Below are 144,179 nucleotides of genomic sequence, written 5' to 3'. Positions count from 1 at the left end.
CCCTTGGTCTACATGCCTGTTTTTATGTAAGTACCATACTCTTAATTACTATCAGTTTGTAATATAATTTGAAATTAAGAAGCATAAATGCCTCCAGCTTTGCTCTTTCTGAAGCTAATTGCTTTGGCTACTGATAACCTTTATGGATTTCATATAAATTTTAGATTTTTTTAATTCTTGAAAAATGCCATTGGAATTTCAACAGATCTACAATGAATTTGTAGATATATTGGGTAGTATGAACATTTAACCACATTAATTCTTCCAAACCATGAACACAAGATATCATATCACTTATTTGTGTCTTCATTAATTTCTTTCATCCGTGTTTGATAGTTTTCAGTGTATAGATATTTTGTCTTTTTGCTTAAATTTACACCTATTTTATTCTTTTTTTATGCTACTGGAAATGGGACCGTTTTCTTGATTTCTTTTTCAGATAGTCGGTTATAGGGTATAGAAACACAACTGATTTTTTTAGGTTGATTTTGTATCCTGCAATTTTAGTAAGTTTATTAGTTCTAACAGTTTTTGATGGAGTCTTGACGGTTTTCTATATATAATATCATGTTATCATCAAACAGATAATCTTACCTTTTTTCTTTTTTTGGCTAAATGCTCTAGCTAAGACTTTCAGTACTATGTGGACTACAAGTGACGAACGTGAACATACTTGTCTTGTTTTTGATCTTGCAGGAAAGCTTTCAGCTTTTTGTCATTGAGTATGATGTTAGCTATGGGTTCATCATATATAGCCTTTATTATGATGTTGAAGTATATCCCCGCTATACCTAATTTCCTGAGAGTTTTTACCATGAGAGGATGTTACACTTTGTTACCTTCTTTTTCTTTATCTATGGAGATGGTCATATAATTTTATCCTGTATTCGTTTAATGTGGTGAATCACATTTATTGATTTATGTATGTTGAAGCATCCTTGCATCTCCAGGATAAATCCCACTTGATCAAGGCATATTCTTCTTTTAATATCCTCTTGAATTGCTTTGCTAGCATATTTTGTTGAAGATTTTTGCATCTGTGTTTCTAAAAGATATTGGCTTATAATTTTCTTTTATAGTAGTGTCTCTGTCTGGCTTTTTATCAGAGTAATGCTTCCCTCCTAGAATGGATTTGAAGCTGTTTCCTCTACCTCATATTTTTTCAAAGAATTTGAAAACAATTGGTGTTAATTCCTCTTTAAATGTTTGTAAAATTCATCAGTGAAGCCATGTGGTCCTGGGCTTTTCTTTGGGTGAGAGACTTTTGATTACAGATTAAATCTCTTTGCTCATTATTGGTCTGGTCTGTTCATATTTTCTGCTTCTATATGATTCAGTATCAGCAGATTGTATGTTCCTAAAAATTTATCAATTTCTTTTAGGTTATTCAACTTGTTGGCATGTAATTGTTCATAGTATCATCTCATAATTCTTTGCATTTCTGTGGAATTAGTTGCATCGTCTCCTTTTTCATTTATGATTTTATGTGAACCTTCTCTGTTTTTTTTTCTTAGATACCCGAGATAAAATAAGTTTGCCAATTTTGTTATCCTTTCAAAAAACTCATTCTTTATTTCACTAATCTGTTTTATTATTTTCCTAGTCCCTATTTCATTTATTTCTGTTCTAAGTTTTATTATTTTCTTCCTTCTTCAAACTTTGGGATTTGTTTCTTTTTCATTTTGTAGGTCCCTCAGGTATAAATTTAGGTTGCTTATTTGAGATTTTAGTGTAAGCATTTATCACTGCAAACTTTTCTCTTAGAACTGCTTTCGTTGCATCCTATTAGCTTTGGTACTTTTTGTAATTTTTATATGTCTCAAGATTTTTTAAATTTCTTTTTTTGGTTTCTTCTTTGTTCCATTTGGTGTCCCAGCATATGTTGTCTAATTTTAATGTATTTGTGAGGTTTTTTTTTTTTCCTTCCTGTTGCCAATTTCTAGTTTCAGACCTTTGTAGTCAGAAAAGAAACTTCATATGATTTCAATCTTCTTAAATTTTTTAAAATTTATTTTGTGCCTAACATACAATATCAATTTTGGAAAACAATACATGTGCACTTGAGAAGAGTGTATATTCTGTTGCTGCTGGAAAGAAGTGATCTGTATATGTCTGCTAGGTTCGTTTGGTCTACAGTGTTGTTCAAATCCACTCTTTCCTTACTGATTTTGTGTCTGGATAACCTATCTATTGTTGAAACTGGGGTAGTAAAGTCCCAAACTATTACTTTATTGCTATCTATTTCTTCATTCAGGTTTGTTAATATCTGCTTTATATATCTATGAGCTCTGATGTTGGGTAGCTATATATTAACAATTGCTATATCCTTTTGATGAATTGACTTCCTTATTATTATATTATGACCCTCATTGTCTCTTGTGACAATTTTTGACTTAAAATCTGTTTTGTCTGATGTAAGTATAGCCACCCACCACTCTCTTTTGGTTGTTATTTGCATGGAAAATATTTTTCCATCTCTTTAGTGCCACATGTTTGCCCTTAAAACTAAAGTGAGTTTCTTCTAGACAGTATATAGTTATATGTTAGTTTTTCATAATTTATTCAGCCACTCTGTCTTTTCATTGGAGAATTTAACTCATTTTCATTTACAATAATTACCAATAGGTAAGGATTTACTATTGCCGTGTTGCTCATTGTGTTTTGACTGTTTTATAATTCCTTTGTTCCTTCATCTGCTGCTGTCTTAATTTGTGTTTTGAACATTTCTTATGATACAGATTGAGTATGTCTTTTCCAAAATGCTTGTGACCAGAAGTGTTTTGGATTTCAGATTTTTTTGAGTTGTGGAATGTTTGCATTTTATTTACCAGCTGAGGATGTCAAATCTGAAAATCTGAAATCTGAAATTCTCCAACAAGCATTTTCTTTGTGTATCATGTCAGTGCTCACAAAATTTTAAATGTTTGAGCATTTCAGATTTGGAATTTTTTTTTATTTGGGATGCCCAACCGATATTATGCTCTGATTCCCTTCTATTTATCTTTTATGCATCTACTACAGGCTTTTTCTATCTTATTACCATGAGACTTACATTATAAATCTTATAACAGTCTACTTTAAGCCTATAACTTTTTTATATACAAAACCTTTACACTTTTACTTCTCTCCCATCTTTTACTGTTATTGATGTTCAATGTATGTCTTTTTATATTGTGTATCCATTAATAAATTATTGTGCCCACAGTTATTTTTAACATTTTTGTTTTATAACTTTTGTACTAGAGATAAAAGTAATATATGCAGCACATTTATTATATGAGGGTATCCTATATTCGTTATATATTTATCTTTACCAATGAGTTTTATATGTTCATATGTTTTCATGCTGCTGATTAGCATCCTTTTGTTTCAGCTGGAAGAATTCCCTTTATCATTTCTTGTAAAACAGTCTGATGATAATAAACTCTCTCAGTTTTTGATTGTCTGGGAAAGTCTTGATCTCTTCTTCATTTTCAGAAGATAGTTTTACCAAGTATGATACTCTCAGTTGACAGAGAGAGAAGAGAGTAAGAAAAAACAGAAAGATTATTTAAAGAAATAATGACTACTTCCAAAATCAGGGGAAGGAAATAAACATCGAGATCCAAGAAGCCCAAAGGACAACAAAATAATTAACCCAAAGAAATTCATGCCTAGAAACATTATAATCAAATTATTAAAATCAAAAAAAGAGAAAAGTTTGAAAGTAGCAAGAAAAATCAACTTGTCATAATAAGGGGAACCTCCACAAGTCTATCAGATTTTTCAATAGAAACTTTATTAGCCAGGAGAGAATCGAATGGTATATTCAAAGTATTAAAGGAAAAATTCTTCTAACCAAGAGTTTATGCCTTGCAAAATTGTCCTCCATAAACAAAAGAGAGAAAAGCTATGTGCAACAAATAAAAGCCAAAGGAACTTATCACTTTGAGAACTGCTTTACAATAAATGCTAAAAGGGGTACTTTTAGTTGAACAAATATATACTAAACAGCAACACAACAGCATAAGAAAGTGTGAAACTCACTGTTAATAGTAAAAATACATATATATTATTAACAAATGCCGAATATTGTATTATAGTAATCGTGGTAGCTAAATCAATTTTACTTCTAGTAAAAAAGTTAAAAGACAAAATGATTACAAAGGTCTATACATAAAAATTATGTTTAGAAATCCACAATATGAATAGATGCAAATTGCGCCAGCAATAACATAAAGTGTGTGGCAGGAGACAAAGTGCAGAGTTATTGTTAATGAAATTAAGTTGTTACAAGCTTAAAATACATGGCTATAACTATAAAATATTTTATGTAAGCCCAGAGGTAAACGTACAAAAAACTATAGATTTACAGAAAAGGAAAAGGGAGATACAAAAAATAATAAAATACAAAGGAAAACAGCAAGAGAGAAACAGTGGAACAGAGAGCTGCAAGACTCAGAGAAAACAATTAACAAAATGGTAATATTAAACCCTTCCCTATCAACAATTACTTTAAATGTAAACAGATTTAACTCCCTGACAAAAGGGCATAAAGTGAATGAATGGATTTTAAAAAAAGACCCAAGTACATGCTTTGCACAAGAAACTCATGTTAGATTTAAGAATACACATTTGCAGAAAGCAAAAGGATGCAAAAAGATATTCTAGGCAAATAGTAACCAAAAGGGAGCAAGAGTAGTTATATTTATGGCAGACAGAATACACTCTCAGTCAAAAACTGTCACAAAAGACAAAGCAAGGCATTTTATGATTAAGGGTCAAACCACAAGGAAAATATAACAACCATAAACACATGCACACACATTAGAGCACCTAATATATGATTAAAACATTGACAGAACTGAAGGGAGAAATAGACAGCAATGCAATAATTGTAAGAAACTTAAAGAATGAACATACTGCCTAGACAGAAGATCTTCAAGAAAATAGAAAGAAAATTCTGAACAACATTATAGACCAAATGGACCTAAGAGGCAAATACATAAAATTTAACCTATCAGGAGTAGAACATACATTTTCCTCAAATACACATAAAGCTTTCTTTAAGATAGATCACGTTAGTTTACAAAACAAACCTTAACAAATTTAACAAGTTGGAAATCATACAGCGCATCTTTTCCAACCACAATGGACTAAAACAAGAAATCTATAGCCAAAAAAAAAAACCTGAAAAATTCACAAATATGAGAAAATTAAATAGCATATTCTTGATAATAGAAATGTGTCATAGAAATAAAAAAGGAGATAGGAACATACCTTAAAACAACTATAAAACAAAACATACAAGAGCTTATGGAATGCAGCAGAAGAAGCTCTAAAAGTTTTGTTGCAATAAAACCTATATGAAAATAAATAAGGCTTTCAAATAAACAACCTAACTTTACACCCCTAGGAACTAGAAAAACGAAAAACTAAGCACAAAATTTGCAGAAACAACAAAGACTGGAGCATAAATAAATGAAAAAGAGAGAATAGGTAAAATAAAAAAACAATGAACAAAACTAAGTTTAAAAAATAATAATAATATTGACAAATCCTTAGACTACCTAAAAAATAACGAATAAAGCTCAAATAAATAAAATCAAAAAAGAGGAAATATTGCAACTGATGCCACAGAAATAAAATAATTATTAGTGACTACTATAAACAATTATATGCCAACAACTAAATAACTTTTCTAAACATGAAAGAAAATTCTTATGATGATACAACCTGCCGAGACCAAATCATGAAGGACTAGAAAGTCCTATAACAACAAGGAGATTTAATCAATTGAAACAACAAAGAAAAGTCCAGGACCAGATAGCTTCACTCGTGAATTCTGTCAAACATTTAAGGAATTAACAGCAATTCTCAAATCTTCCAAAAAATTGAAGATGAGAGAACACTTCCCAACTTATTTTATGATGCCAGAATTATCATCATACCAAAGTTACAAAAAGACAAGAAAACTAAGAGCCAGTATTCCTGATAAATTTAGATGCAGAAATCCTCTACAAAATACTAGCAAACCAAATCAAACAGCACAGTAAAAGAATCACATACCATGATCAAGTAGGATATAGCCCTGGAATGCTGCTATGGTTCAGCATGTGAAAGTCAATCAAACTGGTATGCCACATTTACAGAATAGAGAATCAAATCACATGGTCGCAATAGATGCTGGGAAAATATTTGATAAAATTCAACATTCTTTCATGATAAAAACTGTCAACAAACTAAAATTAGAAGGAAAAAATTTCAAGATAATAAAGACTATATATGAAAAGCTGTAAGCTTTTCCATAGGCTTACTCAATGGTGAAAAACTAAAAATTTTTCCTCCAAGATCAGGAACAAAGCAAGGATTCTCTTTCTTATCACTTCTATTAAACATAGTATTGGCAGTCCCAGTCAAAGAAGGTAGGCAAGAAAAAGAAATAAAAGGCATTCAAGTAGGAAAGGAAGAAATGATATTATCCCTGTGTACTGATCCCATGATCTTATATACTGAAAATCCTAAAGATTTCACCAAACAACTATTAGAATTAGTGAAAATTTTCAATAAAATTGCAAGATACAAATCAACATGCAAAAAATCATGTGAGTTAATATACACTAACAATGTTCTTTCTGAAAAGTATTAGGAAATCAATCCCATTTACAATAACACCAAAAAGAATAAAACACTTAGGAATAAACTTATCTAAGAAAGCAAAAAACTGATACATAAAAAACTATACAATCTAACGAGAGAAATCAGTAAGAACACAAATAAGTGGAAAAGCTTCATATGCTCATAGATTGGAAGAATTAATGTCTTAAAATGTTTATACCGGCCGGGTGCGGTGGCTCACACTGTAATCCCAGCACTTCGAGAGGCCGAGCAGGGTGGATCACGAGGTCAGGAGTTCAAGACCAGCCTGGCCTAGATGGTAAAACTCCAGCTCTACTAAAAATACAAAAATTAGCTGGGCACAGTGGCAGGCACCTATAATCCCAGCTACTCAGGAGGCTGAGGCAGGAGAATAATTTGAACCTGGGTGGCAGAGGTTGCAGTGAGCTGAGATCCCACCACTGTACTCCAGCCTGGGTGATAGAGTGACTCTGTCTAAAAAAATAAATAATTAAATAAAAGTCTTGCAGGACTAAAAAGGAGCCAGCCCAAAATTTATGTGGAATCTCAAAGAACAAATTATTTTTGACTAAAGAATCAAAAATAATAGTGAGAAAGGAAAACGAATCTGGAGGCCTCACACTCCCTGATTTCAAAACATAACAAAGCTATAGTAATGAAAATACTATGGTACTGACATAAAGACACACATACACATCTATGGAACAGAACTGAGGGTCCCAAAATAAATTCTCATACATATGGCCAAATTATCTTTGACAAGGCTACAAAATGGGAAAAGACTAGTTTCTTCAAAATATGGTCCTGGGAAAACTGGATATCTACACATAAGAAAACTAAGTTAGACCCTTAACTTACACCCCATACAGACATCAATTCAACATGGATTAAAGACCTAAATGTAAGACCTGAAACTACAAAACTCTTAGAAAAAGAACAGAGGAAAATCTCCATGACATTATATTTGACAGTGATTTCTTGAATATGACATCAAAAGCACTAGCAACAAAAACGAAATGCATATAAATGGGAGTGTATCTAACTTCAGAAAATACTGTGAAACAAAGGAAGTAATTAACAGAGTGAAAAGGCAACAGATAGAATGGTAAAAAATAATTTCAAACTATATATCTGATAAGAAGTCAATATTCAGAATATAGAAAGAACTCCTACAACTCAAGAACTTGACCCAAAAAATGGGCAAATTAGTTAAGTAGACATTTCTCCAAATAAGGTGTACAAATGGTCAAAAAGCATATGAAAAGATACTTGTTTAATACCATTAATCATCAGGGGAAAACAAATCAAAACCACAATGAGATATTGCATTACCAACATTAGGATAACCAGTGTATGTCTAAATCAAAAAAATAAAATAGTAAGTGTCGACAAGAATGTAGAGAAATTGGAAACCTTGTACATTGTTGGTGGAAATGTAAAAATGTTCCACTACTATAAAAAACGTGGAAGTTCCTCAAGAAATTAAAATTATTAATAGAACTACCAAATGACTATCAGTGCCTCTTCTGGGTATTTATCCAGAAGAACTGAAGTCAGTATTTTGAAGACATATTAGGATTCTAATATGACAGATAAAAGGAATATAATGATAATATTGATAGAATAGATAAAAGGAATGATAGATAAAAGGAAAGTGGTATATATATATATATTTATATATATATATATATATAATGAAATATTATTCACTCTTTAAAAAAGCATATGTGACAACATGGATGATCCTTGAGGACTTTATGCTAAGTGGAATAAGCCAGTCACAGAAATACAAATACTGGATCATTCTACTTATATGTGATATCTAAAACAGTTTAATAGAATCTAAGAGTGGCTAGTGGTTGCCAGGAGCAGGGGGTGGGGCAAACTGGGAGTGATTATTTAACAGGCATAAACTTTCACTTAAAGAAAATGAGTAAGTTCTAGAGAGCTGTGACATAACATCAGTCCTGTAGTCAACAATACTATATAGTATACTTAAAAGTTTGTTAAGATCACAGATCTCACGTTAAAGTTCTTACCACAATAAAATAAAATTAATAATTAATAAAGCTTTTAAAAGATAACTGAAGGGTTGGGCACGGTGACTCACTCCTGCAATCCTAGCACTTTGGGAGGCCGAAGCGGGTGGATTGCCTGAGCTCAGGATTTCGAGACCAGTCTGGGGAACACAGTGAAACTCCGTCTCTACTAAAAATACAAAAAATTAGCCAGGGATGGCAGCATCTGCCTGTAATCCCAGTCACCCAGGAGGCTGAGACACGAGAATCGCTTGAACCTGGGAGGCAGAGGTTGCAGTGAGCCGAGATCGTGCCACTTCACTCCAGCCTGGGTGACAGAGTGAGACTCCACCTCAAATAAATAAATAAATGAATAAAAAGATATTCCAGGCTCATGGATTGGAAGAATTAATATTGTTAAATGTCCATACTACGCAAAGCAATCTACAGATTTAATGCAATCCCTATCAAAATACCAGTGACATTCTTCACAGAAATAAAAATAAATCCTAATATTCATATGAAACTACAAGTCATAGAGTAGCCAACCCATCCTGAGCAAAAAGAACAAAACTGAAGGAATCACAGTACCTGACTTCAATTATACTACAAAGCTATAGCAACCAAAACAGGATGGTACTGGCATAAAATCAGACACAAAGACCAGTGGAACAGAATAGAGAGCTCAGAATTAAATCCACACATCTACAGTGAACTCATTTCTGACAAAGGTGCCAAGAACATACGTTGAAGAGGAGAGTCTCTTCAATAAAGGGTGCTGGGAAAACGGGATATCCATATGAAAAAGAATAAAACTGTTCATCTATAATTTTATTCCATTGTGGTCAGAGAAGATATTTGATATAATTTCTATTATTTTGAATTTTTAAGAATTGTTTTGTGACCTCACATTTGGTCTATCCTTGATAATTATCCATATGGGATAGGAGAATAATGTGTATTCTGTAGGCATCAGATAAAATATTAAACAAATATCTATTAGGTCTGCTTGGTCTCTAGTGCAGTTACATCTGATGTTTGTTAGTTGATCTTCTGTCTGAATAATCCTTCTAATGCTGAAAGTGGGGTGGTGCAGTCTGGATATTATTACATTGAGGCCTAGCTCTCTCTTTAGCTCTAATAGTTGTTTGATATATCTGCATGCTTCAGGGTTTGGTGCCTATGTGCCTACAATATTTATATCCTCTTGCTGAACTGATCCATTTATTAGTATATAATAATCATCTTCTTTGTCTTTTTTATACCTTTTTCTTGAAATATATTTTTTATTATACTTTAAGTTCTGGGATATATGTGCAGAACGTGCAGGTTTGTTACATAGGTATACACGTGCCATGGTGGTTTGCTGCATCCATCAACCCATCATCTACATTAGGTATTTCTCCCTGACCTATTCCCCCACCCCATGACAGGCCCCAGTGTGTGATGTTCCCCACCCTGTGTCCACATATTCTCATTGTTCAACTCCCACTTAAGAGTGAGAACATGCAGTGTTTGGTTTTCTGTTCCTGTGTTACTTTGCTGAGAATGATGGTTTCCAACTTCATCCGTGTCCCTGCAAAGGATATGAACTCATCCTTTTTATGGTTGCATAGTATTCCATGGTGTATATGTGCCACATTTTCTTTATCCAGTCTAACATTGATGGGCATTTGGGTTGGTTCCAAGTCTTTGCTGTTGTGAATAGTGCTGCAATAAACTAAGTGTGCATGTGTCTTCATAGCAGAATGATTTATAATCCTTTGGACATATACCCAGTAAAGGGATTGCTGGGTCAAATGTTATTTCTAGTTCTAGATCCTTGAGGAATCGCCATACTGTCTTCAACAATGGTTGAACTAATTTACACTCCCACCAACAGTGTAAAAGCGTTCCTATTTCTCCACATCCTCTCCAGCATCTGTCATTTCCTGACTTTTAATGATCGCCATTCTAACTGGCATGAGATAGTATCACATTGTGGTTTGATTTGCATTTCTCTAATGACCAGTGATGATGAGATTTTTTTTTCGTATGTTGGTTGGAAGCATGAATGTCTTCTTTTGTGAAGTGTCTGTTCATATCCTTCACCCACTTTTTGATAGGGTTGTTTTTTTCTTGTAAATTTGTTTAAGTTCCTTGTAGATTCTCGGTATTAACCCTTTGTCGGATGGATAGATGGCAAAAATTTTCTTCCATTCTGTAGGTTGCCTGTTCACTCTGATGATAGTTTCTTTTGCTGTGCAGAAGCCGTTTAATTTAATTAGATCCCATTTGACTTTTGTTGCCATTGTTTTTGGTGTTTTAATCATGAAGTTTTTACCCACGCCTCTGTCCTGGATGGCATTGCCTAGGTTTTCTTCAAGGGTTTTTATGGTTTTAGGTCTTACATTTGAGTCTTCAATTCATCTTGAGTTAATTTTTGTATAAGGTGTAAGGAAGGGGTCCAGTTTCAGTTTTCTGTATATGGCTAGCCAGTTTTCCCAACATCATTTATTAAATATTGAATCCTTTCCCCATTGCTTGTTTTTGTCAGGTTTGTCAAAGATCAGATGGTTTCAGGTGTGTTGCATTATTTCTGAGGCCTCCGTCCTGTTCCATTGGTCTATACATCTTTTTTGGTACCAGTACCATGCTATTTTGGTTACTATAGCCTTGTAGTATAGTTTAAAGTCAGGCAGCATATTGCCTCCAGCTTTGTTCTTTTTGCTTAGGATTGTCTTAGCTATACAGGCTCTTTTTTGATTCCATATGAAATTTGAAGTAGTTTTTTCTAATTATGTGAAGAAAGTCAATGGTAGCTTGATGTGGATAGCATTGAATCTGTAAATTACTTTGGGCAGTATAGCCATTTTCACGATAGTCCTTCTTCCTATCCATGAGCATAGAATGTTTTTCCATTTGTTTGTGTCCTCTCTTATTTCCTTGAGCAGTGGTTTGTAGTTCTCCTTGAAGAGGTCCTTCACATCCCTTGTAAGTTGTATTCCTAGGTATTTTATTCTCATTGTAGCCATTATGAATGAGAGTTCACTCATGATTTGGCTCTCTGTTTGTCTACTATTGGTGTATAGGAATGCTTGTGATTTTTGCACATTGATTTTGTATCCTGAGATTTTGCTGCAGTTGCGTATCAGCTTAAGATGATTTGGGGCTAAGACAATGTGGTTTTCAAAATATACAATTATGTCATCTGCAAACAGAGACAATTTGACCTCCTCTCTTCCTATCTGAATACGCTTTATTTCTTTCTCTTGCCTGATTGCCCTGGCCGGAACTTCCAATATTATGCTGAATAGGAGTGTTGAAGGAGGGCATCCTTGCCTTGTGCTGGTTTTCAAAGGGAATGCTTCCAGCTTTTGCCCATTCAGTATGATATTGGCTGTGGGTTTGTCATAAAGTATTCATTATTTTGAGATACATTCCATCAATTCCTAGTTTACTGAGAGTTTTTAGCATGAAGAGGTGTCAATTTTTATCAAAGACCTTTTCTGCCTCTATTAAGATAATCATGTGGTTTTTGTCATTGGTTCTGTTTATGTGATGGATTACATTTATTGGTTTGCATATGTTGAATCAGTCTTGCATCCCAGCGATGAAGCCAACTTGATTGTGGTGGATAATCTTTTTTTTTTTTTTTTTTTTTTTTTGAGATGGAGTCTCACTCTGTTGCCCAAACTGGAGTACAATGGTACAATCTCAGCTCACTGCAACCTCTGCTGCCTAGGTTTAAGAAATTCTCCTCCCTTAGTCTCCTGACTAGCTGTGATTACAGGTGCCTGCCACTGTGCTCAGCTAATTTTTGTAATTTTAGTAGAGACAGGGTTTCACCATCTTGGTCAGGCTAGTCTTGAACTCCTGGCTTTGTGATCCACCCGCCTCAGTGTCCCAAAGTGCTGGGATTACAGGTGAGAGCCACCACGCCTGGCCGTGGATAAGCTTTTTGATGAACTGCTGCTTTTGGTTTGCCAGTATTTTATTGAGGATATTCGCATCAATGTTCATCAGGTATATTGGCCTTAAATTTTCTTTTTTTGTTGTGTCTCTGCCAGGTTTTGGTATCAGGATGAAGCTGGCCTCATAAAATGAGTTATGTAGGAGTCCCTCTTTTTCTATTGTGTGGAATAGTTTCAGAAGGAATGGTACCAGATCCTCTTTGTACCTCTGGTAGAATTCGGCTGTGAAGCCATCTGGTCCTGGGTTTTTTTTTTTTTTTTTTTTTTTTTTGGTTTGTGGGCTACTAATTACTGCCTCAATTTCAGAATTTCTTATTGGTCTATTCAGGGATTATACTTCTTTCTGGTTTAGTCTTGGGAGGGTGTATGTGTCCAGGAATTTATCCATTTCTTCTAGAGGTTTTAGTTTATAGTATTCTCTGACGGTAGCTTGTATTTCTGTGGGATCAGTGGTGATATCCCCTTTATCATTTTTTATTGTGTCTTATTTGATTCTTCTCTCTTTTTTTCTTCATTCGTCTGGCTAGCGGCCTATGTATTTTGTTAATCTTTTAAAAAAAACCGGCTCCTGGATTCACTGGTTTTTTTGAAGGGTTTTTGTGTCTCTATCTCCTTCAATTCTGCTCTGATCTTAGTTATTTCTTGTCTTCTGCTAGCTTTGAAATTGTTTGCTCTTGCCTCTTTAGTTCTTTTAATTTGATGTTAGGGTGCCAATTTCAGAACTTTCTCATGTGGTTTTGTTCTCATTGGTTTCAAAGAACTTATTTATTTATGTCTTGATTTCATTATTTACCCAGTAGTCATTCAGTTTTCATGTAGTTGTGCATTTTTGAGTGAGTATCTTAAACCTGAGTTCAAATTTGATTGCACTGTGTTCAGTTTCCATGTAGTTGTGTAGTTTTGAGTGAGTTTCTTAATCCCGAATTCTAATTGATTGCATCGTGGTCTGAGAGACTGTTTGCTATGATTTCCGTTCTTTTGTATTTGCTGAGGAATGTTTTACTTCCAATTCTGTGGTCAGTTTTAGAATAAGTGTGATGTGGTGCTGAGAAGAATGTGTATTCTGTTGATTTGGGGTGGAGAGTTCTGTAGATGTCTATTAGGTCCACTTGGTCCAGAGCTGAGTTCAAGTCCTGAATATCCTTGTCAAGTTTCTGTCTCACTGATCTGTCTAATATTGACAGTGGGGTGTTAAAGTCTCCCACTATTATTGTGTAGGAGCCTAATTCTCTCTGTAGGTCTCTAAGAACTCACTTTATGAATCTGGGTGCTCTTGTATTGGGTCCATATATATATGGGATAATTAGCTCTTCTTGTTGCATTGATCCCTGTACCATTTTGTAATGCCCTTCTTTGTCTGTTTTGATCTTTGTTGGTTTAAAGTCTGCTTTCTCAGAGACTAGGATTGCAACCTCTGCTCTTTTTTTGTTTTCCATTTGCTTGGTAAATATTCCTCCATCCATTTATTTTGGGCCTTTGTGTGTCTTTGCATGTGAGATGAGTCTCCTGAATATAGCACACCAATGAGTCTTGACTCTTTATCCAATTAGCCAGTCTGTGTCTTTTAATTGGGGCATTTAGCCCATTTACATTTAAGGTCAATATTGTTATGTGTGAATTTGATCCTGTCATTATGATGCTAGCTGGTTATTTTGCCTGCTAGCTGATGCAGTTTCTTCATAGTGTCAATGGTCTGTACAACTGCTATGTTTTTGCAGTGGCTGGTACCTGTTGTTCCTTTCCATGTTTTGTGCTTCCTTCAGGAGCTCTTGTAAGGTAGGCCTGGTGATTACAAAATCTCTCTGCATTTGCTTGTCTGTAAATGATTTTATTTCTCCTTTGCTTATGAAGCTTAGTTTGGCTGGATATGAAATTATGGGTTGAAAATTCTTTCTTTAAGAATGTTGAATATTGGGACCCACTCTCTTCTGGCCTGTAGGGTTTCTGCTGAGAGATTCACTGTTAGACTGATGGGCTTCCCTTTGTGGGTAATCCACCTTTCTCTCTGGCTGCCGTTAACATCTTTTCCTTCATACCAACCTTGGTGAGCCTGTTGCTTATGTGTCTTGGGGTTGTTCTTCTCCAGGAGTATCTTTGTGGTGTTCTTTTATTTCCTAAATTTGAATGTTGGCCTGACTTGCTGGATTGGGGAAGTTCTCTTGGATTATATCCCGAAGGATGTTTTCCAACTTGGTTCCATTTTCCTCATCACCTCCAGGTACACCAGTCAAATGTAGGTTTTGTCTTTTCACATAGTCCCATATTTCTTGGAGGCTTTGTTCGTTCCTTTTCATTCTATTTTATCTAATCTTGTCTTCATGCTTTATTTCATTAAGTTGATCTTCAATCTCTGAAGAAAGATCTTCAATCTTTCTTCCGCTTGATCAATTTGGCTGTTGATACTTGTACACACTTCACGAAGTTCTCGTGCTGTGTTTTTCAGCTCCATCAGGTCATTTGTGTTCTTCTCTAAACTGGTTATTTTAGTTAGCAATTCCTCTAACTTTTTCAAAGTTCTTAGCTTCCTTGCATTGGGTTAGAACATGCTCCTTTAACTTGGAGGAGTTTGTTATTACCCACCTTCTGAAACCTACTTCTGTCGTTTCATCAAACTCATTCTCTGTCTAGTTTTGTTCCTTTCCTGGTGAGGAGTTGTGATCCTTCAGAGGAGAAGAGACATTCTGGTCTTTGGCACTTTCAGCCCTTTTGCGCCGGTTTTTCCTCATCTTTATGGATTTATCTACTATTGGTCTTTGATGTTGGTGATTTTCGATGGGGTTTTTGTGTGGACTTCTTTTTTGTTGATGTTGATGCTATTCCTTCCTGTTTGTTAGTTTTCCTTCCAACTGTCAGGTCCCTCAGCTGCAGGTCTGCTGGAGTTTGCTGGAGGTCCACTCCAGAGCCTGTTTGCCTGGATACCACCAGTGGAGGCTGCAGAACAGCAAAGATTGCTGCCTGTTCCTTCCTCTGAAAGCTTCATCCCAGAGAAGTACCTGGCAGATGCCGGCTGGAGCTCTCCTGTATGAGGTGTCTGTTGACTCCTGCTGGCAGCTGTCTCCCAGTCAGGAGGCACAGGGGTCAGGGACCCACTTGAGGAGGCAGGCTGTCCCTTAGCAGAGCTCAAGCACTGTCTTGCATGATCCGCTCCTCTCTTCAAAGCCAACAGGCGGGACTTTTATGTCTGCTGAAGCTACGTCCACAGCTGCCCCTTCTCCCAGTTGCTCTGTCCCAGGAAGATGGGATTTTTAACTATAAGCAACTATAAGCCCCTGGCTGGGGCTGCTGCCTTTCTTTCAGAGACACCCTGCCCAGAGAGGAGGAATCTAGAGAAGCAGTCTAGCTACACAGCTTTGCCTAGCTGTGGTGGGCTCTACCCAGTTCAAACTTCCTGACAACTTTGTTTACACTGTGAGGGAAAAATTGCCTACTCAAGCCTCAGTATTGGCGGATACCCTTCTCCCCACCAAGCTCGAGCATCCCAAGTCAACTTCAGACTGCTGTGCCGGCAGCAAGAATTTCAAGCCAGTAGATTTCACCTTGCTGGGCTCCATAGGGGTGGGATCTGCTGAGCTAGACCACTCAGCTCCCTGGCTCCAGTCCCCTTTCCAGGGAAGAGAACGGTTCTGTCTCACTGGCATTCCAGGCACCACTGGGATATGAGAAAAACTCCTGCAGCTAGCTCAACATCTGCCCAAATGGCTGCCCAGTTTGGTGCTTGAAACCCAGGGCCCTGGTGGTATAGGCATCCAAAGGAATCTCCTGATCTGCGAGGTTGTGAATACCATGGGAAAAGCATAGTATCTGGGCCAGAATGCACCATTCCTCATGGCACAGTCCCTCATGGCTTCCCTTGGCTAGGGGAGGGAGTTCCCCGACCCCTTATGCTTCCCAGGTGAGGTGTCGCCCCACCCTGCTTCAGCTCACTCTCTGTTGGCTGCACCCACTGTCTAACCAGTCCCAATTAGATGAGCTGGGTACCTCAGATGGAAATGCAGAAATCACCTTCTGCATTGATATCACTGGGAGCTGTAGACTGGAGCTGTTCCTATTTGGCCATATCTTGCCAGCCACCTTCTTCTCTTTGAAATCTATTTTATCTAATATAAGTATAGCTACTCCTGATTTTTTTTTGGTTTCCACTTACATGGGACATGTGTTTCCATTACTTTATGTTTAGTCTATGCTTGTTTTACAGGTGAAGTGTGTTTCTTCTAGGCAACAGTTCATTGGGTCTTACTTTTTTAAAAAAATCCATTCAGCCACTCTATGCATTTTCATTGAAGATCTTAACCAATTTACAGTCAATGTTATTATTGATAAGTAAATACTTCCTCCTGCCACTTTGTTATTTGTTTTCTGGTTATTTCATGTTTTGTTTGTTCCCTCCTTGCTTCCTGTCTTCCTTTTTTGTGAAAGTGATTTTTCATGGGCATTGTGTTTTATTTTCTGGTTTATATTTTTTGTGCAACTGTTGTGAGTTTTTTGATTTGAGTTTACATGAGATTTGTAAATAACATCTCACAACTCATTATATAAACTGATAATAACTTAACCGTGATTACGAAAACAGACTAACAAATAAGCAAAGAGAAAATTAGTAAATACTTTGTACTTTAATTTCATCTCCCCACTTTTTTAGTTTTTGTTCTTCCTAATTATGTCTTATTACAGTTTCTATGTCTTAAAAAGTTGTAGTAGTTGCTACATTTAATAGTTTTGTTTTTAGCCTTCCTAGTAAAGATTTGAATATTTTATACACCACAATTATATTGTTACAAAATTCTGTGTTTGTGCATTTACTATTACCAGTGAATTCTGTACCTTCAGGTGATTTCTTATTGCTCACTAATGTCTTTTTCTTTCAGACAAAACAACTACTTTAGCATTTCTTGTAGGATAAGTCTGGTGTCAATGAAATCTCTCAGCTTTGGTTTGTCTGGGAAAGTCTTTATTTCTCCTTCATGTTTGAAGGATACTTTCACTGGATATACTATTGCATGGTAACAGTTTCTTCTTCAGCCCTTCAAATATGTCACACCACTTTCTCCTGGCCTGTAAGATTTCCACTGAGAAATATGCTGCCAGATGTATTAGAGCTCCATTATATGTTATTTGTTTCTTTTATCTTGCTGTTTTTAGGATCCTTTCTTTAGCCTTGACCTTTGGGTGTTTGATTACTAAATGTCTTGAAGCAGTCTTACTTGGGTTAGATCTGCTTGGTGTTACAATGTAACCTTCTTGTACTTAAATATGGACATCTTTCTCTAGTTTTAGAAAGCTCTCGTTATTATGCCTTTGAATAAACTTTAACCCTAATCTCTCTCTTTCTACCTCCTCTTTAAGGCCAGTAACTCTTAGATTTGCCCTTTGGAGGTTATTTTCTAATCTTGTAGGTGTGCTACACTCTTTTTTATTCTTTTTGTGTCTCCTGTGACCTTATTTTCAATGTCTGTCTTCAGGCTCACTAATTCTTTCTTCTGTTTGATCAATTATGCTGTTGAGACTCTGATGCATTCCTCAGTTTATTAATTGAATTTTTCACCTCAAGAATTTCTGCTTGATTGTTTTAAATCATCCCAATCTCCTTATTAAATTTATCTAATAGGATTCAGAATTCCTTCTCTGTGTTGGATTTTATTGAGCTTCTTCAAAACAGCTTTTTTGAATTCTCTGTCTGAAAGGTCACATATCTCTGTCACTCCAAAATTGGTCATTGTTGCCTTATTTAGCTCACTTGGTGAGGTCACTTTGGTGCCTCTTTCCTTAAGTCTTGATGCTTATCATTGTTTATTGATGTCTGGGCACTGAAGAGTTAGAAATTTATTCTAATCTTCATAGTCTTGGCTTGTCTGTACCGGTGCTTCTTGAGAAGGCTTTCCAAGTATTCAAAGCGAATTGATTGTTGTGTCCTAAGTCTTTGGTCACTGCAGCCATATGTACATTAGGGCATAACCCAAGCCCAGTAATACTGTGACTCTTGTAGACTCATAGAGGTACCACTTTGCTGGTTTAGGCAAGAGCTAGGAGAATTCCTGGATTACCATGCATTGCCTCTTCTTCTCTTCCCTTACTTCCCCTCAGACAAATAGAGTCTCTCATTCTCCATGCTCAGCTGCCTGTAGTTGGAAGAGAGAAAATACAAGCACTCCCATGGCCATCACCGCTAAGGTTGTGCTCAGTCACACCTGAAGCCAGCACAGTACTGGGTCTCACTTAAGGCCTGTGACAACTACAGTGTGGCTACCACTGCTGTTTATTCAAGACCCATGTGCTCTTTACTCAGAAGGTGATGAGTCCTGCCAGGCCTGGTCTCTCCCTTCAGGGCTGGTTCTCTTCTGACCCAGGTTAGATCTTAAAAACCCCTCTAGGAGCTATGGCATAAAATCAGGGACTTTAGGAGTCTGCTTGGTGCTTTATTTTACCGTCCTGAGCTGGCATCCAAGTTGCAAGACGAAGTCTTTTTTATTCTTCCCACTCCTTTCCTCAAAAAGAAAGAGTATGTCCCTGTGACTACCAAAGCCGAGAATGTGCTGGATTAGATCTGAATCTAGCACAATACTGAATCTTGCCCAACATCCATGGCAACTGCTTTCTGACTACTGCTGATATTTATTCCAGGATCAACGATTCGCTAGTCAGTGGGTGGTAAATTTTGCCAGGACTGGATCCTTCCCCTCAGGGCCAGGGAATTCTGGCCCAGGGTGGGTCTGGAAATGTCATCCAGGAGCTGTGCCTGGAATAGGGGCCTCAGGACTCTCCTTGATCCCTTATTTTACTGTGGTTGAGCTGGTATCTAAGTTGCAAGACAAAGTCCTCTGTATGCTTCCCTCTCCTCCTGGATCTGCAAGCCATGCTACCTGAAGTTGAGGGATGGGTGACACAAGCACTCCCTTGGCTACAACTGGTGCCTCGGTGGGTCATATGCAGGCCAAGTCTACTATCTCCAGGCCCCAAACAGTACCAGGACTTGCCCAGGAATTGCCATCCTTATGGCCTAGACTGCCTTTCAAGTTTATTTAGAACCTCAGAGCACTTTAGCCCGTGGTGGTGGAGCTAGCCAGAACTTAGGTTCTGACTGCTGAAATGGAAGATTTCCCTCTGGCTAGACCTGGTCTAAATGCTCTTTCTGTGGATGCCATCCAAATTCTGCCCTATATTGCTTTCTGCTATGACAGGGAAACCTGGAGTTCCAATACAAAGTCTCACAATCACTATGCTCTCTCTCCTGTAAATGCATAGATTCTCTCTGCACCACAGAGTTGCTGCCGGGAGTTAGGGTAGGTGATTCAAGACTGTCTTTCCCATCCTCTTTGGTGCCTCTTTCCTTAATATGATGTCAAAATCAGGTACTGTGATTGCTCTCCTGATTTTTGGTTCTTATGCAGATGCTTTCTTGTGCGGATGGTTGTTTAATTTGGTGTTTCTCTGGCAGGTGGGGGACAATTGCTGGATATTCTATTTAGCCATCTTGCTCCACCTCCCTCCCATACTTTTCTCTTTGATTTGTTAATGTGGGAAATTACAATAATATGCTGTTTTTCATAATGTTACATCATTCTTCCATTCTTAAAATAAATTTAACTTGGTACTGTTGAGTTTTCCTTTTCACTTATTACTGGTTTGTTTATATTTTCCTTTGGATAATTGGACCTACCTTAATGATTAATATTAGCCTACAATTTTTACATGCCATGCTCTCTGCATATGGTTTTGCTGGCAAGGTTATACTGAATTTGTAAAATAATATGAGAGTATTTTCACTTTTTAAAATATCCAGAATACATAGTAATTTTTGAATTAAATAGTGTATTTTTTAGTTTCTTGATTTTTTGGTCTTCCTTTAAATAGTCAGTTAACTTCCTTTAAATAGTGACTTAACTTTATCAGTCAGTTAAGTTAAGCTTGATCCTTTTGTTTGTTTGTCACTTTGCTAGAGAGAGACTAGTGCTGCCTTTTCTCTGACATCAGTTTAGTCTACTGCAAGGCTGGGCCCTTCTGGGACCAAAGTTCAGAAAGTGCCTTCAGACAGAAACTTAAAGTATTCTTTGCAACTCACCTCATTACTTTATTTTCTCTCAGGGAGAATAATCTTTTGATGCCTGTTGCCTAATGTCTGAAAATCATTGTTTCATGTACAGTCATTCATTGCTTAGTAATGAGGATGTGTTCTGAGAAATGTGTTGTCTGGTGATTTTTCTTGTTTGAACATCATCAGGTGTACTTACACAAGCCTAGACAGCCTACTACACATCTAAGCTATATGATATAGCTTATTGCTCTAGGCTACAAACACATAAAGCATGTCACTGTACTAAATACTATAGGCAATTGTAACACAATGTCAAGTATTTGCATATCCAAACATATAAAAGTGCAATAAAAATACAATATTATAATCTCATGGGACCACTGTCATATATACAATCTGTCATTGACTGAAACATTATAATGTAGCATGTGATTGCATTTTATCTTCCAGTTTGTTTATTTATTTATTTATTTTTGCAATAGGAAGGCAAGTCTAGTACCAACTGTTCTGACATGCCAAAAGTTGAAAATTCCTGTTTCATTAAATTTTATTTTTATATTTTCTTTTTCCTTCTATTATTGCATTTGTTACATTCTCTTTTTCTAGCTTCTTAGTTTAGATGCTTACCTTCTAGATTTTGAGTACTTATTCTTGTCTTTTATAGGCATTGAAGACTACATATTTCCTTCAAAGTACTATTTTGGCTGCACTCCACATGTTGTAATGCGGTATATTAAGTGCATTGCTGAAAACGTTATGTGCATTATAAATTCTTCCTTGCTCTACAACATATTTAGAATGCGATTTTTAACTTACTCATTTATAATTAACTGAACTACATAATCAGATCATATTGTTTCTATAGTTAATGTTTATCAGTTATCTGAAAAGTTTGAGAATTTATGACACATTAATTGTCAAATTTGGTAAACATAAATATTCCATGAATGCTTAAGAGAGTTATGGGCTTCCTACTTTTTACTATATTTATCCATTTTATTAAGGTTATTAATTGTCTTATATTCTTATTAATTTTGTCTGCTTGATCTGTCAATTATTTAGAAGGGTATGTTGAAATCTCACATGATGTTGATTACTTTGTCCACCGATGTTTATAGTTACGTCTTTTTTTGGCATATATTCAGAGGTTATGCTATTATGAACTTAATGCTCGGAAATAAATTATGTCTATGAAGACCTGAACCTGTTGACATTATATTATGACCTTTCCTTAACAACATTTTTACTTTAAAATGCATTTTATCATGATACAGTGACTCAAATATTCCTTAAGTAAGTAAAAGCAGATAATTTTAAGTGATATTAACTTTTTCCCACTTAACTTACCAGTTCAAGCCTAAATAAAACCTGATTAGGAGAGACTATGCCTGCATTTCATTAAAAGTACAGAAAAATATTTTCCCATTGGAAATATTACATCCTTACACATCAGACTGTCCTGTATCTTCTACTTTAAGATTGAACCATAAAATATTTTATGTTGAAAATGACTGAAATAGACAAGCACAGTCATACCCACATTAAAATGCACAATTAAAAATATCTCTTTAAAGTTCATGTGGAACCAAAAAAGAGCCCACATTGCCAAGACAATCCTAAGTCAAAAGAACAAAGCTGGAGGCATCACACTACCTGACTTCAAACTATACTACAAGGCAAACAGCATGGTACTGGTACCAAAACAGAGATATAGACCAATGGAACAGAACAGAGCCCTCAGAAATAATACCGCACATCTACAGCCATGTGATCTTTGACAAACCTGAGAGAAACAAGAAATGGGGAAAGGATTCCCTATTGAATAAATGGTGCTGGGAAAATTGGCTAGCCATAAGTAGAAAGCTGAAACTGGATCCTTTCCTTACTCCTTATACGAAAATTAATTCAAGATGTATTAGACACTTAAATGTTAGACCCAATACCATAAAAACCCTAGAAGAAAACCTAGGTAATACCATTCAGGACATAGGCATGAGCAAGGACTTCACGTCTAAAACACCAAAAGCAACAGCCACAAAAGCCAAAACTGACAAATGGGATCTCATTAAACTAAAGAGCTTCTGCACAGCAAAAGAAACTACCATCAGAGTGAACAGGCAACCTACAGAATGGGAGAACATTTTTGCCATCTACTCATCTGACAAAGGGCTAATATCTAGAACCTACAAAGAACTCAAATAAATTTACAAGAAAAAAACAAACAATCCCATCAAAAAGTGGGCAAGGGATATGAACAGACATTTCTCGAAGACATGCGTACAGCCAACAGGCACATGAGAAAATGCTCGTCATCACTGGCCATCAGAGAAATGCAAATCAAAACCACAATGAGATACCATCTCACACCAGTTAGAATGACAATCATTAAAAAGTCAGGAAACAACAGGTGCTGGAGAGGATGTGGAGAAATAGGAACACTTTTACACTGTTGGGGATTGTAAACTAGTTCAACCATTACGGAAAACAGTTTGGCGATTCCTCAAGGATCTAGAACTAGAAGTACCATATGACCTAGCCATCCTATTACTGGGTATATACCCAAAGGATTATAAATCATGCTGCTATAAAGACACATGCACACGTATGTTTATTGCGGCACTATTCACAATAGCAAAGACTTGGAATCAACCCAAATGTCCATCAGTGACAGACTGGATTAAGAAAATGTGGCACATATACACCATGGAATACTATGCAGCCATAAAAAAGGATGAGTTTGTGTCCTTTGTAGGGACATGGATGCAGCTGGAAACCATCATTCTCAGCAAACTGTTGCAAGAACATAAAACCAAACACCACATGTTCTCACTCATAGGTAGGAACTGAACAATGAGATCACTTGGACTCGGGAAGGGGAATATCACACACCAGGGCCTATTATGGGGAGGGGGGAGGGGGGAGGGATTGCACTGGGAGTTATACTTGATGTAAATGACGAGTTGATGGGTGCAGTACACCAACATGGCACAAGTATATATATATAACAAACCTGCATGTTATGCACATGTACCCTAGAACTTAAAGTATAATTTAAAAAACAAAACAAAAAAATATATATCTCAAAAAGTAAGAAAGTTCAGTTGCACTTCAATTAACTATCCAGGGAATATTTCACATTTGTGGTCAAATAGTACATTTTTATACCTTGGTTATTTTTTAAATAATGCCTATCTATAATCTGTTGATTATTTCCTATGAATCAGGCACTAAGCTACAAATCGTGTATGTATAATCTCGGTAACTATGCAAACTCGAGCAGGTTATTTGACTTTTTCCTTTACCTCAAATTTTTCATCTTTAAAAAACCAGTAATATCAATCAGTCTTCCGAGTTGCTTTTTAGTAATATAAACTTATGAGAAATATACTGTTCTGTGAATATTCCTTAGATTAAGAAAGCCTAAGTGCTTTTTAAAACACTATGGTGTTGTATGTTTATACTAAATATATGTGAGTCATAAGAAAAACACAGTAAGCCTTCCATTGTACCTGTTTTAAAGGTACTATTACACACACACAAAACTTACAATTTGTTCTTTAAAACTGTTTCCAAGTAATGAGAAGACTGATAAAAGGGCAATTTAATAGCATCAGTAACTGATGGGCTCATTGCCAGGATTGTATTGATCTACTTGTCCACTAAAATGAATCTCCTTTTATACCAATCATTTGTATGTGCTTTATTACTGTATTTACAGAGTTTTCCTCCTTTACTAAATGTTTTTGTATACTGGTAATTAGGCATTTTCCTTTATATTTTAGTTTTAATACAGGCTCTGGTCAACTTTCCCCTCACTGTCTTCCACCATCTCAACCAAAATCTGACACTTCTCTGGTGGCCCTGCAGGCATGCAGTAACCCCACACTGGGACTTGTATGTGTAATAAATTTCTTCCTTCCAAACCTCATTCTCATTTCCTCCTATAGTCATGGTTACTTTACCATACCATATTCAACATAGACAGTCTTAGAAAATATACAATATAGGATTTTTGAAATTGTAAAAAGCAGTTTGGGAGGCTCTAGATATGTAGACAATGTCTCAGTAAAGGCTTGAAAAAGACAAGTTTCAAGAGTCACAGTTACTTAGGCATACTAACCAACTGGTTTTCATCTAAAGATGTATGAAAGTAAGAAAATAGGAAATAAAATTAGAATATTGTTGTAGAACTGCTAATGAGTATTATATAATGAAAAAAGACCCGTGTTTCTTTCTTTCTTTCTTTCTTTCTTTCTTTTTTTTTTTTTTTTTTTTGAGATGGAGTCTCACTCTATCGCCAAGTTGGAGTGCATTGGCACAGTCTTGGCTAACTGCAACCTCCGCCTCCCAGGTTCAAGTGATTCTCCTGCCTCAGCCTCCTGAGTAGCTGGGACTATAGGCACACTCCACCATGCCCAGCTAATTTTTGTATTTTTAGTAGAGACGGGGTTTCACCATGTTGGCCAGGATGGTCTCGATCTCTTGACCTTGTGATCCGCCCGCCTCGGCCTCCCAAAGTGCTGGAATTACAGGCGTGAGCCACCATGCCTGGCCAGACTGTGTTTCTTAAAAATAAAATGTTCTATAATTCTACATTGCCCATGTGTGCTGAATGAAAGAACAAGAAAGTGATCATTAATGTAACTTAGGAAGTAATGCAAAAAGGAAACTTTGGTGTATGAAATGCTACTCTCATAAACTGAAGAAATGAAATCCATTCCACCATGAATTCAGCTTTCTTTCAGATTAATCTGCAAGCACATGTGTCTATTTTTCTTTATCTTCTGCCAATCTCCAGCAGCTTTCATTGCATTTTTTTTTTTCCAAAGCAAACTGTCTATTAAAGGTTTTCTTCAGAAAGAACTACTGGGCAGTAGTACTCCGAAGGACCCAAAAGAGTTAATGTACGAAACCTGTATGTGCAGCCACAAAATCTGGGAACAGCATGTGACTAAGATAGGATTGTTTGCTCTGCAAGTAACACTCCTGGTCAGTGCTAATTTGAAAGACTTCCAATTCTGGGGATCTTCAATCAACGGGAAGGATTCTCCATGAAGGAACACAGTCACCCATGAAAGATGTTGTGCCCAAATACAAAACATTCCCCTCGGAGGGTTAGGATTAGGCTCACTCACTCATGCATTTGGCAAACATAATTTGAGTTTTTATCATGTGCCAGGCAGAATTCTAGGTAGTAGGAATAGAGAAGTCAAGTAAGAGAAGTTTTCATCTTTGTGGTGTTGACATTGTGATGGAAGAACACAGACATTAATCAGTAAGTATTTGAAAAAATACTACCATTTCAGAGAGTCATAAATGTTATGAAGAATTGAGGGAGATTGAAACTTGGGAGTTGGGAAAATAAGCTACTTAAGATAGGGCGTTTGGGTAATGTCTCTTCCAGGAAAGGACATGTGAACTGAGAAGAGACAGAATTGTAAGGACGCAGCCACAGGAAGATAAAGGGAGGGATACGGGGCCAGTCAAGGCACTGGCAAGTGTATGGCTCAGGCTCAGAATCACATTCCCTTCCCCTTAGTTGAGAATTAGAGCACCAAGGATGACTGTCTATGGCAGAGATGAGTGGTTAAGAAGGCAGAATTTAGAAACATGGTACAATATATTCCCTTCTAGAAAGCATGACAGGTGAAAGGATGTAGTGTATCCTGCCCTAAGGAGAACAAGAAGATCTGAACAAACAAATTGGTCTAAAGAGACAAGAAGATGGCATAGGAGAATTAAAGCAGAGGCTGCCAGAAGCAAGATGACAATTCTAAGGACAATATACATTTATTTATATACTTTGGAAAAGATGTATCTCTTCTACACGGCTGTAATTTTCTTAGAACAGGTTTTTTCTTATCCATTTTTCTATTTTTGATGTGGTCTATCATCCCCCAAAATGACCTATGATTGATTATACTCCTAAAGAATAAATGCTCATTAAATATCTGTAGAGAATAATCATGAAATCGGAGACATTTAGGTAAAGCTATATGGAATTACACTCAGAGGTCATTTGAAAGGGAAAAACGTGTTGCAGAGAGAGGAATTATAGAGTACAACCTAGACAGTGCATATTAGAGGCAATTTTGAATACTGAAGACTATTTTAAACTACTCTGGGTGATCGTAGTGTCTCCAGAAATCTTGTGCAAAGTATAACCTTTGTCTGAGTTTCACTTTTAATTAAGGTTTGTATTTTTTCCAGACTCATCAGTGAGAAAAGAAAGAGCAAGCATACAATGGTAAGAGCCAGCATATACAGCACACCAGGCTCAAAATTAGTGATGGCAAAGATAATTAACAGATAATGTCAATGCGATGAAGTGTTGTCACAAAATAACGGTCTCCTGCTGCTATATAAATGTTGAACTGAAGCCCATTTTTCAAAAACAAATGTCAAAGTTGAGACAGGAATTTTTAACCCATAAAATATTAACCTTTAAACAATGTTCTATTGCAATAATGTATTTCTGATACAGTATATTTTGCTCTAAAAATGCTAGAAAAAGTAATCATTTTTAAAAGGGATGCTACAAATGTGCCCTAACATTTATTTGCTATAATAGTTAACGCTATGGGTAGTCAACTGGATCAAAATCTGGATGCTTTTATTTTTAGCATTGTAGAGATAATTATTTTAGTGTGCTTTCCAGTATAACTAGCTGTCATCTTACTACTTATACAGGCACCCTTAAAAATAATGAAAGTCTGAATGGCATATTATATTCTTAATTATCAATAAACATGTCACTGATACAAATATTTTTAATTTAATTATTACGTTTTAATCTAATACCTTCAATCGAGCATTATAGTTTTATATGCCCGTTTTTTAAAAAAATGGTTGTTAATAACTATTTTTTCTTCTAAGAAATGTATCCTTTCGACTTACAGATGATTGAAGGTAACATTACAAACCAAGGTGGCAATTCAGTAATCACATGAATTAATATAGGAAGCTACTATAGCAGCAAGAGATCCCTGTGTAAACTCTTTTATCTAAACTCACTTTATTAGAATAATTTTGTGCCAATTATTAATTTGTCTCTCAACTGAAAATCCCCCTTTTAATCCTGCTATACAATAATGGAGGAAAACCTTGTAAAAATTTCTTCGTCGGTGGAAAAAATATTAAGTCTGTCAGTGCAGTGTAACTTCTGCACTTTGTTAGTTCATGTAAACTTCCGCAGTGTTCAGCAGTCAACGGCACTTCTCTATGAGCAGCTTCCCCAAGAAGGCACCTTCCAAACACATCACCGTGGGTCGTGGTGGAAGGGAGCCTCCCAATGCATGACCCTTGCTGAGTGTTACCAGTGAGTTCCACAATGTGGGGACCTCAGCAAACACTTCCACCTTCCTTCAGACCACTGCCATCCTCCCCAACAAGGTCTGGATCTCAGGCCTGAGAGGTAGGTTCTTCCATCTATGTCCCTTCCTGGGTTGCTTTGCCTCAGCTATAAAGGCAGGGGCTCCTCCCTATTTCTGCTCTTCCTGTATTCTTCAAAATTTTCTTTTTCCAGTAGTAGGTAATCCATTATAATTAACTCTTTACATTTAACCTCCCCTGTTAAAATTACTGTGTGGCTTCTGTGTCCTAATTGGTCAGTGAATAATACAACTTTCCATTTCACCCCATCCATTTTTAAATGTTACCAGAATATAATGGCTTCTTTATAGATTTTCTCATTGAGGTAGGAGTCACGTAACATAGAATTAACCTTTTTCGTTTTTGAGATGGGTCTCACTCTGTCACCCAGGCTGAAGTGCAGTGGCAGGATCTCGGCTCACTGCAGTCTCAACCTCCCAGGCTCAAGTGATCCTCCGACCTCAGCCTTCTGAATAGCTGGAACTACAGGTGCGCACTGCCATACCTGGCTAATTTTTTTTTGTATTTTTGGTAGAGATGGGGTTTCACCATGCTGCCCAGGCTGGCCTCGCACTTCTGAGCTCAAGCAATCTCTGCCTGGGCCTCCCAAAGTTCTGGAATTACAGGCATGAGCCACCACGCCCGACCAAAATTAACCCTTTTAAAGTGTATAATTCAGCACATTTAACATTTCACAATGTTGTACCACCACCATCTTCCTCTATCTAGTTCCAAGACATTTTCATCACCCCAAAAGATAAACCTGTACTCATTAAGCAGTCACTCCCTATTTCCCCTCCCTGCCCCACAGGTCCCCAGCAATCACCAATCTGTTTTCTAACTGTATGTCTTTTCATGTGCCAATTATTTCACATAAATGGAACCATACAATATGTGACCTTTTGTTTCTGGCTTCTTTCACAAGCATAATGTTTTCAAGGTTTATCCATATTTCAGCATGTACCAGTAATTCATTCGTTTTAAGCTAAGTAACATTCTATTTTATACACCAAGTTCGTTTATCCATTCATCCACTGAAGGACGTTAGGGTTGTTTGTACCTTTTCTCTATTATGAATAATGCTTCCATGAATATTCCTGTACAAGTATTTGTATGAGTACCTGTTTTTAATTCTTTAGGATATATACCCAGAAGTAGAAGTGCTGAATCTTAGGCTAATTCTATGTATAACTTTTTTACAAACCACAAAACTGTTTTCCGCAGTAGATGCACCATTTTACATTCCCTCCAGCAATATACAAGGGCTCCAATTTCTCCATGTTCTTTTGTTATTTTCCATTGTTTAAATTACAGCCATTCTAGTGGATGTGAAGCAGTATCTCATTGTCGTTTTGCAGTTCCCTAATGTATATATTGAGCATCTCAGAATGTGCTTGTTGATGATTTCATATCTGCCCTACAGAAATCTGTCTTCAAATCCTTTGCCTCTTTTTAGATTTACCTTTTATTTATTTATTAAAAATTGTAGAGATATATAATATTTATATGTATTCTTTGCCTTATTTTATTTTATTTATTTATTTATTTATTTATTTATTTATTTATTGAGACAGAATCTCGCTCTGTCACCCAGGCTGGAGTGCAGTGGTGCTATCTCTGCTCACCGCAAGCTCCGCCTCCCTGGTTCACCCCATTCTCCTGCCTCAGCCTCCGGAGTAGCTGGGACTACAGGCGCCCGCCACCTCGCCCAGCTCGTTTTTTGTATTTTTTAGTAGAGACGAGGTTTCACCGTGTTAGCCAGGATGGTCTCGATCTCCTGACCTCGTGATCCGCCCGTCTAGGCCTCCCAAAGTGCTGGGATTACAGGCGTGAGCCACCGCGCCCAGCCCTCTTTGCCTAATTTTAAATTGGATTGTATGTCATTTTGTTGGTAAGGTATGTGTTCTTTAAATATCCTAGATAATAGATCTTTTTCAGATATGTGATTTACAAATATTCTCTCCCATTGTGTAGGCTGTTTTTGTTTTCTTGGTAATGTCATTAGACGGACAAAAGTTTTAAAATTCTTACATAGTCCAATTTATCTTTTTCATTTGTTGCTCGTACTTCGGGCTCATATTGAAGAATCGACTGCCTAATTCCCTGTCATGAAGATTTATTCCTACATTTTCTTGCAATAGTTTTACAATTTAACCCTTATATTTAGGCCATTGATCATTTGGAGTCACTTTTTGTATATAGTATGAGGTAAATATCTTTTTTTTTCTTTTGCATGTGAATATTCAGTTGTGTCAGCATCATTTGTTGAAGTGACTATTATTTCTCCTATTGAATGCACTTGGCAACCTTGTCAAAAATCAAATGGATATAGATGTATGAGTTGACTTCTGGACTCTTAATTCTACTGTCTAAATGTCTATATTTATGCTAGTACCACAGTTTTGATTAACTTTAGCTTTGTAGTAAGTTTTGAAATCAGAAAGTGTGAATCCTTCAATCTTATTTCTCTTTTTCATTATGGTTTGACTATTCAAGGATCCTTGCAATTGCATGTGAATTCATAAATTGATGTTTCCATTTTCTGCAAAAAAAAAATGGATGTTTGAATTTCGATAGGAATTGTATTGAATCTGTAGATCACTTTAGTATTACCATCTTGACAATATTAAGTCTTCAAATCCACACAGACAAGATGTCTTTCAATTTATTTGGGTCTTCTTTAATGTCTTTCACCTCATTGGTTAAATTCACCTGTGGGTATTTTATTCTTTTGGATAATATTGTAAATGGAATAAATTTATTACTTTCCTTTTCAGATTGTTTATTGCTTTTCTATAAAAACACAACTAATTTATATGTGTTGATCTAGACCCTGTAATTTTGATGAATTCATTCAGTAGCTCTATTAATTTGGGGGGAGGGGTTCTATATATACATTATGTCATTTATTTTACCTCTTCTTTTCTAATTTGTATATCTTTTTCTTGCTAGTTGCCCTGACTTAACTTCCAGTAGAATGTTGAAGATCAACATTGAATAGGCATACTTGTCTTATTTTCAGTTTTAGGGAGAAAGCTTCCATTCCTGCACCATTTAGTATGATGTTAGTTATGGGTTTTTAATAAATGTCCTTTTCATATTCAGGAAGTTCCCATCTATTTAAGTTTGCTTAGTATTTTAATCATGAAAGAGGGTTGAATTTTATCAAATGTTTTATTTTAGTCAATTGATTTGATCATGGAATTTTTCCCCTTCATTCTAGTAATGTGATTTATTATATTGACTTTCTTATGTTGAACCATCCTTACATTCCTAGGATAATCTCTCTTGGTCATGATGTATAATCCTTTTAATATGCTGTTGGATTTGATTTGTTAGTATATTTGAGGGTTTTTGCATATTTATTAATAAGGGATATTGGTCTATTGTCTTCTTTTATTGTGGTGTCTTATTTTGGCTTTGATAATAAGGTAATGCTGTCTGATAGAATGCACTAGAAATTATCCTTTCTGCTTATTTTTTTGGAAGAGTTTGAGAAGAATTAGTGTTAATTATTTTTTAAGTGTTTAGTAGAATTCACCAGTAAAGGCATCAGACCCAAGATGTTTTTGTAGGTAGAATTTGGATTACTAATTCAATCTCTTTACTTGCTAGGAGTCTGTTTAGATTTTTAAATGCTTTTTCAGTCCATTTTGATAATTTGTGTGTTTCTAGGAATTTGTTCTAATTTATATCTATAATATATAATTTGTTTCTGTACAATTATTTTCGGTATTGCCTTATAATCCTTTTAATATCCGTAAAGGTCAGCAGTAATATCCATATTTTCATTTCTGATGGTAGTTACTTGCATATTCTCTGTTGCTGCTTTTTTCCTTAGTCAATCTAGCTAAGGTTTTGTCAATTTTGTAGATATTTTCCCAAAACTAACTTTCAATATCATCGATTCTCTTTGTTGTTTTTCTATTATCTGTTTGTGTACCTCCATTATAATGTTTGCTTCATTCCATTCATTTTGGGTCTAGTTTTCTTGTTTTTCTCTAAGTCCTTATGTACAAAATTAGAATATTGGTTTGTGATCTTTATAATTTTATAACTTACTCATTTAAATCTATACACTTTCTATTAATCATCGCTTTCCCTGCATTATGTAAGTTTTGGTATATTATGACTTTGTTTTCATTCATCTGTGAATAATTTCTCATTTCGTTCATGATTATTTCTCTGACTCAGTTGTTTAAGAGTGTGTTATTTGATTTCCATCTATTTGTGGATTTTCCAGTTTTTATTCTGCCATTAATTTCTAGATTCATTCCAAGTGGTCAGTAAAGATACTTTATATAATTTCAACTTCTTAAATTTATTAAGACATGATATCTTAGTTTATAGTCTATTGTAGATAATATTATGTGCAGTTCAGAATAATGTATATTTTGCTGTTGTTGAATAGCATGTTATACATATGTTTGTTAGATCTAGTTATTTTGCAGTGTTCTTCAAGTCCTCCACTTCTTTATTAATCTTCAGTCTAGATGTTCTATCTATTATTGGAAGTAGGGTATTAAAATCTCCAACTATCATTGTAGAACTGTCTCTTTCACCTTTCAATTCTGTCAATGTTTGCTACATATATATTAGGGCTCTGTTGTTTGATCAGTATATGGCTATAATTATTATAACTTCTTGCTGAATTAACACTAACAACAATATATAATATCATTCTTCATCTCTTTTAATGATTTTTTACTTAAATGGTATGTTTCTGATATTATTACACCTACCCCAGCTTTGATTGAAATTTGCATCTTTTTAAATTTTCAACCTATTTGTGTCTTTGGGTTTCAGTCTAATTGTGCTACAATCACAAAGTATCTTAGACTGGGTAATTTATAAATAATAGAAACTTATTTCTCATAGTTCTGGAGGCTTGGAAGTCCAAGATCAATGTGCCAGCACATTCCGTGTCTGGTGAGGGCTCCATCTCTGCCTCTAAGATGATATCTTGAATTCTGCTTTTTCCAGAGAGAATCAGTGCTATGTCCTCACACAGGAGTGAGGATGAGAGAAATGAACTTGCCTCCTCAGGCCCCTTTATAAATATCACCCATGAAGGCTCTGCCTTTATGACTTAATCACCTCTTGAAGATATCACCTCTCAATATTATCATATTGGTGATTAAGTGTCAACATATAAATTTGGGGGGACACATACCATCACATTCTGTCTCTGGTTCCAAAAATTCTTTTCAGAAGTAAATACATTCATTCCATTCCAATAGCCCCAATATTCTTAACTTGTTCCCGCATTAACTCAAAAGTCTAAAGTCCAGAGTCTTATCTAAATATCATCTAAATCCAACATGTGAGACTCAAAGATGTGTTTCATGCTGACACAAATTCCCCTCTAGCAATGTGACTATAAAATCAAGCAAATTAGATGCTTTCAAAATACAATGGTGGGATAGGCATAGAATAAGCATTCCCAGGACAATTAGAGAGATACAAAAGAAGAAAGTGATACAGGTTCCAAGCCCAAAATCCAACAGGGCAAATCTTAAGGCTTAAGAACAATCTTCTTTGATTTCATATTCCACCTTCTGGACATACTAGAGTAGGAGTTGGATCAGCAAGGCTCCTTGTGACCCCGCCTTTTTGGCTTTGCTGGGTACAGCCCATGACACAGTTCTCATGAGTTGAAGCTGCGTGCTGGTGGCTCCACAGTTCTGGAATCTTGGGAGTGGCCCCGTGCCTATGGCTCCACTAGATATCACCCTACTAGAGGTTCTCCGTGGTAGCCCCAAGCCCACGGCTCTAGTGAGTAATGCCTTAGTGAGGACTCTCTATGGCAACTTCGCCCTGTGGGTACCCAGGACCCCTCTTTGGACACAGTTATGTCTCCTAGGCTTTGGCACCCTGGGCCTCTGATCGGAAGTGCAGAGAGACACCAGTAATCTCTGAAATGCCTGCAGGGTCATTGCTCCATTGTCTTGATGGATAATATCTGGCTTTCTTCCAACAATACTAATTTCCTTATCAAATGGTCACTTGGCTACACCCTTGGTTTTCTCTCCCAAATGTGTTTTCGACCTGACCAGGCTGAGAATTCTCCAAATCTTTAAGTTCTGCTTCCCTTTTAATCATAAATTCCATTTTTAATGTGTTTCCCTCTTTCCACATTTGACTATAAACAGTTAAGAGAAGCAATGCAGCACCCTGAACCTTTGCTTAGAGATTTCTTCCACCAGAAATCCCAGTTAATTGCTCTGAAGAGCTGCTTCCTACAAAGTACTATAACATGAACATGATTCAGCCAAGTTCTTTACCACATTGTGGGTGATAACGATTGCATTTCTTCCAGTTTCCAATAAGGTACTCCTCATTTTTGTCTGTGACTTCATCAGAATGGCTTTGAACTGTCCATATTTCTACAAGCATTCTGATTATGATCACTTAAATAATCTCTAAGAAGATTCAGGCTCTCTGTACAGATCTCCTCTTCTGAGCCCTCACTACAATTGCCCTTAACACTCCACATTGGGCAAAAACCTAGGCTTTTTGTGCACATACCTCCAAATTCTTCCAACCTCTACCCATTACTGAGTTCAAAAGCTGCTCCCACATTTATAGATGTTTGTTATAGCAACACCCCATTTATCAGTCCCAATTTGTCTTAGTTCATTTGTGCTGCTATTACAAAATCTCTGAGACTGGGTAAGGATTTAACATGAATATCTTATAGACAGCATATAGCTAGATTATGTTTTTTAAAATCTATTCTGCTAAAATCTGCCTTGAATTGGCAAGCTTAATCCATTTACATTCAAAGTGATTCATGGTAAGTAAAAACTAAGGACTTACTTCTGCCATTATGCTTTGTGTTTTCTAAGGTTTCTCAATTTCTCCAAGACTGCTTTCTTTTTGTGTTTGATTATTTCCAGTGAACCATTTTAATTCCTCATCATTTTCTTTTCTATATAGTCTCAGTAATTTTCTTAGTAATTTCTCTATTACAATTAAAATCACAAACTTATAGCTAGTTTAAATTGATAACAACCTAGCTTCAGTAACATTAAAAAAACTCTATTCCTATCTGGCTCCATCGCCCCCTTTATGCTTTTATAGTCAAAAGTTACATTTGTATGCTTCGTGTGTCTATATTAAATACCCATAATCATTGTTTTATACATTTATATTTCAAATCATATATAATAAAAGAAGTGTTACAAACCAAAACAACACTGTTTTACATTTACGTATGTAGTTATCGTTACTAGTTATTTATCTCTGTGTGTGCTTCTGATTTATTATCTAGTATCCTTTAATATTCTTGTAGGTGGGCCTACTAGCAATAAACTGTCTCAGCTTTTGTCTATCCATGAATATATTAATTTCTCTTTCATTTTTGAAGAAGAGTTTTGTCAAATATAAAATTGATTGACAGTCTTTTTTCTTTCAACACCTTAAATATGTTGCCCCATTGTCTTCTGGCCTCTATAATTTCAAATAAGAAAACAAATATTAATCTTACTGAGAATTCCTTGTAGGTGATGAGTCACTTCACTTGCTACTTCAAAGATTGATTATAGTGTGTCTCAGTATGACTATATTTGAGTTGATTCTACTCAGAGTTCATTAAGATTCTTGGATTGGTAAATTCAGACTTTCATCAAATTTATAGTTTTCAACCACAATTTCTTTATATATTCTTTCTTCTTCTTTATCTCTCTCTTCAACTTCTGAGAATCCCAGAATGTTATGTTATACTTGAGAGTGCCCAAAAGATTCCTTAGGCTTTAGTAATATTAATTCATTATTTTTCCTTTCTGCTCCTCAGAGTGGATGATTTCAATTGGAGTTTATTGATTCTTTCTTCTGTCTGCTCAAATATGCTGCTTATCTCCTCTAGTGAATCTTTCACTTTAGCTACTTTACTGTTTAGCTTCAGAATTTCTATTTGTTTCCTTTTTTAATAATTTCCATGTCTTTATTAATATTCCATATTTGATGAGACTTCTGGTTTCCTTTAGTCATTGTCCATAGTTTATTTTAGCTCTTTGAGCATACAGTTGATTTAAAGTTTTTGTTTAATAAGTCCAATGTCTGGGTTCCTCAGTGATAGTTTCGTCAATCAACACTTTTTCCTGTGAGGGGCATACTTTCTTGTTTCTCTGTATGCCTTTTAGTTTTTTGTCGAAAAATCAAAACTTTGAAAATTGTAACATGGAAAATCTGGAAATAATATTCTCCCTCCCCAAACTTTATAGTTGAGGGCTGCTGTTATCCAATTGTTTAGTGACTTCTTAAAGCTATTTTTTCAAAAACTTATTCCTTGCTTTGCGTAGTCACTGAAATCTGTTCCGTTACTACAGCATTCAGCCAGTGACTTGACAAAGCCAGTGACTTTCCTTAACTGCTGAAATTTAGCAGTGTTTTCTTTCATTAAGCACTTCTCTGGTTCCTACAAGTTTCCTATTGGATTAGTTTTTATTAGATTCGGGAGTTCTGAAAAGCTGTTTCAGTTAGCTATTTTTCATCTTAATGTTTGTTTCAATAGAGAGCTCCCTACTCTGCTATTTTTTAGGTTATCCCTCCTAAGTTGTGTTTTTTAACGGTTTCATATTTTTTAAAAAATGTTTAACAAACTATAAAGACAGATTCCATGAGTTACAAATGAAAATAGTGATTTTTCCATTCATAACTTACTTAGAAACATATTACCTTTAGGATCTAGGTGATCAACAAACTTTGCTAAACTATTGGATCTCAATAATGTAATCAAGCTATTTTCCATGCTTGCCCTTTTAATGATGTTTTCTGAAAATGTATCCAGTAGAATTTAAAAGTAGTAATATCCTCAAGCCGGTTTTTTTTCAAATGGATCTGATGTTCTCTAGTTTTTTTATTGAAATTAAGAATATAGTATCATATAAATATTCATTGCAAAAAAATTTAAAGAGATTTACCATTTTCTTTAATGTCATCATTAATACAAGTTTTTTTCTGGTTAGACCAAGACTGGCCATCTTGAAATTTTAGGTTACAAGTGATTATAGCCTAATATTTAAAGGCTCTCCTAAAAAATCATGTCACTCCTCCAGAGAATATGAGAAACCCAACTGAAGAATAGTGGTGTCACATAACACAGACTAGTATACCATAAAATTCTGTTTCCTTTACATCTTGTTTCAATTCAAATGATAAATAAGCTCAAGAAGAGAACTTTATTTACAATTATTTTTTAAATGATATTTCATTTTGTTTTCTAGTGCTAGCCAAATCTGACTAAAAGTGTAAACATGATTATGTCTTAACAACATTCCTATTTGCCAACATTCCCATTACAAAAAAAAAAAAAAATTAAGCATAGGAAACATGTTGTTCGTGTCTAAATTTTATTATTTACACATAATAAAAATACAATTCAAAAATAATTATATACATGTTTAAAATAAAAACATTCGGAATGAGTGCACTTCTTCAATTTAGCGGCTCTGCACAACTGATTTTTGATGTTCTTCCAGGACTCAGCTGATGGAACATAAGCCATTTGTATCTGTTCTCAAAAATGCTGTTTGTTCCTTTCCAACCAGGAAGCTAACAAATTAACTCAAGAAAGTAATCTAGTCTGACCCATTAAATTTATATATTCATATATATAAATAAAAAATATTTGTTTAAAAAAATAGATCAACCAAATCAGAACAAATATATGCCAGAGCTTTACAAAATCCTTACAAGGATTCTGGTAAGAAGCCAGAATTAAAGAAAATGTTCCCATCAGTGAAGGAGAATGAAGTTAAACAGGAAGTCCAAAATAAAAGTGTAGACAAAGGTGAATCCAATAAAAATGATTAGGAATGTATGTGTAGGATGAGGGATTCGGCTCCTAAAGAGTGAGCAGGCTAGAAAATCAATTGACTCAACTAACTGATGCAATTTTAGTCTTTTTTCCAACTTTTATAGTTTTCAGTCCCAGCCATGAATTGATGCCACCTGTATCACTTTCTGAAAATCCAACTTTTGGGGTACTCCCTTGAGAGATTCTTAATCATGGTCTTTGGTATGATTCAGACATGGGTATTTTACAAAGCCATGCAGGCAACTCTGATGCACGACCAGGAGTGTATACTGCTGACTCAGCTGTTTGGATGTTCCATGTAAATTAGATAGACAGATACATAGATAAATAGATGTCTTTATTTTTATATATCTGAACCCATTTCATTAGGCAAAATTCTAATCTCTGTTCTTCTGGGGGACTTCAAAATAGTAATAAATGCATGAATTTTAATGTATTTATTTTGTGGGCTAAATTTTTATTTAATGATTAAATAAAAAGTAGAAAACTAGGTAATGTATAAATGCATGTCATCAAGTCCGAACATTCAGTAACTACTTACTGTAAATTGCCAAGTTTGCCCCAACCTCAGAGTCTTTGCCTAAAAAGTCAAAACTTGATGTGCATCAGATTCATTTCCTATTATTTCTGACATGGAAGCAATATTTCCTTTGTCACAGCCTGCTTGGGCTTCTCAGTATAATTTCATTATAAGCACCAGGACCTTTCTTTCTCCTGATAACGAATAAGAATGTAAATATGAAATTAAAATCTAATTTTGACTCTATTAACAGCTTAAGAGTAGCCACTCGGGACAGAAGGGTAACCTTAATTCTAGAACATTTGGAAGGGCATCAGCGTAATGATGAAGCAACAGTCACTCCCTGAATAGGCTGACAACGACTCCTAGAGTTTCTCACCAAAAAAGAGCAGACTTCCAAGGAACAGCTGCAGATACCTATCACGACAAAACTACTGTTCATGCAGTTTAAACTTCACAGGTTTTAGAGTCTGAATAAACTACTTTTTTATTCCAGCCCCACACTTCCCATTTGTGTAACCCCAGGCAAGTTGCATAAACTCTCTGTGTCTCTATTTTTAATTCTATGAGTTAATGATAAACATATGTACATTATAAACATACACATACACATATGCGTATATTTACACACACACACACACACACACACACACACACACACGATCAATTTTTTTTTTTTTTTTTCTGCACAAGCCAAATAGGTAAATGGGATTTTTTTGGTAGGAATCACCAACCCTGCATCTTTCAAGTCCTTCATGGTAACATAAATTTCTGCAATTCTTCCAGGATTGCGATATTGTCTTTTGTTTACTGTTTTCTTAGAGAGAAGCAGTTCTAGGGGTTTCCATTTGCCTTTCTTACCACAATAACCCTCACTCCAGAGGTCAGGGAAATAAGATGGGGATTCTACCAGTTGCTGAGTACATCTGTCCCAATTACACATTGTGGAACTGAAGAAAAAACCACAAGATTGGTCTGTGGACCTGCTCAGTTCAGACACAGGCTGGAGCTAAAATTCCACTGATAACCTGACCCCCATAATCTACTACTATGACTCCTTAAGCCCTTAATTTGACTTCCATAAGCCACTACTCTGACTGGTAGAACACAATAACATTTTGGGTCTCCTGGAATTAGAATAGATATAGACAGAAAGATAGATATGATAAATATATTTATTTCAAGGAATTGGCTTATGGAATTGTAGGGATTAGGTAGTGTGAAATCTGTCAGAAAGGCTGGTAAGCTGGGACAGAAGCTGAAGTTGCTTCCCACAGGTAGACTGTATTATTCCTCAGAGAAAGTTCAGTTTTGCTCTTAAGGCCTTTCAACTGATTGGATGAGTTCACTCCAAATTACTGAGGATAATTTCCTCTACTTAAAGTCAACTGATTTTAGAGGTTAACCACACACACAAAAATACCTTCACAGCAATACTAGATTTGTGTGTGATTTAATAAATGGGTACTACATGCTGGCCAAGTTGACACATAAAACTAACCAATGCAGACCCCTACATCTGGAAATGAAAGTAACAACTTACAGGTCAACCACAAATCAACCTCAACATCTTCATAAGCCCTATGTCTTCTTTATTATGCGATATTTAATTTATTGCACCTAACTATTCTGTTTAAATCATTTAGATGTTCCATCTAATTTATCATTAATGTTTACATCTGTTTCCACAAACAAGTTATATTTTATGAAAATCACTGTAGGTCATTTTATCCCAAAACAAAATCTTTAGAAAATGTCATCAGCAGGTACGTTGATATTCCAATATGAGAACAGGCACAAAGTGACATTAATTGCTAAATTAATTTGCAAAACTTTCCATAGGTCAGTCATCTTCCATGAAATTCTGATGTAAAAATATAGAAAAGCATACTTCAAAAAGCTCCCAGATTATTTTCTTCATCCTAAATGAAGGAAATGTTCTTTTGTCATACTCCAACCTATCCTGTTTATTTTAAACTCTTTATATAACATTATACAAGCAAGATCTTCCCATTTCTGTATAATAGTCCTCCAATTATAATGACCAGTAATAATTTCATTTAGGATAAAGCTTTGCTCAAACATAGACCAAAAGCTTTCAGTTTCAATAAATGCTTACTGAAAAATGGTTAGCTCTGTGAAAGCAAAGATTGCTACTTTTTGACAGCTACAGTATCCCCAGCTCCTGAGACATCCAGATCAACTTTGTTGGTATTTATGTCAGTAAAACCAAGGTGGTAAGTTTTAGCTTATACAAAAGGTGGTTGTTTTCTTTCTCTCTAAGCAGTGGCCACATATTGCATTCCTCTTTCTTTCTTTTCTTTTCTTTTTTTTTTTTTTTATTATACTTTGAGTTCTGTGGTATATGTGAAGAAGGTGAAGGTTTGCTACATAAGCATACACATGTCATGATGGTTTGCTGCACCCATCAACCCGTCATCTACATTACGTATTTCTCCTAATGCTATCCCTCTCCTAGCCCCCCACACCCCGACAGGCCCCGGTGTGTGAGGCGCCCCCTTCCCACCACGTCCATGTGTTCTCATCATTCAACCCCCACTTATGAGTGAGAACATGCAATGTTTAGTTTTCTGTTCTTGTGTTACTTTGCTGGGAATGATGGTTTCCAGCTACATCCATATCCCTGCAAAGGACACGAACCCATCTTTTTTTACAGCTGCATAGTATTCCATGGTGTATATGTGCCAAATTTTCTTTATGTAGTCTATCATTAATGGGCATTTGGGTTTGTTCCAAGTGTTTGCTACTGTGAATAGTGCTGCAGTAAACATATGTGTGCATGTGTCTTTATAGTAGAATGATTTATAATCCTTTGGGTATATACCCAGTAATGGGATTGCTTGGTCAAATTATATTTCTGGTTCTAGATCCTTGAGGAATCGCCACACTGTTTTCAACAATGGTTGAACTGATTTACACTTCCACCAACAGTGTAAACGCATTCCTATTTCTCTACATCCTCTCCAGCATCTGTGATTTCCTGACTTTTTAATGATCACCATTTTAATTGGTGTGTGATGGTATCTCATTGTGATTTGGATTTGCATTTCTCTAATGACCAGTGATGATGAAGTTTTTTTCCATATATTTGTTGGCTGCATACATGTTTTCTTTTGAAAAGTGTCTGTTCATATCCTTTGCCCACTTTTTGATGGGTTTTGTTTTTTCTTGTAAATTTAAGTTCTTTGTAGATTCTGGATATTAGCCCTTCATCAGATCGATAGATTGCAAAATTTTTCTCCCATTCTGTAGATTGCCTGTTCACTCTGCAGATAGTTTCTTTTGCTGTGCAGAAGCTCTTTAGTTTAATTAGATCCCATTTGTCAATTTTGGTTTTTGTTGCCATTGCTTTTGGTGTTTTAGTCATGAAGTCTTTGCCCATGCCTACGTCCTGAATAGAATTGCCTAGGTTTTCTTCTAGGGTTTTTATGGTTTTGGTCTTATGTTTAAGTCTTTAATCCATCTTGAGTTAATTTTTGTATAAGGTGTAAGGAAGGGATCCAGTTTCAGCTTTCTGTATGTGGCTAGGCAGATTTCTCAACACCATTTATTAAATAGGGAATGCTTTCCCTATTGCTTGCTTTTGTCAGGTTTGTCAAAGATCAGATGGTTGTAGATGTGTGTCATTACTTTTGAGGCCTGTGCTCTGTTCCATTAGTCTATATATGCGTTTTGGTACCAGTACCATGCTGTTTTGGTTTCTGTAGCCTAGTAGTATAGTTTGAAGGCAGGTATCGTGATGCTTCCAGCTTTGTTCTTTTTGCTTAGGATTGTCTTGGCTATATGGGGTCTTTTTTGGTTCTGTATGCAATTTAAAGTAGTTTTATTTCTAATTCTGTGAAGAAAGTCAATGGCAGCTTAATGGGGATAGCATTGAATCTATAAATTACTTTGGGCACTATGACCATTTTCACGATATTGATTCTTCCTATTCATGAGCATGGAATGTTTTTCCGTTTGTGTCCTCCCTTACATCCTTGAGCAGTGGTTTATAGTTCTCCTTGAAGAGGTCCTTCACATCTCTAGTAAGTTGTATTCCTAGGTATTTTATTCTCTTTGTAGCAATTGTGAATGGGAGTTTACTCATGATTTGGCTCTCTATTATTGGTGTATAGGAATGCTTGTGATTTTTGCACACTTATTTGGTATCCTAAGACTTTCTGAAGTTGCTTATCAGCTTAAGGAAATTTTTGGCTGAGACCATGAATCATGTCATCTGCAAACAGAAACAATTTAACTTCCTCTTTTCCTAATTTAATACCCTTTATTTATTTATCTTGCCTGATTGCCCTGGCCAGAACTTCCAATACTATGTTGAATAGGAGTAGTGAGAGAGGGCATCCTTGTCTTTTGCTGGTTTTCAAAGGAAATGCTTCCAGCTTTTGCCCATTCAGTATGATATTGGCTGTGGGTTTGACATAAATAGCCCTTATTATTTTGAGGTCCATTCCATCTATACCTAGTTTATTGAGAGTTTTAGTAGGAAGGGCTGTTTCATCTTGTTGAAGGCCTTTTCTGCATCTATTGAGATAATTATGTGGTTTTTGTCATTGGTTCTGTTTATGTGATGGATTACATTTGATTTGCATATGTTGAACCAGCCTTGCATCCCAGGGATGAAGCCAGCTTGATAGCAGTGGATAAGCTTTTCGATGTGCTGCTGGATTCAGTTTGCCAGTATTTTATTGAGGATTTTCAGATCAATGTTCATCAGGGATAGTGGCCTGAAATTTTCTTTCTTTCTTGTGTCTCTGGCAGGTTTTGGTATCATGATGATGCTGGCCTCATAAAATGAATTAAGGAGGATTCTTTCTTTTTCTATTATTTGGAATAGTTTCAGATGGAATGGTACCAGCTCCTTTTTGTACCTCTGGTAGAATTTGGCTGTGAATCCATCTGGTCCTGGACTCTTTTTGCTTTGTAGGCTATTAATCACTGCCTCAATTTCAGAACTTGTTATTGGTCTATTTAAGGATTTGACTTCTTCCTGGTTTAGTCTTGCGAGGGTGCATGTGTCCAGGAATTTATCCATTTCTTCTAAATTTTTTAGTTCATTTGTGTAGAGGTGTTTATAGTATCCTCTGATGGTAGTTTGTATATCTGTGGGATTGGTGGTGATATCCCCTTTATCATTTTTATTGCGTCTATCTGATTCTTCTCTCTTTTCTTCTTTTTTATTCTGGCTAGTGGTCTATTTTCTTGATCTTTTCAAAAAACCAGCTCCTGGATTCATCGATTTTTTGAAGTGTTTTTTACGTCTCTACCTCCGTCAGTTTTGCTCTGATCTTAGTTATTTCTTGTCTTCTGCTAGCTTTTGAAATTGTTTGCTCTTGCTTCTCTAGTTCTTTTAATTCTAATGTTAAGGTGTCAATTTTAGATCCTTCCTGTTTTCTCTTGTGGGCATTTAATGCTATAAGTTTCCCTCTACACACTGCTTTAAATGTATCCCAGAGATTCTGGTATATTGTGTCTTTGTTCTCATTGATTTCTAAGAACATCTTTATTTCTGCTTTAATTTTGTTATTTACCCAGTAGTCATTCAGGAGCAGGTTGTTCAGTTCCATGTAGTTGTGGGTTTTTGAGTGAGTTTCTTATTCCTGAGTTGTAATTTGATTGCACTGTGGTCTGAGAGACTGTTTATTTTGATTTCCATTGTTTTGCATTTGCCGAGGAGTGTTTTACTTCCAATTATGTGGTCAATTTTAGAATACGTGTGATGTGGTGCTGAGAAGAATGTATATTTTGTTGATTTGGGGTGCAGAGTTCTGTAGATGTCTATTAGGTATGCTTGGTCCAGAGCTGAGTTCAATCCTGTATATCCTTATGGATTTTCTGTCTCCTTGATCTATCTCTTATCGACAGTGGGGTGTTAAAGTCTCCCACTATTATTGTGTTATTGTCTAAGTCTCTTCATAGGCCTCTAAGAAGCTTGCTTTATGAATCTGGGTGCACATATATTGGGTACATATATATTTAGAATAGTTAGCTCTTCTTGTTGCATTGATCCCTTTACCATTAAGTAGAGCCCTTCTTTGTCTGTTTTGATCTTTGTTGGTTTAAAGTCTGTTTCATCAGAGACTAGGATTGCAACCCCTGCCCTTTTTTTTGGTTTTTGTTTTTGTTTTTATCTTTCCATTTGCTTGGTAAATATTCCTCCGTCCCTTTATTTGGAGCCTATATGTGTCTTTGCACGTGAAATGGGTCTCCTGAATACAGCACACTGAAGGGTCTTGACTCTTTATCCAATTTGCCAGTCTGTGTCTTTTAATTGGGACATTTAGCTCATTTACATTTAAGGTTAATATTGTTACATGTGAACTTGTTCCTGCCACTATGACGTTAGCTGGTTATTTTGCCCATTAGTTGATGCAGTTTCTTCAGAGTGACAATGGTCTTTACAAGTTGGTGTGTTTTTGCAGTGGCTGGTACCTGTTGTTTCTTTCCATGTTTAGTGCTTCCTTCAGGAGCTCTTGTAAGGCAGGCCTAGTGGTGACAAAATCCCTCAACATTTCCTCATCTGTAAAGGATTCTAGTTCTCCTTGACTTATGGAGCTTAGTTTCTCTGAATATGAAATTCTGGTTTGAAAATTCTTCCTTTAAGAATGGTGAATTTTGTTCCCCACTCTCTTCTGGCTTGTAAGGTTTCTGCTGAGAGATCCACTGTTAATCTGATGGGCTTTCCCTTGTGGGTAACCCGACTTTTCTCTCTGGCTGCACTTAGCATTTTTTCCTTCATTTCAACCTTGGTGAATCTGATGATTGTGTGTCTTGGAGTTGTTCTTCTCGAGGAGTATCTTTGTGGTATTCTCTGTATTTCCTGAATTTGAATATTGACTAGCCTTGCTAGGTTGAGGAAGTTCTCCTGGAAAATATCCTAAAGAGTGTTTTCCAACTTGGTTCCATCCTCCCTGTCACTTTCAGGTACAGCAATCAAACATAGATTGGTCTTTTCACATAATCCCATATTTCTTGGAGGCTTTGTTTGTTTCTTTTCACTTTTTCCTCTCTAATTCTGTGTTCTCACTTTATTTCATTGAGTTGGTCTTCAATCTCTGATATCCTTTCTTCTGCTGGATCGATTCAGCTATTGATACTAGTGTATGCTTCATGAAGTTCTCATACTGTGTTTTTCAACCCCATCAAGTCATTTATGTTCTTCTGTAAACTGGTTATTCTAGTTAGCAATTCATCTAACCTTTTTTCAAGATTCTTAGCTTCCTTGCATTGGGTTAGAACGTACTCCTTTATCTTAGAGAAATTTGTTATTAGCCACCCTCTGAGGCCTACTTCGTCAAGCTCATTCTCTGTCCAGTTTTTTTGTTTGTTTGTTTTTCCCTTGCTGGCAAAGAATTGTGATCCTTTGGAGGAGAAGAGGCATTCTGGTTCTTGGAATTTTCAGGCTTTTTGTGCTGGTTTCTCCACATCTTCATGGATTTATCTACCTTTGGTCTTTGAAGTCAGGGACCTTCAGAGGGAGTCTTTGAGTAGACCTCCTTTTTTTTAATGTTTATACTATTCATTTCTGTTTGTTAGTTTTCCTTCTAACAGGGCCCTCTGCTGCAAGTCTGCTGGAGTTTGCTGGAAGCTCACTCCAGACCCTGTTTGCCTGGGTATTGCCAGCAGAGGCTGCAGAACAGCAAAGATTGCTGCCTGTTCCTTCCTCTGGAAGCTTTGTTGCAGAGGGGCACCTGCCAGACACCAGCCAGAGCTCTCCTGTATGAGGGGTCTGTTGACCCCTACTGGGAGGAGTCTACCAGTCAGTATACATGGGGGTCAGCAACCCACTTAAGGAGTCAGTCTGTCCCTTACCAGAGCTCAAACACTGTGCTGGGAGATCCTCTGCTCTCTTCATAACTGCCAGGAAGGAACGTTTAAGTCTGCAGAAGCTCTCCTCACAACTGCCCCTTCCCCCAGGTGCTCTATCCCAGGGAGGTGGGGGTTTCAGCTATAAGTTCCTGACTGGGGCTGCTGCCTTTTTTTCAGCACTTCCCTGCCCAGAGAGGAGGGAATCCAGAGATGCAGTCTGGTCGCAGCAGCCTTGCTGAGCTGAGGTGGGCTGGGCTCAGTTTGAACTTCCCAATGGTTTTGTTTACACTGTGAGGGTAAAACCTCCTACCCAAGCCTCAGTGATGGTGGATGCCCCTTCCCCCACCAAGCTTGAGCATCCCCAGTCTGTGGAGCTCAGACTGCTGCACTGGCAGCAAGAATTTCAAGCCAGTAGATCTTAGCTTGCTGGGCTCCGTGGGAGTAGGACCCATTGGAGCCAGTCCACTTGGCTCCCTGGCTTCAGCCCCCTTTCCAGGGGAAGTGAACGGCTCTGTCTTGCTGGCGTTCCAGGTGCCACTGGCGTATGAAAAAAGAACTGCAGCTAGTTCAGTGTCTGCCCGAAGGGCTGCCCAATTTTGTGCTGGAAATCCAGAGCCCTGGTGGCATAGGCACTGGAGGGAATCTCCTGGTCTGCTGGTTGTGGAGACCATGGGAAAAATGCAGTATCTGTGCAGGAATGCACAGCACAGTCCCTAATGGCTTCCCTTGGCTAGGAGAGGGAGTTCCCCAATCTCTTGCACTTCCCTGGTGAGATGACACCCCACCCTGCTTCAGCTTGACCAGTCCCAGTGAGATGAACTGGGTACCTCAGTTGGAAATGCAGAAATCACCCACCTCCTGCATGGATGTCACTGGGAGCTGCAGACTAGAGCTGTTCCTATTTGGTCATCTTGCCAGCAATCCCGCATTCCTGTTTATAGGCAACTTAACATTGCAAAAGAATAAAGTGACTGCAACTAAATCAGCTGAAACCATTAGATTCACTGGACAAAGTGCTCTGAGTTCATTGACAGTTTTCAATTATCTGTGTGTATCACAGAAAGTGTAAGTACACAATATTAAGGTGTTCATTTAAAAGTAATATTTACCCTATGTAGTCTGGATACTTGAAAACAGTTCAGAAGCATGCCCTTGTTTTAGATTCATAGGAAAATCATTTTAATCCCTCATTTACTATTAAGTTTACTAAGTGCTATTTATGCATATGAATCCAAGGAAGCACAGACTCTTTAATTTAATTATCAGACATTGATATGTTACTGTATTTTGAACACCAGGCTGGCAATTGTTTCAATTTGAAACAATCAGCCGGCTGAAAAAAATCTAAAATCATTTAAACCTAAAAAAATTGTTTTCTTAAATAATTTGAATGATAATGAAATACAAGCTCACATGGAGAAACAATTTTCATTTAATATTTTTGTAATGTTCCTTGCATCTAATTTAAATGAGATTACATTTTTCTATATTTATTTTGATTTAGTATAATGAAATGAAGTTCAAAGCAAAGCATTTAAGAAAGATATGGACCTATGTTCTTAAGATCAAAATAAAGAAATATGGGCTCTGTGAAAGTTTAAAGGAAGGTTACCACCATTTATTGAATTTCTGCAAAATATTAAGCATTGGAATCTGAGCTTTACATATATTACATCATTAATCCATATATAATAAAGTGTTATAATTCTAAATTAATAGAAGAAGATTCTGAACTTTTAGAATAGTTATTGCTTAAAATGCTGGAAGACATGGCAGGGTTAGGGTTTGAACCTATGCTAACTTCAGACCCAAGTTCATAACTATTAAACTATAATACCTTTGCTATTGTCTGAATGTTTGTGTCCCTCCAAAATTCATATTTTGAAATACTAACCTCAAATATCATAGTATTAGGATGTGGGAAGTAATTTGGTCTTATAAAAGAAGGCTAAGGGAGCATATCTGGCCCTTCTCCTATGTGAAGACACAAGATGAAAACTGCTCTCTATGAACTAGGAAGTGGGTACTCACCACTGATCTCCTGGCACTTTTATCTCGAGCTTCTCAGCCTCCAGAACTGTGAAAAATAATTTCTGTTGTTTATAAGTCAATCCATTTTATGGTATAAACAGTCCTAATAGACTAAGACTACCTGTTCCCAAAATTATTGCAATCTTTTAAAAAATCCCTTTCTAAACTTTAGATTTATTTGAAACTATTATTATCTAAGTAGTTCTTTCATATTATAATAGTAACACATGGTTGTCATATAAAATTTAGATGATATAGGTATATAAGCTAAAGGATAAAAATTAAAATAATCCAATCATATCAGTGATCAATTGCAGAGAACAAATTGCAAATGTTTTCTCCCATTCTCTGTGTTGCCTTTTTACTCTGTTATTTTAATACATAAAATTGTTCAAATTTTAATAATGTTCAACTTCTCTTTCTTTTATTGTCTGTTTAAATTGGTGTCATATCCAATAAATTTTTGACAAGTTTAATGTTATGACACTTTTGCATTATATTGTCTTCTAAGGGTTTTATAGTTTTAGATCTTACATTTATTTAGGTCTTTGATTCATTTTGAGTTAATTTTTGAATTATGGTGCTAGGTAAAACTCCAACTTCATTTCTTTGCACATCGATATCCGATTTTTCTAGAACCAAAACTATCTTTTCCCCCATTGAATGGTGTGGGCACCATATCAAAATCATTTGACCATATGTGGGAAGATTTTTCTGGGTTTTTTGTTATCATTGTTGTTGTTTTGAGACAGAATCTCACTCTGTCACCCAGGTTGGAGAGCAGTGGCTTGATCCCAGCTCACTGCAACCTCCGCCTCCCAGGTTCAAGTGATTCTCCTGCTTCAGCCTCCTGAGTAGCTGGGATTACAGACGCCCACCACCACGCCCGGCTAATTTTTGTATATTTAGTAGAGACAGGGTTTCACCATGTTGGCCAGGCTGATCTCGAACTCCTGACCTCAGGTGATCCGCCTGCCTCAGCTTCCCAAATTTCTGAGATCACAGGCATAAGCCACTGCACCCAGCTATTTTTCCGGGTTCTTTATTCTATTTCATTGGCCTACATATCTGTCCTTTTGAGAAGTGTAAGTGCTTCAGCTTTGTTCCCTTTTATTCAAGATATTTTGGGCTATTCAGGGTCCCTGGAGATTCCATGTGAATTTTTAAATGGGCTTTCTCTTTCTACAAAAAGAAATCATTGAGATTTTGATAGGAATTGCATTGAATATGTCGTTTGCTTTGGGTAGTGTTGACATATTAACCGTATTAAGTCTGCCAATCTTGGAATGTGGGACATTTTCCCACTTATTTATGTATTCTTTAATTTCAGCAATGTTTTATCATTTTCATTGTACAAATTTTTCAACTGCCCAGTTAATACCTAAGTACTTTCTTTTCTTTGATGTCATTGTAATGGAATTATTTTTGTAATTTTCTTTTCAGATGGCCTACTGTTAATGTATAAAAATTCAACTGATTTTTGTGTTGACTTTGCATAGTGCTATTTTGCTGAATTCATTTATTGATTCTATAGTTTTTTTGTGGAATCTAGGATTTTCTACACATAAAAGCATATCATCTGTGAACAGAGATAATTTTATTTCTTTTTTTCTATCTTAGATGCCTATTATTTCTTTTTCTGGCATAATTGCCCTAAATAGGACTTCCAGTCCTATATTGAATAGAAGTGGTGAAGGCAGTCTTCCTTGCCTTGTTTCTGATCTTAGATGAAAAATGTTCAATCTTTCACAGTCGAGTATAATGTTCACTGCAGGATTTTTATATATGGCCTGTATTATATTGAGGTACTTTCCTTCTATTCTTAGTTTGTTGAATGTTTTAATTATAAAAGATGTTGAATTTTGTGGGATAATTTTTCTGCATCAATTGAGATAATTATGTAGGTTTTTCTTTCATTCCATTAATGTGATACATTACATTGATCAATTTTTATATATTAAACTATCACTGCATTCAGAAATAAGTTGCATTTGGTCATAGTGTATAATCATTTTGATATACTGCTGAGTTCCATTTGCTAATATTTTGCTGAATCATTGTTTATATTGTTTAGTTCCTTCAGCATCTTTAAAGCAGTTGTTTTAGGATCTCTGTTTGGTAGATCTACGATCAGGCCTTTTTCAGTGACAATTGTTGTAAACAATTACATTGTTCTGTAATTTTCTTTTCCTGCAATGTCTTTGTCTGGCTTTGGTATCACGTTCATGCTGACCTTATAGAATGAGACAGGAAATGTTCCCTCCTCTTCAATTCCTCCTCTTCAATTTTTTAAAAAAGGTTTGAACAGATTAGTGCTCATTTTTCTTTAAATGTTTGGCAGAATTCACCAGTGAATTCATCAGGTCTAAAGTTTTTCTTTGTTGGAAGATTTTTCGATTACTAATTCAATCTCATTATTAGTAATAGATCTATTCATGTTTTCTATTTCTTCATGATTTAGTATTGTTTGTTTCATGTTTCTAGGAATTTGTCCACTTCATTGAAATTATCCAGTTGTTGGTATATAATTTGTCATAGCACTCTCATAATCCTTTTTACTTCTGTAGAATCAGTAATTATATGCCCACTTTCCATTCTGATTTTAGTAGTTTGAGTCTTCTCTCTTTATTTCTTAGTCCCATTAAGTGTCTACATGTTTGTAATTGTTGTGTGTTCCTACTTGTATTAAACCTTTTATGAATATAAAGTTTCCTTCTTATCTTTAAGAAGATTAAAGTTTCTTTTGATTTAAAGTCTCTTTTTGTCTGATATAACTACCCCTGCTTTCTTTTGATTACTATTTGCATGAAATACCTTTTTCCTTTTGTCCACTTTCAATCTATTTGTATCTTTGATCTAAAGTGAGTCTCTTGTGAACAGCATATATTTCGAACATGTTTTTTCAATCCGTTCATCCAATGGCTGTCATTTGATTGGCAAGTTTAATTCATTTACATTTAAAGTAATTACTTACAGGGGTGGACTTATTTGTCATTTTACTATTTGTTTTCTATATGGCTTATAACTTTTTGGTGTTCCATTTCCTGTGTTACTGTCTTCTATGTTTAGTTTAATTTTTGTAGTGGAATGTTAAAATTCATTGCTCATTTCCTTTTGTATATATTCTATAGCTATTTTCTTTGTGGTTACCATGAGGATTATGCTTAACACCCTAAAGTTATAATACTATAATTGACATTTATGCCAGGTTAATTTAAGTAACATATAAAAGCTCTACTCTTTTAACAGTTCTGTCTCCACCCTTTTTATGTCATTCACAGAATGACATTTTTATACCTTATGTGTTCCAAAACATATACGAATAATTATTAGTCTCTTAAATCACAGTTTTGTTTTCTAACAAAATTTGGAGTTACAAAGCAAAGTTTCAATAATACTAATCTTTAGACTACTTTTTAAAAGTCTCAAATTCTGTAGAAAATTAAAAGTACAGTTACAAACCATTGTTACAATACCACTAGTTTTTATAATTACTCACATTCTTATTTTTATTGAGATTTTTATTTCTTCATACAGCTTTGAGTTACTGACTAGTGTCCTTTCATTTTATCTTGCAAGACTCCCTTGAGTATTTTTTACAGGGAAAGCCTGTTGGTAAAGAATTCCCTTGGCTTTTGTTTTCTGAGACCATTTTAATTTCTCCCTCATTTTTGAAAGAAAGTTTTGCCAGATATAGAATCCTTAGTTGACAGGTTTTTTTATTTCTTTTAGCACTTTGACTATATTGACTTTTGGCCTCCAAATTTTCTGAGAAATCAGCTGATAGTCTTGTTGAGGATTTGTTATATGTGACAAGTTCCATCCCTCTTGCTACTTTCAAGATTCTCTTAGTTTTTGTCTCTGAAAAATTTTACTATAATGTGCCTCAGTGTGAGTCTTTTTTAGTTCATTTTACTTGGAATTCATTGAGCTGCTTAAATAACTATTTTAATGTTTTTCATCACATTTGAGAATATTTCAGCTATTATTCTTTCAAAAATTATCTTTCTCTCTCTGTTTCTTCTCCTTCTGGGGCTCTCTCAATGCATATGTTGGTTGATGCTGTCCCACATGTCCTATAGTTTCTTTTCACTTTCCTTCGATCTTTTTTCTTTCTACTCCTGAGACTCAATAGTTTCCATTGTCCTATCTTCAACTTTATTGATTCTTTCTTCTTTCTCTTCAAATCTCTCTGAATCCCTGTAGTGATTTCTCTCATTTCCATTATTATAATTTCAGGTCCAGAAATTCTCTTTGGTTTCCTTTTACGTTTTCCATCTCTTTATTGGTATTTCCATTTATTTCCACACATCATTTTCTTGACTTTCTCCACATCTTCTTTTAGTTCCTTCAGCATCTTTAAAGCAGCTGTTTTAGGATCTTTGTCTAGTAGATCTACCATCAGGTCTTTTTCAGTGACAATTTCTGTTAATTTATTTTTTTCTTTTGAATGGGTCATACTTGCCAATTTCTTCGTATGTCTTTTGATATTTTTGTTGAAAACTAGACATTTGAATCTAATAAAATGGTTAACTCTGGAAATCAAATCCTCTCCCTTTCCCAGGGCTTGCAGTTTTATTATAGTTTTTGTTGCTGTTGTTGTAGGCTGTCTCTGTGCCAAATATCAGCCTGTGGTGTAAACTTCAGGTCTTCTCAAGTCTTTTCTGAAAATTACATGCATGATAATTTTCTAATTTTCCCCATGTATGCAATTGCTTCTTAACGTCCTAGTCTTTAATGTCTGGCTTCCAAGCAGGGAAAAGGAGAAAAACTGGTGTGGCAAGAATCACTGGCCCTTTAAATCACCTGGAAGTCTTTTCAGTCACAGATGAAGGGCTTGCAACAACTAGGGGAGATGCAACAACAATGCCTCTCTATCCCCCCCACCCCATCTGCACTTCTGTGATCAGAATAGCAATTGGTAATGAGAACACAGAACCTGATGTTTGGAAGACTGGATATGTTTTGCCCAACACGGCTCCTGCAAACTATGGGCAGGTTGTTCCATGAACACATGCAAGCTGCCTGTCATGGGGTTGGGGGTGCGAGACAGATTCTATGGTGATAAGAGCTAAAACTGACCTAAATTAACTGCAATTTACCATCCAAGCCACCCCTGGAAGTTACAAGCCTTCAACAGACTCCAGCGTTCCAAAATATTTACATCAGACCCATTCTGCTAACGCAATTGTTGTCTAGGTGGGAAAACAGATTCCTGGTGTTTCCTATTTCCATCAACTCAGATTCCTCTCACCAATAGCTCTTTTTTGAATAAGTGAATGGTGTTCAATTTTGCCAATATGACACACGTGATCTAATAAATCCCCCAGTTTGGAAATGTAAATTGTTCTAACATTTTTAGTATTACAAACCATGTTCTGATAAATATTTTTCTTACTAAATCAGTTAATTCACTCATGATATTTTCTTTAGGATAAACTGTTAGAAGTGTACTTCTAAGGAAAGCATGCAAAAATGAGTAATTTAGAGAAATATAACATCCACTTATTTTCTCACCAACAGTGTACACAACTACCCAGTTATCTTGCCTACACTGGCTCTTACAATTTTTTTAAAAGCTGATTATATTGTTAAATTCTGCAGTTACTTGACTATTAATGAGGTTATTTTATGTGTTAATTTGTCATGGCTACATTTTTTAAAAATTCATGTTGCCTATTTCATTATTAAAATTGGACTTTTGTTTTAATTAATTTATGAAATATTTTATTATTGAGATATTATTGTTACTAATCTTTTGGCATGTATGCCACACACATTTTTCTCAGTTCATTTTTTTTTTGTTTTAAATAGTTTTAAAGTTTAAAAAGTGTTTAAAGTTTGTAATTCCTAGTAGGAAAACATTATGTAAATGAATACCCTAATGGCAAACCACTGTAAAATGCTTCAGCTGCATTTGGGGTCGAGGGATAGTGGTTATCTTCAAGGTGACTCAGCTCTCTTGATGAGAAGGTCAGAAGTACACTGGTTCATATTATTGTGACACCCATCTAAAGCATTCTAGGTGATCTAGGTTGCTTTTCCTTCAGCAAGAGCCTTATTTATCAGGAGGTCATTATACTTGACCTCCAAATTTGACTGATAATTTACTGATAAGATTCATAACCTTTGGTTGCTCTGGTATTCTGACATATTTGCTGGGTTCTGGGCTACATGCTAGAAGGCCACCATAATTTTGGATCCTGCTTCGCTGCAAGAACCTCGGGATCACTAAGAATTTCTTTAAGTCCAGGCATTCCTGCCACTCAAGGCATTCCCCCTCCCATTCCCAGCATTCCTCTGTGAAAATTATCAGGCATTCCCCCAAGAAAGCCACCAAGAAAAGAGCCATACTGTCCTCTGGCTTCTTCCTCTATTTGGGCTCTCTCATACTCTTCTGGAGCCTTCTTAACTCTTTCTATTCTTTCTTTGATCTCTCACTCTTCACGTTTTCTCTCACACTTTTTCCGATGTTCTGCAATTTTCTGTGCCCTAGGTTGAACTACTTTTAGCACTGCTCTAGCATCTTCATCATTATCCAGTTTAAAGGCAAGGCCAAGCAGGATCATGGGTTGCTTCGTCCCAACGGACTAAAAAATCTGTGTGGTTTCCCTCATGACTTGTAAGGCTGACCTGAATCAGGATTTATTTCAATGGCTCTGTCACAGTCTTGAATGGCAGCATTTGGTTTCTGAAATTTGTCAAAGACATTGGCCCTCTTGGTATACAGAATGGCCAAGGGAGGATTCAGCTTGATGGAATCTATGAATGAGTTGATGGCTTTCTACAGTTCATCATCAGTTAGGGCTTCAATGGCAGCCACTTTCTAATCATTTACCTGATCCATCATCTCCTCTGCTATCTCTAAATTTCTCATTTCTTGAGGGGCATCAGTGTCTAGTTCCATCACACCTTCATTATCAGTTTCTAGATCGCTTTCCTCACTTGATGGTTTGTCTGTCTTTAAGTCTTCCTCCGCCTTCTTATTATCTGCTTTTTCTTCCTTGATATTTTCTTCTGATTGAGCTTTCTGAGTAGCAGATGGCACTTTACCCTGCATGCTCTTCACCCACTCCCTCAGGAAGCGCATTTTCTCATGTGCAGAACACTTGGATCCTGCTTACACATTTTCACGAAGGCCGGAAGCTCCTTCACTTTGCAGGGGTCTGTCAGTGGTCGGTAGGTGGTGGGTGAAGCTGAGGGGCTGCTGCTGGGTTCACGGGCCAGACCCTGGCTCAGCATGACCTCAGTTCATTTTTTATGATGTTTTTCAGTATATTTTTATCCTGTGTTATGGTTTCAATTTTTACATTAAAAATGATCTAAACATTTTTATTTTAGAATTAATTTTTACAATTTTAAATATATAAGGCATTGAAAATTAAATTCTGTGTGGTGATAAATAATCATTTGTTGTTTTTTAAAGATAACTTTATTGAGATATTATTCACATTTATTATTCAATCTTTGAAAGTATATAATTCAGTGGTTTTTAGAGTATCCACAGAGTTGTGTAAACATCACTACTAACTTTGAAACATTTTATCACCAAAAAAATAACCTTTCCATTAGTAGCCACTGGCCATTCCCCACTTCTTCCTGCCCCCTTCTCCAGATCCTGAAAGCCACGAATCTACTTTTCATCTCTAAGAATTTAGGTACCCTGGAGACTTTGTATAAATGGTGCCTCAGAGTATGTGGTCTTTTGTGACTGGCTTATTTCACTTAACACAATATTTTCCGGGTTCATCTATGTTGTAGCTTGTATCAGTAATTTATTATTTTGTATTGCAAAATAATATTCTATGGTACAGAATACATCACATTTTGTTTACCCATTAATCAGCTGATGGATATTACCACTTTTTGAAAACTAGGAATAATACTGCTATGAATATTAGTGTATACATTTTTGTGTGTGAAAATATGTTTCCAGTTCTCCTGGCTAAATACTAAGAAGTGAATCAGTAGATAACTCATAGGAAATTATACCTGGTTTTCCAATGTCATTGTACCATTTTTATTTCTACCAGAGGTGCATAAGGGTTCTACACTCTCTTACTGACATGTGTTATATCTGTAATATAACATATCTGTAAATAACAATAATAACAGCTATCTTAGTTGATATGAAGTGATACGTTACTATGGTTTTAATTTGCATTTCTCTAATGGCTAATGATGTTGAATATCTTAATGTGCTTAGTGACCATATGTATATCTTCTTTGGGGAAATATCTACTCAAATCCTTTACTCATTTTTTAAAAATTGAGTTATCTGTCTTTTTGTTGTTGACTTATAAGCATTCTTTATATTTTCTAGATTAAAGTCCCTCATTATATAAGTGTTTTACAATATTATCTCCAGACCTATCAGTTAGCTTTTTGCATTCTTGATGCATTTTTGAAGTAAAAAAGTTTTATTTTCATTAAGTTCAAATTATCTATTTTTTAAAATTTTGTCTATTGAGTTTTCGGTGTCAAATTTAAGAAATTATTGTCTAACTGAAGGTCATGAAAATTTATTCCTGTTTTTCTCAAAAAGGTTTATAATTTCAGTTCTTACATTTAGGTCTATGATCTCTTTTGAATTAATTTTTATGTATGGTGTGAGGAAGAGGTACACTTTCATCCTTTTGCATGTGTATACCAGTTGTCTCATCATCATTTGTTGAAAAAATGATTTTTCCCCTACTGAATTGTGTTTGTAACCTTATTGAAAAGTCAATTGCCCATAAACATAAGGGTTTTTTTCTGGATTATCATTTCATCAATCTGTATATCTGTCCTTATCCTAGCACCTCACTGTCTGCATTACTTTAGGGCTTTATAGTAAATTTGATTGGAAGTATGAGACCTTCAAATTTCTTCTTTTTTATAGATTGTTTGAGTTATTCTGGGTGCTTTGCAGTTCCATCTAAATTTTAGGATCATTCGATTAATTTTTGCAAAAAAAGCAGCTGGGATTTTCATATAGATGACATTAAATCTATATATCAACTTTGCGACTTTGCCTTCTTAACAATAGTAAGTCTTGGTTCATGAACATATCTTTCATTTATTAAGATATTTTAAAATTTCTTTCAGCAATATTTGTATTTTACAAGGCTCAAGTCTTGTAAGTATTTTATTATTTTAGTGTTCTAAGTGAAATTGCTTTCTTAATTTCATTTTGGATTGCTTATTACTATTGTACAGCAACAATATTTTTATATAGATCTTGAATCCTGAAACTTTGTTAAATCATTTATTAGCTGTTGTAGTTTCAATATGGATTCCTTAGGATTTTCTGTATATAAGATGATGTCCTCTGCAAACAGAGATAGTTTTACTTCTTCCTTTCCAATCTGGCTGCTTTTTGTTTCATTATTTTTCCCTAATTGTCCTGCCTAGAACCTCCAGTAAAATGTTAAATAGAAGAGGCATGAGTGTACATTGTTGTCTTTTCCTAATCTTTGGGTAAAGCTTTCAGTCCTTCACCATTAAGTACGATGTTAGTTGGGATTTTTGTTTGTTTGTGTGGGAGAGCTGTGAGGAGGGGAATATTTGTTTTATGTTTTGTGTAAATGCCCTTCATGAGGTTGAGAAAGTTCCTTTGTATTCCTGGTTTGTTTAGTGTTTTTTTTTTTTTTTTTTTTTATCATGAATCCCTTTGTTTTTAAAGATTTAACAGCCAGAATTCAAGATTGGTAAATAAAATATTTAATCAATATACACAATTATGATTTAGGTTTAAAAAACTTGAATCATTTTTGAGTTCTCTGTTTTTTGTTTTGTTTGTATTTTGTAGCATGTGAGTTGGCTTTGAAGTTAATCCCAAAAGAAGCACTCCAAAAAAAATTTGCGTAAATGCAGCATTTTGAAATTGTTGGTGAGTCCATAAAAGCAACTATGCAGACAAACAATATATTTTACTTTATAGTCATATTCCATATTCTAGCACTTACTCTTTAATGTTTACAATAAAAAATATTACAAATTCTTCTGCAGAAAACTTACTCGACAAATTAAATTGAAATTTTCTAGGCCAGTTTTCTGTCAAGAGAGAAACTGAGAATAAAAATTTCCTTAGAACTTACATACTATTTATATCATCATGTATTAATTATATAACTTTGTTGAATGAATGAATTGTAATCCTAGTGATTTACAAATCATTTTAATCAATATATCCTCTTTATTGAACTTCTCAAAATAACCAGTAACGTTTATGTGATTTTGGTGTTTAGAAATTGACACAGTACATTCTAAGCACTTAATTCAAACTTGTCAGTACCAGATAAATCCTACTTAAGAGCTATTATAGCGCTTCACATGGTCACTAAAAAGCTAAATTGTCATTTTATTCCGGCTCTGTGGCTATAATTATTCTCAGTTCTGGGATGCAGTGGTGAAAAAGTCAGACCTGGCTGTCAGGGAGTTTGTGATCTAGTATGAGAAAGATAGATGGTAAACACATAAATAAACCAGCAAGATAATTTCAGAGAGAGGCCACTGCTGCAGAGATAATAGAATATTCTAATATGATTTAGAATGATTGGAACTTCCTCTGTGAGAATTGAGGAAGAACGTGGTGTAAATGGGAATTTTAGGGAGGTTAATGATGTGCTACGTGAGGTAATTCATCACTTGTTGCCTCTTGAGAAAGGTATTTTGCTACTTCTTAAGACTTCTAGGGGGCCCAATTATTTTACTTATTAATGAGGCACCAATTCGAGAAAAATATTTGACACAGAGTAAAAAGGCTGAGCTGTAACTGATTTATATATCAAATAATCCTAATCCACAGAGTGACGATTATAATTTATATTTGCATAGCATTTTTGAGTACTTTCACATTCACTGCCTCTTTTGAGCATCAGGGCAATCCTTTGATGAAGTAAAACATGATATTATTCTATCAGTAAAAAAAGACATGCTAAGTTCAAAGAGTTTGAGTAAGTTATCCATTACACAGCTGGCAAATTACGGAACTTAAAACAGAACTGTGGGTTTGTTTGTTTGTTTTTTACCTAATTTCAATTAATGCCCTCAATCTATTGTTATTTTAGATTGCTTATTTTGAGTTGACCAGATATTACACCCAAAGTAAGTAAGTATACTACGTAAATACTTAAGGATACTTTTTGGTCTAAAGAACCCATCTAGAAGAGTGGTTCTCAAATGTGGTCCCTGGACCAGCAGTATCTGTATCACATGGGAAATTTTTAGAAATGCAAATTCTCAGTCCCCACCTCAAATCAAATGAATTAGAAACTCCAGGAGTGGGGCCTAGCAACTTATGTTTTAACAACCATTCCAAATGATTCTTACACATGCTAAGGTTTGAGATCACAAGTTTAGAAAAGAAACAATGGTTAGTCTCAGATTCCTTATTTTTTCAATTAAAAATAAAAATATTTTACATTTTAATTTTAATTTATTTGATAGGCATATACATTATATATATTTGCATAAGTGTTTACATATAAAAACACAGGGCAGTCTTTGAAAATAATGCACTCAATATCAGGAATTTAAAAGTACTAACATCTATTTTTATAAATGGGGATGCACAAAAAAGGATAATCTTATATGTTTCTGGTAGAAATGTGAATTTAAATGTAATTTCACATAGCAGAATTATCTTCCTTGGAAATATAGATAATGTAAATAAAATTATCAGTATTTAAGTAAATATTACAAGTAAATTCACTGCAACATGGCCCATTGTGATAAATAGCTAAAGTAAAAAAAAAAAAAAAAATCTGCATCAGTAGGGAAATAATTGAATAAATTATGGTATATCATCATCTTGAAATGTTTCTAGTCATTAAAAATAATTATTCATCATGCCGTACATGCTGGAGATTTAATATACAGCATAGTGACTATCAGTAACAATACCGTATTATTTATTTGAAATACGCTGAGAAGACAGGCATACCTTGTTTTATCGTGCTTCATTTTATTGCACTTCACAGATACTGTGCTGCTTACAAGTTGAAGGTTTGTGGCAACCCTGCCTTGAGCAAGTGTATTGGCACCATTTTTCCAACAGCATGTGCTTACTTCATGTCTGTCACATTTTCATAATTTTTGCAATATTCAAACATTTTCATTATTATATTTTTTATGATAATATGTGATCAGTGATTGATACAGTGTGGATATTTGTCCTGACCAAATCTCATGCTGAAATGTAATCCCCGGTGTTGGAGTTGGGGCCTGATGGAAGGGGCTTGGATCATGAGGATAGATCCCCCATAAATGGCTTGGGCCATTCTCTTAGTGATAAGTGAGCTCTCTCTCTAAGTTCATACAAGATCTGGTTGTTTAAGTGTGTGGCACCTCTACCCCCAATTCCCTCTCTCTTGCTCCTGTTTTCACCATGTAACATGCAAGTTCCCACTTCAGCTTCCACCGTAAAAGCTCCCTAAGCCATCCCCAGAAACAGATGCTGGCATTTTGCTTCCTCTACAACCTGCAGAACTGTGAGCCAATTAAATCTCTATTCTTATAAATTATCTAGTCTTACTAGTCTTAAGTATTTCTTTATAGCTATGCAACAATCGCCTAACACAGTGATCTTTGATATTACCATATTAATTGTTTCGAAGTACGATAAACCACACCCATAAAAGACAGCAAAATAATTGATAAATATTTTGTGTGTTCTGACTGCTTCATCAACCCGCGACCTCCTATCTCTCTCCCTCTCATTGGGTCTCTTTATTCCCTGAGATACAATACTAAAATTAGGCCAACTACTAACTCGAAAACGGCCTTCAAGTGTTTAAGTGAAAGGAAGAGTCACACATCTCTCACTTTATTTTATTTATTATTATTATTATTATTTTTTTTTTAATGTATTTATTTCTTGAGACAGGGTCTCACTCTATCACCCAGGCTGGCGTGCAGTGGCGCAATCTCAGTTCACTGCAGTTTCCGCCTCCGGGTTCAAGAGATTCTCCTGCTTCAGTCACCCAAGTAGCTGGGATTACAGGAGTGCAATACCATGCCCGGCTAATGGAGATGGGGTTTCACCATGTTGTCCAGAATTCCTGAACTCAAGGGATCCGCCCACCTCGGTCTCCCAAAGTGCTGGGATTACAGGTGTGAGCCACCACACCAGGCCGCATCTCTCACTTTAAATCAGATGCTGGAAATGATTATGCTTAGTGAAGAAGGCATGTCTAAAACCAAGACAGTCTGAAAGCTAGGCCTCCTGCATCAGTTAGCCAAGTTATGAATACAAAGAAAAAGTTACTGAAAGAAATTACAAGCGCTACTCCAGTGAACATATAAATGATAAGAAAGTGAAAACAGGCCGGGTGCGGTGGCTCACGCCTGTAATCCCAGCACTTTGGGAGGCCGAGGCGGGTGGATCACGAGGTCAGGAGATCGAGACCATCCTGGCGAACACAGTGAAACCCCTTCTCTACTAAAAATACAAAAAAATTAGCCGGGCGTGGGTGGCGGGCGTCTCTAGTCCCAGCTACTCAGGAGGCTGAGGCAGGAGAATGGCCTGAACCCGGGAGGCGGAGCTTGCGGTGAGTGGAGATCCCGCCACTGCACTCCAGCCTGGGCAACAAGCAAGACTCCTTCTCAAAAAAAAAAAAAAAAAAGAAAAAGAAAAAAGAAAGTGAAAGCAGCCTATTGCAGATATGAAGAAAGTTTTGCTGGTCTGGATAGAAGATCAAACCTCCACAATATTTCCTCACTCAAAACTCTAATCCAGAGCAACGCTCTAACTTGCTCTAGGTCCTTGAAGGCTGAGAGAGGTGAGGGAGCTGCAGAAGAAATCTTGTAAGCTAGCAGAGACTGGTTCATTAGGTTTAAGGGAAGAAGCCATCTCCACAACATAAAGTGCAAGGTGAAGCAACAAGTGCTGATGTAGAAGCTGCAGCAAGTTATCCAGAAGATCTAGCTAAAATCACGGATGAAGGTGGCTACACTAAATAACAGATTTTCAGTGTAGATGAAACAACCTTCTATTAGAAGAAGATGCCATCTAGGACTTTCATAGGAGAGGGGAGAAGTCAGTGCCCGGCTTCAAAGGACAAGCTGACTCTCTTATTAAGGGCTAGTGAAACTGGTGGCTTTAAGTGATAGCCAAGGCTCATTTACCATTTCAAAACTCTTAGGATCCTTAAGAATGATACTAGATCTGCTCTGCCTGTGTTCCCTAAATGGAACAAGAAACCCTGGATGACAGCACATCTGTTTATAGCATGATTTCTTGAATATTTTAAGCCCACTGTTGAGACTTAATGCTCAGAAAAAAGAGTCCTTTCAAAATATTACTGTTCATTGACAATGCATCTAGAAATCCAAGGGCTCTGATGGAGATGTACAAAGAGATTAATGTTGTTTTCACGACTGCTGCCCATGTACCAAGGAGTAATTTTGATTTTCAAGTCTTTTATTTCAGAAATACTTTTTTGTTGTTGTTGTTGTTGTTGTTTGGGGTTTTTATAAATGATGATTTATTAAGCTTTTGTTCTTCTTCCATTTTGATACATTTCCTGTACATGGCTCTCGAGGTTCCTTTTTTTTTTTTAACTTTATTTTAGATGCAGGGGGTACATATGCAGGTTTGTAACCAGGGTACATTGCATGATGCTAAGGTTTGGGGTCCAAATGATCCCATCACTCAGGTACTCAGCATAGTACCCAATAGTTCATTTTTCAATCCTTTCTGTCCTTCTTCCTCCACCCAGTAGTCTCCAGTGTCTATTGTTGTCATCTTTATGTCCATGAGTACCCAATGTTTAGCTCCCACTTATGAGTTAGAGCATGCAGTATTTGGTCTTCTGTCCCCGCATGAACTCACTTAGGATAATGGCCTCCGGCTGCATACTTGTTGCTGCAAAGGACATGAATATTTAAGAAATACTCTTGATAAGGGCACAGCTGCCATAGATGGTGAACCTCTGATGGATCTGGGCAAAGTAAATATAAAGACTTCTGGAAAAGATTCATCCTTCCAGATGCCATTAAGAAGATTCATGATTCATGGAGGCAGCTAAAATATAAATATGAACAGGAGTTTGGAAGAAATTGATTCCAGCCCTCATGGATGACTTTGAGGGGTTCAAGACTTCTGTGGCAGAAGTAACTGCAGATGTGGTACAAATAACAAAAGAACTAAAATTAGAGGTGAAGCCTGAAGATGTGAATTACTGCACTCTCATGATAAAACCTGAGCACAGGAAGAGTTGCTTTTTATAAATGAGCAAAGAAAGTGGTTTCTTGAGATGGAATCTTTTCCTGATGAACATGCAGGAAACACTGTTATAATGACAACAAAGTATTTGGAATATTCCATAAATTTAGCTGATAAAGCAGCAACAGGATTTAAGAGGATTGGTTCCAATTTTGGACAAAATTCTTCTGTGGGTAAAACGATATCACAAAGCACAGAAAAAATCTTTTGTGAAAGGAAGAGTTGACTGGTGCAGCAAACTTCATTGCTGTCTTATTGTAAGAAATTGCCACAGCCACCCCAACCTTCAGCAACCACCCTTGATCAATCAGCAACCATTAACACCAACGCAAGACCCTCCACCAGCAAAAAAAGACTACAACTCGCTAAAGGCGCAGATGATCATTAGAATTTTTTAGCAATAAAGTATTTTTTAATTAAGGCATGTATATTGCTTTTTAGACATAGTACTATTGCACACTTAATAGACTACAGTATGTGTCAAGATAAATTGTATAAGCACTGGGAAACCAAAAATGTACTGTGACTTTTTGATGATATTTTGTGGCTTTATTATGATATTCACTTTATTGAGATGATCTGGAACCAAATCCACAATAGCTCCCAGGTATTCCTGGAGATCTGTAGTGTCTTCACTAACTTACTCCACACACACAAAATGGTAACTATGAGTAATGATGGATATATTATTTAAATTAATTGTGGTCATCATTTCACAATGTATAGCTATAGCAAATCATCACATTATACACCCTGAATGTGTACTTTTGTTATTTGTCAATTATACCTCAAAAAAGCAAGAAAAAATAATTCATTAAACTACAACAGTTAAACTGAAGGGATTTTCATTAGTTACAGTCAGGTAAAAACTGCATCATTTTGGAAAATAGACAACAGAGTAACACCTATACATCTGTGTATCCGTATGCTTATTTACTTATATGGGAGAGGAAAAGAATATGACAAGGTTCATTCTAGGTTCTTAGACGGTACAACTAGTAGGGTCATGGATTGGTTGCTAATGTGAATGAAGAAGTAGATAAAGGCCATACTTTTATCATTTCACGCTTTTATCAATTCACCTTCCTGGCTGACTGATCCCTTAATACCTTTCTGCCTACTCTGTAGACACCTTATGAGGAGAGATGAGAAGCCGCAGCATACGGCATTGGCTAAGAGCCTAATTCTGCAACTTAAGGTCTGAATTGGAATCCAGACTCTACAATCAATGGCTATATACCCTAAGAAAGGCTACTTAAACTCTCTGAGGTGTTTTTTTTTTTACCTGTACAATACAAATAAAAATATCTATTACACAAGTTTATTGTGAAAATTAAATAGTAAATGTATGTAAAAAGCTTAGAACTGTGTCTGTCACTATTCTAAATGAGCTAATATATAAGATATTAATACTATAACAATTAGCTTGAAAGTACTTAGTTTTTTATAGCTTATATATCTAATAATAATTATGATTGTGATTATTAAGCATAGATATAAAACATATAACACAGACATGACACAAAACAGGTATCAAGAGTTTGTGACTGTTCCTGAGATACAAATGGACATCTTTTTCCTTCTGGGCCTTCTTCCTCCCTGGGAATAGAACAGTTTACTAGCTTCTATTACATACCCTGGTAATATGGTTTGGCTCTGTCCTCACTCAGATCTCACCTTGAATTGTAATAATCCCCACGTGTCAAGGGCTGGGCCAGGTGAAGATAATTGAATCATGGGGGTGGTTCCCCCCATACTGTTCTGATGGTAGCAAGCCTCATGAGATCTGATGGTTTTATAAATAGGAGTTCCCCTGCACAAGCTCTCTTGCCTGCCACCACGTAAGATACGACTTTGCCCATCATTCACCTTCCACCATGACTGGGAGGCCTCCCCAACCATGTGGAACTGTAAGTCAATTAAACTTCTTTCCTTTATAAATTACCCAGTCTCAGGTATGCCTTTATTAGCAGTGTGAGAACAGACTAATATACTATATTTCTGAAATAAGTAACTAATGGCTCTTATTACTGATGATAACTACAGAGAAAGAGATAGGGTTAAGAAGTGACATATTAATCTACTCATTAACAAATGCTTATTGAATAACTATTACTGCTGGCACAGTGTGAAGCACTAGAAAAAAAGCAGTGATAAAGCAAGATATGTTCCTTTCCTTCCAGAGCTTACAAGAAATTATTTGACTTTATGATTTGTGCTGCAAAGGAGAAATTGAGGATGAAAATCATGGTCAACTCAGAAAACAATAAAGAAGATAGAAGTCAGGTCAGTAAGGCTTTACAGACCACACTGAAGGTATTCAATAAATCCAAAGCACAATTGGAAGCCACAGGAAAGTTTTAAATAGTGGCACAATGAGAATTGCCTTTTTAAATAGCTAAACATGATAAATTAAGAACTTGCGTGCTTGTGTTCCTGCTCCTGAAATGACACTGTAATGACAGTAAAGCAATAAAAGGCTATAAACCGCAAAGAACAAAAAGACTAAAAAGACAAAAGATGTTAATAGGTTTAGAAGATGGAAGTCGGTGAAGAAGCAGTCACTAACTTGCTAAGCAGAGAGAGCTTAAACCTCTAGAGGCAGACAGCAATGAGAAGCTAGTGATTCACCCCAGAAAGACCCAGAAAAAAATAGAGATGGAGACACCTCATATTCATTCTGAAGAAGGTGGAGGTAAGACAAGAGGCTAAAAAGGCAGGGGTTGGGGGTCAATGTAATTCTTAAGATGTCTTGAAGCTCAAGTCTCCACCCACACATCCTTAATTATTACCCTTCCCCAAATTGTAAATAAAATAGGTTTGTTTTTTGTGTTTTATTTTGCCCAGAAATATTAACCTTGAAAGGCTCTAGATCCCAGATATCAGACCCAAAAGAGGACAGAGTCAGGGGACATACTGAAGAAGGAGGATTAAGTAAAAGTAGGCAGATTTTAATTACTACCTTTACATCCCTGGTGAGAGACTAGATAGTCCCTCTCTGAAAAGAATTTAATCACTCCAGAGAATAAAGCTGTTGATACTGATATTTGGGGGTGTTCCAGTTAAAAATACAGCTCGGTTCTGAATTGCCCTTCAGTGATGCTCACTGGTTCTATGTCTTACTGATGCACTTGGTCCTGCAAATCCATATTACAGTGTTTTTAAATGGAAGCCCAGGGATCAGCAGACACCTGAGAAAAAATCCTCCAACATAAAGAACAGAACAACAACAACAAAAAGAATTATTCAGAGAAAAAGATGACAAGACTGAAACGAGGGTGAAAGGGTGTTAAATATACATAATGAATATGGTCAGAGAAAGAAGAAAAGATTTTGCATCCATGAAATAAGAAAAAATAATCACTAACCCAAAAAGTGTGCAGATCTTAGAACTATAAGACATGAAATTGTAGTAGTTTAATAGAAGGCTCAGAGGACAACGTCAAGGAAATCTCCCCAAAATTAGAGCACAAGGAGTAGGGTGACAAAAATGGAAAATAGAAGAGAAGTGAAAATTGGAAATTTAGTCCTGATAGTCAAAAATCCAACAAAGAAGGAGTTCTAGTGAGGGACTGCACAGAAAAAATGGAAGTTAGAACATTACTGAAGGAATAAATCAATAGAATTTCTCAGAATTGAAGAACTCAAAACTGAGTCTCAGATTGAAATGCTCACTGGGTATCCATCAGGAAAAATGAACAAATTGAACATAATGGAAAAAGAGAAGACACCAAATCTTCCAGAGGGATGAATTGGGTTGTATTAAAAGGATCTGGAGGCCTGGGGACAGTGGCTACTGCCTGTAATCCTAGCACTTTGGGAGGCCAAGGTGGCCTGATCGCCTGAGGTCAGGAATTTAGGATCAGCCTGGCCAACATGGTGAAACCCTGCCTCTACTAAAAATACAAAAAATTAGCTGGGCGTGGTGGCGGGCACCTGTAATCCCAGCTACTCTGGAGGCTGAGGCTGGAGAATCGCTTGAACCAGGGAGGCAGAGGGTGCAATGAGCTGAGATCGAACCATTGTACTCCAGCCTAGGCAATAAGAGCAAAACTCTGTCAAAAGGAAGGAAGGAAGGGAGGGACGAAGGGAGGGACGGAGGGAGGGAGGGAGGGAGGGAGGGAGGGAAGGAAGGAAGGAAGGAAGGAAGGAAGGAAGGAAGGAAGGAAGGAAGGAAGGAAGGAAGGAAGGAAGGAAGGAAGGAAGGATCTGGAGTCAGAACTGGACTTCTTAGTACAGACACCCTTCTGTGCAAGCCAGAAGTTTGGTCATCATCATCACCAGCGGGGAGTGAGTGGCAATTCCATTTTCTGAATTGAGGAATACAGGAGCGGCCCCAAGTGTATACAGAAAGTTACAACTGGGATGTTATGAATCTGAGCTGCCAATAAAATACAAAAAAGGAAAGCAGTAACACTTTAAGTAAGTTAAAATTTAATAATTTTCTGTGATCTGCATTCAGACTAAGCTTAGCTGCTCTGAAGTTTCTTCATTTACCCACTCTCTTAGTTCCTGTCTTGGAGGTCAAATAATATTTAAAATTAGAGTCTTAGAGTGATTCCCAAGTTCCCCTCACCTTAGGGAGATCTCTGCCTAACAAGCTAACTCTCACTCCTCCACGATGTGAATGAGAAAGAGGAAGAAGAAATTGGAAGAGGATTGAGCAAGTAGGGAAATCACAGAGTTTTGAATGTTTAAAATTGTCACTTAAACAGATATGCTTAGCTCACGTGGGTTTTTCTTGGGCTCCTTATTTCCAAACCAGTCCCTCCTCTACATAACTTAGAGGTCATCCAGAAGGAAGCTGTGACAGAGATCATTACAGCCAGCATTTTTTTTGACTAACAATGGCTACTATAGTACTTAGCACAGCCTACAGTGCTCAGTAAATATCAGTCTAACCTGCACTCCTCTCCTTTTACTATTTCACCAATTCCTTCAGAGTGTGAGTGGGGAAGTAAATACAAATCTGTATTTCTTGGTTGACTTTTTAGGTTCTTGGTAGTTGAAATAGTTGGAAAAAAAATTTAAAGACTGAAAGTTGAAATTCTTGTCATCTTATCCTTCAGCATTGAAAAAGATGATCTTCAATGCAGTTTTTACTTTGCCCAAAATTCTTGCCTGAGCTTTTAGTTAGTGACAAAAAATAAAAAAACTGTTTTGATTCACCTGCTAATGAGCTGTGAGACAGTCCAAAGAACAAAGAAAAAAATCAAAACCTGTGATATTCATTTTAGATGAAATAAATTTTTTTTCAGAGAAATGAATTCAGAAAATCGAATATCCAAGTGAAATTAACTCTGCTTGTTGTGAAAACACAACAGTAAGGCCAGGAACAGCATAAACAAATACCAGGAAAGTTGTTTTCAGAATTTGTTTACTTAATATTTAACGCTGAAATCAAACACAAGAGGGTCATTAGGAAGATCTTCTGCATTACTCCACTTAAGCAATTCGATTCTGTAAGTAGTATAAAGATAATTACTCATTTGGTCCTCCTACACAGCAATTAGTTCATATGGTAAATACGAGAGTACAGCATTGCGTTGCAGGTTGTTTTCTACCAGTCTGTCTGTGTAGACTGTAGCAGAATGGGGGGCAAAAGGCAATTGGAAAGGGCCTTATTAAAATGTGTTACTTAACTTTGTAGATACAGTAGATGTTTAATTTTTTTTGATTGACAGTGAAATTATTTCTTTAGACAATGACTGAAAAACCACCCAAGTCAGTGTGCATAAAAACAAAACTCAGATAGAGACTGCAGATTTTAGTTTGTCTCAATTCATGGTAAAAAATAGTCCTAGTTAAACCAATTATCCTATGGATCAGGTCAAAATTATTCAACTAATGAATGCTTCCCTACTGGAGTGCTATGGCTAATATTTAAGTAGGTTTACCATAGTGCCCGTGCAAAGGAAATAATTTACCATGAACTGATTAGCTGTTTTTAAAAAAGACTACTTATTCTACTAGTATAGACATGCCAACAAGTTCAATACATCCCACTTCAAAAATAAAGAATCCCTCATCACAAGAGGGTTAAATCAATCCTCAGGTTATGATATGGGATGAAACTCCGCCCGAAAACAGTTTAAAAACCATGTAAACACATTATTATATCCTGAAGCCCGTGTTTATTAATTTTATTTTGTCGCTTTAGTTCTAGTGATTTGCACGCATTTGCATTAAAGAATTATAAGAATAGGTGAGCTTAAGACATCCGAATCAAAATCTCCCTGTAATCCCAGCACTTTGGGAGGCCGAGACAGGCGGATCACGAGGTCAGGAGATCGAGACCATCCTGGCTAACACGGTGAAACCCCGTCTCTACTAAAAAACACAAAAAACTAGCCGGGCGAGGTGGCGGGCGCCTGTAGTCCCAGCTACTTGGGAGGCTGAGGCAGGAGAATGGCGTAAACCCGGGAGGCGGAGCTTGCAGTGAGCCGAGATCCGGCCACTGCACTCCAGCCTGGGTGACAGAGCAAGACTCCCTCTCATAAAAAAAAAAAAAAAAAAAAAAAAAAAAAAAAATCTCCCATTTCATCTCCCATTTCACAGACTCAGGCAAAGACCCGAAAGCAGGCCGGGCACGGTGGCTAGCGCCAGTAATACCAGCATTTTGGGAAGCTGAGGCGGTAGGATTGATTGAGCAAAGGAGTTCGAGACCAGCCAGGGCACCATAGTGAGATCCCTGTCTTCACAATAAATTTTTTAAAAAATGGCGCCTGGAGTCCCTGGAGTCCTAGCTACTAGGGAGGCTGAAGTGGGAGGAACACCAAGACCTGAAAGCAGCTTCAAGGTTAGGCTGAGGTATGTGACAGATTTGAACTTAATCCTGTTCCCTTTAACACCCATGTCTTGTTTTAAGTCGCTAAGAAAGTAGATGGAGAGAGTCAAGTTGTGCATTCTCAATCTCCAATTACGGATTAATCAACAGAATCTTATCTGATTATTAGTACAAATAACATTTTATTTTGTGATCTACCTAAGAGGGTTTGCTTATTCATGCATTCATTTTTTTAAATTAACTTTTTCAGTTTTTCTTCGATTGGGATGACTTTTCCAGAAGGGCAGAAGCAGATAGCACAAAAAGTAGAATACATGCGTGGAAAAGTTGGAGAGACAAAGGCGGCGGGGATGGCTGCACTGATGCAGGGAAAAGTACTGGGAAAACGGAGAGGGCTCCTCGGGCCAGCTCTGGGCAACGATGAGCAACTCCGGCCTCGGCAGGGTCGCCGGACCGCCAGCCCTCCCTCGCGAGTCCGTTCTCCGGAGGACGCGGGGAGCTGGGTCTGCGCGCTCTGCCGCCAGTCACCCCGCGCCCGCGCCGGGCTGCTATTGGACGCGTCGCCGCCAGGCACCCGCCAGAAACACCAGTGTGCTGGGGGGAGGAGGGGGGCGTGCTTGCGAGTCTAGGGCTTTGGTTTTTTTACGGCTCCCCCCTCCCCTCAGCACTCCATGCCGGGTCTCTAGTTCCAGCTCGCCTCAGCTCGCTCGCGCGGCGGGAGAGTTGGCGCAAACCTCGCCGCAGCCGCAGCCTCCTCGCGCGCCTCTTCTTCCCCTGCGCCCTCCGCTCCCGCTATGGGACTAACGTGGGGCTCCTAAGAGTTGCCCACTCTCAGCTGCGCGCTCTCCAGCTAAAGTCACGGCAGGCGGACTATGGCTTAGGACGCCCGAGGGGTTAGTCTAGAGGTCGGGAAGAAGAAAAGACGGCTAACTGGGGGAAAAAAGAGAAAACGAAAGAAAAGCCAAACGATGAGTTTCCACAAGGAGGACGGAGTGAACGGTCTGTGCCAGAAGGCGCTGCACATCGTCACCGAGCTGTGCTTCGCGGGCCAGGTGGAATGGGAGAAGTGCTTGGGCATCTTCCCTCGGGACAGGGGCAGCCAGGGCGGAGGCAGCACAGGTAACCGGGAGGGCTCCGCTGGCCTCCTCGCGCTCCGCTGGGACCCCGCGCGCTCGGCTGCAAGCTCCGGGGTTCTGCGCCTCCCGCGCCGCTCCCGGGGCATATTTGGGGCGCCGCGCTTTCCTACCTCGCTCCCTCCTTCGCTCAGCTCCTGGCGATTTCGAGGGTGGGGCGTTTGGGTTTTGTTCCCCCCTGTCCACCTGCAGGGCTTCTCCCATTCTCTGGTCCGCTTCCCGCCTCCCGGCGCCGTCTCCCGCTCCCAGGCTCGCCGCGCCTCTCGGCGCTCTCCCACGCCTCCCATCTCGCTCCCGGAGTGGAGAGGTGAGTGCGGGCGGTGACTGCGCCGGGAAGGCTCGCGGCTCGGCTGCTTGTGGGGGCGGCTCACCTGTGGGACTGGGGCTGCTCTCGCTCGTTCACCAGCCTCTGGTCCCGGCCTTTTTGATGGGGGCCAGGCGGGACGGACAATCTATGCTTGGACGCAGAACTCCCTTGCGGAGGTGGCTGCCTTGGCCTCCGAGGTAACTCGCGGCTGCAACCTTTCGGGTACTTGACAATTTCTAAAGCCCTTTTAATATATATGATTTTCTAGGGTTTCATGACAAAGTTGGTAAAAGAGCAGGGATTATTGATCCCATTTGTGAGGCGACACCTAAAGCTCAGAGCACATATCGAAGAAGTGGAAGACAGGGGAAACGTTTAAACTCCCTAGCACACGCACGCTCTCATACATCCAACTCACAGACGTCCTCCCTACCCTTCAGGAAACTAGGAAGTGGGCTGGATGGAGGAGGATATCGACCGTCGGAAATCTGGAGATGGAAAAAAAGTCTCAAGTGGATTTTCCTCAAGGCTTGGGGGTGGAAAGAATCAAATCCGAGTCACTGTTTGGGTCACCATTGGGGAAAAGGTTGGTGTGTCCAGCCTGCTGTGCTGCTCGGGCGCACAAGAGGTGGATCTCCGAGTTGCGGGCTGCGTGGTTTCGAGAGCCGTTGGGAGGGTCACTTGTTGCACTAGGAGTCAAAAAACACTGCTTTCGGGATTTTTCGGCTGGAAGGTTGCCATTCCTTCTGTAGGTTCTTTCCCTTTGCTTTTCCTGTCATTTTGATCTCCTGGCGGAATTTTAAGCGTTGAAGGTAGTCAGGGCAACAAGAGCTGAACAGCCAGGCTCGGGGTAGAGCAGGACAACATGGAGCCCTGCGTGCTGGGAGGGAGCAAAGCTGGGCACATTTAGTGAATCCTCTCCACCACTACCCCTGCGTCAAAGCCAAGCGGGAAGCGGGAATGGGTTTAGGTTAGCTTTTACGTTCCGTCGTTCACATGAGTAGCTGCAGGATTTGGAATTCTCTGATCCACAGCAACGCGAGCCAAGGGGGCTCTGTCTGCACTTGGCAGAGCTTGAAGAGATGCGGCTGTTTGGACCCTGGAACGGAAAACTTTAAAATATTGTCAGTGTATAAACACAACTGATAATCATTTCCATTCGTTCAGTAGGTGTTAAATTCCTAGGAGTGTATGAAACTCAGTGGAAGGCACTGGTGGGCATGTTGTATTCTGTGTCGTGTGTATCGTTGCTAAGTATGAGGTAAAGACCAGTATAGTGTGACCTCAGAGTCCTCTGTGGTGATATTAGGTAAGCTTTTCTGAAACGTCTTTAGTGACACACGTGCTAAAGGTAACACTGAGAGAAGAGGCTACGCTGGACGAAATGAGAGTATTTAAGTTTGAAGACTGTGCTTTGGTAATTGAACAGTTGATGCTGTGAATAAAACTACTGATTTTCCTCTTTCCTGCCCTTTTGTGATCACACACCAAATAGGGGTTGCCCGGGTCTCAGATTGGCTAGTAATGAGGAAAATATGTGAAAATTAGAAACCAAATCCCAACTTCTAAATCTGTCCAAAATGCACAACTATATCAGTTTCAGATAAAATACAGTATATGAATTGTAGGAATGGTTCTCAGTTTTTCCTAATCACCACAAGAAGTAGTTGTAGTCTGAATTCCTTTTGAACTTTTCCCCTTGGGAATAAAAAGTGAGAAAATTAGCCTAAAACAATTGCGAGAATATTTTCCTCCCCTTAGGAGGAAAAATAGACTACATAATATATACAAGAGGGGTATTCGATTTAATATAGGAACACACATATTTAATGGCTATGACTAGGAAAGACATTCTACTAGGTTGTGTATGACATATAAAGACAAGATTGCTATACATTTTTCATTTGCGAATCTAAGCAACAGTTAGAAGTAAAATACTTTACAAATAAACTCTCAAAGTTAATAGAGATCTATGAAGTGGATTTAAAGATTGTTTGCCAAGTGTCTAATTATATTTCTTAGCCACTCAGCGTCACACTGTTCTTCAAAGTAGATTTTCTTACAACTTTGTGCTCTCATGCTTGTTATTATAGGTTCCTAAATAAAGCACTTCCAGTGATCCTTCTACTCATTGTTTAATGAGAAGGGCATTTTTGGTAGGAAGACATCAACAATGTTGAATGGCACAGTGCTTATTTACTTTGAAAGTTAATCAGCACTGCCCAGATGGTATTAGTTGTTCTAACATTACAGTAATAATTACAAGCTCCAAAATTGTGTATATTTTTAATTCCTTCACATAGAGATAGAGGGAGAGAAATCCAGGTAATTCCAGTTAAAGTCATTCTACATGAAGGGAGTTACAAATCACATATATAAGTAAGATATTATCTTACTGGTTTTGTAAATGCCAGTGAAGTGCAAGCATCACCATTCTTTTTACCATATCAGCAGTAGCAGAAGTAGCAGCAGTATTGTTGCCATTGAGGATTTCACAATCACAGTATGATCGCAATATGACCAATCTCATACTTTAATGAAATTGGTGAAGACTTACACTAAAGTTGCCAACACAGGTACATTTACTCTTTTGGCGTAGTTTATCAGAGTCATTATATGTGCCAGCATTACTAATATTCTAGAAAGTTCACCATGTGCAGTTGTTAGAATATCACATATGTTGAGTCTTTTTACCACAGATTCTCTCCCTCTCCCCAAATAAATATATCACCCACTAAATTCATCTCAATGCACAATATGATTTAATATTAGAATGCTTAGGGAAAATACAAAGCAATATATTGGGCTCAAAAGTTATTTTTCAGGCATACTGTGACTGAATATATATAATCGTTTTTAAACTGGATTTAGCTTAATGTCTGGTTACTCCTTAATTGCTGCTCAAATGCTTATCAATTTCAAGGAACCTACGTTGCTTAAAAGGCACACCTCATAAATCACAGCTAATCAAGCCCACTTAAGCTCATTCACTTGAGCTCACATCACAATTGTAGAGATCTAACATTAATTTAAAGATTTTCGTAAGCATTTAATTCATTCATGTTCTAATTTTGCATGTTTACACAATTTTAATTTGGGACTAAAAATTCTAAAATAAAAATTTATACAAATTCTTTTAAATTCATACGTGGGTTCTTCCGTTTCTTAGAGGTAGGGATAATAAGTAGGTATATGGCAAATAATTTTATTAAAGTACTTACCTGATAAGAAAAGGGATAGTTAAGTAAAATTTTAAGAATTACGTCATAATTTCCCTCTAAGATCAAGGCATAGTGGGTATACGATAAAGGTTTAAAATTAGTAGAGGGACTTCATAGTAGAGGGACAAACCAAATGACTACCCAATTAATTGAGTTATCATTTTTTAATCACCATAACAGAGTTTTACACATCCTAGTGATTGTATAAAGAATTCCAATTTACAAACATATATTCAGCAGAATTTTTTCCTTGAGACTTGTAGGTCTGTAAAACAATAATAGAGCCACAGTGAATTCAAAATGATAGGCCCATTTGAAGAAGGATATATAAGAGGGCACTTTTCCTTCCTCCACATTGTCACTCCACTGCAGAGTGGCCAGCTTCTACTATGTCTAGCCTCATTGTCACATGATCATCAATACACCTTGTGCTTGGTCTGATTTACTTCAGACGGAAATGGAGACCTATCTTCAAAACCAAGGAGGTCTCAGCAAACATTTATTCTTCTTAATTCCCAGTATGTTAGCAGTATTGGCAGGAATTTCTTTTGGCTTTAACCTTTTCTTTTTCCTTTGTGACAAATTAAAAGCTGTATTTCCTTTTTCTGTGAACTATGAGTCTCTGACATCTAATTCTTATGAGTGATTTTGTATACCAAGTTCAAATCACATTTAAAAAAACTTAGTCATTACTATAATTTTGGTTTTCTGAAAAAAATTGGTAATTGTTTGAGGTGCATCTGCATTCATTTACAAGCTTTTTTAAATACAAAATTCCGGCAGAAAACAATCATTACCATAAATGTTTAATGTAATTTCCAATGTCAATTAAAATCATTTCTATTTTGAACATATGATTATATTCTTCCCGATCTATGTTTTATTCCACTAACGATGTACACATTAAGTCAATAGCATGTCAGCTCTTTCAGGGCAGGGGCTTGTTAATTATTTTATCCTCAGTGCCTAGAAAAATCTGTGGTTCATACTAGCTACTTTATTTATTTATTTATTTGCTTATTATCTTTATTTTATTTTTTTTAAAACGGAGTTTCACTGTTGTTGCCCAAGCTGGAGTGCAATGGCGGGATCTCTGCTCATCACAACCTCCGTCTCCCAGGTTCAAGCGATTCTCCTGCCTCAGCCTCCCGAGTAGCTGGGATTACAGGCATGTGCCACCACACCCAGCTAATTTTGTATTTTTAGTAGAGACGGGGGTTTTCTCCATACTGGCCAGGCTGGTCTCGAACTCCCAACCTCAGGTGATCCACTCACCTCGGCGTCCCAAAGTGCTGAGATTACAAGCATGAGCCACCGCGCCCGGCCCAATTAATATTTTTTAAATGAATGAATGAATCTTGGGATTTATTATCAAGAAGCTTCAAATTTATTATTTGTAAAATAATGAGTCTGCCTTAATAACCTCCAAATCCCTTCTGCAACTAAATTGTATACATCTGTATTTTTGTGTCACCAGTGTCTAATATGCTGTATAGACATACAGAATATTTAGTTTATGATAACAGCAGAAATTAGAGCATTTGAAACATTTAAAAGCTACAATTCAGTGAGCAATATACTCATGAAAAAGCAACTGAACTTGATATAGGTATCCATTGACTTTCTTCAGAGTGTGTTCAGGTGGAGCTATAATTCCATGGCAAATTTGCAAGTGTTGCATAAAGCGCTGGGTCTACAAGTTCTAGAATCTCTGTTCAATATATTCATATATGGCAGTAAAAGGAAAGCATTGTTAGTGTGCTAAGTAGAAAGTGACAGGGGAAAAGTAACCATCTCATTATTCAGATTGCTGTTAATCATTCCAGTTGAAAGTGGGAATCATCATTTTGCAGATGTGAAAACCAAGGCAAAGAAATTTAACTTCCCTTCAAATCACAACTAGTTAGTGTTGGAGATAGGCTAAGAAACCAGGGCTTCTTAGATTTTAACTTAGGTTTAACGAAGAGTAGGAATAGGAAGAGGAGATTCTGGGGGCATCCTTGGTGCTGAAGGGCATTGGAAAAAATGTTTGTGAAGATAAGCTCTTATTATTATTATATTATTGGCTATAATTACTGGCTAATAAAATTTCTTAGTGTGCAATTATGACCCAAATCTCAAACCTTTCTATTAGATTTTCTGTCATCCAAATATAACAAGCAGTATTTTTCATTTTTCTTAACTTGACTATATGCACACATGTGTACCTCAGTGTATGAGTAGGTGTTTACATATTCTTGGCCAAATACAATTGATTTGTGTCAACTGTAAAATCACATAAAAGATTTTTAGTGTATTTGAAATGCACAACTTTGAACTCATATAATCGCAAATATGGTTCCTTTCATATGTTTATAAACAAGTCTGTAGTGAAAACAGATGTTAAATTACCATTTACATTGTTTTTGTTAATTTGTAATTAGAAAAAATAATTCATTAAAATCTTGTGTACTGTATTTTCCTACCATATTTTGGTCAAGTTATGTAATTAACAGTGTATACTGTTAAAAATTCAGTACTATGAGGCATTGGAGACAAAATATGACAAGGAAAAAGAGCTGAGAGTCACCCACTAAAAGATCTCAGAGCATCATTAGTATGAATGTATCAAAGAAACTGAACCTTCAGATAAGGAGTGTTACTATTGTAGGTCTTTCGTCTAACTTGCACAATGCCAGTTTCCTCTGTTGGTGGAATACCTAACACTGACCAAGCTTACAAACAGAGTTCCTGACTAAAGAGATGGCTTCTTTTATTATTTTATAGGGTAATTTTCTTTTTCTTCATAATGTTAAATACATCCTAAGTAGTCAATGAAGCTATAAGAGCTGACATCAACATGCTTCACATAGACTATCAAGGGAAAAAAGTGGAAGCTCTTATGGGTTTATTACCAGAAATTAATAAAAGTCTTTAACACCTTTGTTTCTTTATGGAATTGTGCTGTAATGGCCTTGGAGCCAGAAGAGGGGAATCATCTTAAGGAGAATAGAAAGGAACTGATATTAATAACCTTTTTTTTACTTAGATGGACCTTGATGTATGTTATGATCTAGTATCTAATTTATTATTCCATTGTCGACTACAAAACACAACAGTCAATTTTTAAAACCTTGTAAATGTCAATTTGTCCATACCACAAAATTGTCTTAATTAAAAAGGACTATTGTTTTCTCTTCAGTATTTATTAATTTTATTCCCTTAGTGATGTTTTAGTAGTCATGAATTTATAGGACTAATGGACAAAACAATATTCAGAAGCCTATCATTTCTAATCTGTTACAATATGAGCTGTTAATGTACCTGAGAAGCGGTTTTAGCATTATACTTTTATTCAAGCAATGTTTATTGAGCACTTACTATGTGAAAGCCACTGTGCCAATTATTAAATGTACTAGTGCCATCAATTAAATGTATGTGATGCTATGTGTGATGTTCAAGTTAATGTAAATATATGAGTAATATACAGTCACAAATTATGAATAATTTACTCAATTATGAGGAAATGTAAAGCTTTTTAATAAATTTAGATATTTGAATACCGTATTTGGTACCATGTTTTATCAAATCGGAGATGCCTTTATTATAAGATGCACCATTATTTTATGTGGCACCAAGAAAGGAAAGAGAATGTTGCCAAATAAACTATGGCACAATGCTTTTTAATCACATGGGATTTTTATTTTATATGTATAGAAATAACCTCTTTTAAAACTTAATTAGACTTTTAAAGAAGTCTTATATCACTCTGGCACAAATATAGAAGGAATACATAAAATAAATACATAGGTTAAAAGTGATTTTAAAACTAAAACTCTGAGTCTGATTCTTCTGAACGGCTTTTTGATTCAGAATTAATGATGCCCTTGCTCTTCCATACATTTCATATTCTATGCCATAAAAAGTGTTAATGATACATTTTTTTCTTAAAAGAATTCATAAAAGATATACAGGCCAATGGTACTGTGCTCTAAAGCTAACTGTGCAAATGTGGGATGTTATCAGTATTTCTGAATACATCTGACTCACCACCTTCACCACACATTTCCAAAAAATTGACTTGTAAGGTTAAAGGATATGCTTCAGTATTTTCTCCAATATTCTCTTACGAGCCACTTGGACTTCTATGAATTTTGATGCTGATGTTTTTGCTTTAGCACATACACAAATAATGAAAATTATGACACAATTATTGCCTGGCTATTAGCTATTGAGAGAAGCCATCAATACTAAGATAACATCCTGATTTCAAAAATGCAAAATGTATTAAAGTATTTATTTGATAATCGATTAAATATAGTATTAATATAATTTTTATCATTTATTGAAATTCAAGAGAAAAGCAAAGACCAATACATTTAAAATGGCCATTATAAGAGGCAACATGCAAGGATTGTTGGTGATTGGTTATATTATGTATTAGATTTATAGATGAGAAAGCGACTACTAGTTGCTTCCCAATATTCATCTCCTGCTTCTACTTCACAACAATAGGATCTCTTATTTTTTTTAAGAATATGGCAGCATAAAACATTTTAAAAGAACATTTTTCCGTCTCCTTCCAGTTTGGTATAGCCTCATGACTAAGTCCTGACCCTTGGGAAGTTAGCAGTGATGTGCACAACTTCAAATTTGTACTTTTAAAATGAAATGACATACCTTCACCTTCCCTTTTTCCATCTTCTTCTTCCATCTAGCTGCCTGAAATATTGACATAGCCTTCCCTTTTTCCATCTTCTTCCATCCAACTGCCTGAAATATGGACATAGTACCTTGCCATTTTGGACGTTAAAGAGAAGCAAAGACCTTTTAATAGCAGAGCAAAAATGTAAAACAAACCAGAATTCCAGGCACCTTGGAGGTGATAAATCTGCTGTGGCCTGTTTATGCTGGGACAGACTCGTTTCACATGAAAGAGAAATAAACTATCTTGTTTCAGTCACTATTAATTTGGTCCCTTGTTATAGAAATCAGAAGCATGCCCTAATTATTATAATGGTAATATCAGATGTATAGTATAAATAAATTAACTTCAGAGATAATCCCAAAATTTCATCTTTGACTAAGAGTTGCTGATTTGAGTTTTATTGCCCCTCTTTCTCTGTGAAATGGTGCCATAAGCAAACATGTAGTGTGGTCAGGCAACAACAGGGAGCAGGAAAAACAAAAGGCTTGGAATATCAATGAACTAAATTATATTAATGTCTGATTAATGATTGGAAATCACATTTTTGTACATTTTGAAAAGTTAAAAATGAACTAGAATTTCAAACTTTTTAAAAAGATACAGAGAGACACAGAGAAGAGTATCAATTTAAGCAGTGGTAATTGGATTTGAGAACAGGACACTTGGCCTGTGCTTTTCTGCATGATCATAGTTAGCTGCATGGTTAGTAGGTAATTGGACCCAGCAGTATTTTTAAGTCTCAGTGGACAAGATCATGCAAATGTTATGGCCTGGTTATACAGACTTTAGCAAAGTTGTGCTATACTAAAAGTTTCTGAGGAAGTCGCATTTTAGAAGTTCCCTGTATTTTCTGATGACAGTTATCTTTTTCTCAGTTTTTCCTAACTGTGTCACTTTATTTTGGGATATTAAGACATGATAAAAGAGTAAAATGTTTCTAACTAAAATTAGTTAGAGATATATAGTCAGACAGACATATGGACAGACAGTGGCAGAATAATGTTTATGCATATGTATGTAATCAAACCAGAGTCTGAGCAATTTTAAACCTAATTATCTCAGAGCCTAATCTAATTTCTGTATATTTCATTAACTCTTAATCTTTCCAGATATAATAGGATGAATGTTATGTAATGGATTCTTTTGAATTATCTGGAGACAGTGAAAATTAGAGCTAGAGAGCCTAGTCACCAAGTTTGCCCATTGGAATGGGTAACTTGAAAGTCCATGTAGAAAAGCCAGGACATTCATATTCATCTCCCTGGCCTCCTGGTGATTGGCCACCTTCCTCCAGTGATCTTCTCTAGTCTACCTTACCTCTTTTATTTTATGATCATACTCAAACCCTTGTCATTATGGTGAACGATACTACCATAGCATTGTAAATTCAAATATTTCAATCCCCAACCAAAATCTCCTATGAGTTCATCTTTCTCATTTAGAAACTCCAGTCTATTAACTTTCCTATTTATCTCTGAATTTTCTTTCAATAAATATGGCATCCTACTTACGATGCATCATTTTATCTGTCCAATACACTCTCTCCTTTGTGGTCTATCACACTCTTCTGGAAAAACAAACCAAAAACCTCATCCATGGATGAATTTATTTGTCTCTCTGCCCCTACACCAAAGCTGCTGAATGTTTAGAAGATTTTAAAACCAGGCAGACTAGCATCACTTTATGAGTCTCTAATTTCGAAAGAAATGTATATTCTGACCAGGCATCTGATGTTTTCCTATTCAATTTTTTCCTATTCTCTATAGCTCCTATTTCAAATTGTTGTCACGCTCTTCAGATATCCCAAACTATTCCCAAATATTCCAACATAATTGGCAGTTAACCCTAACTCCTCCTTTGGAGAGAAAAATACTAGTTATAAACAAGAATTCACTTGACTTCCTGCCTCCAGACCTATAACCTTACTGGCATCCACAACAATTCTCTTTCTTACAAAGAAAGAAGCAATCCAATTCTTTGATCTTTGCTTCAGACCTCATCCATTGTCACCTTTTATGGGACTTAACTGTTAATTATTCTGCTTAATTGCCTATCCTTTCTTGTCCACTGATTCCTTCTCATTATTCTGAAGCATGCTGAGGTATTGCACATCGGAATAAAAACACCTTCATCAACTCTATGTGCTGCTGTAGTTATTGCTCCCTCTCTCTCCTTTCCTAGGTATAATTTCTTGAAGGAATTATCTACTCTCACAGAGTCCACCTCCACACTGCCAGTCACTAACTTTTTTTTTTTTTTTTTTTTTGAGACGGAGTTTGCTCTGTGGCCCAGGCTGGAGTGCAGCAGCGCAATCTTGGCTCACTGCAAGCTCCGCCCTCCGGGTTCTGCTGCCTCAGCCTCCCGAGTAGCCTCAGCCTCCCGAATAGGTGGGACTACAGGCGCCTGCCACCATGCCCGGCTAATTTTTTGTGTTTTTGGTAGAATCGGGATTTCAGCGCGGTAACCAGGATAGTCTCGATCTCCTGATTTCGTGATCCGCCCGTCTCGGCCTCCCAAAGTGCTGGGATTACAGGCGTGAGCCACCACGCCCGGCCGCCAGTCATTTCTTAATCCAGAGTAATCTGGTTAACACAACGTCTGCTTCACTGGTCTCATAGAATTCACTAAAGATATACTTGTCAAAGTTAATGGTCACTTCTCAACTCTTGTTTTAATTGAACTTATTTTAATGATCTACACTATCATTTCTTAAAATATTCTCCTAGCTTCTGTGAAAACCGACTGACCTGATTTTTTTCCATATCTTTCTTTCTCCTTTCCCCCATTCTTCTGTACAGGTTTCTTATTCCTTAAAACTCTCTTTCTTTAAATATTGGTGTACTCAGAATTCTGTTAAAGAGCATTTATCTTCTATGGATTCAGATCCCACTACTTAAGGAAGTTAAATTAGTTGCAATTTATTTAACTTGCATTTATGCATGACCAATAGCCTTCTCAAAATTTCTACTTGCATGACTGTAAGTACTTCAAACTCAATAAAACCAAAATTGAAGTCATTGTGTTCCTTACTTCATCATCCCAGTGAGTCACATTCTTGTCCTTTTTAATCTTCACACTCCTTCACTAGGGCTTTGATTTTCTCTGGAATCTTTTCTTTCCCATTTCAGCAACCCTGGTTCAGAACCACTACAGTCTCTCACAAAGATAGCTGTTGTAATCTATTAACTAGTATTTCCTCTTCCAGTCTTGCCTTCACTTCTGTCTTCTTCTTAGCCAAAATGTTAGTTCTGAAATGCAAATTTTCATTTCAACACCTTGATTTAAAATGTTTCTGGGACCACTCATTTTTCTTTGAATTAAATGTGTACTCCATGTCATAGTTAAATGAATCACAAATATGAAAATGTCTTTAAACATTTTGGTTGACTTTATAAATTTTCCTAGATCCTCACTCAATCTTTTGATAGGTTCTTTTTATTTTGTTAAACAAGGCTTGTTATTGGGGGAAAAATATGTCACGGAGAATGCATTAAGCACTTGATTTCATTTTTAATACTACTAATGATTAGTCATAATTGCTATGGCAAGCAATGCAAAACATAAATAAAAGACAATAAGCTTGCTTACATAATTTTAGTTTTATTTTTTCAGGATAAAATTCTACTTCATCTAACTTATTGCACTGTTTTCTATTAAGCGGAATTCCCTTTCCCCCATGCCTTATGTCTCTGGATGCAAGGAGCTACAAGATTGTAATTATGATGGAATCTTGACCAACCCCCATCCTTAAGAAATGATATATCAATTTCCCCTTCTTTGAGGAAAAAGCTTGACATCTTCAAGAAATGAAAATTTTCTGCTTCTCTATATTGCAAAATGTACAGGGTCAAGTCCCCATGGAGAATGCCTGCACTAGTCCTGTGGGCCCATTTCCTGGTTCATAGATGACACCTTCTTGCTATGTCCTCACATGGTGGAAGGGCAAAAGAGCTCCCTTAGCCTACTTTATAAGGACACTAATCCTACTCATGAAGACTTCCCTCACTACCTAATGTCCTCCCTAGAGGTCCCACCTCCTAATACTATGGCCTTGGGGATTAGGATGTCAGCATAAGAATTTTGGGGATGATACAAAAATTCAGACCAGAGCACAATTCATTGATTAATTTAGGACTCAAGAAATTAAGAGAAATTAGGAACAAAAATAATACAAAATTATCAGAAAGAATCAATGGAGTTTGCAAAATCTTGGACCCATCATAGTGTACTTGGAAATATGCATACATCATAATTTTCCTGTATATAATTAGAATTTTTACCGGGGTGGAACTTTTCAATTATCTCCTTTGAGAATTTCCAGGAATGATTATTAACTTTTTCTTCCTACAAAGATAAATTAAAATTGAGTTTTTGAAACTCTAAATCAGGAAATAATAAGAATTATGATGTAAAATTTTCTTTTCATTTCTGCTTTTTAATGTACAATATTAATTAATCATTTTTACATTATAATTTTTCCAGATATTTCGGTCAGCCTGTTAGCAGTCGTTGTCAGCTTTTGTGGACTGGCCTTGTTGGTTGTCTCACTTTTTGTCTTCTGGAAGCTGTGTTGGCCATGCTGGAAAAGCAAACCTGTGACTTCCAACGTCACTACCCTTCCACAGAGCATTTCAAGTGCTCCTACTGAAGTTTTTGAGACTGAAGAGAAAAAAGAAATCAAGGAAAATGAAAAGCCAGCCGTAAAAGCTATTGAGCCTGCAATAAAAATCAGCCACACTTCCCCTGACATCCCAGCAGAAGTCCAAACTGCTTTAAAAGAACATTTAATTAAACATGCACGTGTGCAAAGACAAATTACTGAGCCTACGTCATCATCTCGGTAAGGAAAGATTAAATATATAAAACTGGTGTGTGTGTGGGGGGCGGGATGTGTGTGTGTATGAAATTTCATAAGAGAGAAAAACTTTAGTTGGAAGAAAAGAGAAACAGGAGAAATGGGAAAGACATAGGAAATAGATAAATAAAGAGAGAAAGGGTAGGACAGAGTACATACAGGCAGAGAGAGAGAAACTAAGGACAAAGAAGCCAAACAGGGAGCAGGACCATGAGAGGGGCTTAGCAGACTGTGAGGTTTCAGTAAGATCGTGTAACTACAGATTATTGTTAAACTTTCTCCTTTGAAATATCATCAGTTGATAGCTGCTACTTGTGGTCTTTCAATTTAATTTAATTCAACCAATAAATATTAAGAAATCCATTTGAAATGCATATCATGGAGGCTCTATACAATCAGGAATCATCTAGAATTTCACAATCACAACTAACAGATTCATATTTAGTCTGCAACTATTTAACACATATACCAAAAACATGAAACTTCATTGTGTGTTTGAGCTCATGTAGACCAGATTCTTAACTGGGCAAAGTATAAGTTCCACAAGAAGCCAAATATCATGGGCATATGGAGGAGTGTACATAAAAGGGAGGAAGAAGAGGACTTCCTTAAGGAAATACATTTTAACTCAGCCTGGGAAAATCAACAAAACTTTGTTGGAATTAATTCACCACAGTATATTCACAGTATATGTATTAACTGTAGAGGAAAAAATGATTCTTGTAAAGAGGCATTTTTTTCTGCTAAATATAGGCATCAATTTTTAAAACAAATTGCATGAGAGCAGTTTTTCTCGGGTTCCCAAAAGTAGCAACTAGTTTTATTCCAGAGTAGGGTAAAATCAGTGATCTCTTATTGAGAGGAAACTGCTATTTCCTGCAAACTGATTGACTTCCTAATCTTACCTTTTTATCTCTCTAAACTGAAGGTGCATCCATGTTTTCCAACATGGTAATACTTTGTGGGCTTCGAAATCTATCAAATTGAAAAACTGGGACATATTGGCTACTAGAATTGAAAGGCTGTTCAATATGTATTATGTGTAAATAAGAGAATTGTATCTACAAATAAATCCACTTCTTACTCAAATGTATTCTAGAGGGATAAGAATAATTGTTACCTTTGAGATAAGGAACTTTGGGATAAGGAGGATGGATGGAGGTGTCCTTTTCATGTTACACTTTTCTGTGCTACTTAAATTTTATAACTAAGGAATGCCTCATATTTTGTTTTTATTTTGACAAGTTTTCCTGAGCAATGATATTTAGGCTCATTTTAAATTTTCTTATTTATGATTTTTGTGTAATGTAACCCAATAAATATCCATGTTAATTTTTATTATATATTTATTGAACTATATATGTATTTATTGAATTATATATATATTTATTGAACTATAAAATAATTGTCCAATAAACCACTTTTTTTTACATGTTTTACAAATAGGGGAAAAATGTCTTTGGGAGGAACTTCCTTTTTTCCAAGACATTGATCTCACTATACTTATAGGGGGAAACCGCTGTAAAATTACCTGATGTATTTACTTGATTATCACTACCATCCCTGAAAACTTTGGCCAAATATGATATTTTATAGCCACGAAGACTTAAGACACTCAGAAATTTCAGGGTAAAAATCTTCAATTAATCTGCAAAACATTTTAAAAATACGAACCCCTGTGAATATATATTAGCTTAGCATTCAGAATTATTCAACTCTTTAGCTGATATGTACAGATTATATAAGGATACTCAATGAAGACAAATTCAGGTAATCAATGTTTTTTTGGAACCTCAGAAAAACAAAATACTGTCTCCAAAATATTTTCTGTTGAGTATAAAGAGACCACTTGTCTGATTATCCCTAGCTAGAGGAGAATGAAAACATGTGAGCGAAGGCTTCATTTTGCTAGCTGTGGATTTCTCAGTAATTATGTGAAATTGAACAACTCAGAAAAGCATAAAAATTTCAACCTTAAAATCATAAAAATTAGATTGTATATATCTGATATTTTCTAAGAGGAAAAACTGCAACACGCATTCAGAGTTTTGCTAGAAATTTGATATCATTTCACCTGCCTCTGACTTTCATTGTTCATATGGGTGATTGGGGAAAGAAGAAGAAGAAAAGAATTTTGAGCATTTGAAATTTTGTCACTATGCCAAGGCACCCTTTCTGATAATCCTTCCCCAACCTGCATGAAGAAAGTATTATTAATTATCCCCATTACATGTGAGTTAAATGAAACCCAGAGAGATTTTAAAAGTTGCCTGAAGTCATGCAGCTGGGAAGAGTAAAAATTCAAATTTATCCAGATGGAAGAACACAAATTAAGCATAAATGCCACGGGGATGTAGTTTTCCTGCAATTAAATATGTTGGTTACAAAGTATGCTTAGGACAGGTAGTTGGGAGGTTGGAGAAAAGCATCTTCCTGTTTATCCTACTCAATTAAAAATCTGGAATTTTATATGATTATCATGAATGACTAGAGTCATGATTTGAATCTGTTTAGCCTTGGGATGAATTCCTTGCAGAAAACATGATTATTTCTAGTTCTCAAAACCCTCATCTACATTAATTACTTAATCATACTAGAAATTACCTTTATAGAGAGAGGAAGAGGAAATTGCTGAGTTCATTATGTAGTCCACATGAACACAGAGATCGAGGGTACATTATGAGTCAAATTATTCTGCTCATATGCCAACTTTTCACTGAGATGTAGCAAAATCAAACCTACATGCACAGGCACACACACACACACACACACAGATGCACGCGCACACACACACTGAATTTAACTTTAATAATTTGTTTCCTCACCTTATTAGTATGTCACAGCTCCAGTCTGTTGGGACTCCTTTTAATTTGGCTCAGACATCATAGTCTTTCAAGTTTTACTTGTCTCTATATTTAAAGAGCATCCTGATGGGCCTAGAAGTTAGCAGCATTGCTAGAAACACACATTTCTCAAATTCTCGTCTCCCTTTTCAAATACCTGGACATGTTGCCCTATCAGCCTGCCAGGCAACCAAACAACCCAGCCAGCATTTATGTATTTCTTCATTACTAATATTCTTTAAGCGTCATCTTGATTGATTGTTTATGCAGCCAATAACCTTATTCAACATATATTTAATCCTGGGTATAGTCAATGTATCCTACTCCTTCCACTCTGAAAACTCTAAGGATCTGTGACCACTTCTGTAAATTTATAATATAATGTGGAGACAATACATGCAATACCAATATAAGGAATTACAAATGCCAGCTATGTGATGGAGAATGTGGAATTCAGGACATTGAAACATTATTTCCAGCTAAGGCATGGAGAAGAGCCATTAAGCTGAGTCGAAGGAAACTGGAAATTCATGTAAGTGGCAATTGGGAGAGGATGTGCATCCTAGATGGAAACATATTATGTGAAAAATCATAGAGTAGGAAGTTTTGCTAAGAAAACAGCAGGTAAGGTACTTTGATCAAAAAATAGAGTAACGTGAAGGAATAATGGACGATAAAATCAGCTGAAATTGAAATATAGTGAAACCTTGAAATCATGGCCAACATGTTCAGAGTCTCTCTTGTCAAAAAGTATTTGTAGCAGAGGAGTTCTATGGATAAGTGTTATGTTTTAGGATAATTCACCTGGCAACATTTCATAAGACAGACTCTAGGAGAAGATGTCTACTTTGTAATTACTTTTTATTATGTTCAAGCGTAATAAAAATCAGGAAATAGAAAACAACAACAACAAAAAAAGAAACGTAAGAAAATTTGTAAAGGAAAATCTAAGATCCCTTGTAAAAAAACATTAAGTGGCAATTCAGTAATTCCATGTCTAGTCCAAATCTTTTAAAAGTCATTCAAGGCTGTTATACTATGATTATACCAAGCTACCATTAGCATTTTGGTTCTATATACCCCCACATATAGAGTTGTATGCTGCTTTCTTAGGCAGAAAATCTGCCGTATTCACTTCTATATTGCTTTTTGATGCCTTAACAAAGCACTGTAGGAGCTCAAAGTGAACTTACTGAATTAAAAGAATCAATAAATAAATTCAATGACCTCATCTTGTTTATCCCATTGATCTTCCGTGGTTGCTCACTAGAAGGGTGCTTGGTCTTTTTACCATCCTCCTAAAGACCTGACTCTCTTTGCCTGTGTGCTTTTGTTCGTGCTGCTTTCCTTGTGTGGAGTAACAACCTCGTTTTTATGTACTATAAGATCTTTAAGGAAAATGCATCTGAGAGTCCAACTTTATCTGCCCAATTATTAACTATTATCCTTTATTATTCAAAGCTGTTATTGCTGTATTAAATAACAAATTGCTATATTAAAACAGCAATGCTGTTAAAACTGTAATTGCTAATTACAACCTAGCAATTATTTTGTATCTTAATATTGAGCTCCAGCTGTTTCCAAACGAGATGCTAAATTTTCAGAGAACAAGGGTGTATAACCTACTTTTATGCCCTCCTAATTTCCACCAATGTGTAGGTATATAAGTGTCAATTGAATGCTTTTGATTGATTGATCATCTTCCACTTATTTTGCCTTTTTAAATACATCGTCTTTAAAAGCCACACCAGCTGATGAGTGGGGAGATACACTGTGTTCATATTAGAAAGAGGTTAATGATAGTATTCTCAGAGGGATGAGTATGAGAATCAATTTTATGTGCATTTATTAATGGTGTAAAGACAAGGTGAATAGTAACTGGCAAAATAATGTATTAAGGATGAGGAATTATGTAAATTTATGACCTTTAGGACTCTAAGTACCTATTGAAAATAATTAGGAACTGTAATAGCAGAAACAATTGAACGTGAAACAAAAGCAGAAAAATGTACATGGGAAGAAATTACTGACTTATATGTGCTGATGAATTTATAATATTTATAATTAGCTATGGTTGATTAGAAGAGTAATGCTTAAAATCATCATGCATAGTATCCAAAAGAATGCTTAATGTACATTATTATAAGAAAAATGAAAAATTATTTAAAAATACATAAAATGAGATTCCATAGTTTACTGTAAGAATGGTTTTTAAAAATTGAATTTCTCTGAAAAGATAGCTAAAATTGAAATTATCTATGCTAAAACACTGTAAGGAATGAAAAATGAGATATTACAAAAAGGAGGAGTTTAAAAGATGTATGGCTAGCTAGGGTATCAAGTAGCAACACTTGCCCAGAACAATGGAAAGACTTGAGATCTGTCTCCCTGAAATAGAAGTTCATAAAACATGCTTTGTAGGAACTTGAGGTGGTTAAATAATCCCCTTCATGAAAGAAATATATTAGGTGTACACCCTTGCTTCTTTTCTGAAAAGAGATGACTCTTTGAACTAAAGCCAGAGTCACAACCTTAACAACATGATTGAAATTTGAAGTTTGTTTTCTGGCACTTATAAATATTGTCTTATACACAAACACTGATTTGGTTCTTTTTTGCTGTTGTTGTTGTTTTGATACAGAGTCTCACTTTGTTTTCCAGGAGTGCAGTGGCATGATCATAGCTCTCTGCAACCTTGAGCTCCTAGTTCAAGTGATCCTCCTGCCTCAGCCTCCCAAGTTGCCAGGACTACAGGCACACACCACCAGGCCTGGCTAATTTTTAAAAATTTTTTTGTAGAGATGAGGTCTCAAAATGTTACCTAGGCTGGTCTTGAATTCCTGGCGTCAAGTAATCCTCCCACCTCAGCTTCTTAGTCTTCTATATAATATGAATAATGCTTGGGAAGTTTGGTTTTATTAGTCACAGGAATCGTATGGTAAATTATTTTCATACAAACTCCAACATACATTTTCTTAGTTCCTAGCAAATGTTTATAATGAAATACATTAAACGATGAATAATACTTAGTCTCTGCCATGATAAAGACCACAATTTAGAAGAAAGTCTTGGAGAATCGAAGACAAATCTGAAAACAGGTAATTTCAATACACTATGTGCAGTAAGGTCAAGGAGATGTGGAGGCACAGACGAAGGGTCATCAAGACTGGTACCTGAACCCGGTTGTAGAGCTATGACTATTTTTCCCCAAAACCTAGCTGAGCTCACCAGGAGGTAAGCTCATGAGAGTCAGAAATATATTACAAAGTAAAGGAAGGCATAAAATTGCACACTGAGCATAGAAATCCAGAGCTAGAATTATGGTCAAATGACCTTCTAGGAATCAAGTAATGCTAAAAAATAAGTTCTTGGATTTATTGTTTTGACCAGTTGTTATTGAGAATTTTTTAAGGTTTAAGGCTTCAGTCTATATTTACTTCTTTTCTTGTAATATATATGTTATGTTCTCAGAACATTATCTGTAGATCAAAAGCTATGAAGAAGTATTTTCCAAGCTAATTACTTCATATACATTTATTTAAACATATGCTACATCAAAAGCAATTGCTTATCATTGTTTTATGATGTTTATATCTTATATCTTTTTTAAACATGGAGAGAAGTCAAAGTAAGTATTTTGAGAATAACTGAATTGCCTCCTTCGCACGATAGGCAGTATGTTATTCTCATAATCTGAAGGTTTTCAGTTCAGAATAAGTGAACATTTATTTCATTAAATTTATTAAAGAACCAATTGCCTGTAAATTCTTGAATAGAATAAAGGTAAACTACTGAATGGATTTTAGCCATCTCTTTAAATAATTGAGAAGAAAACTAGTTGTTTCTCTAGCTTTTATTATTATTATTCAATTGCTATTTAGTCTCATGGCTAAATTTTTCAGAGAAAATATTTTCTTTCTTCAACAATATTTATTGAACACTTATTATGTCATAGACATTTTTCTTGAAATTTGATACACATTTGGCACAAAACTGTCAAAAGTCTCCCCCCCACACATACCTTCTTATAAATTATATGAGGTTATAATAGGTTATAAGTCCTATAGAAAATTATAGCACAAAACAAAGGGATTGGAAAGTCTGAGTGGGAGGCAGTGTTGCAATTTTAAACATTGTAATCAGGATAGATCTTCCTGAGAAGGTAAATTGAGCGAAGACTCAAAGTGGTAGAGAGGTAGGCCTTGAGGAGTCTGGGAGGGCTTTTCTTTTTTTTTGAGACGGAGTCTGGCTCTGTCACCCAGGCTGGAGTGCAGTGGCCGGATCTCGGCTCACTGCAAGCTCCGCCTCCCGGGTTCACGCCATTCTCCTGCCTCAGCCTCCCGAGTAGCTGGGACTACAGGCGCCGCCACCCTCGCCCGGCTAGTTTTTTGTGCTGCAAAGACCCTGAAGCTAGAACCTGTGCTACATGTTCCCACCAAGAGAAATCTAGGAGACAAAGCAGAGGTAGAGGGGTCTACGTTATTTTTGGCTTTTACTCTGAGTAATATGGGAAGCCACTAGAGGAAGTCAAAGGAGTGGCATGACCTGTTTTTAAAATATGATTCTGCCTGCTGTATTGAAAAGAGACTTTGAGGAAGGCACAAGGATAGAAGCAGAAAGTCCGCTAAGGAGGCTCTAATCCAGGTCAGAGGTGATGATGTTTCAGACCAGAAAAGTGGTAGTTAATAATGTTCATGAGAACTGACTGGATATATTTTGAGGGTGTAAAAAACAGACTATCCTGATAGATGAGCTGGGGCATGTGAGTGAAATAAGAAGAGCAAAAATGACTTGAAGATTTTGGGCTAAGCATCAGAGAAAATCAAGTTGAGACAGATGAGACTGTGAATGGAGTGAGTTTGAGAGGCAAGAAGAGGAGATCTGGACCTGTGGCATTTAAGGATTCTATTAGAAATCTAAGTGGACAAGTTCAGTGGGCAACTAGGTAATGACTCTGGAACTCTAAAGTGAATCTGTAATATATATATAAATTTGGGATCCTGAGCATGTAGATTATGTCCTCAACCAGGAGATGATATCATCAAATAGTTGAGAGTAGATGGGAAAAAGAAGAAAAAGGATAAATTTCTGAGCGTTGAGAGATTGGGAACAGCCAGGTGGACTGAGAAGTAGAGGCTAGTAAAATAGGAGGGAAGCCGGGAGGGTGGAACCTGGAAGCCAAGTGAGGAGAGTAAGTAAGCTCCCAGGAGGGAGTAGCTGTCAGGGGAGTGTGCTAAGGCTGGGTAGAATGATTGTGAATGGACCTGTTTGAATTTAGCAATGCGAGGGCAACATTGTTCACATTTTCAAGAGCAGTTTTGGTACAGTATATGAAAAGCCGATTAGAGTAAGTTTAAATAGAATCTGGACGGTGAATATACTGTAATTAACTCTTTCAAAAAGTTTTGCTGCAAATATGTTAGAGAGAAAGAGCAGCACAGAGAAAGTGGGGTGAATAGAAAGTTCTTTTAACTTTACATCCCAATTCAGACAACCCTTCCAACTCACCAAAACCTCCAATCCATTGATTCTGTCACTATGTCATAATTCCTATATCCTTGATATTATTATTTTTTCTTCTTTACTCAGTTTCAACTCCATGGTCAATCAGAGTCACTCTTGTGTACATCCTCAATTCTCTTGTTGCTTTCTATTTTTGTATTTGCAGGGCAAAACCACAGCCCTACCTGAATTCATTGCTCTGTCACCTGTACACTTGCACATGTGCAATGTGACTGGAAAAAAATATGACTGTGAATATGACTGGAAAAAAATATAAACAACTCTCATGAATCCACTTGAAATTCATGACCACATTCCTCATTTAGCTAGCTAGTGCTAAAACAAAAATCTGTTTTCCCTCTCAATCTTTGAGAGTCACAAGACTATTGTGTTGATACATTTTCTGTTGCTCATAGCAGAATATCAGAAGCAGGATAATTTATAAAGAAAACGAATTTATTTCTTACAGTTAGAAAAGCTTTAAAGTCTGTGGTTGAGGGGCCACATCTGTCAAGGGTCCTCTTGCTGGTGATGACTCTGCAGAGTCCCAAGGTGGTGCAGAACATGTCAAGGCAAAGGGGCAGAGTATGCTAATATGCTAGTTCAGCAATCTCTTCCTCTTGTATAAAGCCAGCAGCTGCACTCCTGTGATCATCCACAAATCTATTAACTCATTAATCCATTGATTCATGAATGGATTTAATCCATTCATGAGGGCAGAGCCCATATGCCCTAGTCACATCTTACAATACAGGCTCTGCCTCTCAATACTGCCACAACAGGGATTAAGTTTCCTTGTGAGTTTTGGAAGGGACATTCAAACCACACCATTTTATACCTTCTCACCTTTTTTCAAACTTTATCACCTTCTTCCTCATTCTCAGTTTTCAGTTTTAATTAATGACCTTACTTCCCATTTTACTAAGAAAATTGAAGCAAAGGGCAGAAACCTTCCACAGGCTCCCACCACATCATCAACCCTCTTACCAGCATCTATCCCATATATTTGCCTTCCTGATTGATACTATGTTAACTATCAATGCACCTATCTATAACTAATCCCTCCACTTTCATGTTAGATCCCATTTTGCCTCCTGTCACTTCTAAGAATCCTCCTCTCTGATGTTTGCACTATTACTTCTCCCCCTCTCTTTTATTAGTACTCTCAGCACAAGAGCATACCATTATTTCTTCCATCTTAAAGGAACCTGAAAAGGTAGGAAGTATTGATCAGAGGGAAGCATGCCTGAAATTGCGGTTGTGGAAAGCTTGCAGTTGATGATGACAAACTCTGGCTATTTACATAATAGTGACTGAGGTTAAGTAGAGAACATCATTGGAAGAGAGGAGTTCATTGAACCTTGAGGCCAAAGGGTTGGAAGAAATACTTTGATTGCCAGAATTAGAGCAGAAACATTGTAAAAGAGAATGTTCATGAACCAGAAGACTAAGACAATGAAGACTTTATAGAGAGGGTTTTGGATATCAATAGATCACTAACAGTAAATGGTAATGGGAGTGTGATTTCTTGACTTGAGCTTCAGAGATGGGTGTGGTAGCTTAAAAGAGAATGGTGTGAGCCAGGCTTGGTGGCTCACACCTGTAATCCCAGTACTTTGGGAGGCTGAGGCGGGTGGATTGCGTGAGGTCAGGAGTTCGAGGCCAGTTTGGCCAACATGGTGAAACCCCGTCTCTACTAAAAATACAAAAAAATTAGCCCGGTGTGGTGGCTTTAATCCCAGCTACTTGGGAGGCTGAGCCAGGGGAATTGCTTGAACCAGGGAAGTGGAGGTTGCTGTGAACTGAAATCATGCCACTGCACTCCAGCCTGGGTGACAGAGACAACAACAAAAAAGAGAATGGTGTGAAGTGGTAATGGGGGTCAAGAAGAAACAGTTACTTCCCTGGCAAGCTGGTGGAATAAGGGCCATGGGAAATAACAGCCACCATGTGAGAGGAACGCATAGGAAATGATGTCCTTGGGGAAGAGCCAAATTTCTACCAGGTAAATAAGGTGAGAATACATTCCAAAAAGGGATTAAGAATATAGAGGTCAATGGGTTATTTTTAAAAATCCACTGTGGCATTTTATACAGTTTACTCTCCTTATGGTCTTTTGCATGGTATATGCTCAGATATTTGTGTAATGAATGAATCACCTTGTCTTTGTTTCAAGTTGAATGGAAGAAAATAGGAAACTGAGAATTAAAACTTTGTTAACCAGAAACTTGATTTAGTCTTGCTACTCAAGCTTCTTTAACTATGAAATAGGGATCTAACTGAATATATGATGAGAATTTCTGATGCAGATTTTAATATTAAAATGGAGATAAATTTCTTTTAAACATTTAATTATTAAGTAAATAGAAAGCTGCTAAAGATATTTTTACTTTTCTTCTGTAATTTCTTAAGCAATATCTAAGGTTGATTTAATAGATAGTAGAGACATTGCAAATTAGAGCAAGAGGATATAGGTTTCCCATTAGATGCTGAGATTTGAAGTCAGGTGGTCTCTTTAGCCCAGGGTAGTGGTCCAGGACATGCTTACGTAGAAATGACTTTGTATGTCCCCAGGAAGCCTAGATTTGACTTTGTCAAAACTAGAGTTCATTGTGGCATTTGCACTTCAGCTCCTTGTGTCCTGAATTATAATAGTAATAACTAATATCAATATGAAAAATGATAGCTGGGAAAGTCATATACAATATATTATTTAATCTTCTCAAAAACTGTAAAAGAACCATTTTATAAATGAGAAAAATAAAGCTCAAACAAGTTAAGTGATGTGCCAAATTTGCCCTCACTACATAGGGAAGCTGGAACCAAACTGTAGTCAGATTCTAGTCCAGCACTTTTTCCACCTCATCTCTCTGTAAAAATCTTTAAACACTTTCTTCTGATAGTTGGGAAGAATTTGCTCATATTCCAGTGAGTTTCCAGGACTCTAACCACATGTCAACCAAAGCAGCTCTGTCTGTTTACATAGTCAAATTCTAGCCTCAGATTTTATTGGAAGAAAAGGATCTATTGGTAGTAAATATTTGAAAGTGACCATATTAATATATTATATTCCAGTGCCATCAACTAATATTGATGATATCTAGCTACCCTCAGAGTTCCAGGTTAGATGGGGAAAGTTTTTCCTTCTCTGGGAGAATGCTTGGACGGTGCTAGGTTTGAAGAATAAGATGGAATTTAGGTTGGTGCAAAAGTAATTGCGGTTTTTGCCATTACTTTCAACAGCAAAAAATGCAATTACTTTTGCACCAACCTAATACTAGGTTTGAAGGATAAGAATGGGGTTAGTAACAGTCACATGACTTGCGCTGTGATTGGTTGGATATTTGTGTGAGACTGTATAGCCACTAATCACTGTCATTATAAAAGAAAAAAAAAAAAAAAAACCAGAAGAAAAAGATCTGTGTTGTCATGGCAATAGTTTAACATTGTACTCATTAAAGCTTGTCTTAACTGACTAGCTAAACTGTGACTTAGAATATGTGCTATTTACCCTATAATTAGGACACTGACTTACTAGTACAAAAATGTTACTAGCTTTTTATTCTCATAAGGGGCTTTACAGCTGCAAAAATATAATCAGAGTCATAAAGAAGAAATTACTAATTTTGGCACAGAGGATAGAAAATTGAAGTTTTATAATATCGAAAAGCACAAGGGAGTGTGAAATGATGGAATAAATCTATTTAAAAAAATAAAGAATTAACTTCTTAGGGGTTTTGCTCCCAAAAATCAAAAGCTTGTTGCATAACTGAAAGTGATTTTAGCAAGAATATTAGATTTTCTGTTCAATAAAATAGCCTAAATATTTTAAGAATAATGAATATGCAAACTAGATTATACTCGACCCTTTTAATATTTCACAGTAATATATACCACTTATATTCCTTTTTACATTCTTTTCATTTTCATAAATCTCTCTGACCTTTGCTAACCCTAATTTAAGCTCCTGATCCCTAATAGCTGGGGTAGATTCAAGGTCAAAATACATTTCATGTCATGCCTAATGCAACAGAGTGACATATATCTGAAGAAACAAATCACTTCAAGATTTAAGTTAGCAAATACTTTTTTACATGTATACTCATCTAGATACAGAAACTAAAATATTGAGTCATAAAGTCAGTGTAGTTTAAATTAGGGGCTAATTTTCTCACCTGAGATAAAGTAATTCCAGTATGTTTCTCTATATAGTAGCAGTTTTTCAATTATAGTCAAATTTTAAAACAGTCATTTTTAATATATGATATACCACAAATCACCTTACAAATTTTACTTTGTTGCTATTTCCAAAATATGTCATTTCTAATAAAATGTATCATAACTATAAACTCAATAAGAAATTTGTACACAGTGTCTGATCATTTTCATTTACAAATTAAACATTTGTGCTCCCTTCCAATTTTTGGTAACAAGTCAAATAAGTTAAAACCTCTAAAAACATATCTCAAGCTATTTTAACCAAATAAACTTTAGACTTAGTGGATTACATAATTATGTTATATGTAATATTTAAGTGGAAAACATATAAATATATATAAATTGATACTTTAATATTTTATATGGTTATTTAGTAGAATAACTGATTTTTGAAGTAATTTATTCAAATAGGATAACCATTAATATAACAGTATATATAGCATTGTGGCTAAGGGTGTGGCCTCTAGACCCAGACTGCCTCAGTGAAATTTTAATGTTAGCACCTGCCTACCAGCAAGACTTTGAATACATTACTCACATCTCTGTGCCTCAGTGTCCTCACTGGGGAACATAATAGTGAGTGCCTGATTGGGTTACATGAGGCTCAGTTGAATTGATAAAGAATTTACACCCGTACCTGCAACATCATAAGTACTAGCTTTTACTGGCAAAATCTGAAGAGCAAAGGCATCCTAACTTTTTATCGTGAAAATGTTATAGTGTATATTTCTTTATTTTTTCCCATCTTTTATTATTCCTTTTTATTTTCTTCCAAATTGTATTAGACATTTTTGTTTTATATTCTAATTCTTGGCATACTTCAGCACTAATCTGATATTGGAATATCATTTTTCTGTAGGCTTTCTCCTTTTATCCATATAATTCTCTGTGACAGCACACTAAAAGCTTCTCATTCTGGGGGTGAAGCTGAGCAGAATGTGGAGGACAAGATCTTTCAAAAACACTGCAGTTTACTTTCACCTGTGACACCCTTCCACCACTTTACTAGTATGAATCTTTAATTTGCAATGTATGTACTGAACCATAGGTCCTTTAAACAAGTGTTTGAGAGGTCTGTGAATAGTACAGTAGAAACAAGCAGAGCTACTGATACTCTCACGTCTCATTTTGGTTTGTCTTCCTTATCTGTATGAAAGGGGACCATAAAGAGAGGTTGAATTAGTTTCAATACAGCCCTAAGCATTTTCTATGGTGTTTTTTGAATTACTGCTCAACAGTTCAGTACAGTTAAAATAAATAAGCAAATTAAATGTGAGAGAATGAACTTGGCAACACCTTAGATTATAATTCTGATTTCAACAAATTCCATTGTATTAATGCACATAATATTGATGCTGCGTTGTAAACATTTAGGCCCCTAAAATTATTGAAGGACTGTAGAATGACAGAGAATCACAGAATAAACTTAAAGTTAGAAAACATTTAATGCTTCCTGCCTCAAGTGAGATGCTAGACTTGAGGCCAAATCTTACTTGAGGCAGGAATACTTTTCTACAGCATCTAACCTTTGTTCTACATTTCCAGCTTGAGGAAATTCACTACTTCACTGTGTTGGAGAGCTCTAGATCTTAAACGTTCCTTTATATTAAGCTAAAGTTTATCGTCTGTCCTTTCCATAAATTCCTAAATGCTGTCATGACAGTCCTTCGGGCATTAGAAGACAGCTAGCCTTAATCCATCTTTACTCTATTCTTCAACTGCTTCTCCTTTCTAGGTTCAAAATCCTCAGCTCCTGTCACTGCTTCTCAAATGGTATTGTGCCCAGGCATCTCACTTCTGGATGGTCACTAATTTGTAAACTTTTCTTTGAGGTCAGGAGATCAAGGCCATCCTGGCTAACATGGTGAAACCCCGTCTCTACCAAAAATACAAAAAAAAAAAAAAAAAAAAAAAAAAAAAAAAAAAATAGCCGGGTGTGGTGGCAGGTGCCTGCCAGCTACTCGGGAGGCTGAGGCAGGAGAATGGCATGAACCCGGGAGGCGGAGCTTGCAGTGAGCCAAGATGGCGCCACTGCACTCCAACCTGGGCGACAGAGCGAGACTCCGTCCCCAAAAAAAAAAGAAAAAAAAAATCAATCTTCTCGCGCCTGTAATCCCACCACTTTGGAGGCCAAGGTGGGCAGATCACTTAAGATCAGGAGTTCGAGACCAGCCTGGCCAACATGGTGAAATCCCATCTCTACTAAAAATACAAAAATGAGCCAGGTGCGGTGGTGGGAACCTCTAATCTCAGCTACCTGGGAGTCTGAGGCAGGAGAATCGCTTGAACCTGGGAGATCGAAGTTTCAGTGAGCCAAGATCGTGTCACTGCACTCCAGCCTGGGTGACAGAGTGAGAACCCATCTCAAAAAAAAAAAAAGAAATCGAGCTTCATTTGTGCATCAGTGAATCAAATATTAATCATGCAGTGTCATCCATATTACTTAGTGCTGTAACAGGTGTAGACCTGCTGCAATAGACAACAGAAGTGAACAAAGTATTTTGAAATCAGTGTTCTGAGGGTGTACTGACTGGATATTAAGTGTAAGACAGCTGGAAGGAAGAAAAAAAGCCAGCTGAAGGTGACTGGAGAAAGCAAAGTATATAGTGATAAGGATCTGGACTCCATAGCAATGGAAAAGGAGTGGAGTGAATAATTATATGAGATGTTTCAAAGGAAAAGCAACAGGATTTAGAAAACCGAGTAAATGCTATGTGTAAAGGTAGAATGATTCAAAGCATACTTCATGCTTGGAAGCATGAGTGACTGATAAAAATGTTAGTACTATTGTCAGAGATTGTGGGATAAAGAACGAATTTGCAAGCAAAAGAGAAAATGGTGAGTTTGCTTGCATTTGGGGCAAAATGCAGACATCTGTTTAGAAATCTTCCTTAGAAATTTAGAGATATGGGACTAGAGGTTTATGTAGCTGGGATTTATCTGAGAAACCATCAGATTCAAGACAATAATTATAGTCCAAGAACTGATGATTAGTCTGATGGACAGACTGATGAGAAATGTAACAAAAGACCTGGGACTAAGCTTTGAGGAGATATGGCACAGTTCATGCCAGAAAGCTTGGAGGAAGTATAAAAGAAGCAGATCTTTAATGCAAGTCACATGTAGAAGACATTAGTAAGCTTATATATTTAATATTCTGGAAATGTTGACTAGATGAGTAGTAATAGTGACTAGGAAATTCAGTCTGAGTTTTTAAAAACTTGTTTTGTTGGGCTCAAATTCTAAAATTCTACATTTGTTTTTATCCTTAGAGTTTCTGAAGACCACAGCATGTTGAAAAAAAGAAAATGTACTCATTTTTGGTGGTCACAACCATATATTCTTTTTAAAAGTAAATATTAATTTAGTAAGATTAAGAATTAGAAACAACTCATTGTAAGAAAATGTGGACTTACGTTTTTGTTTTAATACTGTAGTCACTAAAACGTGAAATTCATGAGACCCAAATATCCAGATGAAAAGAAACCAGCCATCTGAATGATTTTGTCTGTATAATGCTTACAATCTAGATAGACCCAGATGATTGGTAACATTCACAATTTTCTGTGAAATACTGAATTTTTTTGCTAATCAGGTTTTTTTAGAATTGTTTTTAATTTTGTGCTTAATTTTAATTATATGCTTATGATTAAGAGTACAAAATTCCAAAAGCATATGAAAATTAACATTTGCCAGTCACAAAAATTAACATTTGTGGCTCACATGTGTTATCCCAGCACTTTAGGAGACTGAGGTGAGAGGATTGTGTGAGTCCAGAAGTTCAAGACCAGCCTGGACAACATAGCAAGACTCTGTCTCTGCAAATAATTTAAAAATTAACTGGGCAGGTATGGTGGTGCACGCCTGTAGTCCCAGCTACTCAGGAGGTGGAGGCCAGAGGATGGCTTGAGCTCAGGAGTTTTAAGCTACAGTGAGCTGTAATAGCACTACTGTACTCCAGCTGGGTGACAGAACCTGTCTCAAAAAAACAAACACACTCACACACACACAAAGAACATTTAAGTGTTTTAGGTGTTCTGGAATTTTAGGAGACCTCTCTTTGAATATTGTACTTCTTTATTTTTCTTCAAAAGTACCTCTTTGATTATATGTTTGTGTCTATCTATGTCGATATAGATATCTTTTCACTGTTCTGGGGGTGGGGGAGAGTTTATATGCCACTGTATAACATTCTCATCGAAATGATCTCCCTCAATGATTTTGTGTATATGTGTGTGTGTTCAGCCACAATTCCTTCCGAAGACACCTGCCGAGGCAAATGCAGGTTTCCAGTGTTGATTTTAGCATGGGCACGGAACCTGTTTTACAAAGAGGAGAAACAACAACCAGCATTGGGAGGATAAAGCCAGAACTCTACAAACAGAGATCAGTTGACTCTGAGGGCAACCAAAAAGAAGATGTCAAAACCTGTGGGAAACTTAACTTTACCCTCCAGTATGATTATGAAAATGAACTTCTAGTTGTTAAAATTATCAAAGCCTTAGATCTCCCTGCTAAAGACTTCACAGGAACTTCTGACCCTTATGTGAAGATGTATCTTCTTCCAGACAGGAAAAAGAAATTTCAGACCCGCGTGCACAGAAAGACTTTAAATCCTCTATTTGATGAAACTTTTCAATTTCCTGTAGCATACGATCAACTAAGCAACCGAAAACTACATTTCAGTGTATATGATTTTGACAGATTTTCTAGACATGACATGATTGGGGAAGTGATTCTTGATAATTTGTTTGAAGTCTCTGATCTCTCCAGGGAAGCCACAGTATGGAAAGATATTCATTGTGCTACCACAGTAAGTAGTAATTCCACCAATATATTGTTTTTTATTTGACTTACAATGATATATGACTAATTATTATCCAAATTATTGGGATAAGTCTTACAGAGTTATGGAATTTATGTCTAAGATCCTGCAAAGGTAGGATTTCATTTCTACTACTAATAATTCAGTCACCTAATGCTGAATATATTGGTAACCCTAGTGATTGTGTAAATAAAAAAACAACTCTTATAAATTAACAGAACTTGTAGACTATTTCTCCTTTAAAATATTTATCTGTAATATAAATATCCTATCTATAGCACCCAGTTTCCTCATAGTTAGTATTGGTTTTCATTATTTAAGATAATTTTGTTAATTTCATTATTTTAGAAATTATTTCACTCTTTAAGGATAATGACTTCATTATTTAAGATAATTCATCAAATCAAACCTAAAATGTACTTTGATGCTATTTGAAAAGTCCTTGGTTTGATATGAAACAACCCATTACTTCACAAGCTTTCATAGAATACACACAATTACAATATATGAAATGATCAATGATCAAGAAGTAATCATTGTTTACATTAAAACTTTTTCATTACAAAATGCTTTTTCTGATTATAAAATAATACCAACTTCAGTACTGAAAATTTTAAAAACAGAGTAAAAACACATAACATAAAATTAAAATAATCTACAGTGCTACCAATTATATATAATATTTTGGCATATTGCTTTCCAACTTTTTGCTATGCGTACTTTAGAATATTAAGACCATACTAAGCTTAATTTTTTTCACACCAATTTTCTTTCATTCTATATTCGTTTTAGCGCATGATGTTGAAATACATGATCCATTTACTTAACCATTTTCTTACTGTTAGACACTTAAGTTAGGCATAAATTTTGTTATATGAAAAATTGTGTTCCTTTTTTGTAAATCTGGTTTTTTCAAAATTATTCATCCGGTATAGAATTATAGAAGTGGAATTAGAGAAGTGATCTCTTAAGTTAGATTGCTTGCTTTAGTTTATTAGCTTTTAAATGGGGACATTTAATTTTTTATCATCAGGTTGTTTTTACATATTTACCATCTTTTGTTTGAGTTGTAATACATTTTATAAGTTTAAAGCGTTGAAGTTTTGAACAGAGACAAGGGATTATTTAAAACATAAGGATACTTTTGTATTCAAAATAGGTACTTTTGTGTTTTTCCAGTTATGAATGTTTTACTAATTACAATCAGTATGTGGGATAATTATATTGTCGTTGTAAATTATGTGGATAAATTAATTTGAAATTTATGCTGCCAGTTCAATATTGTATTCCAGCATCATAACATTTTTAGTTGTTGAATTTTTGTGTCATAATCTCTATTGTGATATCTATTAGGGAACAAAGAAGGAATTTTGAAAGTGGATCATATTTCAAATGCACAGTGGGGCTCTTTTGATTTCACATTTGTGTTATTTTATTACCTATATTCCCACAGGGAAAACATGATGAATACTGATTTTTATTGTTTTTAAAAATAACACCTTCTAGAATTCTACAAATGCAGATGGCAGTTAATTGTTAGATTATTTCTCTTGATTCCTCAGTCTTATTATTACTTTGTATTTATTCAACAAATATTTACTGAGTACCTATTTATGTTTGGCATGCTCTAAGTACTAGGGTTGCAACAAACACATTTTTTTTATTAAAAAGTGAAGTATGTTCTGTACATATATTCAGGCTCAGAGGTATATAATCTGCCAATAAAATCTAAAAATTAGTATAATCGACTAGGAGATTGACAGCGAATTTTTTTTTTTTTTTTTTTTTTTTGTTAACATTCATACGTTTTCCAAACTGGTTCTACTTAGAAAAAAGTAGGATTCCTTATGGAAACTTCAGTTTCTCATTGCCAATAATATTTATTCATTGTTTGTTAATATTAATAAATTACTTAAATTTATTTTCAACTTTCCCATATGGCTTGAATGTTAGTTTTTACTTCTGTTATAAAAATTACCACAAATTTATCTTACACAAACATTTTACAATTTGGTTAGAAATCTTTTATAATTTGGTTAGAAATACAGTTTGGTTAGAAATTACCACAAATTTAGTCTTACACAAACATTTTACAGTTTAGTTAGAAACCTCACATGGGACCAGGTGCAGTGGCTCATGCCTGTAATTCCCAACACCTTGGGAGGCTGAGGTGGGTGGATCACGAGGTCAAGAGTTCAAGACCAGCCTGGCCAGCATGGTGAAACTCCATCTCTACTAAAAATACAAAAAATTAGCCAGACATGGTGTCACATGCCTGTAATCCCTGCTACTCGGGAGACTGAAACAGGAGAATTGCTTGAACCTGGGAGGCGGAGGTTACAGTGAGCCGAGATGGAGGCCACTACACTCCAGCATGGGCGACAGAGCAAGACTCTGTCTCAAAAAAAAAATAAAAATAAGAATCTGACATGGATCTTACTAACTAAAATGAATGTGGTTGGCAGAGCTGCATTCTTTTCTGGAGGCTCTTGGGGAGACCCATTTTCTTGCTTTTTCCTGATTCTAGAGGCCACAGGCATTCATTGCCTTATATTGGGCCCCAGTGGATAATCTAGGAAAATCTCCCCATCTCAAAGTCCATAATCTTAATCACATCCACAAAGCCCCTTTTGCCATTTAAGTAACATTATTCACAGATTCCAGGAATTAGGGGATGCCCATCTTTGGGGCTACCTTTATTCCACCTGCCACCTTTGCAGACATTCTCATTTCAGAATTCTGAATATAAAAAGAAGTTGGCAGAAAATAAAACATATTTTTAGATTATTCTAATAAAAGAGCATTCTCCTTTAACTAGAACATTGAACCACACATTGTTCGGAATATTGCTTCTGGATTTTTGTTTGAAAATATAGTAATGAAACCTGAATTTCTAGACTATGTGGCCAAATATTATGGTTAGGGTACTATTTAATTAAAATTTCTGTTCAGCCTTTGAAAAATCATTAAGCAATGTTACATCTTCTTATTAGTAAAAATGAAAAAAAAAATGATGTAGGTGGAAATTTCGTTAAGAAACTTTCTTTTTCTATTCACACATCATTAATTTTTAAGAATTTCATGCAGAAATTATTGAGTCTTCTAGAAAAATGGAGGATAAGAGGAAAGACATAAAAAGCAATGTAGGATATGCTCTCACTTGTTTAAGTCTTGTGGAAACCTACAAAGGCAAATCAAACTGTGCAGACACAGATATAAAAGAGTTTACGTAACACATAAAATAAATACTGGATTAAAAGACTATTGGCTGGGCACGATGGCTCATGCCTGTAATCCCAGCACTCTGGGATGCCAAGGTGGCTGGATCACCTGAGGTCAGGATTTTGAGACCAGCCTGGCTAACATGGTGAGTGAAACCCCGTCTCTACTAAAAATAAAAAATTAGCTGGGCATGGTGGCACGCAGCTGTAGTCCCAGCTATTTGGGAGGCTGAGGCAGGAGAATCATTTGAACTGGGAGGGGGAGGCTACAGTGAACCAAGATGGCACCACTGCATGCCACCCTGGGCAGCAGAGTGAATCTCTGTCTCAAACAAACAAAAAAACTATCAGATTAAAAGACAATGATGACAAATAGAAATATTCTTTTAATTCTTATAACTTTGTAATTGTAAGAACTCTTATAACTAAAGTTTTTATTTGAAATAATCATTTATGAGATTTTTAAAGAGTGCCTTTATATAATTGCAAATCTCCGATTTAATTTAAACCAAAATTTACTGGGGAAAAAAAAATACCATTTTGCTATCAGTTTGAAAAGCACTAGTTGGTGTATCTTTAGTTTTTTATGATTCTTCTTAGAATCATTAAGACTTGCTTTATTATCATATTGTTGTAAATGCCATGGCTGTCTTTTTCCTTCTTCATGCTAATTATATAATTATATCTCATAATTGTTGCAGAGAAGACTCTGTGAAAATCAGACCTAGCGGCTTTTGTGATTGTTGTTTTTAAGGGTCTTAAGTGTCGCAGTCCCACAAATTTTCATCACAGAGTCTCTATCATGTTTTTTTCCACAGGTGCAAAGCCCTGTCCAAGGCCTTATCCAAAAAAATCTTCCTAGAACAGTTCATCCCCCAAAATTTTCTGTTCTACAGCATTTGATTCAAATAACTTTAATTTGATTAAATATTTACGGAGAACTTTCTATGAATGAAGTTTACATTTAGTTCTAAAACTGAAAGAAAGACTAGTAAAATACAAGTTTTACGCAAGGACTTTAACAAAGGAGACAAACAGCAAGGAAATAGAGTATATGCCTCAGTGTAAATTATTATATAACTGTTTCCTGATAGCCTCCACAAATGTGGTCTTGTCTACACACACACTTTTTGGTACTGACTGTATCCCATATGAAAATATTTCAGATTGCCTTTCCATGATGATAGATTTCTGAAGAAAAGAGTTGGGTGATTCTCAGAGAAAAAAACAGCATGAGAAAAAGGAAATAAACGGGACTGTAACATGTTTTCAGGGGGCAGAAAAGTAAAGTGTGAATATGAAATGAAGAGACTAAAGGGAACCCAAACTAGAATGTTATATTTTATCTATAATCAAGAGGACATTTAATGTCATAGGAGTTTCTATTTATTCTGTTTTTTATTAGAAGAGTGAAATCAGTGAAGCCATTACCTCATATGGCAACCCGTGTGTACAATGGATCAGAGTGGGAGATTGTGAAATGTGGTGCTCAGTAGGAATGTAACATCACAGACTAGATGAGATGAGCAAAGCCTGATTGAGGCTGGTAGCAACGAGAATGGAAAGAAGCTAATATATGCTAATGAAAGCATTGTCTGCTGCACTTATTTAAACATTCTGCAGATGTTTGTCTTATGTCTGCCACTAGTCTCTGAGCTTCTGGAAAGCAGAAATCATCTTGTATATCTCTTGCATCCCTTACATAATATGAGCGCTTAGTGGTTAATGAATAAATGCTTTTTGAATAAATAACCTAGCAAATTTTCATATGGGATTAAGTATAGAGTTGTATAAATGCAGATCTGCCACTACCAGAGGAGAAAACAATGCAATGTTGTACCCTATTGATTACAAGTAAACAAGGATATGCTTAGGTGTACTTTGTTAATGTTAGCTACTTTTTGTAGACAAATTCTTTTTAATATTCAGGGTATGGCACCCATATATATATGAAATAAAGCAGGAACATTTTAAATTTATTAACAAAAATGTTATCAGGTTGAAACAAGAGGCACATGTTTCATATTTATGATTTCATTAATAAATTATATAAGAAGGATTAATATTTTTCAGGGAGTAGCAATTGTTTTGAAATTTGATATTGACAAAAGGAACCATAAAGGTGAATCTTTATTCTGTGCAAAAATTTTGCTTTCACTTTAGCAATCATCTTACTATATATCACAAATCTGGCAAGCCAACCACCTTTAATACTAGCATAGAAACATCTCCAGGATGGGAAATGTTATTAAAAAACAATGTGTACCCTATGCTGCTATTTCTGAAATGTAAAGGAGAAATATATATTCATATTCAGTTATATATACAAAAAAAAGTCTATGTAAAGACACACAAGAATTTAGTAATAGGAGTTAACTATTGGCAACCAGATAGAATGAATATATGGTAGTAACTGGATGAATGACTATAGAAAAAGAATTATTTGCAGCATGTTGCTTTATATACATTTTATATTTAAGCTATTATGCATAATATTATTGGAACGTTGAATTTTTTTAAAATGTCAATCACTATAAAGACTATTTTCTTTTTTTTTTTTGAGACAGAGTCTCGCTCTATCCCTCAGGCTGAAGTGCAGTGGTGTGGTCTCAGCTCACTGCAACCTCCACCTCCCCAGGTTCCAGCAACTGTCCTGCCTCAGCCTCCCAAGTAGCTGGTATTACAGGCGTGTACCACCATGCCCAGCTAGTTTTTGTATTTTCAGTAGAGACGTGGTTTTACCATGTTGGCCAGGTTGGTCTCAAACTCCTGACCTCAGGTGATCTGCCCACCTCGGCCTCCCAAAGTGCTGGGATTACAGGCGTGAGCCACCACAGCCAGCCAAGACTAATGTATTTGGAATATTTGAATGTAGTTTTCCTGTGCATACTCAAGAAGCCATTGAAAAGATAGGTAGACAAGGAAAAGATTTCCTTTTTTTTGAGCAGAACTACCTTCATTTGCATATTTATTTACTTACCTATTCAATGAAATTTTCTTTTTGCACCAACTGTTCTACACACTTTAAAATTCTTGCAAGTAAGGAAGTTGCTTGTGTATATCACATTGACCTGATTACAGGTATAAAATGTTTGAATCTAGTATATTCTAACTAAGCATCTGTCAGGTATTGTTTGAAAGAGTAGACCTTGACAGAACAAGTACAAAGGAACTGTTGTATTCATCGTATCAGCCATTCAGGGTACTGGATGCACCTGCTGAGCTTCAGTTTGAAATAACATATTTTATTACACATTACTAAAATTTTTTAATGTTTAAAATTCTTTTTAATATAGAGATGTCTTTTTAGTTCTACCCTCAATCATCCTGGATCAATCATAGGATCAGAAGAATACTATATATTTTTCGCATTTAGCTATCAATGAATTGTCTTCCAAAGTTCATTAACTATGAGTTATGTGTCAGCTAAGAACATTTTAAAGAGTGGTGAAATTCCAGTTTTATTTTAAGGAAAAGAGTATGATGGAAAGTGGGGCAGTAGGAAGCAAACCTTTCTAGTCAGGGGCTGTCTGTCTTACCAGGTCTCCTGGGGTGTAACAGACAGTATTGTAGCTATTGACCTGCAAGTTGGGACAGTGAACCCACATCTGCTCCTCTATGAACATTCCTAGTTTTCTGTTTCATCTCTGCAATAAACCTGGCCTTGGTGTGTCACAGATTACACATCTGCTTATGGGCCACTAGTAACTGATGATAGATTAACTCGAATGATGCAAGTAAATTCCATGAACCTGTATGTATGGTCTTTTATTTTGCTAGAATTGATGGGAAGCATCTATGTTAATTTAGAATTAAATTTAACTTCAGTTTAAAAATAGTAGAGTCCTTCATATACTATCATAAGACCATGGGAGTTCAGTTCCCAAAGTATGATTTTTCTTGGCCTTAACATCTGCCTAACTCAACCAGCCTACTTAAAGGAGCGTTGTCTCATGAGTAATATTAAGTAAATCATCATAATTGATTATGTTATTTTCATGTTAGATCACATCTATGCACATTTAGAGAACAAGGTTTTGTTGTCTGATCAGTGTGTTTTGACTACTTTTACTTTCATGGGAAAGATTGCAGGTAAGTGGCTATAAAATAGCCCACAACAATTATTATATTAGCCTTTTATTAGCAGTTTAAACAGCAGCTTCCTGTAACATTGATTACAGGCTTCTGTTTTACAAAACAAAAAAGTCAAAGTTAATGCAAATCTGAACTTAAATTTGTGCCACCAGTTTTAAATGTAATTCAGCAGTGATGCCATACTTTTTAGATAAATCTAGAATTGCTGGGTAAGCACTGTATGATATTTAGACACATTGGAAGGGTGTCATTCAAAAATGAGTATCAAGCAGCCACCTAAGGAATAGCTCCCAACCATATTTTAGTCATAATATTTGGGGTTGTTTGAAAAACAAGAGGACGGTTTTTGCCTAAATTCATCATATCTACATAATTTCCCATTTAAATTCCTACATGGTTGTACTGGTAAATATTATAACTACCATCGAGCTTCCCCACTATATCCTTGGGACTATCCCTTTCTCTGTGTCTGTAGTTAGAGGCAATGTAGCCTCTAAGTGCTTAATGAAGCACTGAAGTCTCTGTAACAAACCCACATTGCTTTATATTCCTGCTGTGTCACTTATCTGTGTATGGCTTGACCAAGTTACTAAATCTCTTTAAGTGTTAATTATAGTATCTGTAAAATGGGAATTATGAGAAGGCTAACCATAGTTGGTTGTTAGGACTAAGTAACATAAGTGATTAGCACCGTCGGATATTTGTAAATGTTCCATATATGACATAGGATGTATTTTATCATGGGTTTTTGATTATTGTTTAGGTAGCATCATATTAAATAGAAGTAAAGACCTTGATACTAAAACTTATAGTAATATCATGAGGGATAATTTTAGGTCTTATATTTTTCTATTCAAGTCGGAAAGTTTTGAGTTAGAGCTCCTTTACATCTTTTTAGTTACTGTGTTCTGTGATTCAGTGAGTAGACACTTTTGCTGCTTTTTATAATGTGTGATGTATATACTCATAATGCCATCTGGCCTGGACCTCATCTCCTACCTGGAGACAGTATTTCAATTATTTTTCACACATTCATTGAGTATTTTGGCATCTTCATTTCTCTCCACTTCCACTCCAGGTATCACCCTCCTGAGCAGCATATTCCACTGCCTATCCTTCCTATCCCTTCCGATTTCTGACTCTACCTATTCTTTATGAACTGGCAGATAGTTCTAACTTTCCCTACTCATTTCCACCACTCTCCTATGTGACTTCTCTGCATCAATTTCCCCTCACTCAAAGCAATATGTTTCCAGGCCCGCAAGCTTTCTTACTGACTGATACCTCTGCCTGGAATGTCCATTGTCCCTGTTTCTGCCTGGGAAGCCTCACTCATCTTTTCATTTTCAATTCAGATTCATATTCTGAGAGTCAGACTTCTCCCAAGGAAGAGGGCTCCTTGGGCTTCTTCCCAAGGGAAGAGGGCTCTCTTCCCTTTCCGTTAGGCACTTTGTTCTCTCTTTGTTCCTTCACCAGTCTGCATCTTATAAAACCTCAGAAGCTGAAGATGCTGGATATCTCCTAGGTGTGTCTTTAGGTTCAGTGTCTGCTGTTCTCCACCCTGTTTGGTGCCTCAAAAGGCTGGTTGGTTTGGTTCAGACTTTCTGTCCTGAGGCAAGAGTCTCTGCCTTCTGGCAAGAAATATTAAGGTGGAAGAATGACCTTGGGAAATATATTTCTGTCCATTGCTCTCTTCCCCTGCAAGAAAACCTCAGGCTATCTCTGCCCTTCATCTGAGGGTATGGTTTTTCTCAAAGCAGGCTTTTCTTCTGACTACTTCCTTTCTGAATCCAGGTAACTGTCCCCACTTGCTCTTTAAGTGCTAGTGGTCAAGACAACCTCTGCTGTTACCACTCCAGGGTAGCTGTCTCTTGTGGTTCCTCCTCCCAGCTCACATCTCTGTGAATAGCCCTTCGTGAAACCCTCTGGAATTACTCTGATTTGTGTGTGCCATCTGTTTCCCACTGGATCTCTCACTGATACTCTAAAGAAAGAAAATGTTTCCTAATTACAAACAGGTTAATTTCCTATAACCTTTCTGAACCATGCTGTGTATCTGACTGTTCGTCTACATGCTCATTACCTTAGGAGAAATCAAATTAGTCCTTAAAGGCTGATGATAAGACAAGGCTTCAACCACAGAAAGTAAGAAAGAGCCATGATCATTGCTAAAACACTCTATTCTTTATTACATAAAGAACTTCAAAGGATCTCCTTAAGTGTGGAATTCTGGGCGCAGCACAGTGGTTCATGCCTGTAGTCCCAGCACTTTGGGAGGCCGAGGCAGGTGGATCCCAAGGTCAAGAGTTTGAGACCATCCTGGCCAACATGGTGAAACCTCTTCTCTACCAGTCCCAACTATTTGGGAGGCTGAGGCAGGAGAATTGCATGAACCCAGGAGGCAGAGGTTACAGTGAGCCAAGATCACACCACTACACTGCAGCATGGCAACAGAGCGAGACTCCATCTCAAAAAAAAAAAAAAAGTGGAATTCCACATTTCATTGCAATTGAAAAAGTAAGAATTTATGCCTCTTAAAATTAAGATTTCAGACACAGATATACAATAGCCTGGAAAAATAGCTCTCTATGTTAATTTCATACGTTCCAAAACATATTTTTATGTTCTCAGTTTATCTTAGAAATTTAAAATATAAATATAAAATGCCACAGATGTTTCTGATTTTTAATTAGAGTATTCTGAATGTAAATTATCCTTTTATTAACAGTCATGATCTTTGTGACCATTAACTATATAAATTTAAAAAGCAGATTTTCATTTCTGTCCAATGCTCTCTTATATTTAAAATATCTCATCTCTATTTTAAGTTTGCACGCTTCCTGCTCTCTTATATTTAAAATAACTCATCTCTGTTTTAAGTTTGCACGCTTCCTGCATTTCTTACTGCTCCAATTCATTGCTTTCAGGTTGAATAATCAAATACCCAAATTATATAATTGTATATAAATAAGATCAATATCTTAAATAATGACCTGAGATCTTGCTCTCAGAGTAAAGTACGTAAGATTTGTAATAGGTCAGAAGTCTTTTCATACTACCTTAAAAGTTCATGGGCATATTCTGGGCAGGATTTTGAGAGTCTTATGTTTAGATCACATAATCATTATTTTAGAATTGGTAGAGAGTCCACGTTTAATCCTTTCTTTTTATAGTTTAGAAAACTGAAGCCCAAGGATGTTAAGAAAATAATTTAAATTCACAAAGCTGATTAGTAGAAGAGTCAGAACTAGGTTTTAAATCTTTCATTCTTAGTTCAGTTGTTCACCCTGAATGATATTAGAGTTTTACCATACTTGAAATGTACTAAAGAGAAAGGAAAAGAAATGAATTTTTTTGTGAAACACGGAAGTTCAACTATTGGCTTACAGAATTGGAATCGCTAAAACTAATATAGTTTGAATTACAGAAATTTGTAACATAATATTTGTGGCAAAAACGTATGCATAAGGCCTTTAAAACTTGTAATCCTGTCAAATCTGTCTTGTAAAACTGTGATTGATATGCATAGAGAACTAAGCAATGCTTCTCTTTGCCTTGTTTTAAAAATCAATTGGAGTCAATATTATTTCAGAAAATATCCAGGTAATTTTTCTCTCTTAGATGGAATTAACAAAAAAAAATCATATTTGGGTTATTATTCTATCAGCTGTGTCCTGGTATATTTTAATGCTTGAAGGTTGTAGGAAATAAAGAGAAGCTATTTAGCTCCCTAATGCTCCAGCAGCATAGCTGGGCCTGTTATAAGTTCTAGGAATTTAGTGTGGTTCCAAAGATACTGTTTAAAGTTGTTCTATTTCTCCTTTGCATTTAACCAGTATAATTATTAGTTATTAACACACTCTTATATAGTGACAAGAATATGCAGATGCTTTTTAAATGTAAATGTTCAGAATAATTCTTCTCCTTCTCTATAACAGAGTGCAGTAAGGAGTTTGCTATAAATAAAGTATCTGATTTTCTAATTTCTAAAAAAAATTTTGGGACTTTATCTGCTGACTTTGAAATCTAAGACCACAAAAACAATTTTGTTTTTCGGGCCACTAAAATTGTAGGCACCATTTCTATTAGGTAAAGCCACAGAGTGAAGCAGGAAAGTACAGGAGTTAAAATACTAATGAGTATACTTTTATTAGAATCCTGGGATGGTTACCTTTAGCTGTATCACTTAGAATAAGTTGCTGAACATTTCTGAAATTGTTTCTTCATTCACCAAAAGAGATTTATAATAATATCAACCCAACAGGAGTATTTTGAAAGTAAAATTAGATGATAAATGTAAAATATTTGTAAAATTTGAAGTTTCTAATTGTCAGTTATCCCTGACATGCTACCATGCTGCACACAAAGAAAACACCTTCTTGTTATCCACTCAACTGCTAATATCCCAGCTACTTCTACGTCCTAAAGTTCTTGCCATAATATTTAGATTTCTTAAATGTATTACCCTCATATTGTGAAAAAATGAATGAGAGATAGATGCCTTAACTCTTTTCCTAAATCTTAAAAACAGAACAAAATGTGACAATATTATTCAAGACTATGCCATGACATATATTGCATTAAGTTCTGCACATTTAATTCAGTAAACCAGAGACCTTACTGACTGGATACCCATTTTATTCATGCTTTTACAGTGCTTTTAGATTTTTCAATATCTATCGTCTCACATCCTATGGTAAGTAAAAGGAAGCTGGCCCCTATCAAATACCAGTCTACAGAAAAATGTAGATAACTGGACACAGAAAATTGTGCCCAAACACACTGTTATCATAACAAGTAGACTGCATCTGTTTATATAGAGAGGAGCAAGGATCTTACCCCCATCAACCCAGCAAACTTTTGTTTAGTTCTCCTGTTTACCAGACACTCTTCCCAGCATCTCAGGACATAAAGTGTTCCTTTTCTAGAAGGCCAACATTCTAGAAAAGAAGACAGATAATAATGAAGCAAATATACAATATGCACATGAATGAAGGCATGTACTATATGAAACATGAGGCAGGGTAGGAAGTAAGCAGTGGTAGTGGAGTGGAGGTCACCCTAGATAGAGTGCTCAGATAAGAACTCTCAGATGGGTGTGATGGGAGATGAAATCAGACAGATAGCCGAGCGTCAGGTCATCTAGAGTCTTCAGGCCATGGAAAGAGCTTTGGGTTTTATTCTGAGTTACGTTTGAGGCCATTGATGGCTTTTGTTGAGAAGTGAGCCATAGACTCCCTTAGAATCAATACGATCTCTGGCTATTATGTGGAGAATAAACTTTGAGAGCCAGAAGTGGAACAATGTCAATCAATTCTCTAAAATAGTGAAGTCAAGTTCATCCAGTCTAGGTGTCTATATACAGCAATACTTACAGGGACTCCTTTAATTAAGAATTTTGTAAATATATTTAAAAGCATCAAACACTCTAAGGAGAGTTGTATATAGTTTATTGCACAGGTTTTCATGCCCTTATTTAAATGATGATGGAAGTTTGAGAATAAGTCTCTGTTTTTTTGCACCAATAAGCTTATGATTATCTCTTATCCAGTATGATGAAGGGAAGAGTTGTTACGAAATTTGTATCCTCTTTTTGTGTCTCAAGTTGCTCTTGTCTCAGTATCTATGTGGGGCTATTCCCTCCTACTTCACTGTCTTCATTACACAGCTAATTTTGAGACTTGATTAGTTAAATCAAGGAAGGATTGTTTTAAGGCCTCAGCTCCGTCACTTTGTGGCTCCCGATAGCTACAGTCCGTGGTTGTGTTGGATAGGACAAGAGCTAAACCATTCTGGCATATACGAGGTTGGTGCAAAAGTAATTGCAGTTTTTGCAATTTTCTTTAATGGCAGAAACCACAATTATTTTTGCACCAAACTAGTAGTTGTTTCCATTTGGAAGGGAACTGAAAATGGATCTCCCATTGAGCACTGACATGGGCACTCTTAAACAGTGTGCTGGCAATAGTAGCTCTGGATGGTTGCTGTTAATCGCTTAATGTCCAGGGGGGTTTTGTAATTATCCTGTCTCTAACACAGCCATGTTCTCTGCCCCGTTCCTGCCCTGACCTCAGCTATGCTTCACCTGGATTTAGTGCCGTGGCCAAGCACAATGCTTAAGATTATGTGCTTAGTATAAAATTCATTGCTTCTTTCATGCAGAAATACAAGGAAGTCCTGCTAAAAGGCACCTGGTGAGCATTTTCTTTATCTTCAAGTAGAGAAGGCAGAAAAGAGTGAATAATGAAAATATGATGTAAAAATCCAGGAATCTCACTAGGTTTTGTGATAGAAGCCTCCTTTTCCTGTTTCTTCCCTGACCTCTATGGAACACAATGAAACCTGATTGAATCAGAATCACTGGGAGGAAGAGGAAAGGCAGGGAGGGCTTGTTGTGCAAAGATTGTGGTTCTTTGAAAGAAAAAGGGAAAGTGGGCTAGAAACTGGAAAAGCGTTACAATGTTAATTACATTTCCTAATTGTACTCCATCAAATTGCTTCTTCCTCCCTCCCATTTGCCATCTTTAGTCACTAGACTGCATGTGCTGGCTGGTTGGGAGAAATTACCAGATATGTAAGGAAAAAGAGCAATTTACAGACCTTAGGGATGCATTTGATTCTGAAATTTTAGTGTGCTATAGAATTACAGCAAACATAATCCCATATCACACAAGACTAGAGAGATCTATAGAGAAATAAGGTCCAATAAAGCTAATAGATAAGTATCCTCTAACTGTAGCTCCCCAAACCTTGCATGTGTCTTTAAATGGCTCAAAACTATTATGACTGGTTTATTGTATTCTCAAGGTCATCCTGTGTGGGCAAGCACTTGCACAATTGTAGGCAATTTCATTCACACAAACCACAACACCCGTAAAAAGTGTCTTTGTCACTTGTTTTCTAATTGCCGATAACTTTCACTCCTTCAAGCAGTAGATGCCTCTTCTGCAACTAACGGAAGTCATGACCTGGCCTGACACCTTATTATTTATTTACTCATTTAGTAAGCTTTTGAATGAACATTCACCTTATGCTAATCACTGACCTCAGAAACATGGTTTTGAGCAGAAAAGAAAAGTCATATGCTTTCTGGCACCTACTGTGTGTCAGGCTGCAAACTGTAGTCTGACATATGTTATCTTTGTGTATTATCCCTTTTAAATATAAACACAACCCCTCCACATAATTGTTATTAGCCATAAAAATGGATCTCATCCTGACTGCAGAGGTGATTTGATTATGTGCTCCTGAGGAGAGGCCATTTCGAATAAGGCCACTGTGTTGCCATTCGAATCATAGTCTGGCATTGCCAGAGCCAATGCTTTCTGTTTGGCCTTCTGGTCATCACTGAGCACTCTAAGCCTCCCCTCACAGCCTTCTTATAAGCTGACCTCTCTGTTTTTAAATTCCCTTTGCCTTTACTCATTTTTCAACATTTAGATTGTTACCCACCTCTAATGCCCTCCTCGATCGCCGTGGAAAGAATCAAATATCTTTCATCACTGTTCCCATAATTAAAATCCAAGTATCTCTCTAGAAAATATTTACAACACAAGATAAATTAAATTAAATTAAATTTTAAAATAAGCAGCCGGGTGGTGGCTCATGCCTGTAATCCTAGCCGTTTAGGAGGCCCAAGGTGGGCAGATCACCTGAAGTCAGGAGTTCAAAACCAGTCTGGCCAACATGGCAAAACCCCATCTCTACCAAAAATACAAAAATTTCCTGGGTGTGGTGGCATGTGCCTGTAATCCCAGCTATTCAGAAGGCTGAGGTGGGAGAATTGCTTGAACCCAGGAGGCAGAAGTTGCAGTGAGCCAAGCTCTTGCCACCACACTCCACCCTGGGCAACAGAGGGAGACTCTGTCTCAAAAAAAAAAAAAAAAAGTAATTTAAAATTATGCAGACCTGTGTTACCATTAAAGCTTGTCCCCTAATTAATAGTACGGTGTTCTTCAAGGTTAAGCAACTTGTCCGAAATCACATATAAGCCCTAGGAGGAGAAAAATTGTGTCTTCGTCATGGGTGTGTCTTCGATGACTAGCAGAGTGTCTGGCATTATTTATGCACTCAGTAAACATGACCGTGCTAATGAACGAATGAAAGTTTAGAGATTGACCAGACATTGTGTGCGTGTGTATACACATACATATATACATACATATATATATGTTTATACCAGGCACTTTACATGTTTGATATCTCCCTTGCAAGTTACTTATTTTATATATATGGAAGGCAGAGGTTTTGGGTTGTGGGAGCATAACAAAAAATTTGTAAGATGAAGGCAGAAAAAAAAAATGTAGAAACCATATTAGTAGGGGCCACATGGGTCATATCAAATAGTTTGGACTTTATATTGTATGCTCTGTGTGTTCAGCACACATCAGATAATCCTCTTGAGAATTTTAGTGGAGCCAGAAGAATATAAATGACATCACACGTTTATTATCCTGTATGGCCTTTCCTCATGAATCCCCAACTAGATCAAGCCTGACACTCTCAGCCTTGAGGATTGGATCCTTCCTCCTCTAGCATATTATCTGGAAGTTTAAATGATAGCCATTTTTATGACTACTTGTTCTTGACCTTTAAATTTATCTATTCACACCAAATGATTGTGGTCTTTTCAAGGAGGCTCCACCCGGACTATAACAAACAGGACCTGAAAGGGCTTGTCCAGACATTCTCGAACATGCCTAAACTATATGTGTTATTTAGTTCTCATTTTTCACCAGTGCTTAAAATTACAGAATTTTAGAGCTGGAAAATAAATTAGCTCATCTCTTTGAGCACCTCATGTTATACCAAGGAAACTGAGGTCAAGTGAGGTTAAGTAGATTGTTCAAGGTTAAATTCCATGATTTTCTCAGGTGAATGAGAAGTGTAGGTCAGGGAGAAATATATTTTACAGTAGTTTGAATCCAATAGATCCACTCTGGGTCTGTATTTTATTGTAGCTTATTTTGTGGGCAGGTGAATGAAGGACTAGTAACTTGATGAAGAAGCTCATTTGATCTAGTTCTACATCTCACTTTTAACAGTGTGAAGAAAACCATCTGTTTTCTTACCACCAAGGAAATGTGGACAACAGGCTGTGTTTAAGATGCTAAGTTGATGTGATGACTGCTATCACTATAGCAACCAATTGTTTGTTTAGTTTTTTTAATACATGTTAATGATTCTAACTTCCTAATATATCACTGAATTCAAACTTTTCTTCAGCCAACATCCTCCCACACCAACTTTACTTCAATGACCTCTCTCTCTCTCTCATGTCTTTTTTCATTCCAATCTAGCCTACTCAAGATAAAGAAAATTTTTTTCAAATATTATTTTCTTTAACATCATTATTGTTTTTGAGTACCTGTTTACACCAGGCACTTTACATGTTTGATATCTACCTTGCAAGTTACTTGTTATTGTCTCCATTTTGTTTGTAATTAAACTCAAGCTCAGAGAAGTCAAGTATTTTTGCCATGTACTTGGGAATAGAACATGGAAGATTTGCTATTTTTAACTCCAGTTTTTATGAGCCAGGAACCTACACCCTTTCCACTCTGCCAGGCTCCCGCACTTTCACGTCACCAACACCTTGGTATCCCCATTGCCCACAATCAAGCTTAACCCTCCTCCAACATGTTTCCAAACTCCGTATTTCTCAATGCATACTGACCATTTTTATTTCTGAGTATAATCATAGTACTCACATACAACATTATTCCTCATTACCCTGTGAAATCCCATCTGGTTAATTCTTCAAGCCCAACCTAATGATTATTGCCCTCCAGGAATACTTCTCTTGGTTTATAGACCTTCTAGTTATGGAGCCTTTAATCTCCCTTCTCTCCATCTCTTACACTCCATTGCTACAGCTTGATTTTACTGTTAGTCCTGTAATAGGATGTGCAATGCAAATATTTGCATGTCAATTTGTCTTTCCAGTGACTTTTATTTTTATTTTGGAAAAAGACTACATGGAAAACACTGTATAACTGTGACTCGGTCTGTGAGGTTGACTAGCCAACCATCAAAAAATGGTCTTTATCTACCCAGCTGCATTTTGGTGGAGCCAGCATGAAGAAATCAAATTTATAACCTCTAAACCAGCTTCAGTGTTACCCTTTTTTCATATGCCCCTTCTCCAAGTAGGAACTCTGAAGATTATTATTGTGATTGTTCAGCCAGATAAATTAGTGTGTATGAGAATGGAATAAAAATCTTCTTACCCGAAATAAATTTTATGGAACACTGCATCCTAGACTTTGTAATAGGCTTTCAAATGGTTATTTGCCCCAAAATACAAGAATTTTTCAGAGGTTGATATGGAAAACTCATGTTTATATAAAATTGTAGAAAAATGAGACTACACACAATTTTCAGAAACTCAAAGCCTTACTCATTTTGAGCTGAAACATAATACCACTTTAAACATTTTCAGCATTTTGGATAAAAATAATCCTGAAAAATAGTGTACATGTCTCTATTTTCTTGAACAGAACATATAAGATATATTTCCTTACCTTGATGACTCAAGGTCATTACTTTAAATATTAATTACTGTTCAAGTCTGTAATAAAATGTTGAGTTCAAGTTGCTGAGGCGTTATTATTGTTTAATACCCCAAATACAAAATGATTCCAATTTGCTATTCTTTTTAGAATATCTGCTTTTTTTTTTAGCAGTTTTGTGTCTTTGTAGCTATTTTTTCTTGCTGTCTGCACTAGACCTACTGCTGTTAATTTCCCCATCTCCACATTGCATGTATGAGATTGGACCTGCAGTAGGTTGATATAGCAAGTAGACATTCTTGCTAAAATTTTGTCTAAAATAATAGCAAATGGGTGTTGAAAAAAGTGATATAAACTCCTTATATAAATAACTTTATTGTACAATTTCCTTATATTTATGCCATATGTTTAGAGACCCTTCAATTTGTTTCTTGGTTCTTGACTGGTCACTAACGTGCTTGGATTTTTGGGGATGAGAATGACCTTTTAAACCACAGTGGTATGTGGCAGACAGAAGAGGCGGCCCTTAAGACTCCACCTGTTCGTTGGAGTTGAACTATCAATAAGGGCACAGATTTAGTGGAGGGTAGTGAGAATTAGCTCACAGAGTAGCTCAGAGCAGTTACAGCAGTTACCAAATTCTAGAGTTCTGCATTACATATGTTATAGGGCCCTTTTAAGGTCATGCAGCCACTTACCTTCATTAATTTCATTTTCTCATGGTAATCTTTTAGATCACTTCCAGATTTTGAAAGCTTAAGAATATTGATATTTACCTTAGAGAGTACTCTGTCCTTTGCAATGTGTTGGCAGTTTGTTCTTTCATTCACACTTCTTGAAATAAAAAATTAGTTTAATAAAGACTTAAATTTTTGTGCAGTTAGTATGTATGCATCCCTTTTGTTAATTTTTACCACCCAATTCATTTCAATTTTCTAAAAACTCCTGACTACACGGAGTTTGAATTTTTTTTTTTTTTTTTTTTTTTTTAAGATGAAGTCTTGCTCTATTCCCCAGCCTGGAGTGCAGTGGCATGATCTCGACTCAGAGCAACCTCTGCCTCCTAGGTTCAAGCAATTCTACTGCCTCAGCCTCTTGAGTAGCTGGGATCACAGACATAAGCCACCACACCCAGCTAATTTTTGTATTTTTAGTAGGGACAGGGTTTCACCATGTTGGCCAGACTGGTCTCTAATTGATTTTTTTTTTTTTTTTTTTTTTTTTTTGAGATGGAGTCTCACTCTGTTGCCCAGGCTGGAGTGCAGTGGCCCAGTCTCGGCTCACTGCAACCTCCACCTCCCGGGTTCAAGCGATTCTCCTGCCTCAGCTTCTTGAGTAGCTGGGACTACAGTTGTGCACCAACACACCTAGGTAGTGTTTTTGTATTTTTACTAGAGACAGAGTTTCACCATTTTGGCCAGGCTGCTCTCAAACTCCTGACCTCAAGTGATCAGCCCACCTCAGCCTCCCAAAGTGTTGCGATTATAGGCATGAGCCACCATGCCAGCTGAGTTTAATATTTAAGTGAAGTTCTTCCTAGTGTTATAGGCATAAAGCCAACCACCTTGTACTAAAGAGCTACTGGAAGATGCCCCTTAATGATAATCTGTGCTTTAAATTTATTTAGGTTAGTGTTTTGGCCAATCCTCAGTCAAACTTCTCCATGTTTATCAAATACCTGTTAATAACAGATGGTCAAAATTAACTTGCAACTGAATCCATATAAAAGATCTTTAAAAGATGGAACTAAACATAGTGAACTTTCTTTGTTCCAGCTAATAAGCATGTAATGTATCTAGAGGAGTAGAAAAATCCCATTCACAGATGGTTTAACGTGTAAAAGTAAAACCATATAAGTCAGACATGTGAAATATGTTTTATTTGTTAATTCCTATAGAATACACTGTGTGCTTTTTTTCCCTCTCTTCATGTGGTTTGTATCCTATTGGAATCTAAGCATTTTGTGCCTGAGATATGTCTCCTATTTTTTTGTTTCTCAGTTCTCCATTACCACCCCCACCACCCCCACCATGTTTCTCCGTAGAACTTGGTGTCATGATCTACATTCATTAAGAGATCGTTTATTTGACCAGCTGGCAACAAAATATGCCTACACTTATTTATAGTAACTGAAAAGAGACATACCCAATGAGGGAAAGGGGAATGGCTGTCAGATGGAAAATTTAAGCCCTTAGAGTGAGCCTGAAGAAACACTTGGACGAAGAAGCAGAAAGAGAAACAAGGAGAGAATCAACAGATAAAAATGGCATTCAGACATATTTTCTTAGCCCTTTAAAGCCTACTCACTTCCTTCTCAACTGAGACCTCCAAGGGCCGAACCATGCCATGTCCATCTTGGTGTCTGCAGCACCTACCACTGCACCTGGCAAATAATGCTCAAAAATTGTTAGATGGTGGCTGGGCACTGTAACTCACCCCTATAACCCCGACACTTTGGGAAGCCAAGGCAGGTGGATCGTTTGAGCCCAGGAGTTCAAGACCAGCCTGGCCAACATGGTAAAACCCTGTCTCTACAAAAAAATACCAAAATTAGCCAGGCTTGGTGGCACATGCCTTAATCTCAGCTAGGCTATGGTGGCAGGATCCCCTGAGCTGGAGAGGTTGAGGCTGCCATGAGCCATGGTTGCACTACTGCCCTCCAGCCTGGACGATAGAGTGAGAGTCCCTGTCTCAAAAAAAAAAAAAAAAAAAAAAGGTTAGAAGGAAGAGGATGTTCCTTCTTCAGCAGGAGGTTGTGCTCTTCCGGTTTTTCCTCAATGCTCTTCTATGGGATTTTTGGTCTACAGTAATCCACTAGCCCAAAGGATATCCAGTTGGATATACCTTTTTTTAAATTAGTTTTTGTTTGCTAATCTTGCAAAATAATAATCACTTCCATTATTAAGCTTTTCATTTATCCAGTACTTACTGAATTCCTGATATATGTAAGACACTGCTCTATGTGCTAGCAATACAGTAGTAAAGAAAACATCATTCCTTATCACATGCCAAACACTGTATAAAATGCCTTATGCTTTATTTACATTATCTCCTTTAATGCTTACAACCCTTGTGAAGTGGATGTTTTTATCAATTTGAAAATGAAATTTTGGAGATTAAAAACTTAATTGAATTTCCCAGGGTCTCACTTTTAGAAAGTAGAAAACTGGGGGTCAAACACAAATTTAATTAAAGTTATTTCTCTGAATTACTGGTCTCTCCAACTTCTAGACCATGAATAAAGAAATGAGAATCATGTAAATCAGAACCTGAGCTATATGAGTAAGCCCAATAGATGTTAACAGTGTATCATGAAAAAAGTTTAAGACCCCAGCTCTGTGGACCTGGGTGCATAATCAGCAAGTCATCTCCCCCAAAAGTAAACCTGCCATGAATTTCTTACCAGGCATGATTTCATTGAATCTTGTAAACAGCTCTTTAAGGGGCATCCTAAATTGTCCATTGTCCACATTCATTTTCATTTGTCCACCATGTATGCAGTAAAAGACCACGTATAAATCAACATCAGGGTACTGTGGACCGTTATGCTTTATAAAAATGAAACAAAACAGGTCAGGTTTTATCCAGATTAATTAAATAATATATTCAGTTCTTCAAAAAATATGTACTGGTATGTACCAGCTATGCACCATTCTCTTCAGTACGTCGTAGAAAGTAAGACAGCCAAGAACCCTGCTCTCCTGGGTGTTATATGTGAGAGTCAGGGAAACAAACAAGAAAGAATTTAAAAGATGATATCAGACAATAAGTACTACTAAAAATATGTGAAGGGTCTGGGAGTGGGGTGAGTATAGGATATGAAGGGTGTGCAGTCTCAGAATGAATGATGGGGGAAGGCCCCAGTACAGAAATGCTGTTTGAATTGAGTTCTGCATGGTAAAAAGTCAGCCACATAAAGATTTAAGAGAAAGAAGTGCTAGTCAAAGGGAAAAAAACAAACAGAGGCCCCAAAGCAGGAACAAACTTCATTTGTTTGAGTAACACACACACATACACACACACACACAGAAAGACATTTGTGTCTGCATCAGACCTTGGAGGGGAGAGGAATGAGAAAATGTTACAGAGAAAGGTAGGGCCCGGAAGACATAAACCTTATGTGTGACGTTCTAATGTATTAGCCAAACAAAGACATATTTAAGTGTGGACAGATTGGGAAGTTGAGGTGGGCACATCACTTGAGGTCAAGAGTTTGAGAGCAGACTGGCCAACAGTCGAAACTAAAAATACAAAAACTAGCCAGGCGTGGTGTCACATGCCTGTAATCCCAGCTACTCAGGTGGCTGAGACAGGAGAATCACTCGTCATACCACTGCACTTCAGCCTGGGCAACAGAGCGAGACTCTGTCTCAAAAAACAAATGTGGATGGGGATGTTCTTAATAATTACCCCATAATAATAGGTATGAACCAGGAATGTCCCAGGCACACCAGGACTTGAAGTTATTCCACTTATATGCCGAAGTAAGGAGTTTGGATTTTATTCCACTACAGTTGTGATCCCTTAGACAGTTTTAAGCAAGAGATTTGCATTTCATAAATGTTCACTTTGCTGCGTGAAGATTAACTTCTGGAATGTGAGTTTTGTTTTCGAGGCTAGTGAAGTAATCCTGGCAAGCAGTGATGGTGGCTTGAATGGCAGTAATAGAGCCAAAAAGAAAGTCACTGATTTGGGATATATTTTGTAGATAGTGTAGATAGGACTTACCCATAGGTTGCTCATAGGGGTGAGGATAAAAGAATAATAGTCACTACTGGGTTTTCGGCTTCAGCCTTTGGGTGAATCGTGATGCCATTTGTTGATTGTGGAAACGCTGACAGGAGAATCAGTTTTGGAAGATGATGGGGCATGGGTGGGACCAGTAGTCTGGTTTTGACTATGTTAAGTTTGAGATTCTTGTTGTAAATACAAGTGGAGATAGCAAATAAGCAGCTGGGATACAATCATTTTGCTTACTGCATTCAGAATAGCTTTCTTGCAATGTTATCTGTATTATCCTCAATAAAACAATTTAAAATGACACTCCAGTATTCTACTAAAGTGATTTTGTATTCAACATCTTTCATTATTTTTTGTTTTCACCCTTCAGTGTTTGAAATTGCTAACATTCCGATTGCCTTTCTAGGAAAGCGTAGACCTGGGTGAAATCATGTTTTCCCTTTGTTACTTGCCGACGGCAGGGCGTATGACATTGACAGTCATTAAGTGCAGAAATCTGAAGGCGATGGATATTACTGGCTCATCAGGTATGTACACAATGGCCATAGGACCAAGAGCACAATCCCAAATAAATGACTGTTGAATTATTTGTCTATAATGGGGTACTACAAAAGAAAAAACAAGATTACAAATTTAAATGTTCCAATTCATCTCTTTTATTTACATTATCAATATGAAATTTTTAAAAGGTGTTATCAAATCGATCTGAATTTGGGTTCTGGTTTCTATTTCTTCCTCTACCAATTTAGTGCTGTCTCAAAAATACGTAATTTACCATCTACTCCCCTACTTTCAGCTAGTCAGTTGTTTATAAAGGAAGATTCTTAGGCTTTAGGTGGTGAGTGAGGCCATGTGAAAATATATTTTAGTCTGAACTTATTCCCCTCACCTGATCTGCAGAGAAATAACCATGTTCCACGACCATCATTTGCATTTGCATTTTTGCCACCTAACTAAAAATGTGTGCATCTCTAGTGTCTGAAATAAATAATAAAATAAATTAATGCTTCTTGAAGATTCTGAAAGAAATTCTTGAAGGAAATGCCTCTTGTGCTAACTCTGATAAAAAGATAAAGACACATCATGTTTCTTCATCCCTTTATTTAATTCACTGCAGTTCTGGGTAATTATTTAGAATTTAATACACAAGCACTGGCACAACTCTGTGGAAGAAAAATGATAAGGGAAGAGAAGGGAGACTGGTAGGCATTTGTTGTATTAAACAGAAATAAGAAATAGTGGTGGAAATAAAGGATGACATTTGGGGAAGATCTATAATTTGTGGTTTTGCAGAACAACAACAAAATCTAAATTTGCATCACAAAAAACATAAGGGAACTGTAAGTTCTAGTGTGGAAATAGCTCCAGGATGTACAAGTGGATTTTTAAAAAGAGGTAAAAAATTAGCATGAATATTATGCACCCTTCTGTGTAGGAATGGGGAAATTTGGAATATATATATTCATATTGCTAATATCTGTATTAAAAATACTGAAGTGATATACAAAAACTAAGGGATGAAGAGGGATGAAGACAAATGGGAGAGAGACTACTTATTGTATATCTATCATGGATTTTTGAACTATGTCATGATGTTCATTTTTTAAAATTTGCAATACATAGTGTGTATGTGAAAGTAGAACAACAAGTAAATTCTACATTAATTTTGGTGAAAAAGTCTTGGGTCAGTAAATGTTGAAGAATTTAAGATAAACAGTGTACTCTGCAAATTGTTTATTCTACTCTTTTTTACCGTGTATGAAAAGAGATCAAATTTTGAGACAAGAAAACAACATCAAAGTTATAATTAAGTGCAAGATTACATTTTACTTATATGAAACTTTTCATCAGAGAAGCGCTTGCTTTGAGAGCACCTCCTCATTAATCCTCACAACAGGCTTGTGAATCAACTAAAGAGCCAGTAAATTATCCTTGTCACAAGCAGAGAAATGCAGTCGGAGACGTGATGGGAGTTACAAAGGGTAATCCATGCCTCTCATTCCTATTGTTCATTAGAAGGCCTAGGCCTGTGGGCTCAAACACAAAGCTGTATCACAGAAATGAGCTTCTCCTTAGGATGTACTTCCTGTTATTTAAAAATTTAAAAATAAATAGGAAACAGAGATTAACATTACCCTGTTATCTTGTTTTCCTCTATATACCCCATTTCCAGCCACGAATACTTTGCTTCTTGATGGGAATGCTTTGGAAATATACAGATACATATTTCAAGAGTTTATAAAGCATTCACATGCTCAAATAAATTAATATTGTCATCATTTTGGTTTATTCTATGGAAATAAAATGTATTACTGTGGAAATAGGGAAAAAGAAATATTGGTGCTACAGGTAGAGGATGGTCAGAATGAAAAAAAATAAGATAGCAGACATTGATTGTTTAGCTATCTAGTGTGCTCAACCCAATGTCAATATCACCTCCCAAAACCATACCTGCTTTGAATAGAAGGTGCAAAAGTAAGGCTTGTTGGAAATTTTGTATAACCATCATATAGTCTTCTATAATACTATAGCAGTTTTACAATTTAAGATGGTAAGGGTAATAGGAGAGATATCAAGTCAGCTGTAGCAGAACTTGTTAACAATTATCTGCTCCCTTTGGACTATAAAAATGTAGCCCAACTAAATTTTTCTCCTGCAATTGGCATGATGTAGACAATGTCGTATCAGGAGACTTCTTCCTGTGTGGCCATCTTTAAACCAAATATCCCCTTTTTTATCATTTCCTGCTGTGCATGCAATAAATCACTTGTAAGTATCATTTTTTTCAATCAAAGTTCCTTATTAAGCAAATGATATTTTTAATTTTAGGTCCTTTTCCAGTACTTGAAGGAAATTCCAAGTACATTTTTTGCTCTCTAATTGCTGCTTATTGTGATCTCTATCTGTCTAGGTACAGTGTTGCTAAGTCTTTCCCAAGTTTTGATCTTCTTACTCTAGACCATTTTGAAAGAAACTAACCTTACTAGAATTATTATTTTTTTGGAGACAAATTTAAAATTGGTAATACTAAAGGTCTTAACATAGGCCTTAGTACTGTATGTCTTATTTAGTAAAAATAAACTGCAGTTTTATTTATACTTTGTACTATTACTTTTATTCTAATAAAGTTATCTTCTTATTCCTAGATCCTTATGTCAAAGTGTCCCTGATGTGTGAAGGTCGAAGATTAAAAAAGAGGAAAACAACTACAAAGAAAAACACTCTAAACCCTGTGTACAATGAGGCCATTATTTTTGACATCCCTCCAGAGAACGTGGACCAAGTCAGCCTCTCCATTGCAGTCATGGATTACGATAGGTATGTGTCTCTCTCTACTCACTGAACGGCAGCCACGTGTAGTCATGCACAAGCCAAACTCAGCTTTTCAGGTCATTTACTGCTACAACAATTTTAATTTAAATTGGAGGAGGGAATATTGATTCCTTCAAAATTCGTTGTTTTCTGTGTTAGAGTTCTGGATTTTCATTTCCAAAAGAAGTCATCTTTAAATTAAAATTCACCTGGGACTGGTGAAAGAATTGGGTCCAGAAGTGATATAGAACATATTCAGGAAAGCACTATTGTGGAGTCTTTTTACAGTAACAACAGAGATTATAATCAACAGAATTTGTTTTACCAACTAGGCTGGAATATGAATATCATGGTGCTTACCCGAGCTCTATCATTAACTAGCTGCATGAGAGGACATGTTACATAATCACTTTGAGAATCACTTTTCCCATTTGTAAAACTTAAGCATCCTATAGAACTGTAAACAATGAGGAATAAGAGTGGAAAGTGAATAGTAGCCATAAGGATACAGCTTTGATGCCTTCACATTAATCTTAAAGCATTGCTTTATGGATAGTGCTTCCAGATCACACAGTTTGAGTCACTCCTGCTTTCACGAAAACATTGCAGCCTCCCCTATGCAGCTCTGAAGATCCTTCCCACTGCAGCTCTTACCTTTGCCCTCCCACTCTCCCCGTTGCCTGGACTGTCCTCCAGCTTCGTGTATCTTGTCCCACCAACACCCCACATCCTTGCTTATGTCAGCACCTCTGTAAGTCTTGCTTTGCTGACCAATCCTCTTCTTCCTCTGTCCTATCAACAGTTTGTCTCTTATTTGGGCCTTACTGTATACTTCCTCTTATTATTTTGCCTTTTAGATTTATACAGTTTTTGGAAATGAATGCTTATGTTTTTAACCAAAACATTATCAGCGCATAAAGAGTAGCTTAGTACATTTATTTTGTTCTAAAACACACAAACAAACACGAAGCGTCCATTTTATAGTATCATCACCAGGACCCTATAACTGAGAGAAATTAATGTGCTCAGCTCTGGCTTAGAGCTAGAGGGAAAAAACACTGGAAAATAACATTTGCAAGCACCATCTATTAGCACAATTCACTTGTGACTACTATTTAGAAAGAGAGAGAACTCTTGAAGTAGTTGGAATTTCAAGCCTAAAATAGCTGCAGATGTTTTTGTCGGGAGCCCCTTTCTGCTTTGCCAGTTACCCCCCTTGATTTCTCACAGCCGTAAGTGCAGGTGGATGCAACTGAGCATTTATCACTTGGGCAGTTTTACGGAAATGGATGCTAACAAGATACGCACAGGAAGACAAAATTTTTGTACCTAAAAACATGCTTGTTGGGGAAATTTCATATTAAAGAAAATAATACTACATATACATATCTACATCAGTGATGGGAAAAGGGTAATGAAATTGTTCTAAAATCATCCCAAAAGTATCTTTGGAGATGTCTGTCAAAATTGAAAGCTCCTTCCAATGACATTCCATTCTTGAGAAGCAGCTTAACCACATGTGCTCTTGAGTCAACAACTCATTTGTTTCAGCTCCTGTCTCTGCCTCTTACTAAGTGTGTAAAGTCAGGCCCGCTCCTAACCTTCTGGGCATTTAGTTTATTTGTAAAACGAGAGAATGATAATAATGATATTCATGGTCATGGTGGGAGAATTAAGTGGGTCAGTACATTTAAACTACTTAGAACACTGACACATAATAAGCTCTCAAAAATATTAACTGTTATTGTCATCATCTCGATTTATTGCTGTGAAAGCAGGACCTGAATAGAAAATACAAATGTTGTCCAGTATGTTTTCTGTTATGCAAAAATAAATCACATGCCATGCAACTGAACATAATCCTGCCCTATTTAATTGTAATACAAGTGGTAACACACTGACATATCATTTAGAGCCAATTAAAGAAAATTGGTACTGTATTTCTTGGTCAGAAATCTAAACATCGTTATAAAACATTAAGCCTCGTGGAAAGAACAAGATTTGCTTCACATCACTTATATTAAATAAGACTGTTTGCAAGAAAGACACTCATATAGCTAAAGACCTACTGGTATTTCTCACTCGTGCCATTTTTATTATGATGAAATGTGCTTAAACTACAAAGCACTGAAATGGTTTGTGTGTGCCTCTTATACACATTCATTTTTTGAATGTTGATACTGTTTAGTAAATGTTGATTTACTTAAGAGATTTCTTTCGGTCTGAAGTAGTATAATCTGCAAAATTACAGAATCTAATGTTTTAATCATATGTTTAAAATTCTACTAAGATTTGTGAAACTCCCTTTATCTTTGAATGTTGGAAATGAAAGTATAATATTCCACAAATCATAGGGTAGGACACAATGAGGTCATAGGAGTATGCAGAACAGGACTGGATGCTGAGGGTCTTGGGCGAGACCACTGGAATGAAATGCTGGCCTATCATCGAAAACCAATAACACACTGGCACCCCTTGCTGGAGGTAAGTTTGTGAGTTCCTTACATCTGCTCTTTTTGTTGTCTCTTTTACTTAAATAGTATTTATCTGCTAACCTTTATCTGATATTTTATGTATTCATCCTTGTTAAAAAAAATAGAAAAGATTGTTCTTGCTCTTGTCCCACATTCTCTAACATTTAATATTCAAAGTTCTGCGTGCCTTCTTGGATTTTAAAAAACACTACATTTTCTGGGCTTCGTATTCTTATGGACAATAAGCCATTTGCAAGTTTTTTGTTTTTTGTTTCTGTTTTTTGGTTTTTTGTGTTTTTTTTTGTTTTTTTTTTTTTGTTTTTTTTTTGTTTTTTTTGCATAGTCTGAAAACTTACATCTGTGAATGGTGGAGCAATCTAGTAAGTTTATTACTAACTGGAAACTGCATTTTTGTCCTTCTCTTCTGTAAGAAACAGTCACCTTACCCAGAGTTTTCCACAATCCCTAAATAAAGGTGCTGTCACCTAATATAACTTTTCTGCGTAACGGGGAAGATATGTCTCCCTCAACTCTGATCAGGAAGTAAAACTGCCCTCAGGTTTTACAAATATTGAGGTGTCAGTTTAGTCGAGTTCAAGGCTTGGCTCTGCTGTGTGACTGCTTATTGTAAAACCTCAGGAAAGTTGCTTTACCCTCTGTGTTTCTGCTCTGACTCTGAAATAGTGGTAAACTCAGAGTAAAACTAAAGAAATGCTGAATATTAAGTGCTTAGTGCTTCTTGTTCCAGCACTAGGGACTGGATTGAATGGGAGAGACTGTGCAGTATAATTGACTAAGTATCAGTGGGACCAGGTTCTAATCTCAGTTTGGTCACAAAAAAACGCGACCTCGGCTGTGTTACTAAGGCCATTGTAAGGGAAATAGGATGAACACCGAATGAGCATTGCATGCTCACGCAGGTGAACTGTCGTCGTCAGTATCCGTTTATATGTGAATGTGTCAGGTCTTTATCTGACTTCATAATTCAGTATAAATCATAAAAGACACACACACACAAATGCATCTGCACACACACACACACACAGAGAGAGAGAGAGATACCCAGTCACTTGGTGTTTTCCCCTAGAACTTCATAAGTATAGATGTGTCTTCTCTGAGTAGCTCACATCTTAGAAAGTTATTATTTGTTTCAAACGGTGAATGTTGTCTAAAGTACACTTTACTGCTTATTGTATGATTAGTATTCTTTTCCTGATTCTCATCTTTTCGTGTGAAAAGTGAACATTAATTCTAAAAATCTAAAAAGGAGAGTAAAGCCATGTTGGGCAGGAACTCACTCTGAGTGGAGAGGTGGATTCTAATTTTGTTTCTCTGGCTGTCTACTTCTGAGCAGGCTGTTTACTCCGCCTCCGACTACACTTCTCCATGTTTCACAAAAATAGAACTGCCTGCCTCTACAGGCTGCAAAGGGATGATGCAGGGAGAAATGAGATAATGTGAGCAAGAACTCTTAAGGAATGAGAGAAAGGTGCTTTATGACCAAGGCATAGTAATTATTTATTAGTGCTTAATAAGCAGCTTTGCATTTCTCTGATGAAGGGGGATTCGTAATAGGCACATGTTTCTGTTTGGGAACGTGTGGACACTTTTTTTGTCATGATAGAATATACAGGAAGATAAGCTACGATATAGTCATCAGAAAAAGATCCCAGATAGTTATTGAGAGCAAGATTGTGTAAATATACATTCTCCAGCAAAAGAGCTCCTTTTAACCCCTGTTTCTACATTCATTGGTCAAACAGAATATATGGACTAGGGACCTAAGAACTAGCTGGATTGTGCATTATAGGAAAAATAAGTATGTAATTATATATGTTGTTGTCACAGAAGGCATAAATATGAGAAGGGAAGAGTTATTCGAGAGTTGTGTCCATTGGTACAACAAAGACTAAAGTATCATGTAGAAAATCGGGTTCCTCCACCGGGCGCGGTGGCTCACGCCTGTAATCCCAGCACTTTGGGAGGCCAAGGCGGGTGGATCGCTTGAGGTCAGGAGTTCAAGACCAGCCTGGCCAACATGGTGAAACCCCGTCTCTACTAAAAATACAAAAATTAACCAGGTTTGGTGGCAGGCGCCTGTAATCCAAGCTACTTGGGAGGCTGACGCAGGAGAATCACTTAAACCAAGGAGGCAGAGGTTGCAGTGAGCCAAGATCACACCACTGCACTCCAGCCTGGGCGACAAGAGTGAGACTCCATCTCAAAAAAAAAGAAAAGAAAAAGAAAATTGGGTTCCTTTTATCTAGATAATCATTCATTTTGTTGTCATTAAACTTTTTAAATACACATAGGCATTTAAGGATTGTGCAAAAGTATCTCTGTCGCTTGGGGCTCCCATCCGCCAAATGCAGTTCTTATCTCATTAACTGCCTCCATCATCACCTCCGGCCTTAGAGCAAGTGGAATGCAGTACCTTGTGTTTACTTCAGTTCTCTTGTGTTTAGTCTCTTACTGCTCTTTCCTAGAAATTGCCCCTCACTAAAGTAAACCAGCCTGGCCAACATGGTGAAACCCTGTCTCTATTAAAAATATGAAAATTAGCCGGGCTTTACTTTACTAGAGTAAACCATTTATTTTTTGTAGAAAAAAAGCTAAAACCCTGTTGTAAAATTTGAAATTATTCTGCAGTTATAAATAGTTGTCTACACAGGGCTGCTCCATGTACATCTGTGTACCATGCTCCGCCTACATTCTATGAGACATCCATGTTGCTTCATGGTAGCAGAGAAGGTAAGTTCTGAAGGGCAAAGGGAATTATGTATTTCTTTTCTTCAGAGATTCACATATTATGGTTGAATATTCACTACTAAAAGGGAGCGATGATTAGCCACTGTATTCTGTTTCTGTACTAGATCATATGTTATGAAATTATTGTCTTTCAGTTACCTGGCCGGGCGACCAGTTTTGATAGTCAAGGATCCTGCCCTTCTCCTAAACCACCTTCCACACCATAATGCCTCCAAAATAAGACCATGATATTAAGAACCTAGGATCACGTGCTCATTCAATCAGAAAAAAAAAGTAGAAGGTTTGATTTCCTCATTTAAAATATATCCATAGTAATCAACAAACTTGATGTGCACTTTTTCATTTACTTTTATTGTCGATTTTTTAACTTTGAACATCAATACATTTTACTTGAATACATATAGTCCTTAGTTGCATAAGGCATTTTATCCTTTGCGTCAAATGCCTGTTAGCACAGAGTGTTTTACTATGTTGTAATTCTTTACATAAGCAAAGAAATTTTTTTAAACAGTTCATATTTATCTAAAATTAAATATAGTTTATGCTGCTATTGTATAAAGTAGCAGATGTCACATATGTATGGGTTTGATTTTGTTACACTGTGTTCATTTCTAATTGTGCATGTGGTTCTATATAAACTTAAAAGGAGATTTTGAACTTAACTTACACAACAAATCCTTGCACAATCAAATTAATGTTACTTATCTGATAATACTTTCTTTCATTCTCAGAAAATTACTTTCTTGGTGAGGTTTGGCTCTGCTAAACTCAAAACTTTGTCTCTCAAGCTTGTTCTTTAAAACACACAGACAAAGCTGTAAATTTAAAGAATCATTTTGAATATAAATTTAAGAAGTAATGCTTACTGGCTGAAAAACGGAGGCTGAGCCATTGTGGCTACCATTTTATACTGTTTTACTATAACGTTAGCTCAAATATCTGTTGCACTGTTTAACTGATATTTTTTAAATTCTAATAATCTTCACCTCAAATGTAGCATTAGTATTTCTAAGTGAACAGAATCAGAAGTTCATTTTTTAAGTGTTTGTAAGGTTCTCAAGTACTGTGACATGTATTTTTTGTGACTTGAAGCTATCATATAGATCCTGTATTTCTGATAGACTGTACTAACAGACACCAAAGGAACACCACCACTGTCTGTGTTCATCATCGTTTAGATTGTGCACGGTAATGGTGACTCTTAAACCCAGTCAGAAGCTAATCATTGGAATTGGGTAGTTTCATAAAGAAAAGATGATTTATTTTCAGCAAAATATAGAAATATACCATAAATATTAATAATACACCTTCAACGCTTAATAATAATAAACACATTAATTCTAAAGGCCCAGGCCTCCAGTCCTTGCATGAAAGGCATTTGCCTTCATAAGGATCAAGGTTCAGGCCACTACATGTAAAAACTATGCAAATGTTTTTACAAAACAGAACTTTCTTTTAAATCAGGTCAACATATTTTGTCCCATTTTCAGGCCCTGTTGGAAAGTATCTATACTAAATTACCGCAACCTTACTTTTGAGATGTGTGGTGTGGATAGTATATATTTCAAGCTTATTTCAAAATTGGTGGTTTTTTTAAAAAAGGCAAGAAAATAAAAACATATCCACCTGGATGAGAAAATTTTATCAGCGGTTATAAAATTTTTATTTTTGTAAAATCCCATTGTTTCTAAATATTAAAAAAAGTTTTTAAAGCATTAACATTTTGTTGACATCTCTTGTAGTGATGGCATTACTATTAATTAAGAGGTAAATATTTTGCACATTAACATTTTAAAGGCAAACATAGTTCTGCCTCAGATTTTTCAAAAATGCTTATACCACCCTAAGGGAAAACAGGTACTCCTAGCTAACATTTTCTCATTTAAAATAATAGAAGAAAGCTGTTTGGAAACACTTGGCTACCTTGTCAAGCCTAAAAGGATTATTTGCTATAGGTAAAATGAAAGATGACACTTGCATTTTGAAATTATTTGTTTTATTGGGAAATAAAACTTTTCAAATGGGAAGACAAAGTTATACTATTAATAGAATGACATTTTTGGAGACAATTGTTTTATTACTAGATATAACTGAAGCTTAAAGTAAATTAACAATTACGTTTCCTAAGTGCGTATAATTCTTTTCACCCAAAAACATATTTGAAGGACTTTTTGTTGATTCTTAGAAACTCGCTTTTCTTTACTTCCTAAGGAGAAAACACCAATGCTTGTGATGAAAAAATGTGAACCCATTGGCCAATCAGAAGACTCTAATATGGGAATTGTAGATTAAAATAAGTTTTTAAAATAATTTTTTAAATGTTTCCTTGAAGTTAGAATAAACTCATCATGCAAGGATATGTGTTAATCCCGAGAAAGAGATTAAGAAGAGGAAATTCACCACAACTGACCTTTCATGTAATTCAGGAGGTAGGTTTATGCTCAGATTAATAAGGCATGATTGTTAAAAACGACAGTTCATATTATTAAAATGTAATCCTAACATTTTTAATACAACACACCCTCACTCTCTACAGCCCACACGTTCATATACACATAACTTACCATCTTTCTGCTTGTAAGTGAAGATGAAATATTTTTAGTTTCAGTATTTAAAATAAGGTTGATATTACAAATCTCCTCTCATTTGTGTGGGACATCACATTTTAATGACAGTACTGACACATTATGAAGTTGCAGTTCAGGTATATAATGAATATCTAATTTCAGGGACTTCTTCAGGGACTTACCAAATATAAGTGTAGGGAAAAAAAGAGTAAGGGTTGATTCATTAGCATAACAACACTGATACTCTTTTTAGTTTTAGGGGAGGGATGTGTTGTTGTTTTTACCTGATTCACCAGGCAATCACGGGGATGAGGAAATTGAATATGAAAAAAACATTCGTGTTTGTGGAGTATATCTTTTCATAAAACTCAAAACATTGTTTTTTTCACACTGGTTTCCTAATAATATTTTTCCCAACAATTGTTTTTGTCAGGCCAACCCTGTGTTTCTGATACTTCATTTAACATGTAAACATTTCCATATTGAATATATTCACAGTTCAGCAACAAATATCATTAAGACTAGTGCTAGGGGAATAAAGACAGGAAAGCAGAGCCAAGCACTCACTTTCTTATGCAGTTTTGGGAAGTGTGTGCACGTTGTAGTTACTGCAGGGAGATCACAACTGATCAATACTGACTCAGGTTTTTGATAAATAAAAGCAACTCTATTTGAACCTATTTGGTGGTGATAGTTCATTGACATTCCCAACTGTGTTTATTCTCCTCTGATGTTTATTATTATAAATTTTTGCAACTCAGTATAGAGGTATCAATCTCCTAAAGAATTCATTTAATGATTAATTACTGCAAAATTGAAAAAGCCAAACTTCCAACCCTGTGGTCAACTTTCACTATCCATAAAACAAAATATACCTTATTTGAGGATCAGTTACCAAAAGAGCCAAAGACTATTACAAATAAAGGGACACGAAATCTTAACATTGAACATGTGGTAATTTCTTTAGCTCCTCAAAAAGAGTACTTGAAATTATTTAAGAATGTATATTTTTATAGAATTTAGTCTGACTTTTTTTTTGCCACCTTAGTTGTAATACCAGGTAATTTAATTGCCTGATAATAAAGAACACCTGGAGTTGTTAAGGATTTGAGAGCGTCATTTGACCTCTACTAAATAAAAAGAAAATGCAGAGTTTTCTTCACTTGTTTTTGAAGCTGCTCTGGTTGTTTTGAGGTACTCTACTTGATCTAAATTTTTATAAACTTTAGGCTAAAAATATATTGCTGTCAATGAGACATGATTCAAAGAATGAAAGTAAAATAATTACATGACAGTTGAGAAAAGAAGCTAAAGCGTATGGAAATATGATATTGAGATGCAAAATCAAAAGAGGTGTGTGTTTTAACTTTTAGAGAAATGTATATAATTTAACATTGTTCCCAAAAAACCTATGACAGAGCATTTAATTATTAACTCAGTGACATGGGTCAGGATATGATTCATCTGAACCTGCTGTAAAGACCCATTATTTCAAAGAAAAGAATGAGCTTGTATTTTCTATGAGAAACAGTTAATTAAACTAAATGTTGTTTCCAATACATTATTCAGTGATACCCTTTTAGGTAAGAATTTTCTGTTTTATTAAAAGACTTCTATATATGTACTCAATATTCTGTTAATTAAAGTGAATGGTAATTTAATAAAAGATGTATTAGTAATTAGTTGTCATCTACCATTAACAGTTAACCAAAAAGATGTGTATTTGAACAGTGGCAGTTAATTAATACTCAGTTCAAGTGTCTTCTCATCAAAGTAAAAAGTTATTTTCCCTCTCACCCTGTTCATCGTGAACATAAGAAACCAGGGTATAATTTGGTGGCATGACAACATCATGCTACAGAGACTTAAAAAAATAAAGCACTCAGTTAAAGGCTGAAGTGGAAGTGGGACTTAACAGTTTGTTGAATGCAAACATTTTGAATACTAAAAGTGGTGACTGAAAAATAAGTAGACAATGTTTAAGAGAAAGGGTAGCCTTTTTCATGCCTGAAATGATTTAAATACACTCCTGCCTGGAGGAATTGATTAGGATGATTCTATACTGCGACACTAGAAATGACTTGCTATTGATAGATACATTCGTATGGAAATATTTTTATCTCAAACTGACAATAATTTCTTCTAAACTCACCTGGACCATGAGAACCCTCTCCAAAAAGCAAAGTTATGCCTGATCTTGTCACCAGAGAGTAAAAGTAAGCCATTTTCTCCTGAAATTTCGCTGTAAGTGTAATCTGTTGTATGTATACAGATCCCCTTATTTACTGCACAGGGTGGTGGATTTCAGTTATTCAATTTCACATTTTTGTTCCCTCAAAAATAATGTATTAGATATTAATGAATATTATAGATATAAGCCAAAAGTGTTAAGAGAAATAAATCTCAATGTTGGAAGGTTAATGCATTAGCTGTTTATTTCATCAACCCTTTCAAAATTTTTTGTTTAATTTTCCTAATCTGAGCATCAATATATGAATTATATTTGGCTATGATTTTTCCATAGAATAAAGTTTGTGGACCCAAAACAACCTACAATCCCTAGGTTATTTACAAACTGGTCATTGAATTATTCTGTATAAAAATTGCATGATTTGTTCTATTTATATTTATATAGATCATTTTGTGAGTTTCATTGTAATTTTTGTTTTTCTTTAAAAATACCCTGGAAGTTTTCCACTTAAAGAACATAGTAATCTCCAGTGTGAATAGCTTCATAAATTTTATCACTGTATAAATAAACAGGTAGACCAACTCTAATATACAAAATATTTGCATTTATAGTTTGTTTTATTGACAAAATGTCCAGCCCAAAGGGTGTCATTCACATTAGCTTGTTATTGACCTTTCCGACTGAAAGAAGTGATTGGGTTCACCTGCAAAATATGGAGAAATTATGGACAATGAAGCGAAACCTTTATTTCAGGGTGAAGAAGTCAAAGTCGAAAAGAACTGCCTCACATTGTAAATGTGATGAGTCCACTAACGAATAGTCCAAGATGTTGCCAATTATCAATTATTATAAACTGCCAGGAACCACTAAAATCCATCATTTCACTTATAACATCAAATTATTTGGATCCATTATATCTGATTTTTTTGTACCTTTAGTCCTTGTTCGTTAGGTGACTTTTCAGCTGAATTTTGTGATTTGATACTTGGCCATTGTTCAAATCAGTATCTTTGATTTCCGTATTATAGAACAGAAATGTTAAAATTTTTTGAAATTCGTGTTTCTGGCTTTCGTACATTGTAAACAGTCATTTGTGAAACTTGACAGCATATAATTGTATTACTTAGAACAAATTTTTTGCAACCACCTTTAAAAGATGTTACACAATGCAGTATTTTTACAATGTCTTCTTTAGAATGTGTGACTATATTTGTCAGGTTCAGATGAATTATGTAACAATTAAACCTCAAAGCTCTTATGAAGTATACAGTTTATGATTACTTTTGTAAAAGAAAATGGAAAGCATTTGAAATATAATTTTACTCTGTTTCATATGTACTTTGCAAAAGAAATAAAGTGATTATAAATTATCTTTGTCTGTGTTTATAGATAATATATTTTCCAGATTTAATTTTGTGACTTTTATATTATTAAGGTTTTCTCTAATAGACATTATTTGTGGCATTCATTTGTAGTGCAGAATGATATGTTTATCAATAATCCAATAATTCAGGCACTGAATATATGTTAAAGGTCTTCTGCAATATGTCATTTTTATCACAAAATTATTCATTTAAATTTTTGATTATTTCCACTAAGAAGCAATGAAACAATCATGAGTCAAGTGTTAAAAGCCGTAAATGCCATTTACACACATTAGCTAAATTTGTTTTACCTTCCAAAAAAAACCCAAGCCCCTAGAAATACCTTAGCAGGTGATTGAGCAGTTGGGGTGTATCAGATATTTTGCTGGATCATTTGTCTGCTTCTGCTTTGCCTCCAATTTTCAAAATATTTTCATCAAGAATATAGGCATAGCTACTAGTTTTAGACAGTAAACAGGGCACTGACTCAAAGAAAATCATAACTGTTGGCAAATCAAATGTTCTATACCTAGAGTCATTGTTTGTTTTTATATATATATATATATATATATATATATATATATATATATATATATATATATGGCCAGGCGTGTTGGCTCATGCCTGTAATCCCAGCACTTTGGGAGGCTGAGGCAGGTGGATCACCTGAAGTCAGGAGTTCAAGACCAGCCTGACCAACATGGTGAAACCCTGTCTCTATAAAAAATTTAAAAAATTAGCTAGGCATGGTGGTGGGCACCTGTAGTCCCAACTACTCAGGAGGCTGAGGAAGGAGAATCACTTGAACCCAGGAGGCAGAGGTTGCAGTGAGCCAAGATTGCGCCACTATACTCAAGCCTGGGCAACAAGAGCAAAGAGTGAAACTCTGCCTCAAAAAAGAAAAAAAAAAAAAATATATATATATATATATATATATATATATATATATATATATATGCCTCTTCCCAGAATGATGCAGGATAAAAACTCAATGACCTGACCTGTCTGGCCTTGTTTAAATCTGTATATCCAAACAGTATGAAGAGCCTCAGTGAAATCTAAGTTACTGCTTTAGAAAAGGAGCCAGATTGCCACTTTTAAAGATTTTCTCGGTATTGTTCCCAAATTTCTCCCCAGGAAGTGTTCATATTCCCACCGGTTTAAAATGTGTATTCCCACTAACAATATATGAGAGCTTCCAGGTACCCTCATCCACAATTGGCATTATTATTTGAATCTGCCAATTTGAACATGAAAAAATGTTTTAATTTCTATTTCCTTTTTTTCCGGTGGGATAGGTCATATTTTACATAATTATTGGCAATTTGGATTTCATTAAGTCTTTTCCCATTCTTCCATTGGGATTTTCTTCCTTATTTATTTTTAAAGGTTTTTATTTCATTTTTGAAAGCAGATAAATTTTTCATATAAGCATGTCTCAAACTAATCATTCTTCAAAGTAGATGTCAAAATATTAGGTTATAATCTATAAAGGACATTTATACTATATATAAATAAAAAATACATATTAAATATATGTATGAGGAAATGTAAAGCAAAGATTAAACAAAAGTTATCTTCTCTTGAAAAGCACAAGTTCTTATCTTGACAGTTTCCAGGATGATTTCAGCTGTCACCCACCAGTGTGTCTGAAAGAAGTAGAAAAAAATAACCCATTATTTATGCTATTGTTTAAAAATCCCTTGTTGTGCTAAATTTGAATAGTTTTGATTCTATCCACTCGTACAATGACACAGAATGGGGTAAAGTTGTATCCAGTAACGTCCACAGAATAAAACCAAAAATCTAAATAGAAAACACAAATAGGACACCTGACAAGAAGTTTCCATTTTCATGCTATAGTTAGAATTAAAAAAAAAAAAGTTCTCCAAGTGAAAAAAGATCATTCAAGTTCCAGCTATGAGTATAAATTATGTGAAGAGAAATGAATTCCCACTATGAATGCGTTTAGTGAGTCTGATTAGATTGTGTGCATTTTCATGAGCAACTAATTTTTTAATTAATTTTAGAACATACATGAGTAAAAAACTTACCTTAAATGGGAAGCTAGACCTGAGTCAGTAACAGAAACTCAAGCCAGAAAGTGAAAGAGCTAATAGATAGAAATCATACAAAGAACACAAGGCACAAACAGGCCACAAAATTGTACAACCCCAGGAGGAATAAAACAGCCTGTAGTCTATGTAAATGGTGCTTCCAGGAACACACAACTCTAACCACCTCTAATTAGTAAATAATAAGATATAAGTAGCACTAATAGGTACAAAGTTAACTCAACCAGAAGCTAAAATTGAAAGCTAGAGTTGAGAATTAAAGGAGAGATTGTTTTTTATTGGACATGTTACCTAAAACATACAGAATACATGCTATGCACCAAGCACTGTGCTTATTACCTATTGTATTCCAAATCTATGTGTACAAAATGTCTGTGATGTATTATTGTGACCTTTTTTTTATTATTATACTTTAAGTTCTAGGGTACATGTGCGCAACGTGCAGATTTGTTACATATGTATACATGTGCCATGTTGGTGTGCTGCATCCATTAACTCGTCATTTACATTAAGTATATCTCCTAATGCTATCCCTCCCCCCTCCCCCCCACCCCACAATATGCCCTGATGTGTGATGATCCCCTTCCTGTGTCCAAGTGATCTCATTGTTCAGTTCCCACCTAAGAGTGAGAACATGCGGTGTTTGGTTTTCTGTTCTTGCAATAGTTTACTGAGAATGATGGTTTCCAGCTGCATCCATGTCCCTACAAAGGACACGAACTCATCCTGTTTTATGGCTGCATAGTATTCCATGGTGTCTATGTGCCACATTTTCTTTTTTTTTTTTTTTAAGCAATAATATAAAACCTTTTTTATTAGATATTATATGCACTTGCTTTTAATGACAATTTTCTCAGGAGAAAGTATTTAAGCTACTTTAGAAAGTACAGCATTTAGAATTATAGGACAATGGAGCCAGAAGAGATTGCCCATTTAAAGAATGTTTTATCCAAATATACCATGTTATATATGCATTGTGAAAAATTATTGTGACCTTTTTAAAGATGAGGGAATTGAGGTTCAGATTGATTAAGTGGATACACCCGCAGTCAATGGCAGAGTACAATCTTGCAAACATGGCTAACTCATTCCTAAATCAGGGCTTTTAATCTCTACAGGACATGAGATATAACAACTAATACTGATACAATTTTAAAATACTTTCACATATATTGCTTCTTAATTCTTACCACAAGCCATGTGGATTTCATCGCCCCCATTTAACAGAGAAGATAATCATAGTTAACAGAGTTTAAATGAAAGTCCAACGTATTGTAGTAGACTGTGGAATGGGGCCTCAAATCTAGGTCTTTGATCCTCAAACTACATGCACATTTTGTGACCTGTTGCTTTTCTGGTTGCCTTCATACTATGAAACAAAATAAGACTTAAAGGTATTTTGCCTCTTTAGATAAATCACTGACTAAAGTTATATAAACCTCATTAACACTTACTTTACTCATCTATAAATTGAGATTAGTTATTTCTGTCTGACCTACCACTTAGTTAATGTATGTGCCATCTTGTATTATGTAAAATATTCTGCAAATAGTAGGTACTAGCTTTTGCACCAACTTCATTCCTGTCATTAATAGGAAGAACCCATGGATGGGATATTTTTAAAAGCCATAAGATAGGTGTTTGTGCAGATGAAGTGGCTAAGAAGGGAGTAAATGCCAAATTGACCCTGACCTGACCAAAAAAGAAAAAGAAAAAAAAAAAACCAATGAAGAGTAGAGAAGGAGCCTAGACAATAGGTTCAAGTTCTATAGACTCCTGTTAATCATCTTCAGAAAAAAGAAAAAAAACCTCTCCCGTTGCCACTACCATAGCTGAGGCTATGAAACCTCTTTTCTGAATTTTATAACTCTTGCTAATTGGTTTAAAAATGTCTAGATTCTCCTAAAGGCCACTCACTCTCCACTATACAGCTCCATCTCCAGAAAATGCATCTCTGAACATCCCATATCTTTACTCAAAAACCCTATATGGATCTTTAAAAGAAAATGAGCAATAGTGGAACAACTGGAAATCCATAAGAAAATAAAATTTGACCCCTACCTCATATCATACATAAAAATTAATTTCATCTACATCACACTTAAATGGATATCTTAAACCTATAAATCTTCTGGATGACAAAGCAGGATATCTTTGTGACCTTGGAGTAGGTAAACCTGGCCAAAACTTTCTAGTTTCTTAGAACTGAGCAAAGACAATTATAGAAACAAACAAAAGTAAAGATTTAAATTTCCTCCAGATGGACCACAAAGAACTCAGAGTTTCAAAGCAACTCTAATCAAAACTGCAACAAGAATTCTGTTCGCTTGTTTTTGTTTTAATGGAACCTAATAAGCTGATTCTTAAACGACATATGGAAAAGTAAAGGTATATGAACAGACATTCTGCTGAAAAGGAAGAAGAGGAGTTGAGATTCCACCTAAAAAAAAAAAAAAAAAAAAAAAAAAAAAATCATGTCTTATCCTGAAGTTACAATCATCAAAACAGTGTGGTACAGTATGAACTTAAGCAAACTGACAAAATAAAGAGAGTAAAAACATGCCACATAGATATGGAAATTAATATAACAGAGGGGACATATTAAGCTGTGAGAAAACAATAGAACTATTTAATAACTGCAAGTTTTAAAAATGGGAAAAATATAAACACGGATCCTCTTTTCAGTCTACACACTAAATTCAACTTTGAGTGGCATTCAAATGTCAAATGAAAATTCTCAAAATTATATTGTAAAGTATAAATAATTTAGAAAGAGGAAATGGTTTCTTAAGACATGAAATGTGCTCTACATTGCAAAAGACTGATGAATACTGTTACATTAAATAAACAACTTGTCATTATCAAAACAAACATTTAGAGTAAAAAAGCAACCAGATGTGGTGGTTTAGGCCTGTAGTCCCAGCTACTCAGGAGGCTGAGGAGAGGATTGCTTGAGCCCAGGAGTTGAAGGATGCAGTGAGCTATGATGATGCCACTGCACTCCAGCCTGGGCAACAGATCGAGACCCCCATTTCTAAAAAAATTAAAAAACAAAAAAGGGTGAAAACAAACTACAAATTGAGGATA

At 36.1% G+C, this 144,179-nt stretch overlaps 1 protein-coding gene and 1 pseudogene across 2 annotated transcripts; one reads left to right on the top strand and one right to left on the bottom strand.

The window, feature by feature from the left end:
* Positions 1-54,312: 54,312 nt before the first annotated feature.
* Positions 54,313-55,429, bottom strand: LOC103218845 (putative protein FAM10A4; annotated as a pseudogene).
* Positions 55,430-70,755: 15,326 nt separating this feature from the next.
* Positions 70,756-134,240, top strand: SYT10 (synaptotagmin 10). Of its 2 annotated transcripts, XM_037990135.2 has the most exons (8): positions 70,756-71,301; positions 84,013-84,370; positions 101,194-101,761; positions 124,747-124,867; positions 127,487-127,658; positions 130,007-130,136; positions 132,798-132,877; positions 133,030-133,116. In XM_037990135.2, the coding sequence occupies exons 1-7, from the start codon at positions 71,151-71,153 to the stop codon at positions 132,843-132,845; spliced, it is 1,548 nt and encodes a 515-aa protein (XP_037846063.1). In that variant the 5' UTR covers positions 70,756-71,150; the 3' UTR covers positions 132,846-132,877; positions 133,030-133,116. The 2 variants fall into 2 exon arrangements, with proteins under 2 accessions (XP_037846063.1, XP_007966327.1); XM_007968136.3 differs by lacking the exon at positions 132,798-132,877 and having other exon boundaries at positions 70,757-71,301; positions 133,030-134,240.
* Positions 134,241-144,179: the final 9,939 nt, after the last annotated feature.

The sequence above is a fragment of the Chlorocebus sabaeus genome, chromosome 11, assembly GCF_047675955.1.
Source record: "Chlorocebus sabaeus isolate Y175 chromosome 11, mChlSab1.0.hap1, whole genome shotgun sequence".
Taxonomy (NCBI): domain Eukaryota; kingdom Metazoa; phylum Chordata; class Mammalia; order Primates; family Cercopithecidae; genus Chlorocebus; species Chlorocebus sabaeus.
Note: the sequence above shows the minus strand (reverse complement) of the source record. Positions and strands in the feature narration are given on the sequence as shown.

Excerpts from the sequence above, each read along its gene's own strand:
- SYT10 (XM_007968136.3), top strand. The coding sequence starts at position 71,151 with ATGAGTTTCCACAAGGAGGACGGAGTGAACGGTCTGTGCCAGAAGGCG. Across the intron at positions 124,868-127,486 it reads GGATATTACTGGCTCATCAG|ATCCTTATGTCAAAGTGTCC; the intron begins GTATGTACACAA and ends TCTTATTCCTAG. Across the intron at positions 127,659-130,006 it reads GCAGTCATGGATTACGATAG|GGTAGGACACAATGAGGTCA; the intron begins GTATGTGTCTCT and ends CACAAATCATAG.